At 44.3% G+C, this 135,791-nt stretch overlaps 7 protein-coding genes across 11 annotated transcripts; 1 reads left to right on the top strand and 6 right to left on the bottom strand.

Annotated features, from left to right (window-relative positions):
• Window positions 1-1,173: 1,173 nt before the first annotated feature.
• MRPL9 (mitochondrial ribosomal protein L9) lies at window positions 1,174-8,719 on the bottom strand. The gene is made up of 7 exons (XM_036769117.1): window positions 8,123-8,719; window positions 7,751-7,907; window positions 4,240-4,364; window positions 3,961-4,011; window positions 3,148-3,249; window positions 1,874-1,957; window positions 1,174-1,744 (listed from the first exon to the last, which is right to left on the bottom strand). Exons 1-7 carry the CDS (start codon window positions 8,231-8,233, stop codon window positions 1,640-1,642), a joined length of 735 nt encoding a protein of 244 aa, XP_036625012.1. The 5' UTR covers window positions 8,234-8,719; the 3' UTR covers window positions 1,174-1,639.
• Window positions 8,720-10,889: 2,170 nt separating this feature from the next.
• OAZ3 (ornithine decarboxylase antizyme 3) lies at window positions 10,890-13,221 on the top strand. The gene is given in 6 exon segments (XM_036769118.1): window positions 10,890-10,933; window positions 11,220-11,280; window positions 11,282-11,356; window positions 12,115-12,290; window positions 12,748-12,833; window positions 13,079-13,221. Coding segments are annotated over 6 exon segments (570 nt in total). The 5' UTR covers window positions 10,890-10,904.
• Window positions 13,222-15,473: 2,252 nt separating this feature from the next.
• Window positions 15,474-33,117, bottom strand: TDRKH (tudor and KH domain containing). 3 transcript variants are annotated; one of them, XR_005010893.1, is made up of 15 exons: window positions 33,042-33,117; window positions 32,148-32,199; window positions 25,784-25,932; window positions 23,953-24,059; window positions 20,189-20,378; window positions 19,299-19,438; window positions 18,854-19,187; window positions 17,959-18,122; window positions 17,563-17,735; window positions 17,237-17,301; window positions 16,900-17,051; window positions 16,594-16,701; window positions 16,216-16,312; window positions 15,900-16,035; window positions 15,474-15,762 (listed from the first exon to the last, which is right to left on the bottom strand). XR_005010893.1 is itself a non-coding variant. In XM_036767435.1 (15 exons), exons 3-14 carry the CDS (start codon window positions 25,929-25,931, stop codon window positions 15,980-15,982), a joined length of 1,734 nt encoding a protein of 577 aa, XP_036623330.1. In that variant the 5' UTR covers window position 25,932; window positions 32,148-32,199; window positions 33,042-33,117; the 3' UTR covers window positions 15,474-15,762; window positions 15,942-15,979. The 3 variants fall into 3 exon arrangements, 2 of the variants coding, with proteins under 2 accessions (XP_036623330.1, XP_036623331.1); XM_036767435.1 differs by having other exon boundaries at window positions 15,942-16,035; XM_036767436.1 differs by lacking the exons at window positions 32,148-32,199; window positions 33,042-33,117 and adding an exon at window positions 31,484-31,554 and having other exon boundaries at window positions 15,942-16,035.
• A 17,375-nt stretch (window positions 33,118-50,492) lies between these two features.
• On the bottom strand, window positions 50,493-52,801 carry LINGO4 (leucine rich repeat and Ig domain containing 4). 2 transcript variants are annotated; one of them, XM_036769077.1, is made up of 2 exons: window positions 52,776-52,801; window positions 50,493-52,347 (listed from the first exon to the last, which is right to left on the bottom strand). In XM_036769077.1, the coding sequence occupies exons 1-2, from the start codon at window positions 52,799-52,801 to the stop codon at window positions 50,493-50,495; spliced, it is 1,881 nt and encodes a 626-aa protein (XP_036624972.1). The 2 variants fall into 2 exon arrangements, with proteins under 2 accessions (XP_036624972.1, XP_036624973.1); XM_036769078.1 differs by having other exon boundaries at window positions 50,493-52,287.
• A 3,441-nt stretch (window positions 52,802-56,242) lies between these two features.
• Window positions 56,243-87,360, bottom strand: RORC (RAR related orphan receptor C). The gene is made up of 11 exons (XM_036767880.1): window positions 87,279-87,360; window positions 84,590-84,619; window positions 66,779-66,864; window positions 66,366-66,507; window positions 64,312-64,806; window positions 63,876-63,997; window positions 62,522-62,654; window positions 62,141-62,248; window positions 61,826-61,936; window positions 59,763-59,872; window positions 56,243-57,986 (listed from the first exon to the last, which is right to left on the bottom strand). Exons 1-11 carry the CDS (start codon window positions 87,316-87,318, stop codon window positions 57,825-57,827), a joined length of 1,539 nt encoding a protein of 512 aa, XP_036623775.1. The 5' UTR covers window positions 87,319-87,360; the 3' UTR covers window positions 56,243-57,824.
• Window positions 87,361-98,789: 11,429 nt separating this feature from the next.
• C2CD4D (C2 calcium dependent domain containing 4D) lies at window positions 98,790-100,362 on the bottom strand. The gene has a single exon (XM_036768716.1). It carries the CDS (start codon window positions 100,284-100,286, stop codon window positions 99,048-99,050), a length of 1,239 nt encoding a protein of 412 aa, XP_036624611.1. The 5' UTR covers window positions 100,287-100,362; the 3' UTR covers window positions 98,790-99,047.
• Window positions 100,363-104,021: 3,659 nt separating this feature from the next.
• THEM5 (thioesterase superfamily member 5) lies at window positions 104,022-130,642 on the bottom strand. 2 transcript variants are annotated; one of them, XM_036767653.1, is made up of 6 exons: window positions 130,408-130,642; window positions 128,438-128,639; window positions 115,282-115,420; window positions 108,551-108,661; window positions 107,685-107,809; window positions 104,022-105,183 (listed from the first exon to the last, which is right to left on the bottom strand). In XM_036767653.1, exons 1-6 carry the CDS (start codon window positions 130,555-130,557, stop codon window positions 105,146-105,148), a joined length of 765 nt encoding a protein of 254 aa, XP_036623548.1. In that variant the 5' UTR covers window positions 130,558-130,642; the 3' UTR covers window positions 104,022-105,145. The 2 variants fall into 2 exon arrangements, with proteins under 2 accessions (XP_036623548.1, XP_036623547.1); XM_036767652.1 differs by lacking the exon at window positions 107,685-107,809.
• Window positions 130,643-135,791: the final 5,149 nt, after the last annotated feature.

Here is a 135,791-nt window from a genome sequence, read left to right as displayed (position 1 = left end):
TCCAGAGGCAGAGAGGAGCTAGGGAATGACAGGAAGTAAGACTGGGAAGAGCAGCTCAAGCCAGGGGAGGGGAATACCCAAGTGAGGAAAGTTTACCAATACAAGTAGATACCTTTTGGTGCTTCCTAAACTGTGGGTTGTGACCCCATATGGGGTTTGAATTATAGACAATATGTTAAGGGCAGGACTTGAACCCAGGTCTTCCTGAAGGCTACTGGACCTTCTTCAGTTAAGAAGTGATATGGTCAGACCTGTGCTTTAAGAATTTGGCAGCTGTGTGGAAGATGGATGAGACTGGAAGCAGGATGACATTCAGGAAGCTACTATAGTAGTCCAAGTGAAAGCATCAACTAGGGTGGGAGCTCTGTGGGAAGAGAAAGGGACAGAAGGAAGAGACCCAACAAGAGCTGTCAACTAAGTAGATATGGAATGTGAGGGCAACCTGCTTAAGGGAATAAACCTTCCTAGAAGAGAAAACAGATAGGGAAAAAAAGTTCTGGGTTAGAGGTGAGCCTCTCATGGGGAAGGCCCAGTTAAGATCCTACCTGACCTCACCTTCCTGCATCAGATAATGAAAGAGCAGGATTAAATGATTTCTTCCTTTTCCAAACCAGCTCCCTCCCAATGCACTTTAAAAATAACCTTGGCATAATCCACCAGTCAACCTTGACTTAATGGCTATCCTTTCTCTTGCTAATGGGCCCTGAGCCAGGCAGGACCATCTCCTCCCCTCAACTCCCAGGAAAAATAAGTTAATGACTCTTTTGGCCCCTATTCCTGAGTCTCCCAGCCATTGGCACTGACACATTTTAAGTCTGGAAGCAAAGGCAGCCCCCTCCTCCTAATCCTTTGTTCTTTTTAGTCTCACAACCACTACAGTAAAACTTGGGTCTTCAGACAGATACAGCACACAAAGAATTATAAACACAAGTAATAGAGTCAGTGTCTTTGAGCGACCCTAAGTTTACTGTAGGCTTTTTTAAAACCTCAGTTTCATTTCCATCACCAGAAAATGCAACTAACAGGCTAACTACTCCTTTCATCAGACTGGCAAAGAATAACTTGTTTGTGAAGAGCTGTACTACATGGGAGTCTCATGTTTTCTCTTTTACTATCTAGGGTCAAAGTTTAGCACCTCAGGAATCTGGCTCAAATACTTCTCATTCTCAGTAATCACACCTCCAAAGGGCACAGTCTCTTTATTGATGATTGTGATGCAGGTAGTGGGCCATGTGTGGCCCACAAAGAATGGACAGATCCTGAAGACGCTAGTTAGGACTTTCATTTCCATTCATTCGGAGGGGCTCGCCCTGACTCTCAGTTTGGAAGATGCCCCATGGTAAATTCCAATCCTTATCACATCTACTGACTTCAGTGCTTGCTAAGCAGGTCTTCAGTAAGGACAGTGGATGGAAAGTGAAAGGCACTGGAAACATCGATGACATAAGTGGCAAACAGAGGGCAAGTGATATGGTGTTCTCTCCGATGCCCTTCTTACACTCAGACCCCAAATAAGTCACAGGAAGGGAAGCAAGATCAAGTGTAGATCTATCTTTGCTCCACTGATTCCAGAACAGGGGTCTGGAGGGTATCTGATTGCCATAGGTGGAAAGAGAAGTTCTTTACTGGTAGGTACCATTTACTTGGCAGCTTGCTGGGCTAACCAATGCTTGTATCTCTTGGTCTTGGGCCTCTCAAAGTTCACCACAGACATGGGGACCCTCACCGTGTCAAGCCCATTCACCTGTAGACAAATAGACAGGACATCCAGGGATTGGAAATGACACTATCCCAAGACACCATTTAGCATTAATTCTTCAATTTGGTTTTCAATTAGAATAAGGAAAAAGATTCATGCTAGGGGGTAACTCACCGTCACCTCACACCAGTACTCGCCCCACCTTGTGATTGGCTCTTCAGGTAACTTTAGGGCATGTGGGGATACTACCACTCCAAGCTGCAAGACAACATTCAGTCTCATTTCTGATGTTATGGCATAGGTAAACCCTATCACAAAACTTAGAGAAAGCCTCACTAAACTATTTCCAAAATTTTCCAGTCTTACCCATTCCTGTGTAAAGATCTGACTAACTCTAATTTTGTTATAGTTTCAATTTCCCAAGGGGAAAAAAATAAACAGGGAAATCAAAGCACCAAGAGGTACCAACTCAACCTTAGGACCATAGATTTAGATGGAAAGGCTTTTAGAAGGCACAGAGTCCAACACCTTCATTTCACAGAGAAGGAAACAGGCCCACACATGGTAAGTGACTTGCTGGAGCCCTCCCAGAGATTAAAGAGCAGAGCCAGGGTTTGATTCTAGGACCTCTGGCTCCAAATCCATTACTCTCCACTATAATACATAACTGATCACAGTAGCAGCACACATTTACTATAATGATCTCAATAAAAACCAAAGTCTCCCCCAAAACTAGCTTGTTATAAAAAGTGACAGTAGGCATAACTAATTCTGGTTTTTTTCAGTGCTTATGGATTGTGAAAGGGAGCCTTTCACACAGCATTTGGCATAACCAAATCAAATGCTTTTTAAATAATCAGCCAATATTAAGAGTGTGTGTGTGGAGTGGGGAAGAAATACGTATGCAGCATCTTTCATCTTCCATTCTTTTAGGCAACTGTGTAATGGTCTACTATGGAGTATCACTTGCAAATGCCTGCTTGTTTCCTTCTAATAATCTCTACAGCATTTAAAGCACTTCCATACACATTATCATTCATCCTCAAAATGGTTCCATGATACAAATAGATCCAATATTATTATTCTCACTTTACAGAGGAAGGCTGGAGGCCTAAGGTGTGATGTGCCCAAAGGTCACACAGTCAGTAAAGAGCATTATTGGGGACTGAAACGTAGGTGTCCTGACTCCACGGCCAATTAGATTTTCCATTCTGTATCAACAATGAACCTGATTAGTGTATCGCTGTTTTCCTAGCTTCTTTCTCTCCATCTAGAAAATAAAATCAATTCTACCCTATGTGCCCCCAAACCTGAATGATGCCTTTCAGAGGCCTGTAACCTAAGGAATGCCTCATATTTATATCACACCCTTCCCCGCCTCTCCTTCTAACACAGAGATCTACTGTGAAGCCTGCCTGACAGATGTCATTGAGGGACGAAGGACTCACATTTCTGAAGAAGTGGCGGCACACAATTTCGGGGTTTAGCTCCCACTTGACATTATTCTTCATTCCCACTTCCAGGTGGCAGCTCTTCAAGAATTTCACTGTCTGAGAGGCAGTGGGGGTGGGCAGGTTAGGAATAGGTTTGGAGGGTTGCAGCAGGTAGTGCTGGGCCAAATAACTTAGGGAGGAAGTAAAATGTGTGCATTTCAGCCAAGAGGCTGATGTATCAATGGGGTATCTTAAACTTATGATCCTAAAAGATTAATAAATTCAGCTTTTCTGGCAACATTATGGAAGGATGGCTTAGGAATGCCACGCCTACCTAGGTATACATCCTTCCTGGATAAAGCTTAAATTCCTTCTGCTTAGAATTCAAGGCACTTTACCATCTGGCCCTCTCATCTACTTATTTCTCAGAACTCCCCCGGGAGGTTTTATTCCTCCCAGGGTTGTTATGAGATAATAATTGTAAAGCACTTAGCATAGTGCCTTGCACAAAATAAGCACTATATAAATGCTGGTTATAATAATAAACTAGACAAAACAAGCTCCTTGAGGGCAATGGCCATGACCTATTTTCCTTACATCTCTCCAAAGGACCTAGCACTCTACTCAGTCAAGGATTCCATCTACAAACTGGATGCTGCTCCCTCTCCATTTCTACCCCATTTCCTCCCCCATCTTCATACGACTCCTAGTTAGTGATTATTAGGACTTGGGGGACTGAGGAAAAAAATCAAAAGTTACTTCTCATTAGGAAAAGACTGAGGTTTTTGCAGGAGGCATTCAGATTCTGACCAATGAATCCCCACTCACCGTCACACCAGTCTTGGTCTGGAGCTTCTCCAGCTTCCCTTCCTGCCGCAACTGGATGAGATGAAGAGCCATGAGGAGAAAAAGAGTTCAGTGTAAATAATATTTCCCTCTTCCTTGAAGAGACAATAGGTTTGAGCTTCTGGATCCCATTCCTTTCTGTTACCTCTACATGTTCAAATTAAACCTAAAAACTGAACTAGATAACTGTTCTTTCAGGAAGATCCCAAGGGTTCTAAGCGCTGTTTCCTTTGCTTCTTCACCCCCCTGGTAGTGGCTCACCTGGATCTCTGCCTCAAACATCTTCTTGTTCTCTGGTGATGGGTACACAGCCAGACCCTGAGGAAGCAGTTTATTCCGGCCCAGTGACTTCTTCACTGTGACAGTGTTGCCTCGAATTCCGAGGCCTGCCAATGAGAACAACATAAATGCTAAATATTATGTCAGATAACCCAAAAAGGGGAAGAGAGCAAACTAAAGAGATTCTCTCATTTGAAGCTAATCTTAGAAGAGAGAAATACAGGCATATGTCAGCTAAAGACATCCTTTGGTTTCTTTTATGACTACTTTTGAATATGATGTTTTCTATGCTGGTGTCTCCCTATTGAAAAATGCAAATATTTGTATTATAGCAAGATTATTGGGATTTAGAATCAGGAAAACCTGAGTGTGAGTCCTGGCTTTGCTACTTATGTGTGACCTTGGACAAGTCATTTAATCTCTCTGAGAGCATTAGTTTCCTCATTTGTAAAGTGAGGATAATAATTAGATACATTATTCCACATGAGGACCAAACAGTATGGTTTTTGTGGACGTGCTTAGTAGATATGAGACACTAAAAAGTATTATTATAAAATGAGAGAATTCACAGTCCTACCTACACATCATGATTATACTAATATTGTGCTCTTGCTTTTTATACTTTATAATTTAATTTAGTGCTACAAACATTTATTACAAGTTACCATGCTGGGTACACAGTAGGAATACAAAAGATACAACATAGAGCTTGTTCTCAAGGAATCCAATAGGAAGGAAATGTAGATCCACATATACTTATGACTCAAGGCAGCGAGCAAAATACAAAGTAGAATCCAGGCAAAGTGCTATGGAAAGGGAAAGAGGACGGGACCTTACTGTCCTTGCAAGAGTAAAGGCCAAGAAAGAGAATTTGATAACTTCTTCTCAACAGCCCGAGAAAGAGAAGTGCATTATTAACTCCACTTTACAGTTGAGGAAACTGACCTCTGAGGTCTCTCTTAACTCTAAAAATAGGAGCCTATGGAGCTAAAAAATGTCAAATGACTTGCTCAGAGAAAACAAAAGAATCACAGAAATTCAAGTAGAGAAGGAACTTCAAAGGCTGCCTACCTAATAGAGCAGATGCCTGACATGAATCTTCTCTACAGAACCAACAAGTAACCATCCAGCCTTCTCAAGCAGGGATAAACCCATGACCACATCTCCAGTCAGTCCGTGCTACTTACGGGAAGTTCTCCCTTATGCTGAGCCTAACATGCCCCTCTAATTTCTACTACTACCAATTCTAACATCTGGGAACAAGAAGAACAAGCCTTCCACAATGTATCAGTGAGCATTTACATGTGTACCTGTGCATACCCTGGGGATAGAAAGACAGCAATGAAAGAATCCTTGCCCTCAAGGAGCTTATTACATTCTATTGGAGGAGATACCTACAAATATATAGACAAAATAAATGTACAACAGCCTGCCATCTACTTAGGAAATTTTGAGATGATACAAAGCTAGGACAAGCTAATGTTTAAAGATTAGTACACTGAGCCAAACAAAATATAATGGAAATTAATCAAATCATTAAAAAGGCATTAAATAGAAATCCTACACTTGCAGTAAAAAAAAAATCAGCTTTGGGATGGAGGACTAATCAGTCAGTCAATCACCAAACCTTTATTTAGCACTTACTATGTGCAGAGTATGGGGATACAAAGAAAGACAAAAACAGACCCTGCCTCTAAGGCACTCACATTGGAATAGAGACTGCATGTAAATAAGATATCTGCAGACTCAATGCAAGGTAACTTCAGGGAAGAAATCATTAGTAGCTAGAGAGACCAGCAAAGGCTTCTTGTAGGTGAAATCTGACCTGAGGCTGGAAGGAAATGAAGAGGCTGAAGTAAGAAGGGAAGGCATTCTTCTCCATGAGAGAGACGCTGAGTGCAAAGGCAGAGAGGGAAAATGAAGGATTATGTGTGAGAAAAATCAACTAAGTCAGTGTGTGTGGCCTGCATGGAGGGGAATAAGGTTAAGAGTGGAAAGTTAGGAAGAGGCAGGTGGGAGGTGATGAACAACTGAACTAAGGTGATGGCTATTAAATGTGGAGTAAAAAGAGGATGCATATGATGTGCGCCAGGGTTAGGCAATGTATTAGATATGTGGGGTGGGAGGAGTTGAGGATGACACTGAAGTTTTGACAAAGTCTGGGTGACTAGAAGAATGGTGGTGCCTTTGACAGTAAGAGGAAAGTTCACAAGAGAAGGGTTTGTGGAAAAAGAATGAGTTCTGTTTTGGATGTGTTGAGTTTGAGAAGTCCAAGGGACATTCGGTTTAAAATATCCAAAAGATGGTTTGTATTTAGTTTGCATTGAAAAGTATTCGAGTGTTAATTCTTGGACTGCAGACTCAACAATATGATAGCTGCCCCCCCCCCCCCCCCCCCCCGCCAAATTAATGTGTTTTTGGTTGCATTAAGGGAAGCCAGAACATGGGAGGTGATAGTCCAGCTAGTCAAACTGTGTTTAGAGAAAAATGTTCTGATCTGAGTACTTTAGGAAAGACACTGATAAATTGCAGAGGGCGAGTCCAGAGACGGGGGGACAGGATAGTAAAGGGATTGAAGGTCATGCCATCAGCTAAAGAAACTTGGGATGTTTAAACTGGAGAAGACTTAGGAAGGTACATGATGTCTTCAAGCACTTGAAGGGTTATCACAGAGAGGAGCTATAAAGGAGCAATGATATTTGAGGATTGTTACCGTATGGCCAAGGCAGAAACATCTCTGCTTCCTCACCTCAGCCAATTTTACTTTCTCATGGACATCTCATACTGTGCTATTTTAAAAAATTTTTTAAAAAAGCTTATTTGTCCAGCATAAAAGGAAAACTATGGAGGTGATTCAGAGTGAAGTCAGAAAACCATAAATGTATAAGCACTGAATATAGTTACTAAATTAGAAAAAAATCTTGGGTAAGCATAGTAAAATTTCAATGCTTTATCCAAAGGATCTCTCCTAATGGGAGGTTCCGTAGGATACTTGTCCTGGAACCCACTTTCAAGCTCAGGTATACAATAGATATTGGAGACAGCCCCTCTTTTTAGAGAAAGGGGATAACCTTTTGGGGGGTAAGTGTATAAAACAATACCAGGGAAGCAGAGAATGTTGCTCTTTTCAACCTACCTCCACCAAATTAGTTATTTCACCCCAGGGTCCCTTAAAAGGCCTCAGGAATGACCCCCCCGCCAAAAAAATTCAGTTAACTCCTTAATTATCCCTGGGCTCACAGATTCCTCAGGCCCCTCCGCTCTGTAGCACCTGCTGCGGAATAGTCAGGGGCTGAGAGCACAGAGAAAACTCACATTTGCTTCTGGTGAGGATCTGTGCAAGGTCAGATGGTGAAGTCGGGGGTTGTGGCCTAAAGGGAGTCCTTGGTTTTCTCTACAAATGTCATACAGATTTATTTGTGCGCTTCACGAAGTGAAGCCAGCACCTGGCCGGCCCGGGGCCCCGGGGCGGCCCTTCCTCCGGCTCGCTTACCCTCCACAGTCTGAGTCAGGATGAGCTCCATGGTCCCCTGCGGCTGCCACTGGGTGTCCTCCACCAGCCGGTAGACTCGGTGCCGCCGGCGCAGACGCGGCCTCCGGCCCTCGGCGGCCAGTGGGACCTTCCACCAGCGCTCCACGATCACTGTGTTCTGGCCCGACCCGGGGGACAGAGGCGGGCTCACTGAGCGTGCGAGGGCCGGGCCCGGCGGGCGACCCCTCACTCAGCCCACTCTCCTAGGGGATCCCCGACCTGTCAACCGACCAAAAGCCCAACCGAAGCCCAGAGCGCGGGAGCCCTGAGTTCCCACCCCGACCCCCCGACCCCGCTGCCCGCCTCGCCCGGTCCAGCCCTCGGACCCCTTACCCAGCTGTGAGAGAGGCCAAAATTACGCTCCAGGCCGGGAGTTCTGGCTCCGAGCCGGGGCAGCAGCCCCTCGCCCGCAGCCAGCAGCACCCGACCGAGTCTCAGCGCCATGGCCTCGGAGACGAAGGAGAGAAGGGAGCCGGCGACGGGCAGAGAGAAAGGACCCCGGCGCGGGCCACATGGAGACGCGCCTGAGCCAGAACTTACTGCGCCTGCGCGTGCGGAGACAGGCAGTTGGCCTGGTCTCCCCAGAGTTTGTGGCTGGAAGGGGCCTTGGGAAGCGCGGAGCCAAATCACCTAAGAGCTAGGGAACCGAGGACGGGGTTTCCTGGCAAAGCCCCGTTCAGGTTTGGGGGCCACAGTTCTAGCAGGAGCGACAGAAGCAGCATGACTGAACACAGACCAAAGAGACACAACCCAGACCCAGCTCAGAGCAAGGAGTCAGGAGAGCTGGACTCCAGGTGTCCGGCCTCGGGACGCAGAGCCTCTCCCCAGCGAGGAAGGGGCCTCCCATGCATTAGTCACGGTCAGGGGAGGAGAGAGCCCACCTACGATCAGAGGGCCGGACCACCGTTAGGCTCGGACAGACAGGCGGATGCTCCACGAGGAGCAGCTGTTGTCATAGACGCCTGCGGGTTCCAAATGGAAGACAGGTTACCTGCACGTGGCTGGGCGACCTAACCGATTACATCAAGCCCTGGAACAGTGTTAAGCTTCTCAAATAAAACCCACAAAAATTGTGACCCAACTATCCTCATAGTTAAAAAACCAAGTGAACCAAGACAATATTTTTCAGATTCTGATCCATTCTGCACATAGTAAGCACTTAGTGCCTTAATGCCTGTTAAATTGAATGAACTTTGACCTTGGGGAAAGGGAACCCTTAATATACACCTCACATCTGCCCTGTTATTGAAGGGAAGGATGAATTCTGAAGGTGCTCTTATTCTGCCAAGTTAATACACCACAGCCAAAAAGAATTAAGCAAGGAGATAGACAAATGCTAGGTTATGAACCATAGAAGAGGAGACTGGTAGCTTTGTTGAAGTTTAGGGGTGCTGCGATCTGCCCAAATGACTTTGACACAAGCCTTCTTTCAGCCAAAGAAAAAGTTTATTAAAAATCCACCATAGGTCAAAGGATATGACCAGGCAGTTTTCAGAGGAAGAAATTAAAGCTATCTATAGGCATATGAAAAAATGCTCTGGATCACTACTGATTAGAGAAATGCAAATCAAAACAACTCTTAGATACCACATCTCTCCTGTCAGATTGGCTAAAATAACAAAACAGGAAAATGATAAATGCTGGAAAGGATGTGGGGAAGTTGGAACATTGTTGCATTGCTGGTGGAGTTGTGAGCAGATCCAGCCATTTTGGAGAGCAGTTTGGAACTATGCCCAAAGGGCTATAGAAATGTTCATACCCTTTGACCCAGCAATACCACTTCTAGGGTTGTATCCCAAAGAAATCACACAAGCGGGAAAAGGACCCATACGTACAAGGATATTTATAGCGGCTCTTTTTGTGGTAGCCAAGAATTGGAAATCAAAGGGATGCCCATCAATTGGGGAATGGCTGAACAAGCTGTGGTATATGAAGGTGATGGAATACTATTGTGCCATAAGAAATGGGGATGATGCAGACTTCGTAACAACCTGGAAAAACCTACACGACATAATGCTGAGTGAGCGGAGCAGAGCCAGGAGAACGTTGTGCACAGCCACAGATATATGGATTCCGTGAGGACCAACCCTGACATACTTCGCTCTTCTCAGCAATGAAAGGTGCAAGGACAACTCCAGGGGACTCACGATGGAGAATGCTGTCTTCATCCAGAGAAAGAACTGTGAAGTTTGAATACAGATTGAGGCGCACTACATGCTTGCCTTTTTTGAAAAAAAAAAATCCACCATATTTGCCGGACTGTTAAGAAGTCTCAGCATTGGCTAGACTCTTCAGGAGTCTGAGAATTCTTGATGGCTTTGTATTGACAAGTGGGCCAGACTGAATATAAGAACTCTCATGGAAACAGGATGGATCTTTTATACAGAAGACTGGGGGAACAGAGAAGGGGTCTACAAGGCATTAAGAGTGGTGGTCTAGGGTGGGGCCAGGTACAGACAATGAAAAGGCAGTTAATTAACTGGGAAGGGCTGATTACCCCAGGGACCTGAGCCTGGTGGAAAAGTCCTGGGGTTTTTCTTTTTTGGGGTCCAGATCCCATCCCCATCAGCTTCATGAGTTGAGAAATGACACGTCCAGAACACTTCTGCCCTTGGATCACAGCTTTGCAGTGGAGAATACCTTTCAGCCTTTCTTCCCTGAAATTACCACTACCTAGAATGGGAAAAGGGACTACTCTTTGAGGGAGAATGGAATGGCTTTCAAAGGGTAATATTTGAAAGCCTATGGGTTGTCTCTCAGATAAATAGTACCTTTGAGCTGATAGGTAAAGTAGATGCAAAGCAACAATGAGGTCCTGAGATGAGTTAGGGCCAGGGCTTCTGTCCGTGTCACAGTAGGACTGTCTCTTGCCTGGCCTAGCCTAGCGGGTCACAATGGTGGTAGGGAGCAGAAGTCTCCAGCTCCTCTTTCCTCATCTCACTTTGCCGCTGGGTGGCACTGAATTAAGAAACTGCCTTGTCATAGGCTGTGCCTTCCTATATATTCCCTTTCTTATACCAAGAAAGGGGAAAAAAGGAACTATTTGTACCCACTCTACTCTCCTTTTGCCTACATTAATTACTGTTACAAGTACCGGTTGACTCTTCAGGAGAAGATGCTGCCTTGTAACCCTTGTTTCAGAAGGTAATAAATAGTTCTATCCCTAGCTACAGTTGCTCCTTTAAACTCTATTCCTCCATCTGCATTTCAGACTTCAAAATAAATTACCAACTGGCAAGGAGTGGGAAAATACTGAAATAGGTGGGAGTTTAGGATGTCTCTTCTCAGGAGAGCTTTCAGTAATAAAGATGCTGGATCAGAGGGCAGCAGCAGGGAATTAATATGATTTGGGGAAAGGAGATGGTTTGAGGGGGTCCAATGCTCCACATGCCTCCCCACCATCCTAATTAAGGTCTTGCTTCTTAACCAGCTTCGTCGTAACTGAGAAGGATAGCCTGACACTCCGACCTCGGTGCTGCCTCCAGTGCTCCTGAGTCCCTAGCAGGCCTCCAGGTGGGCAGAAGCACTGAGCAGGGAGACCACGACAAGCTCAAAGAGCTGTACTCGGTAAGTGGACTTTAAGCAGGGATCCCCATCTCCACCCCAGACCTTACTCTCCACAGTAACATCCTAGGGAAATAGCCAAAGCAGAAACAGTCATAGTTTTAAGACACTTAGTTGAAGCTCATTTTACAATTGAAAAAGCGGGTCCATGGAGGAGCATAATTACCCAAGGTGACAAAGTTAGAACTAGAAACTAGGTGTTCTGACTTCCAGTGTTCTTTTTCGGCTTTCTCTTTGACTTCCACTAATATGTCCTTAGTCTGACATGCCCAGTTTTGTTTTTCTTACTCATAAGAAGGAAGGAAGGGATAGGACAAACCTCTAAATGATGAAAGAATTAGCAAAGTAGGCAGTGGACAGGAATTTGGCATAGTTGCCTTGAAAACAGGACAATATTGCTGCCTTGGGAAAGATTTTTTTTCCTACTAGAATGATGGTAAAACAAAAGAAGAAATTAAGTCTTCAAGATTCTAAACTTTACAGGGAATGATGATATATTCATTCTCCTCTCAGTGTAAGACCTTTAGAGGAAAGGGTAAAATGGTAATGATTGAGTTTAGATAATATGATTTCTGAGTGTTATTAGGCTCTGGGATTAAGGGATACCATGGAATCACCAATAACAAGATAACCTTACCTCACCTCCCAAACTAAGATTCTGGGTTGGTTTGTTTTCGTGTGTGTGTGCGCGCGCGCGCATAGCAGCAGTATCCAGTAAATAAAATCCCTTTCTAACCTTGGCATTTTTTTTTTCTTTTCAGGCTGGAAACCTGACGGTGCTAGCTAATGACTCCCTGCTCCACCAGGACCCAGTACAGTTAGATTTCCACTTCCGCCTCACCCCTCAGGCTTCTACCCACTGGCATGGCCTCCTCTGTGACCAGCGGCTCTTCCTGGACATCCCCTACCGGGCCCTGGACCAAGGCAATAGGGAGAGGTGAGAGTAGAACCCTTCATTATCCCAAGTTGGATTTCTTTAATGGTATAGCCAGGGAGCAGTCAGCTGTCCCAGAAACAATGATGCTCTAGATGAGAAGATGAAGGTACATTTAGGGATTAAATGAACCCAAAGATATATATAGGAGACTAGTCATCTTGGAGGTGGGCTTAAGGTATACAAAAACATGGGGCCCTTAGGATTCTAGAAATTATGGTCATTGGTATGTTAGAATAATATTCTTCCTGTGGTAGGAAGAATCCTTGGCGTTTTACTTTGGATAAGCCCAACAACTACAGACCTCAAAAGAATACTTAGACCGACTCAGGAAACTTGTTCCTCAGGTCTAGTTCAAGAGGAAGGATCAGTGACTGATGAATTTGATTACTTCTCTAAATGGGCTGTCACCTCTATCTTTAGTTACATTCAGTAGCTTGTCTCTTTCTCTGGCTCCCAGTTTGACAGCGACACTGGAGTATGTGGAGGAGAAAACAGATGTGGACTCTGTGTTTGTGAACTTCCACAATGCTAGGAATGACCGAGGTACTGGGGTTGGGAAGCTGCCCTGTCCACTTTCTGCCCTGGCTTTAGAGTTGATGGAGGCTCTCACTGTTCCTTTTCCTCTGCACTGTGGAGACATGGGCTTGGGAAGTAATCCTTACTGGAAGTTTTCTATGCATAATTGAGGGGAGTCGGTAGACAAAGAAGGGTGTGGAGAGGTGGAGGGAGAAGGAACTTGGTGAACTTGAAAGGGCTTTCCTAGTAACTTGCTTTCTCCTCCCTCATAGGTGCCTTGCTTCGGGCCTTCAGCTACATGGGCTTTGAGGTGGTTAGACCTGACCACCCTGCCCTCCCACCCTGGGACAACGTCATCTTTATGGTCTACCCCCTTGAGAGGGATTGTGGCCACCTACCTAGGAAGCCCTCCTGAATCCAGCCATGTGGGAGGGCTGGAGCTTTAATATGGCTCAAGCCCCAGGCATAGTGGGATCCAGAGTCTTCGGTTTTTAGGATGTGATTCAGGGTACCTCCTTCCAGCCCAGCAATAAAGGGTAGTAGAATCATCAGTTCTTGACTTTTGTCTTAAGAGAGTAATGGAGTCACAGCACTGGACTGTACATATTCAATCCTGAGGCAAGCTGGTCTAGGGCAGTGGTGCCAGACTTAAATAGAAACTGGACCACTAATTTGTACACAAGGATCCCTGCAGGGCACATATTGACAGTTTTAATATGTAATGTTACTTTTTATTCTATTTTTTATTAATTTGGTTAAATATTTCCCAATTACATTTTAATTTGATTCAGGTCTCACTTGAGAGTGTGGGCCACATGCATGCCACCTCTGGTCTAGTGGACCTGATTTTAAGTAGCCTTAATTAAGCACCTGTGTGACCAAGGGCATATCACAACCTGAGTGTTTCCTTATCATTAAGTGAGGATAATGCCACCACCCACCTTCCAGGGTTGGTGCACGGATCAAAGAATGCAATCTTTAAAGCACCATATAAGCGTGAACTATTATTGTAAATTATCCGTCCCCCTTGTCCATCCACCGCTCATCATGTAAATGATATCGTATCAAGGCAGTCAGCTTGACATCAAAGGCTGGGATTTCTCTCCCTCCACCACCAAAATGCTCAGCAGAAGCCCAATGGATCTATTGGTTCCACCCCTTACTTAAACCCCTTTAAAGCTCCATTAGGAATAGCAGGCAAAGGGAATCTGGAGGTTGAGGACACATGGACCATAGTCATTTTTGCAGAGAAGGGAAAGAAAAGAGAATAAGCATTTCTATAGAGCCAGGGACTATGCAAAACACTGCCAATATCTCATTTAATCCTCTGAAAGTGCTGTTTTCCCTGTTTTACAATTGAGGAAACTGAGGCAAACTGAATTGTAGTTGTCTACTAGAGGGGCAATGTAAAAAGTGGTTCATTGATCTACTGGTTCCCTGGGATTGGGCTCCTATTTCTTCTGACAGCTCAGTATTGGAATTTTCTGAGGCAATAAAAACTTATTGTAGATGTGGAAAGTGATACAATTTGCCCAACAGTAGCTTTCTACTTCTAGGATACTGCTCAGGATATTCTTATAAGCTAAAAATGTTAGCTAATTTAGTCTCCCCCTAAAACAGGGGCTCTTAACCTCTAGGGTCTGTGAACTTTTAAAAAGTATTTTGAAAACTACATTTCAACATAATTGACTTCCTTTGTCACCCAATGGAATTTCATGCATTAAAAATATTCTGAGGTCCATCACACAAAAAAGATTAAGATCTTTTGTTGTAAAATATAAAAATAAACAAAATCACTGTTCATTTCTCTTAAAAATCACCACCTTGCATTAATGTACACGGATTCTTTCAAAGAACTTTCATATATTTCACCGGGATCTTAGCAATGTCATTCTTACTTGAGAGAGAAATGGAAGCCTAGAGAACAAAAGGCTTTGTCAACCAGGAAAACCCTATGCCGACGTGTGTGAGGTCACAGTGAGCAGATGGGAAACCAGAACCCCAGTCTCTAGATTTCTATCACCAAACAGTTTTACTCACTGTTCTGAAATTGGCAATTATTGTCAGTCTTTTCAATGCTACACTAAGGAAGGTAAAATTCATAAGTGGGTGACATCTCCCTTCCCTGGATGGGACCTCTCAAATCCATATAAAGTTAGGGCACCAAGGCAGAACTTGGTCCTCTAGCCTCTCCTTATGTCTACAGGATTGTCTCTATTGTTAATTCAATTGGTAGATTTTGGGGTCATTTTCAAAACAGAACTTTAGTAATGATTCCCCTCACTGGCTTTGAGAGTTCTATTTTTACATACATACTTATGTGCATACGTATAGTAGGCATTGCATCTACCTCTAAAGCATGGCATCTTTTAACATGTTCCTGAGCACTGTTTTCCTACTTGCACCACAGTCTAGGTTCAAAAGGGAAACTGCTAATAACGGCATCACCTGAAGCTGGCAGGGAGCATGACCTGTCCATTTCCTTGGGCTATTTAATTCAACCTGTTAACTTTACACCCTACCTCTTCCTCCACAGTTGTAAAGACCCTGTGAGCTGGTGGAGGCTCAGAATTTCCCCAATTTACAACTTAAGAATTTTCCTAGTAAGTCATCTCATAAAATGAAGCAGACTTCTGAATGATCTCTATTCTCAACTAGCAGAACCCTAATCAACGTTTTCCATCCCAGTTCCAACCAAACACCCAGCAGAGTGGTAAAGTGGTTGTGGGCAGTGCTAAGGGAAGCCCTTCTAAGGCAGCATCTGATAAGCCACATACACACGCACACACATATATAGTCTTTTTCTGAAAAGTTCTTCATTCTGCTAGTAGAAGCTGTATTTGGTTCACAGCAGGCCTATTAATAGGCAGTCCACAAAGGAGGAAATGTGGGGTATCTTCTGTGGAATTCGAGTCTCTCTCCAGTCATAGGCTCCCATGCCATACTTTGCCACTTCCTAAGCATGGACACAAATGAGAAAGTGTCAATAAATCGGAGCAAGTCAAGCTTAGAGAATAACAGCCACAGAAAAGGAACATTAGGATCAGGGAGAAGGAAGAGAGAATGCAGTAGTTCCCCATCCTCACCCCTCACCGTTTTCCTGCTCCTTAAGACACAAATCAGAGCCCCACTCACACAGCAGGCAGATGGCTGAGCCAGCCAGAGCACAGACATCAGAGCAAGTCGTCTTCTGCAAGGACACCATCATCACCAGAAACTGAGGCAGCTTCTAAGCAAAGACAGAAGGGGAAATTAGACAACACCTAATTTTAGCAGGCTGTTTCCAAAATACAGGGGTGGGCAGAATGAGGACCTCATTCAACTTTTCTAATTCAATCTCCCAGTCTGGATCAGAGAGAAGGAGGAAAGCAGCAACCAAAGAGGAGGTAGGGTAGGAAATATTGGTCACCTGATAAGCTGAGGCATGAGAGTGTGTGTGGTGTCTCTCCAGGGCTCTTCTTGGCCTCAGACAACAGGCTGTCTAGAGAGGCATCTGTCTCTGTGGCCTGAGGGAGTAACAGAGGAAATGACAGTGTTAGTAAATGAGGCGAGGGAGAAGCAAACACATCACTGCCCCTACAATGTTAAATCTGATCTACAGAAATCTATGGAAGCAGCAGCTAAGTTTGGCTCTAGAGAGTAAACTGAAAACCTTTTGTCAGCTGGTGAAGCCGTTTCAGCCCCAAGGAAGGCCCTCTCCACCACCAGGAGCCTAGCGCAGAATGACAGGCTGTGACCTGGGCTCCCCCAGGGGCACCACCCTATACCACCACAGGAGCTCACCCACCAATATATCCTGCAGCATCTCAGGGACAGCGGCATCTCCTTCTCCCACGTCTTGGGGGAGTTCAACTGCATAGCCCTGGCGCACTAGTTCTAGCCCAATATCAAGATTCTGGAGGAGGAAAAACAGAAAGGGATTAAGAAAGATGATGATTTTTTTCCTATGCTACTCATGAAAATAGGGGAGAAAGGTGAGGATGAAGAATTTGGGGAAATGAGGAGTAACCCCAAAAATCTAAAGACCAAAGGAATAGGGTACTGAGGAATAGGGTACCTCACCAAGATAATCCAATGATCCTCTAGGCCTCACCTGTCCATTGCTTGTGTCATAAAGGTGGATTTCTGGCCAAGTAGAAATCCCTGTTTGCACATAGCTGGAGATCTTGGCTACCAGAGGCTTCCACTCTGCACAATGAGTGAGGCGGTCAAACTCATCTAGGGCTTCTTCTTCCCACTGCTCACCTGGTGAAACAAGCAAGGGAGTTAGTGCTGAGAATTGGAATAAAATCAGGAGACTGCCTATCTTTTTTACAGAAGTGGTCTGAGTTCCTGGAAGTTCTGTTAAGTAGCCAGAGAAAATAAGAATTTTTTCAATGTGCTATGCAAGACTCATTCTACCCTGAGACCAAATCACATGACTAACTTACCTGAGGGAACAATCCTTGCTAGACTACATTCTATTGCTTGGAATGGGAGGCTTAGGAAGTCACTCCTGAAGTAAAAGAAAAAAATAGAGAACTGTAGTTAAGACTCCTATGACAAGTCATAAAAGTCACCTATCTAGTCTCCCTGTTTTTAGACTACACAAAACGTATGGGCAAATCTAATCTATTCTTAAAATTGCTTCTATTCCAAATCTCCTAATTAATGAGCTCTCCAGAACCTCTCCAACCGACAGGGATGAGTTAATTGGAATTAAGATTTGAATCTGGCCTCTCACTACACATCCAAACATGAATGACTCTGTACTGACCTGATAGCTCTCAAGTCCTTGAGCGGGCTCTCCCCATTGTCTCCAAAGTCAACAAAGTAGAGATCCAGGTTCCCGTTCTCGAGGGTACCCAGGACCCGGGCCCGATACCAGGGTCCATCTGTAGGTAAAGGTGCTGCTACAATGTCACCCACGTGCACGGTCAGGTCTTCAGGCTACATGTCCAAGTTGGAGGTAGGGAAGGGGGGAGGGCAGAAATGACAAATAGATGGGTCAGACAAGAAAAGGTGAGAGAAGAGAGCAAAGGATCATAGGAACCATAGAAAACTGGTTCCCAAAGGGAAAAGAAGAAAACACACAGAAAGGGAAAGGTGGGAAATACTCCTTTCCCTCAAGCCCTACTTATCCCCACCAACCCCGGTCCATATGGCAACTCACTGACTGACTGTTCTCATAGTATTGGGTCATCTCGTTGACCAGCTTGTCCAGCTGTAAGCTGCGGGAGCCAATAATCTGGATCCAGAAATGGTTGGGGTTTTCAGAGGCAGACACATAGACTTCTAGATACTCGTCAGCATGGAAACTGAAGTCAGGGCTGGGGACTAAACACAATGTGGGGTTGAGGTTGGTGGCTATGACAAAACCATCCCTGGCTAGTAGATGAGAGAATAGGGCTAAGGAAGTGGTAGCTTTCAGCTTTCAAAATACTCAAGAACAAAATAATAATTCACTGAAGAGAGAATGAGGATTCTTATACTTCTTTTGTTCTTTTCTCATTATAAAACCACAGCCATGACATAATTCAGATCCCCAGTCACATTTTACATCCCTTCAGATGTTGGTCCCCTTTGGAGATTGTTACAACTCTCACAGGATGGAAGTGACTTAAGACTGAGCAAGCAAGGCACTAGGTAGGAAGAGATTTGTATCCTAGTGTCTACCCTGGACTCACATTCTCTCCATGGACCCAGGTTTCCCCATTTACCACTCTCTCCCACAACTCTGACTCATGGAAGAAAAAGCTTCTAGACCCTGGGACCTTCCTTTGTAGGGATGTTGTAAAGATTATATATGACTACAAAGTAACAAGACTGATTCCACAAACCATGTAAGAAAAACAGTTTCATTCCTTTGTAATCACATCTCATGATGAATCACAAGTGTTTTATGAGCAAATATTATTAGCTTAACAATTTGCTAATTTCAAAGACTCATAATTCATTTCCAAGACAAATACAAAATCCTTTTGGTTATCTGTAACTTGCAATTATTCATATGAGTCTTTCCCCATTGGTTAGCATGGATAATCAAGTTGTCATTGGAGATAACATACTTTCAAACTTTGGCATCTCTGGACTGGCCTGGACTCCCACATCCTCCTGGCAGCTGTTGTCACTAAGTATTTTTTTGTGGGAATGTTCTACCCACTCTGGTCTCGGCCCAGCTGTATCTCCTCCTCCTTGGCTAGGAGTGGTAGCCAATGGAGGGACCAGCTTCTTGCTGGTGCTCATGTCCTTAGGAAAGGCTGGTTCCCCAGCTCCCCCAGGCCCTGCCACTTCTTCTCTCTTGACACTGATGGGCTGCTTGCGCTGTACTCTGGATTCTGCTGAATGAGCAATCCTCTTCCGAAGCTCTTCATCTTCTGAAACTTTTTCTAGGATAAGATGCTTTCCAGAAAAAAGAGAGGGAATAATCAGCTAAGGTGCTCAAGTCATAAGGATAAGAAGGAAGGGGCTCTTATTCAGATACATATATACCCAGCTCCACTCAATACCCACCTTGGCTGCTGCCACTTCCTTCTGTGTTCCTGAGATCTTTATGAGTCGTGTTAGTAGCAATGTCCCTTCTGATTCCTTGTCACAGGTGATTTTGGCCCCAGAGCTCTTGCAGATGGCACGAATGGTTTCTCCACCTCTCCCTGCAGAAAGATACATATACAAATTCCTATGCTTATCTCCTTATACTTTGCAGCAACTAGAAAAATCAGTGGAAGTAAGAATAAATTTTCATTTCCAAACTAAGCCAAGCACCAGGTTCTTAATAAATGTTTGAATACTAAAAGTTATAGAATTAATAGTTCCCAAAATCTTTCCTGCCAATGTAACCTCCAGGTAAGGAATGTTTAATTTTTTTCTTTTAATTTAAAAACTTTAGGTACTCAATTCCTTTACTCCAAATATCTCTGTTTTCCTAAACCATCCAGGGAGGCTACACTCTTCAGTCCTAAAATAAACCAGAATATTCTACTAGAGTGAGATAGTAGAAACAGCACTAAACAAGTTAATGAGAAGAACTGGGTTCTAGTTCCTGCTGTGGGGCACTCATAACTTTATGACCCTGGAGATGTCGTCTGTAACCCAGGGATAGTACCAGCCCTGTCTACTTAAAAAGAGGAGTTATGAGGTGTATGGAAAATTAGCTTATCATAAATCTTACCTTTTCTTTAATCCTTTGTGAATCTACCACCCATGAATTTCTCTAAATCTTTTTAGAATCTAAAATAGATATTTTGGGATCATGTTTGAGATAAATTGAGTAAAACTGTCTACTATCAACATCTTTTGGATATCTCCCCTTATGGAGAGGATACTGACCAAGAAAAACACTTAAGATGATATGAAGATGCAAAATACAGAAAGGAGGAAGCATTAGAGTGAGACAACAGTACCTATAATTCTGCCCACAGATCTCTGAGGTACTGAAAGCTGTTCATACACTGGGGTGTTCTCTGTCAGGATCTGGTGGATTGCTGCTTTGGCTTTGCAAACCTGGACAGGAAAGCCACTGATGAGCAGCACCCGCTCCTCACCTACATCTTCTGTGTCCACATCAATACGAGCACCAGTCTGTTTCCTCAACTGCAGAGAGGACAGGGGAAGAACGAAGAGAGGGCAAGTGTGCACATCTATGTATGTGGTAGGGCTTAGGAAGAGACCTCATGGATACCTTGTGTGGACATGGCCAAAGTGGGAATTTGTTTTGCTTGACTATGCATATTTGTTACAAGGGCTTTGGTTTTTCTTTTCTTTTTTTAAAATAGGGCATGGGAAGAAGAGAAAAAAAAACTATATTGGTTAATTGAAAAAAATTTATTTTTATTGGCCTCATGAGAGCTGGTTACTGGTTCTTCAATCTGAACTATGGGTTAGGAAGATGTAAGGGAGAGACAAGGGCTATCTAGCCAACTCCCTGATCCATCTCCTAACTGGAAAGCCAATTAATCCTTGCTTTACTTGCACTGACAGGCAATGAGTAATGGCAAAGAACAATTTAAAAAGCAGTCAACTTTTAAAAAATTATTCAGGTTTGTAATACTTTTTTTAACCTTCAAGCAGATTTTTAAAAAAAGTCCATTTTATTTTATTTTCAGGTCTACATTCCATTTCCCCTGGCCCCCACAAAATTCCTCTCTTAGTTCTCTTTCGGATATAGATCTAAATGGTATACACCGGGTCAAAGGATATACACGGTTTAAAAGTTTTTGGGGATATTTCCGAATTGCTTTTCAACCAGGTTAGATCAGTTCACAGTTCTACCAACAGTACATTAATTTTCCTGTTTACCCCAGGATCCCTCCAGCATCTGTTGTTTTCCTTTTTATCAACTTTGTCAATCTGACAGGTATGAAAGTAAAACCTCAGAGTAATTTTAATGTGTATTTCTCTAATTATTAGAGTTTTACAGCATTTTTTTCATATGGTTATTTTTAGCTTGGATTTCTTCTTCTGAAAATTTCATATCCCCTGACCATTTGTCAGCTGGAAAATGGTACATTATTCTTGTCACAAATCAATTCCATGAAACCTTTCTAAAATGATTAAGTAGTATCTAACTAAAACTATCAGCAAGCTTTATCTGTAATGGAGATAAGCTTCTATAAGATCAGGGGTGAAGAAAGGATGTTCATTATCATCACGATTATTCAATATTATAATAGAAATTACAGCTATAGCAATAAGAGAAGAAAAAGAAATGGAAAGAATTAGAATAGGCAATGAGAAACCAAAATTATTGCTCTTTGCAAATGATACAAAGGCATCCCAGAGAATCAACTAAAAACTAGTTGAAATAATTAATAATAATATAGAACTTTAGCAAAGTTGAAGGATATAAAATAAACCCACATCAATCATCAGCATTTCTATATATAACCAACAAAGTCTAGCAGCAAGAGATAGAAAGAAAAATTCCATTTAAAATAACTGTAGATGATAAGTCTACCTGACAAGAAAAACCTAGGAATTACAATTACAAAATACTTTTCACACAAATAAATCAGATCTTAACAACTGGAAACACACTAATTTCTCACGGACAGGCTAAGCCTAATATAATAAAAATGGCAATTCTACCAAAACTAATTTATTCAGTGCCATACCAAGGTACCAAAAAATTATTTTATAGAGCTAGAAAAAAAGAATACAAAATTTATCTGGAAGAAGAAAAGGTCATGAATACCGAGGGAATCAATGGAAAAAATGTGAAGGAAGGTAGCTTAGCTGTATCAGATCTCAATCTGGTACTGGCTAAGAAATCAGACTGGTAGATCAGTGGAATAGATTAGGTACACAACACACAGTAGTTAAAGACCACAGTAATCTAGAGTTTGATAAACCTAAACAGCCAAGCTTTTGGGACAAGAACTCACTATTTGACAAAAATTTCTGGGAAAACTGGAAAGCTTTTTGGCAGAAACTAGGTATAGACCAACATCTCACACCATATACAAAGTTAAGGTCAAAATGGGCCCATGATTTAGACATAAAAGGTGATAACCATAAGTAAATTAGGGGAGCATAGTTTTTCTGTCAGATCTGCAGATAAGGGAAGAATTTATGACCACACAAGAGACAGAGAACATTATAAGATATAAAATGGATAATTTTGATTACATTAAATTAAAAAAAAAAAGGTTTTGCAGAAACAAAACCAATGCAGCCAAGATTAGAAGGAAGGCAAAAAACTGGGGGAAAAATTAACAGTAAGTTTCTCTGCTATAAGCCTCATTTCTCAAATATATGGAGAACTGAGTCAAATTTATAAGAATTACAAGTCATTCCTCAATTGATAAATGGTCAGAGGACATAAATTGGCAGTTTTCAGATAAAGAAATCATAGCTATTTGTAGTCGTATTAAAAAAATGCTCCAAATCACTACTGATAAAGAAATGCAAACTGAAACAAATCTGAGGTACCAACTCACACCTATCAGATTGGCTAATATGACAGAAAAGGAAAATGATAAATGTTGGAGGGGATGTGGGAAAATTGGGACACTAAAGCACTGTTGGTGGAGTTGTGAACTAATCCAACCATTATGGAGAACAATTTGGAATCATACCCAAAAGGCCATGCTTTGCATACCCTTTGACCCAGCAGTACCACTACTAGGTCTGTATCCCAAAGAGATTAAAAAAAAAAAGAACCTAAATGCACAAAAATTTATAGTAATTCTTTTTGTGGTGGCAAAGAACTAGACATTGAGGGGATTCCCATCAACCGAAAAATGGCTGAATAAGTTGAGGTATATGATTGTGATGGAATACTATTGTGCTGTAAGAAATGATGAGCAGGATGCTTTCAGAAAAAACTGGAAAGACTTAAATGAACTGATGCAAAGTGAAGTGAGCAGAGCCAGGAGAACACTGTACACAGAAACACGATGATTGTATGATGATCACCTGTGAATGACTTAAGCTTTTCTCAGCAATACAATGATAAGACAATTCTAAAGGACTGATGATGAAAAAGGCTATCCACTTACTGAGAAAGAACTGATCAAGTCTGAATGCATACATTTCCCAAAAATTTCAAAATAATTCTTTCTTTTGGGGGGGGGTGACATGTCTCTGTTTTCTTTCACAATATTACTATGATGGAAATGTATATGTATATGTATAAACCATATCAAATTGCTGGCTTTCTCAATGAGGGGGGAGAAAGAATTTGGAACTCAAAATTAAAAATAAAATAACTATAAAAATTTTTTTACATGTAATTGGAAATAAAAATGAAATCTTCCTCAGACTCCCCACCCCCATTTGGGAAGCAATTTTATTTTCCTAATTATTACTTGGATTAGGGAGATGGTATGTTGCTTTTTCAATTTTCTAATTGACAAAAGAGGAAGGTGACGTAGATATATGCTGGGTAGCAGGGAAAATCATCCAGTCAATAACTTAATATTTATGGTAAATTATCTACAAAGTAAATTTCTGAGTAATTGAGTAGTCAATTTCTTGAACATAAGAGCCTTATACAGTGAAATAATGGTTAGAATGAAAGTCATCTGTCATCTAAGGGGAGCAATTTAGCTCACCAAAGGTGCTTTACTCTTAAGGCAACTTATTTTATGTATGTGCATGTGGTGTTTGAAGGGAGAGGGTAAAATCCACAAACATAAAATACCCACAAGACCCAACCTATTCTTACTTGTTTAATATTAGCTCCTTGCCGGCCAATAATCAGCTTCACAGCCTCTTGGGGGACCCGCATCTCCACCTCAATATCATCTTCCCCAACGAATGTCAGCCGTTCTTCTATAAAATGACCATAAGATAAGTCCTAATGACAAAGACTAACATAATACTCCCTGATCCCTGACTTCTGCCCCCAAACACCTGTCAAAAACAAGAGGAACAAAGGGAGAAAATGGGTAAAGAAACCCAATAATAGCAACAAACGAAGGTGCTTTCTGAATGGGAACTTAAAGATTATAGAAGATATGACTGGCAGACAAGATTGCTCTGTGGAATGTTGTTTCACAGATGCCAAAGGAGGAAAAGCTCCCTAGTCCTACAAGGAAGGTGTGCCGAACCTCAGAGGGGCTTCCAATTCCAAACTGTCTTCAGTGTTACTAGAAGAGGATCCTAGAAGACGGTGACTTAGAAGGAGTCCACACTTACCTGGTTTTTCTGTTTAGATTCAGAGTTTATCGCATTAAATTTTTACAATCCATTTAAACACTGAAACACAGCCCATCAGTGGGGGGTGGGGGTGAATGAAAAGAGACTGACGTCTCCTCAAGGCTAAATAGGAAGGTACATATAAAAAGAATGGGGCAATTATATTTACATGAACATATGAACGAACAAAAGCTATTTCCCAAAAAATAAGTGGTCCAAGGATATAAACAAACATATCTCAAAAGAAAAATTGCAAATTATTAACAGTCACAAAGAAGAATGCTCCAAATCACTAATAATAAGAGAGAGAAAAATCAAAACAACCAAGAGCTTTTATCATCTATCCAGTATACTGGCAAAGATGAAAAAAGACGGGAATACTTAATCTTGAAGGGGTTGTGGGAAGATAGGCACCCTAGTACATTACTGGTAGAGCTGTGAATCAATACAACTGTTTTAGAAAACAATTTAGGAGTATGCAAATAAAGTGACTAAAAATGTCCATACCCTTTGACCCAGAGATTTTAGTCCTAGGCTTATACCCCAAGGAGGTCACTGATAATAAGTCCCCACATACACCAAAATATTTATAGTAGCATTTTTTTTTGTTGTAGCGAAGAATTCAAAACAAAGTACATACACGTTATCTGGGGAATGGCTGAACAAATTGTAATATATGAATGTAATGGAACATTACTGTGCTATAAGAAATTAAGTGTGAATATAGAAAAGCATGGAAAGATCTATATGAGCTGATGCAGAATGAAGTAAGCAGAGCCAAGAAAACAATATACCCAAAGACAACAATATAAATGGAAAGAACGACCAAAAAAATATTCAAAAGTGAATGCTGCAAAATTACAAAGAACAAACATACCTGAAAGAAGAGAGGGGAGGTTCAGAAGTATTGTATTTCAATGTATTGCGCAGTTATGCCGGGTTTTGTCTTAAAAAATAACCTTAGTTGTATGGGCTAGCTCGCTGGGGCAGGGAGGCATACTGGGGGAAATTATGATGATGTGAAAAAATAAGGTATCAATAAAAACTTACTTTAAAAAAAGAACCCACTACAATTTTAATGCTGGTTCCTTACTTAGATCAATAGAGCTCTTAGAAAAGGACAGATAAATTGGCATCGCAGTCTACAGACTAGCTACTAGTAGCAGAGTTGTGGTAACAAAAAGCAACAGTGTCTCTGTGCTACTTGAAGTGCAGCTAGTTGGCAAAGACCCCTTACGTTCTAGTTGTAACACAATAAATTATTATGTCTGAAATATTTATTTTACTTTAGGTTAATGAAGTACATCAGTTTCTAAAAACTTTCCATCATCTATATACATATACCCAAAAACACATACCTCGGCTTTCTCTATACCTTCGGTAGAGGATATAAGCAACAGTCAGGCTGGCTGGAATTCCAAGGCCCAGTGCTATTTTCTGAATGGTTGACAGGTTTGTCCAAGAAGACCATTCGGTGGACATTTTCTCTGGAGTTCTAACCTGCATTCTGAAGCGTGTGAAGGGAAACAAAGGGAGCTTTCAACCAAAACTCATGTGTGGGTAGCAACACTTTTGCTCAAATTCCAAGTACCAACTCCAAGGTGAGAAACCTGACTCATTGGACAAGCAACAAGGAAAAAGAAACTTGTTTTTCTTTTTTTCCTGCCTAAAAATACACATTCAAACTCATGAGATTTAAAAACAATGGACAAACCAGCTTAGCTGGAGTTTAGATGACAGAAACAAAAGTACCAGGAGTTAAAGGAGGATGGGATCAGATTATGGAGGACTTTGAAAGTCATGCTAAGGAGTTTAATTTGCAGCAGCAGTGAACCAATAAAAGGTTATTGAATAAGAGAATATCAGGATAACAACAATATTCACGAAGTTTGCAAAGTGTTTTACATCTACAGATGATTCTCATTTGACCTTCACAACTCTGAGTTAGGTGCAATATGTAGATATCCTTATTTTGTAAAGGAAGAAACTGAAACTAAGAAAGATTAAATGACTTGCTCTGGATCATGCAATTGGTTAAGTGTCTGAGATGGGATTCAAACTCAGTCTTAGCTCCAAGTCCATGGCTTTTCCAACTGTGCCATGGTTTAGGAAAATTGCTCTGCAACACTATACAGAATGGACTGGATTGCCAAGTTCAGTACGGGGCTTCTGACCTTACCACTCAACTAAAACTGTTCTCTCCAAGGTCACAATCTCTCTAGTCATTAAATCAAATGGCCTTTTTCTCAACCATTATCCTTCTGGACATCTACGTAGTATTTGAAATTACCTACTACTTCCAGGTCCTGGTTATTCTCTCCCTGAGGGGTTTTTCTCCTACCCGCTTAACTAATTCCTCTCAGTTCCATGGCAACATCATCTACATCCTAGCCCTTATGTGTGGGTATACCTTGGGGCTCTGTCCTGGGCTCCCTTCTCATCTGTCTCTCTACACTCTCTCGGTGATTCCCTTCGTTCCCACCATTTCAACTATCACCTCTCTGCAGATAATTCCCAAACAAATGTTTCCAACTGGACACTGCTACCTAAAAGTCATCTTTCCTCCCAAACCTAGGCTTCCCAACTTCCCTATTTCTATCAAAAACACCACTCTTCCAGTTACTCATCTTTGCAGTCTCAGAATCACAATGGAGTATTCCCTCTTTTTAGTGGCAGCTGGTGGTACAACGCGGTAGAGAGCTGGGCCTAGAGTCTGGAAGATCTGAGTTCAAATATTGGCTCAGGCACTTATTAGGTGTGTGGCAATGAACACAAATCACTTGACCTCTGTCAGCCTCAGTTCTCCCCAAGTATAAAATGGGAATAATAGCATCTACCTCCCAGGTTTGTTTTGAGGATCAAATGAGATAATATTTGTGAAATGCTTCGAACAGGGCCTGGCACATAATAGGTGCTATATAAAAATGCCTGTTCCCTCCCTTTTTTCACCCCACATCCATTAAGTTGACAAGTCTGGTTGATTCTAACTCCAGAACACCTCTCCTATCTGTCTCCCTCTCTTTACGCTTCAACCACTCTAGTTCAGCCTCTCATCACTTCTCACCTGGACTACTGCTACAGCACCCAACTGGTGTCCCTGACTCTAGGCTCTCCCCTCTCTTATCCATCCTCCGCACAGCTACCACAGTGACAGTCCTAAAGCACAGGAATGACCAAGCTCCCCAGCTCAAGAAGCTTCAGTGGCTCTTTACTGCCTTTGGATTAAAATACAAACTCTTCTCTTTAGCATTTAAAGTCTTTTACAATCAGATTTATTTCCTCAGGATGATCTTATTATTCCCTTTTGTTGATCATGTATTCACAAAAATAAAAGAGCCTTAAAAAAAAAAGCTGTACTTTTTTGGGTTTTTGGACAGGTGGTAAAAAGGAGAGAGGGAAGAGGCTTTACATGTAATGTAGCTTCACGTTTCTGTGTTAGGAAGATTATATTCAAGGTTGTTCCATTAACTTGAATAGTCAAAGACAATCCAAATCAATTAGTCAACTGAAAAGCCTTCTACAAATTCAGGCAGCTTTGTGAGGCTGCAAACTGCAATTTGTGCTTTACTATTACCAGTAAATCAAAAGGTGCTTTCCCATTGGGTTTGCTCAGATATTGGAAGAAAACCCTTTAGTTCATATGACTACTGGCACAAAAATGCAATTTAAATGATTACTGGAAAAAGAAATCTGGTTTGGTTCTAGTGATGCTAGAAATATGGATGAAAACAGTCTGCTCTGAAACAAAATGTCAGTTTTAAGTGTGCTCTTCTCTGAAAGAGAATATCGGAGAATTCCTATTTCAGATGCAAGAGCAGCAGTACTGCCACTGCAACAACTAAGACGATGGAATTAAATCTGGAAAACCAGACAAAGCATTTGAGTTGGAGTTGCAGGACCTGGATTCAAGTCCTAAATCCAGTTTTGCGTAAGTGACCTTAGGCCAGTCTAGGTCTCAGCTTTCTGATCTATAAAATGAAGGGGCTGGACTACCTACCTGACTTATAATTTCCCTTTCAGCTCCAGATGTATGATTCTACAATTACATGTTTCCCACTTTTGCTCTTTGGAATAAGCCTTAGTTTAAAATTACATGCAGGCTTCCATATTTTTGGCAATTCACTGAAGAGTTTGTAAAACTGTAGTGTGTTCATAAAGCTTTTAACAATAACATTATACACTCTTGCCCAGCCTGGCTCCCACTCCTCCCTCCCCACCAAAAAATGTCCCAAACCTTTAGTACTGTCTACTGAGCTTGCAGCTTTTTCATATAGTAAATGTGCAAGCCCACTCTTAGCTTGTAGGATCCAAGGAGTTTCTGGTAAATTGTCTTTGGCAAGGAGACCCTAACTGGATTGAGGTTTGTGTGTATATAATTTTACAATTACAAAATTTGTCTCAAATTACTGTGTATAAAGGTCAGTTTTTCTTTGAAGATAGAAAACTTTTCAGATCCCTCCCAGTGAAGTCAGGTAGGCTTTTAAAACATAAAGTGTTACCTGATTTTAATTTTGAGGCCTTATTTAAATAACAAGCTTTGGAGAAACTAAAGGGAAAAAAAGGCTCCTTCCTAAGAGAGAAAAGTTTTTTTGAACATGTCTCAATACATCTACATCAGTCACTTATATAGTGTAAATATTATTATTTACATTAGGCTTATGTTATTTTTCTTAAGAGTACTTTGTAAGTTTTTCCATAGTCTCTACAAAGCCTAAAGTTACTTTACTAGATTGATGTATATAATAGTGATTCAGTTTATCCATAGATATGCTTAGTCAAAGCAGTAGCTTGGAACAACAGTATATACTGAGATTTCTTTCGTAGTTTTGTACTTTAAACTATATGAACTTTAAATAACAAATGCTATATTTTCCATTTGAGCTATTATTCCTCCATCTCCTCTGCTTCCAACTCTAAATTATAAGGCAAGCAATCTACCATATGTACATGCACTAGCTCAATCAGCACCCTAGCAACAGTTTGATCTAAATGCCAGTCCTCTTTTGGTTGCATTCTAAAATTCATGATTGTGGGTTTTTACATAACTGGCTACTATGCTCAATATATCTTGTTTGGGTTCGCATGTTGTTTCTCCATTAGACTGTGAAGTTCTTGAGAGGAGGGACTATTTTATGCCTTGCTTTGTATTCCCAGTGCTTAGTACCGTGCTTAATAAATACTAGCTACTAAGGCAGGACATGCCAGTTCTAAGGGTCAATTACAGCTGTCTCAGACAGTCCAGAAAAGAATGTACTCCTCTCATCAGAAAACATCTGTACCAAAGCTAAAGGTTCTGTATACAGCTAAATTCCTAATACTCAGGTATAGTGCACAGGGTACGAAAATGAAATTAAGCTACAAGGGGTTTGGCATTTTTGTAACGTAATATCCACTGTCAATGTATAGCACGGTGATGGTCACGTAGCTGGATACTTGGAAAGTGTTTTTAAAATTGAATTGAGAGCACAAGGAAGTATTTTCAGAAAAGTATCTGAGCTTCCAAATACCCCTTTTTGGTGGTAAGTATTCTCAATTCCTATTCACATCTACGTATATGAAGAAAAGGGAAACAGAAGCTAAATTTGGCTTCAGCACTCAATTAAAATTAAGTATCTATTACATATAAGGAAGGAATCTTATAATCTAATAAAAGGCTATAAGACATAAGTAAATCTATGATGAGCATGTTAGAGAGATCAGAATGGAATGAGAGAGGGATCTCAGAAACCTTCATGGAAGAAGTAGCACCTAAGAATCCAAATGTTCCACTTCCAAAACAGAGAGAAGGTAGAATACATAAGATACTAACTAATCTCATTGTTTTCAGTAAGATCATGATTGCAGCAATGCAAATAGTTTTATTTCCATTGGTCTTTAGTTCTATCTGGAAACAATGCATTCCAAACTTGAGGAACTCAAAGCAATTTGAGCAAGGGAAGGTGGATGTGGCAAAGGTCTGAAGTGATTATAAATCAGAGCCACAAAGCCAATAATCCAAGGGCAGGGTACCATTAAATCTTGCTCAGATCAAAGACACAATTTGGGAAGTATCATCATTTGCTGATATAAATGGATTTATATGACAAGCCCATCTATGCCAAAGACTAAATTTAAATAATCTCAGTAACTACAAAATCAAAAAAATTAGGCTAATTAAAGTTTTGTTGCCCTCTTGGCAGAAAATGTATGTATCATCTCTCTCTCTCTAGATATAGAAGTATATCTGTATCTATCTTGTTTATTGCTAAATTGAAGGCTAAATTTATAATTTAGATAAACACATACTCTGTCATGAATACCACTGGATAAAAAGTTTAAAAGTGAAAGATAAAATAAAAGGAATGGAGATAAATTAACATTAATAGATACTTGCTTGATTTTATTACTTAAAATGGAATGGGAGAGCAATATGTGGAAAAGAGAGAATGTCAGAATCTGTGACCATTCTACAAAGATACAAGAATACAGAGTACGCATACAATTCCAACTCAAAGCAGTTAATTCTGCTCAAGGATGATCATACCCTCCCATATCCTCCTTTGAAAATGCAACATTTGAGATCTGTGAACCCAACTCAGGAAATGATAAATGATACAGTACTTGAAAAGGAAGAGCAGGCACAAAAGAATCCACACTACAGCTAAGTCAGAGTTGAGAATTCAAAGTACTCAAATTGGGAAAATTTGCCTCTTACCCCCCACAATTAAATATTTTGCAGTATTCCACATAACTTTCCTACCTGGAATATGGGAAGTGTGGAAAAATAAAATTAAAGGAAAAAACACCAACCTTCAAGTCAGATGGAAACTGACTCTTGACACTAGCTGGGTGACCCTGGACAAATCACTTACCTCTTTTGAGTCTGTTTCCTCATCTGTACAAAGGGAATAGAAAGGCATTGTGGTCTAGTATATAAAGGGAAGCCTTCTGAGGCATAAGAATAGAGTTCCAAATACTACCTGTATGACCCTGGACAAGTCAATTAACCTTTCAGTGCTCTAGGCAACTTTCTTAAGACTTTAAATTACAAATCACTGTTAGTAAAGGTGTTTCCTTACCAGGAACTGCTTAACACAGATGAAATCTCAGATGCAGACAGAAAACATGAGGATACTTGACTCACAGAGCTGATGTGAAGAAAATGTTTTTAAACCTTAAATTGATATGTAAAAACATCTGTTTCCATTGTAAACAAGTTGATAATATATATTTTTGTACCAAATTTCCTTTTAAAAGTCAATGAAATAAAGCCAAATAACTGCTTCTAAAGGGAGCTTTAACAAACCAAGAATTAGTATTCCTCATGACAATAAGAGCATTTTTAGATCCACGTGAGGCTAAAGGTCTACAGTCTTCTTTTACATGTAAAAACCAATTGAATAGAAAAACCTCAAACTCTTCACTTAAGAAAGGGGCAGGGACTAAAAACTGAGGCTTTGAAAACAAAGTCAGTGTTCAGTCAATTCCAAAATAATGCCACCTGAACTAGGAGGGTGGCAGAGAGGAATCAAATAAATGAGTTTAGTAGTAAAGGCAAAAACTAGGTAGCAAGTGATAATTTCTATTAAAAGGGCAAAAGAAAAAAAAACCTGAAGAAAGGCACAACTACACCTCTCCGCCCCAGGGGGCTGATTTTTTCAGACAGCTCAGGACTGATAAGACATGAAGCAATGTAGCTGGCTTTGAAGTTGAAAGACTTGGGTTCAAAGTTTGGTTTCTTACCTGTGTGATCTTGGGCAAATCACTGAACCTCTCTGGGGATCAGTTTTCTCATCTGCAGAATTAGGGGTTTAGACCAGATAAACTCTATGGTCCCTTCTAGCTCTAAACCTATGATTCTAAGATTGGAACCCTGAGAAGACTAAAAAATAGCCTCTCTGACTTATTCCAGCATCGCTAAATCCTAAATTATACTAAAGGAAGAGTCTTTTGTTTTCAGTCGATGCTTTTTGTAGTTAAGGAGGCTATAAGAACAGTACTTAAGATAGCTATGGCTTACTGACTACTTTTGCACTAACACAGACAAAAAAAGACTCAGGTATATCCTTACCTACTCCCCACCCCCACTCCCACCCTCTTAGACCCTTCCTATCTCCAACCTCTCTTTATTCCCATGCCACCTTCAACCTTAGCGTCCCCCCTTCCTACCCACACAACCCCTTTTTTCTTTCCCTCCTCCTTCCCCTCCCCCTCCATCTCCTCAGCCCTTCTTAGCTCCCCCTTCGTCCCCAGGCCTTCTTGCCAATTCCCCTGGCCCTCCCAAACTGAGGTCCCATGGCTCCCTTTCCTCAGGCCTCACCCCATCCTGGCTCCTTCCCCACGCCCTTACCCCCCACTTCCTCCTGTCCTTCCCGTTGCCTCCCCGCCCTCGCCCAAGCCTCCTTTTTTCCGCCTCCTCAAAGGAGGTGCTTAATAAATGTTCTGGACTCGACTCCTCAACCCTCTCCCCACAAGGCCCGGGTCCTCCATCTTCTCCAAACCCCCTCTCTCAATCCCCTCCGCCCTCAGACTCTTGGCCTCTTTCCAGCCGCTTCGCTCTTTCTAACTCCATTCCATCTCACACGCCCTCGGACCCAGCTGTAAACTCCCTCTTCCGACCCCGGCCCCGCCTTATACCACTCCTCTGAGAATAGCCGTCGATCCCTCGGGTCCCCAGTCGCGGTCTCCTCACACCCTGACTAGGGGAGCTGCGGTCCTCGCTTCAGCCAATCAGCGGCTGCCCACGTGACCCACCCCAGCCAATCCTCTGTCACCGTCCTCTCCGGCGGATCCGCTTCCATTGCGGGGGGGCCCCCCACCCCCACTTTCTTCCCAAGCCAATCACCCCGCGAGGTTCGGGAGAGCCACGTACCTGCCGCGTGCGAGTGCCCAATAACGGGGATGAGTTTCAAAGTCGGTCCTCCCCGACTGCCAATAGGAGCCGCAAGCTAGGGAGGGACAGCCCTCTCATCCATTGGACCGGCACCTGCCTGAGAATTAAACAGCCAATCGGAGGCTTCACGGAGCTCGAGCCGCGTACCGTTTGGCCAATCACTGAACGAGACCTCTGCGGCTTCGGTTTTGGCAGAAAACCCAGCGTCCCGCTAGCCTGGAAGGCTACTAGTAGGAGTTTGGCCGAAGCGGGAGAGACAAGTGCCCCGCCATGTCGCGATAGGGTGTTGCGATGGAGAGTCGCGATTGGGATGTCCTCTGCACTTTGACCGTGTCGTATCTTATCACCTAGCCTGGGAGCAGTTGCGATGAGTCGCGGGAGAGACACATTGTGGTCAGAACCTTTTTTGTAGTGACAGGGTCTCTACGTCGTGACCACAATCTAGGAGCCTCGGGACGCGTAGGCAGAGTGTCGCAGCACGTGGAGAGGCGGGAGCAAACCTAAAGACTGGGGTCCCTCCTCCTTGGCCGAGGAAGAAACCAAGGCTGATTGAATGAAAAGGCAGGGAGGATGGAGATCAGACCTCGGAAAGGATCCTGACCCCTCCTGAGAGGTGGGAGGCTTGGTAAGGGAAAGTGAGGGGTGCGGGGCTGGGATTGGGGGCGGGGGGAGGAAGGAAAGGCATACTTTCCTTCTTCCCTGGGTGGGGGGAGGGAACATCTCAGCGCAGAAATAACTATCACGTTAGCTGAAGCTTACCTAGCGACTTGAGGTCTGCAAAGCACTTTCCATCGCTCCGTTTCCTTCGAGCCTCATGATAATCCTGCAATTATTATCCTCTCGCCCCTTTTACAGATGAGGAAACTGAGGCCCAGAGACCAAGTGGCTTGCCCAGATTCACACAGCCAGGTAGTGCCTAAAACAGGGTTTCAACCCTCTTCCTGACCAGCCCCAGCTGATTTGGAGGGATGAGATGCCCTTTGAAGAACTCAGCAAGAGCGGAGAACAGTGAGCGACGGAGGGAGCCTAGTGAAGCTGACGGGGAGAGGTTGGATATGCACTGGATAATTAGACTCCTTTTGTTCCTCATCAGTAACCTGGACCTTTCTGAAGGGTTGAGCACTATCACCACCTCCCGGGAAAAGGTGGTCCTGCCCCAGCTCTTGCCACTAGCCCGGCCTCACCCTGTCTTCCCTATTTACTTGCCTCAGGAGCATCTTTTTCTTTTTTTGTTTGTATATATTTTATTTAATGTTTTAGTTTTCCATATTGATTTCCACGAGATTTTGAGTTACAAATTTTCTCCCCATTTCTACCCTCCCCTCCATTCCAAGGTGGCATATATTCTGATTGCCTCCTTCCCCAGTCAGCCCTGCCTCTTTCACCCCATTCCCCACCCCCTATCCCCTTTCCCCTTACTTTCTTGTAGGGCAGGATAGATTTCTATGCCCCATTCATATATATCTTGTTTCCCAGCTGCTTGCAAAAAAACAATTTTTTTAAGCATCTGCTTTTAAAACTTTGAGTTCCAAATTCTCTCCCCTCTTCCCTTCCTACCCATCCTCCCTAAGAAGGCAAGCAATTCAACATAGGCCACACATGTACCATTATGCCAAACACTTCCACAATGCTCATGTTGTGAAAGGCTAACTATATTTCCCCCTATCCTGTCCTGTCCCCCTTTATTCAGTTTTCTTCCTTGACCTTGTCCCTTTTCAAATGTGTTTGCTTTTCATTACCTCCCCCCCAGTCTGCCCTCCCTTCTATCATCCCCCTTTTTTTATCCCCTCTCAGGGACATCTTTTGAGGGTTGGTAGCCACAGCTGGAAACAAGGAAAGTGTTGGTCTTAACCTAAGATTTGCTCAACCTTCAGAAGTCAACGCCATCTTTACTCCTTAGTCCATCAATCAAATCAAAATCAATCAATCAAAGTCCAGTGCCACACTATATCATCTACAGGGTGTCCTTAAAGTTTGGACATATAGGCAAAAATGCATATTTTGAAATATTTGGAATATTAACAGACCTTAGCCCTGTTGACTCCTTTTTCTGGCGTATACTGAAGGAGAAGGTATACTCAATGAAAATCACAGTTGCAACACACTTGATTGAATGCATAAAGAGTAAATGTGCTAAAATTGATGGCAGTGGGGAGTTACTGCATCGAGTTCACGTGAATCTTGCAAAGCGCATCCATCTTTGCATCACAAATGATGGAAATCATATTGAAGATATTATTTGTTAATATTCCAATTAAATAAAACGTTGTTGAAAATTTCATTCATTTCATTTCTTGAGAATATGGATTTTTGCCTATGTGTCCAGACTTTAGGAACTCCCTGTGTACTAAGCATTTCCTCTGGTCACCCCATAAACCTGGAACACTTTCCTTCCTTATCTCCAGACTCTGGCTTCCTTGACTTTTTCCTTCAGGTCATAACTAAAATCCCATTTTCTAGAGGAAACCTCTTCCAGTCCCACATAATGCTAGTGCTTTCCCCTCTGAGATTATTTCCAATTTATCCTCTATTTATCTTGTTTGTATATAGGTGTTTTCTTGTTGCCTTCACTATTAGGCTTGAGAGCAGGGACTATTTTTGCTTTTCTTTGTATCTCCAGTGCTTAGTACAGTGTTTGGTATGTAACAGGGGCCTAATAAATGCTTGTTTACTCTGTTTTTGGACATCTAGAACTAGATTACCATAGGGCATCAAGAGACAACTAGATGGTGCAGAAGATAAGTTGGGTTTATTATAAAAAAATTGGAGTTTAAATCCTTCCTCATTTTATAGCTGTGTGACCCTGAGTAAGTCACTTAATCCCACTCATTCTCAGTTTCCTCATCTGCAAAATGGGACTTGTAATAGAAGTCATTGTAAAGATTAAATGAGATAGCATATGTAAAAGGATTGGCAAACCTTAAATCACTACATAAATGGTAACCATCGTTATTATCCTGCCAAACTCAACACATTGAAAACAGAACTCATAATCATTCCCTTCAAACCCTCCCCTCCTTTGAATGTTCCTATTACAGCCAAAGGTACCACCATCTTCCCAGTCCATCTTCCCAGTCACCCAGGCTCAAAACTTCAGTGTTATTCTCAGCTCCTCCCTTTCATTCACTCCACACATCAATCTGTTCCTTAATCTCCTCATTTCTATCTTTATGACATTTTTCACATACTTCCCTTTCTCTCCATTTATACACCCCTCCCCTCCCAAGTTCAGGCCCTCATCCCCTCTCCTGTACTGTTATAATAACCTTATAATTGTCTCCGTGCGCCTATCCTCTCCCAGGCCAATCCATCCTCCACTCATTTGCCAAAGGGATTTTCCTAAAGCATAGGTCTGGTGATATTTCCCTCTATCCCCCCATCCAATAAAATCCAGTGGCTCACTAATTCCTCCACAATCAAACCTCAGAGCCTCTGTTTGGTATTTAAATCTCTTCATAAGCTTGCCGTTTCCTACCTTCCCAGTCTTCTTACACTTTAGACCCTTCTACACATTCTATGATCTAGCTGTCTACCCTCTCCTGTTTGCTATTCCTCACAAACAACACTCCATTCTCCATCTCCATGCCTTTGAACTGACCTTGTACTCCCATGCCTGGCATGCTCTTCCTCTTCATCTCTCTCTCTTAGCTTCCTTAAAGACTCAGTTCAAATTCCATCTTCTGCAAAGAGGTCTTTCCTGGTCCCACTAGCTATTAGTGCCTTCCCTGCTGATAGGGCCTTTCATCTATTTTATATATGTAATATGTGTATATATATATATATATATATATATATACACACACACACACACACACATATATATACACACACGCGCGCACACACACACACACACACACATATATACACATATACATACATACATACATATATATATCTTGTATATACCTGGTTATATGTGCTGTCTCACCCATTAGGTGAGCTTCTTCAGGACAAAGACCACTTTTGCTTTTCTTCCTGTTTCCAGTGGTTAACACAGTGTCTGGCACAGAGTTTGCACTTATTAGATGCTTATTGGCTGACTGACTAACTGCTAGCTCCAAGCCATGAAGACCCAAGTCTATCCCCACAGAAGAGCAAGGGAGAGAGAGGTAAGTTGCAAAACACTATTGTAATTCTAAGGGCCCTTCTATTCTAGGGTCATGATATGTTGTGTTTTTTTTTTTAAACCAAAACTTACTTTTTCAATAAACAAACTATTTTCTCTCTCCCACCTCCTCCCCATTGAAAAAAAAGAAAAGAAAGAAAAAGAAAACCCTTGTAGCAAATATGCATAGTCAAGCAAAACAAATTCCTGCATTAGCCATGTCCAAAAAACGTTCCATTCTGCATTAGGTGATGAGCTTTTGAGATCTTTACAATTACAGTTTAAAATATCTGAGTTTTTTTGCCTCCCCTTCCCCACTTTTGTCTCTTTGTCACTTAATAGAAAATGAAGGGGAATATCCCTGGCACCTGTGACTTTGAGAAGGTGACTTCAGCCAGGTGCTACATAAGTTAGACTATGGTAAGTCTTGACTGGGTGGGATGACCAATTATTTACTATTACTGAATGTAGTGTGGTGCAAAGAATACTGCTTTTGGAGCTACAAGACCTTGATGTAAGACCAAGTTTTGCTACTTTCACCTGTCTGATCTTGGCAGTCACTGTGCCACTTTGGGCCTCAACTATCTCATCTGTGAAATGGTGGTGGTAGGGTGTTGGTGGTGGACTAGATGACACCTTAAGTCTTTGCTAGCTCTTGGTCTCTATGATCCTCTGTGGGAGGAGGGGTTCTGGTTGGCCTGGGGGGCTTCTGAGGTATCTTTAACTCAGATTCTGTGACTCTGTGATAGCATCCTTCTGTTGTGCAATATCTTAGAGGTGCTGTCCAGAACATGGCACCATGTTTGACTCATGCATAGATGGCCTGGTAGGAGTGCAGTGAGCAGAGTAAGTAGGAATACACACTGGGCTCCACTTGAACTTTTTTTTGAAGCATCTGATACCAACTTTACTGTTGCTGGGGATGTAGGCCAGTGACAGAGTCATTTGGGGAATGAGGAATAGGTGGAATAAAGGGAAGAACAACATAACAGAACAGAGCATGCCCTTTGACATGGGGAATAAACTAAATGATTCTGTCTTGGCCTGAACCTTTCACGTAGGACTTGCCCCCTTGGTATCTCCTTTCCATACCCCCTCATACCACCACCATATTCCAAACCTGACTAATATCTTATAAAACTCCTTCCCTCCCTCCAGTGGAAGGTTTTATGTGGTGAGGGCAAAGAGAGGTAAGGGTTCTCTCTTAGGTGAGAGACCCAAGTGTATGTGCCTCACTTATAGCTCTATCCTCTGATTCTAGACTTTGGAGGCAAATAGGGATGGAGGGAGGCCTTAGGGAGTACAGGGGGCTTCAGGGCCAAGCGACCCTTGAGGAGTAGGGAACCAGAAACAGATATTTCTCTGCTCCTTGGAATTTCCCCCATATTCCCATTCTAGCCCTCCATTTCCTAGGATAAGACCATGCTTTCTAACTTAGAGCACTTTGGGGTTTGGAGTCCCAGCCACAGGAAGAGTCACAGTCCAGCTACAATTGACTTAGGCAAGCATGACACTTTAGATATAGGTATATAGAAAGAAAACATAGGGGGCAGCTAGGTGGTGCAGTGAGTAGAGCAGCAGCCCTGGAGTCAGGAGTACCTGAGTTCAAATCTGGCCTCAGACACTTGACACATTTAGTAGCTGTGTGACCTTGGGCAAGTCACTTAACCCCAATTGCCCTGCCCTCCCCCCTGCAAAAAAACAAAGAAAAGAAAAAAGAAAAGGTCTATTGGGGCAGCTAGGTGGTGGAGTGAGTACAATACTGGCCCTGGAGTCAGGAGAACCTGAGTTCAAATCTGGCCTCAGACACTTGACAAAATTTACTAGCTGTGTGACCTTGGGCAAGTCACTTAACCCCAATTTCCCTACTCTCCCCCTCCAAAAAACCAAAAAAAGGGAAGTTTAAAAAAAAAAAAGAAAACATGGTATGGGAAGGGAAAAACCTCTGGCCATCAAAAAAGCTAGTGTAATCTTAGGTTGCATCAAGAGAGACACAGTGTCCGGGACTGGGGAAGTGATAGTACTGCTGTGATGTCTATGGCTGGACTCTGGTCAGACCACATCTGGAGTGTCGTGTTTAATTCTAGGTGTTAGATATTAGGAGGAACACAGATAAATGGAGAGTGTCCAGAGGAAATTGATCTGGAATGGTGAAGGGCTTCAAGACCATGCCCAGTCAGGATCAATTGAAGGAACAGGAAATGTTTATCCTGGAAAAGAGAAGACTTGGAGGAAATATGATCCCAGTCCTCAGGTATTTCTAGGATTATCTTGTGGGAAGAGAAATTCAACTTTTATTTTTGTTGACCTCAGAGTGAGGATCCCGGAACTATGGATAAGTGGATGTTGTCTAGAGAAAACATTTGACTTGATATGAAGAAAATAGTTCCCCCAAATCAGAGCAAAGGGTATGGGCTGCCTTGGGAGGTAGTGTTTCCCCCTCATTTGAGGTCTTCAACTGGAAGCTTGTTCAGGTTGGACTAGATGACCTTTATGGTCCCTTATAATGCTGAGATGTGGTGATTTTATGATTAGGGAAAAAGAAGAGAACCATGAAAGCAGGACTTCCAATAAGGCCAGGAATATTAAGGTCAGACCTAATAGTAGTTTTCAGTGTTAGGCCAGTCCAACATTGGAACGTTTAGACTGTTGAATTTCCCGTTGTTGATCGTCACCTGCTAGAAGGAGGAGCCCTTTGGAAGTTGGGATGCATGAGACTGTCTATTGGACATTTGAAACTGGATATCCCAGGCAAAACCTCAGCAAACATAACTTAGTATCTCTCCCCCCAAACCCAATCCTTTTCTAGACTTCTCTAATACTGTAGAGGGTCCCCCATACTACCAATCGCCTAGGTTTGTAACCTTGGTGTTATCTCCAACTCTTCATTCTCCCTCATCCCACATACCTAATCCATTGCCAAGGATTTCGTAGCTGATTTTTTCTCTCCACATCACCTTAGTTCAGGTCTGTCTCATCTTTCACCTGTATTATTGCAATGGCCTCCTAACTGGTTGGTCTGTCTCAGGTTTCTCCCCTTCGTGAACATAGATCTGACCACTTAGATCACTCTTCCACTCCAGTGGTTCCCTATCGCAACTGTCCACTCTTCTATTAAGCTTTTAAGCATCGTCACAATGTCTTGCCAGCCCTGTCATACACTAATTCTTCTCCACTCTGCAACCCAGCCAAAGTGGCTTGTTCTCTGTCCTCAGATTCTGTAGTTTCTCCCAACATTGTGCCTTTTCACTAGTTGATCCCCATGCCTACAGTGCATTTCCTCATCTTTGCCTCAGAGAATTCTTCCTTCCCGATGCAGCTCAAGGATCACTTTCTACGTCAGGGCTTCTTCATTTGTTTTGTGTCATAGACCCCTTTCAGCAGTCTGGTGAAGCCTACAGATTCCTCAGAATCAGAAGGAAACCAATTATATTTAAATATAGTTATCAAAACCTTATTTCAAAAGTGAGTTCACACACTTAAGGTAGCAGGTTGCAAGGCTGGTAAACCTGTGGCCTGAAGGCCACATGTGGCCTTCTAGGTCCTCAAGTGCAGCCTTTTGACTGAATCCAAAGTTCACAGAACAAATCCCCTTAATAAAAGGATTTGTTCTGTAAAATTTGGATTCAGTCAAAGGGCTGCACTTGAGGACCTAGAGGGTCACATGTGGCCTCGAGGCTGCAGGTTACCCACCCCTGGGTTAAGGACTTCCATCCTACATGAAGCCTTTTCTTACTCCCTCTCCCTTGCTGCTAGTGCTTTTTCCCCCTAACTACCTTGTTTTTAATTACATTGTATTTATTTTCTTTATATTTAGTCTACATATACACATATGTGCATCTGTTGTCTCTTATGTTAGAGTGTAAGTTCATTGAGAGTGGGGATTTTTTCATTCTTTGCACTGTGCCTGGCACATAGTCAGGACTCAAGAAATGCATATTGCTTGATTCTTCGGTGTATCCAGATTGTGATGGGGACCACCTGGTGGAAGGGACTAATCTTTGCTTGCTCTGTAGATAAATCTCACATGCGACCATTAAAAAAATCCTCCTTGTCAGTATTTCCTTCTCTTCTCATGCATTTTAAAACATGCTTCAATGCCCCTCTTTTTTTGGGGGGGGTGTCACTATTGATACCCTTTCTCTTCTCAACTTCCCCCCTGCTCCTGACCTCCTGGCAAACAAAAATTAGAGAGAGAGTGAGAGAGAGAGAATGAATGAATATGAGAACCACCCTTGGAACAAATAAGCCACACAGTGGCCATGCCTAAAGAAAGTACGTCTATTTTATGTCTTGAATCCTACCCCTCCATGAAGAGGTGCTTCATCGTAGGTCCTAGAGAGAGATGCTTGGTTATTGCATTGATTAGAGTTCCTAAGTCTTTCCGAATTGTTTTTCTTTACGTTGTTGTCCTTGTATACACTGTTCTCCTGGTTCTGCTTACTTCACTCAGCATCAGTTCATACTGCCCAGGATTCTTTGAAGTTGTCTCTTTTATCATGTCGTACAGTACAGTAATATTCCATTACATTCATACATCATAGTTTGTTCAGCCATTCCTAATTGGTGGGTACCCCCTTATATTCTAGTTCTTTTCTTTTTTTAACTCCTGATTTAGCATCAGGAAGTTTGTTTTGCTCTCAACCGTTCCCTCCCTGATATATCTTCCCTCTTGATCCCTTGGCGACCCTTGGTTCCTTGCTAAGCTTGTTGTATTTTCTACACCAAATTATTGGCAATCCTTTTTCTGTTCCAGGTAAGAATGAAGTTCATCTATGCCCATTCCCCTACTCCTTCCATATTTGTATATTCTTCTCATGTACCCTAGCTATGAGCAATAGCAAGTTCCACCCCTCCTTCCTCCTTTCTGCCCCAGTGTATTCCTGTTATCCTCCCTTCTTTTCACCCTCTTAAAATCCTCAGAGCAGAACCAATCACTCCCTGCCCAGATCCCGCTGTTTTTCTCATTTTTCTCCCTCAGCCCCTCTGAAGGGATACTTTTTTATTTTTATTTTCCCTTTACTTGAATAATATAGCATCATATAGCCTTTTCCAATTGCTCAAATAAACATACCTTTTTACGTTTCTCTTGTGTTTTCATTTCATGGTGCCCATACAGCTCTGGTCTTTTCATTAGAAATACTCTATTTCTGTTACTCCATTTTTTTTCCTCCTATAGGATTATACTCAGCTTTGGAGGATTAATTATTCTTGGTTGTAAACCTAGGTCTTTTGGAATATTGTATTTCAAGATGTCCTCTAATTGTAGTAGAATCTGCCTGTTCTTATGTGGTCCTGTTGTTCCTTGACACTTAAACTGGTTGGTTTTTTTTTTTGGATGCTTACAGTATTTTTTTCTTTGATGTGTGAGCTTTTGATTTTGGCTATGACAGTCCTGGGATTTACTTTGGGGGCGGGGGAGGGGGTTCCTTTCAGAAAGTGATTGATATATTCTATCTTCACTTTGCACTCTGATTCTAATAGATACGGGCAATTTTCATTTATGATTTCTGAAAATGTACTATCCAGGTTTTGTTTGTTTTTTTTTTTTGCAGGGGGAAAGGCAGGGCAGTCAGGGTTAAGTGACTTGCCCAAGGTCACACAGTTAGTGTCAAGTGTCTAAGGCCGAATTTGAACTCAGGTCCTCCTGACTCCAGGGCCGGTGCTCTATTCACTGCGCTACCTAGCTGCCCCTGTGCAGGTTTTTAAAATTATAGTTTTCACATAGTCCAGTTATCTCTCTCTAAACTGTTTTTAATATCAGTTGTTCTGATATCAAATGTCTTGTATTTTCTTTTAATTTTTTCAATCTTTTGATTTTGTTTTAATATTTCTTCCTGTCTTTCAGATTCACTGATTTCTGCTTGAGGTATTTTATTTTAAGAATAATGTTACTTGAGTAAGGTTTACCATTTTCTTTTCTAAGCTATTTATTCTAATTCTTTCCTCCAGAGCTTTTATTTCAATTTTTATCTCATGCTTCATTTTTCCTAGATATTCATATAGTCCTTATGGAAAGTTCCTTTTGTTCCCTTTAAAATGAATTGCTTTTGCAGTTGCAACAGAGGTACTTGATTCTTCTTTTGGGGGATCTCTACGTCTCTAATCATTTTTGTGTGGGTCAGTGTTTTATTTTGCTTACTTATCTCTCCTTAGTTCTTAAAATGAGGTTTTGCTTTGAAAAAGGGAGGGAACAAGCCTTTGTGAAGGCCAAGCTTTGACTCCAGCTAAGCTTTGGGTGGGGGTGGTTAGTCCTGCATGGTCTCACTCTAGGTCATCTGGGTTCCTGCAATGACCCCTGCCTCTTGGGGTAGGTTCCCCACAAGGATCTCTGGAGTTCAGAGTACTGGATCTCCAGGGTTCTTTGTGGCCTCTCAGGACAGAGACTAGGGACTCTAGTCCTTAGGCCTCTGAGTTGTCATGCCATCTTGGCTGCTGCTGGGATTTCCAGGGTTCTCACCCCTCTTTTTCTGGGGACTTGGGGGCAGATGTGAAAGATACACAGGAGAAAGGAAGTAGTATGTCTTTTTTGGTCAGGACCTATGTAGCCGAGGCTTTTACCCTTATTGGTAAATCCTTGCTTCTTTGACAGGTCATAGTATCATCAGTTCAGAGCGAGAAGGAGCATCATAGGGCATCTGGACACATTTACAATTAAGCAAAGTGAGATTCAAGGAGGTTAAGTTACTTGCCCATGGGCACAATCAGTCAGTGAATCAACGAGCATTTATTAAGCATTTAGTATGTGCCAGGCACCGTGCCAGGTGCTGAGAATGCAAAGAAAAAGCAAAACGAGTCTCTGCCCTCAAGGAGCTGGCATTCTGATGGGAGAGACAACTCGTCTATAAATAGGTACATATGTAATACATACAGAATAGATGGGAGGGAAGGAACGAGCTACTGGAAAGACTTCTTTCAGAAGATGGGATTTGAACTGAGTCCTGAAGGAAGTCGGGGTGCTAAGAGGCAGAGGTGAGGAGAGGGTATTGCAGGCACAGGAGACAGCCAGCGCCAAGGCATAGAGAAGAAGGATGGAGGGTTATGTGTGAGGAAGAGTAAGCAGGCTAGTGTGGCTAGGAGCAGGCGAAGGGTTAGACCATGCAAGAAGCCTGGAAGGTTAGAAAGCCAAGCTGGGAAGGGCTTTCAGTGCTAAAGAAGAATTTGTTTGATCCCGGAGGTAACAGGAAGCTACTGGGTTTTATTGAGAACAGGAGCAACATGGCTAACCTGTGCTGTAGGAAGATCACATTGGTAGCTGGGTGGGAGTGGGGAGAGGTGAGGCAGGGAGGTCACCACCCTTTGAGTGGTCCAGGTGAGAAGTGATAAGGGCCTCATGTAAGGTGGTGGTTGTGTGAATGGAGAGAAGGTGTCAGATGAGAGATTTTTGTGGAGGTAGAAATGACAGATTGGGAAACCAATTGGTTATGTGAGATGAGTGAGTAAAAGATACTGTGCAGATTGCAAACCGGGGTGGTTTAAAGGAGGCAGAGCTAAATCTGGACTTCTGACTCTAAATCCATTGTAGTTTTAGTACATCATGCTGTCTCCCCATTCACAGCTTTCTTTTCTGCTCCCAAATTAAACTAGGAAGAAGAGCCACTTTAAATGCCCAGCCTCTTTCTGACTTTGGTGTTGGAGGTACAAAGAAAAAACAAAACTAGTCTCTGCCCTGCCCTCAGGGCCCTTATAGGAATAAGGGATGTCAAAGAAAGGGGCATCTACATTAACAGGGGTGCTTGTCAGACCTTGGGAAGGTCTTGTCAAGCTCAAGATGGAGTGATTCTGGAATGGCTGAGGAGAAGGTGGACATCATTGTTCTTAGAGATATCTGAGTTTAGAAGAGAACCCCATCTCTTTAGGCTGGAGAGGAGATAGGGGTTGGGAGGGTTCTGTGAAGTGAAGGTAGCTGATCCAAATCTCTTTTAACCAAAGGCAGTGTGTATAATGGAAAGACCACTGGACTTATAGTCAGGAGATTTGAATTCTAGTACTAGGTATCTAGTAATAATGATCAATCGATTAGCAAGCTTTTCATTAAGTACCTACTATGAGATAGGCACTGTTCGAGGTCCCTGGGGCACAGATACAAAGAATGAAACAATCTCTATTTGCAAAGAACTTCCATTCTAATGAAGAAGACCACAAGCACATTTATACAGAATAAATATAAAGAGAATAAATTCAAAGTCGTTATATGCAAGGTGGTTTGGGATGAAGGTCCCTAGCAATTGGGAAGAAAGGCTTCATGTGGAAAGTGACCTTGAATTGAGTCTTTAAGGAAGATAGAGATTAAGTGACCTGAAGGTTTGGGAGGGCATTCTAGGTGTGGGAATGGTGAGTAAAAAGCATAAAGACAGGAAATGGAGTGGCATGTGTGAGGAATAGAGAGAAGGCAAGTTTATCAGGATCACAGAGTGCAGGAGAGGGAGTAATGTTCAATGAGGCTGGAAAATGGGTTGGGACCAGATGGTGAAGAGTTTTAAAAGCTAAAGAAAGGAATTTCTATCCTAGAGGCAATAGGAATTGATTGAGTTAAGGATTGGGGCTTGACATGGTCACATCTGCCTTTAAAGAAAATCACTTTGGCAGCAGGGTGTAGGGTGCAGTGTTGAGAGCCTTAACTCTCAACAGAGATGGCCACCAAGAGGCTGCTGCAATGATCCAGATGAGAGAAGAGGAGGGCCTGAACCAAGATAGCAGGTAGCTGTGTGAGAGGAGGGAGGCATAGATGAAGAAGACCTTGTGGAGGAAGAAATGACAAGACTTGACTACTGGTTGAATATGTGGAATGCGGCAGAATGGGAGAGGAGAACGATGCTGACATGACAAAGTTAGGACCTTGGGGCCATACAGAGATCATAAAGCTTGGCTGAAGGAAGGGTTTAGGAGGAAACATGAGTCCAGTTTGGGACGTGTTGAGTTTGAGATGTGTCCAGAACATCCAGTTTGAAATATCCAATTGGCGATTGGTGATGTGGGACTGGAAATCAGGGCAGATGTGTGTGTCACCTGCATAGAAATGATAGTCAAACTCTTGGGAGCTGATGTGTGATCTTTGGTGAGTTTCGGTCTTTTAAGGCCTTAACTTCCTCCTCTTTAAAATAAAGAAGCTGGACTAAATGACTGAGTCAGAAGACTTGCGTTCCAGTCTCCCCTGGGACCCTTTGCTACCTGTATGACCTTGAGCAAATAACTTCAAATCCCTGAGACCGTTTCCTCATCTGAAAACTAAGGGGATTGAACTAGATGGCCATCCATCTCTATGTCTACGAACACTTGGCATGTTGGTGCCATTTTGGGAAATCCCTGCCCATCCCTTCTGTCTCCAAAGATCGGTTGTACTTAGTCTGTCTGGTGAACTGCTTTTGCGATCCTGGCATATAGATCCCTGAGATCACTGCTTTTCTTTCTAGATCTGCTCTGTTTTCCTTTCAGTGACCCCTGAACAAGGAGAAAGCGGCAACTACAATTGGAAACAGTGTGGAGAAGTAGAGAATGGAGGAAGAAAAAGGGAAGGGGACCAGGGGAAACATTGACTTTGATATTGGAAAGATTTAGAACTGTTGAAGGTAAGAATCAGTAAGTGGTTCTGGCTTCCAACAAAGCTGAGGAGAGTGGGTCTTGTGAAGGGCTGTTCTTATAGGTCAGCCCTGGTGAGTTTTAGAGGAGAGAAGCCAACACACTCAGCCATTTAGAGGGACACCAAGGAGCTAGCAACAATGTCCTGTTTTTTGGAGGGGGGAAGGCAGGGCAGTTGGGGTTAAGTGACTTGCCCGAGGTTACACAGATGTCTGAGGCTGTATTTGAACTCAAGTCCTCCTGACTCAGGACTAGTGCTCCACTCACAGAGCCCCCTAGCTGCCCCTAACAATGTCCTTTTTATCTTGCTGTCCCAACTGTGGGTAGGATGAAGTGAGATTAAGGTTTTAATACTTCTTTATTCTTTGGAGATGCTCCATTTGTGGTGGTTTCCCAACATACTCCTCTGTAACACAGATAGGCACAATGTATATGCATATGTTTTTGTATGTACTCTGTGCCCTACATATACAAACTCATTTCTCCACATACCTCCTTATCCGTAGTGTAGGTGCTGTGACAGCTTAAGTGAGAGACAATGTGGAGAGAGCACTGTATTTGAAGTCAGTGAACCTGGGTTCAGATCTTGGCTCTTTTGTGATGTTGGTCAAATTCAGATTACTTCTGGCATTCAGTTTCTTCATTTTTACAATTAAAGTGTTGGACTACCTAATTTATACCTTCTAGGCCCTATAATTAATTCCTGTCCATCATACAACCCCAAACAAGCATGCCTCCGTGTATGAAGCCTGCCAGTGTGGGCACTCCAGGCGGGCTCCTCCTCTCTCCTCCTCCCCTGGTGTACTTGCCGCCCTGTAGCTTCTACTTGTTTTGGAAGCTTGCTGCTTTCAGGAAGTCCTGCTCCCTTTCTTCTGCTCCCATGAACTCATCCTGAGTTGTAGCACCTCACGCCACCCACCCCGCCCCCTGCCCCGCTCCCCTGCAGGATCCTATTTGGAAAGTACTCCAAGGGCCCAGGCAACCTCTTTCCCAGGCTGAACGTAATTCTGGCAGAGCCAGTGACTTTGCTTGGGGACATTGCATTCATTCCTCAAATGACATTTCATACAATGGACAATTCTGGTGACCTTTCCTCTCCATGGTTTATCCAGCCTTCTTTGCCTACACTCCCAACTTCAATGAGGCCATCCCTGCCACCTACAGGAACTGCCTGAAATAACACTCCCTGGGAGCAGCTGGTGCTCCTGCCCTTCTCTGCATTGCAGCTAGAGTGAACGGGGCTGTAAGAGTCCCAGGCTTCCAGGGCTGCCCACGGAAAGAGGAGAGATGAGGGCCTTGGGAAGTCTGGGAGAACACGGGGCAGCCTACTTCAATCCTTGTAAATGGGAAAGGAGGAAGAGTATATCACAGCATTTTGAAGTGGGAAGAGGGTCACTGGGTGGTGGCCAAGTGTCTGATGGCCTCCCTGATTGCTCTGCAGACACAATGGCATTCTACATCATTCCCAAACTGCTAGATTCGCAACCTCCTTATCAGCATACTGAACAGAAACAGCCTCTGGGCTGTTTCTTATGGGATCCCCCATTCCAGTTTTAGCAGTAATGGTGACTCCTGAACACCAGTAGCAACTTCTGGCTTCTCAATCATCTGGGGGGGGGGTGCCTGGTTGTGCCCACAGTTAAAGGCTTCAGCAAGAATCTGGACTCTTAGTGTGTATGTATAAGGAGCTGGGGGAAATTTTTTTCCTTGTTGGGGCAAGAGGAGGCTTCTGCAGATGGAAAAGGGTAGGAACTGCTGACAGTGGGTGCTAGAAAAAGGACCCACTCTGTATTTCAATCCTCCTGGCTTGCTCCCTATCTCTTCTTTTTCTTTTCCCCCCTCCTTGTGCTATCTCCTTTTCAGCTGTTGACACCCCATTCTCTAACTCTTTCTATCTCTGACAGTCTCTTTCAGTATCTCTCTCTGTCTCCTCTTTCTCTCTCTTCTCTTTTCCTATCTATCTATCTATCTGTCTGTCTATCTATCATCTATCTGTCTATCCATTCACATATAATCTCTCTGTGGGTCTCCGTATCTCCCTTCTCTAGGGGTATTTCTGCAGAACAAGCTGTTTCTCTCTCCAGCTTCCCCATCTGGAGTCTCTTTGATGGATGGGTAACTTCCCAGTCACAGCTTCCACTTCTATCTGTGTTGAAGTCAGAACGACAGAAAACTGCACCAGGAAAGCTGCCATCATGGGAGTTAGCCAGCTCTCTTATCCTCCCTTCCAGATCCCTCCCTGCTCCCCAGTCTTACTGCCCCTTTCCCTTTTGCCTTAAGATTCTTGGTCTCTGACTGTATCTCCCTCCAATACCTGGTGGGTGGGGGTTTGGAGTTTAATCATTCTCTGAAATATTCTATCTCCCCCCCAGGATTTGTGTGACAAGGAGAGAAGAGAAAAGGAGCCGTGTTGTCCAGCTAAAAGAAGGCCGAGGGGAGTGATTGACAGGTGTTTTCTAGGAAAAGAAGAAGATTTCCTTGTTCCCTCGTCCCTTGGAGAATAGGGCAAGTGGCAGAAAGGGAGGGTCTAAGACTCCAATAGGAGGGACTTAGGTTAGTTTCCAGGAAAGACTTCCTGGCCTGTTCAGGGATAGAAACATATTTAGGAGAAAGCAAGGTAACTTCTTCCCTGGAGAGCTCTCGACAGCAGTGATTCTCAGACTAGACACACAGAAGGGTGGAGGAGCGTTAGGATTCATGAATTCAGAGATGAGAGGGAAGGCAAAGAAGGAAAATAGCAGCTTTGACAGACACAAAGGGAAGGTCAGAAGGGAGTGGTTGGGAGGAAAGAAGACTCCAAATCACTCTTAGTTTTCACTGATTCCAGCCTTTTGGCGGCAGGTTTAATGGTGTCCCATGTCAGGCAGACATGGAACCTGTGTACGCTCTTCCCCATTTCCTCCTTTCCCTCCATCCCAGAGACCATGAGGAGCTGTCCTCTTTCTAGCTCTGGGTCCTTGGATGGGGGTGGAGGCAATAGAGAAGTGTCTGCTTCTGTTGAGTCTGTACCTGGGTGGGAAAGAGGCAGAGAAGCAAGTGGTAACGTCCCAGCCCCATCTCTGGAATGGCCCCGTCAGTGGCTCTGGTGATTGGTTTTGACAATTAAATCAAGGGAGGAGCAAAGATGTGATGCTAGTGGTGAGGTAGGCCATGAGTCCAACACCCCTGGGTTCTGTTGCCTGCTTGTCTACTGGTGGGAGGTGAGGGCTGATAGCTTTGTACCTCACTGTCAAGAGAGGATCATGTCCCAGCTCTAGCACTCTAGAACCCCCAGAGAAAGGAGAAAATCAGTAGAAGCTGACTGTATATCCAGATTGGAAATATCCATAGAGAGAGGCAGATGGGAGGCTCAGGAGATACTGTTAGCTGATACAAGGAAGGCAGGGGCATGCTGGGGACACTTGGGTCCTGATTTTCTACAACATCCTTTGGGGTAAGGCACTGGCCCAACTAGCCTTTTATCCAGCTAAAATTGGCTTGTCTGGGCTTTCAGGGGAGATGGAAAGGGAGATCAGAAGAGTTTGGCAGTGACTCGGTTGCCCCCAGCACCCCGCTCCCCTGAAGACCGAGGAGGCACAAAGTCAAAGGTTGTGTGATGTTTGACCCGTCCCTTGCTTTTGCTCCATAGGGCAATGAGGCCAAAGCAGAGGGTTACAGAGGTGAGAAAGGGGAGGAAGCCAACAGCTAACACTACAATCAGGCCCCTGCTATCCAGGAAGAAGGGTCCTGGGGTTCCCAGAGTGGTGGCATTGGTATCAGAAAGGGTCCCGTTTGGCGATGCAATCCGGATCACCTCTAACCAGGTGCTCAGCGAGTCATTCCCAGCCACGTTGCTGAGCACACAAACATAAGCACCCCTATCTCGAAGCTGTACTGATCGGATCTCTAGGGTTCCATCCTCGAGGACTCTTACTCGTCCAGTTCTACCCAGCCAAGTCCCCTGGGGCCCTCGCCATGAAATGGTAGGAACTGGGTCTCCATCCCCAGAGCAAGAGAAGACAGCCTGCTGCCCCTCCTCTGCACTGACTCTTCGTGGCCCCGACTTCTGAATCAGGGCTGCTCGGCAAGTGAAGTGTCCTGGGGGCAGGATGTCTGAGAACTCCCGTAGGTTTTTCCCCCTGACATGGAGTGGACTGGCACAGGCTGGGGGGGATTTGCCAAAGTCTAGGTGGTGGCGAAGCCGGAGTAGCCACAGCAGACGGCAGTCACAGATCAGGGGGTTGCCAGCCAGCCGCAGGGTGACCAGATTGCTTGGGGAGGGGAAGGCAGCTTCTTCCAGAGTCTGAAGGGCATTGTTGGTCACATCCAGGAGGCAGAAGGCAGACAAACCATGGAAAGCATGGGCAGCAATTGAGGCAAGGTGGGCCCCTGAGAGGTGGAGCTCCTGGAGCCGTACCAAAAAACTCAGTTTCCGGGCTGGGATATTTGAGATGGGATTCTGAGACAAGTCCAGGACCCTGAGGAAGCTCAGATGGCTCAGGGCTTGGAAGGGAACAGAACTCAGGTTGCAGTAAGTGATGGCTAGATGGCTCAGATTGAGCCCAGCCAGGCTCCCAGGTTCCAGGGCCCTCAGAGCTGGCCATTGGTGGATCTCTAGCTCCCGTAACTGTCCCAAGCCTCTCAGAGCCCCTGGAGGCAGCCGACCAATGTCCAACTCACGTAGCTTCAGCCCGGACAGCCCTGGGAGTCGGGCCAGGGCAGGCCCAGGCACAGTGCTTAAGTTACATCGTTCTAGGGTAAGAGTGCTTAGTTTTGCCAATCCCACAAAGGCCCCTGGTGCCACAAACACCAGATGGTTGTCCCCCACTTCCAACTGCTGAAGGCAGCCCAGCTCTCCAAAGGCACCATCCAGGAATAGGACTATCTGGTTCAGGCTGAGATCCAGGAGGGTTAGGGAGGGTAGGCCAGAGAAGACCCCGGGTGCTACAATTCGGAGCCTGTTACCCCGAAGCCTCAAAGTGAGGAGGTTTCGCAGCCCCTGGAAGGCCCCAGGTTCTAGAGTGGAAAGCTGGTTGTGACTGAGATCCAGCTCGAGGAGTGGTCCCAGGCGTGAGAGCATTCCCCTTTGGAGGCCCCATAGGCGGTTCCTACTCAAGTCCAGGAGCTCAGTGTCTGGTGGGATGCCTCCAGGTACTGTCTCCAGCTGCCGGCTGGCACAGATCACTGCTTGGGGTTGGGAGGCACAGTCACATGCTGCTGGGCAGCCTCGGCCACTCCTTCCAGCCAGAAGCAGCAAAATGAAGAGCGGTGGCCAAGAGGCTGAGGCCCAACGGGAAGCTATGTCTATGTCCATTCCTTCTTTGCTTCTGGAATAAATGATGATGTGTCCTTTTTTGGAAGGCAGCAACTCTAGACCTCCCTTCATTCTAGGTACAGATACAGGGTTTCCTTGGGAATTTTTGAGAGGTGGGAGGGAGGAGAGACTGGTGTTTTCAGCTTGGGCATTGCCAACGTGTGGGGTACAGGACCGTGTAGAATCCAGGATTGTCTCTACACCCACAGAGTCCTCTCTGACATCCTCTCCCCACCCCTCTGCACCCTAACCTTTATCTAGAGTGGTTGTGACTTGATGTACCCACTGTCTCTTGGCTTCTGGTGGGTGCTTAGGGTTAGTGATAGCCAGCTAAGTCTGGTCTTGGTGGGGAATGTTGGGGAGATTTCGAGGGGTGGTGTAGAAAAGTGGTTTTATAGTCTGTCCTCTTTATGCTGTGAGATCTCTATCAATTTGGGCCCCTCTGATCCTTTATCTCATGACTGCCTTCCCCAATTACCTCACCTCAATCTCTCTACTTACCTGGAGCCATGCCTGGTAGGCAGCATGGACGGCTCGAAGCTCCGTCTATAGTTTCCCTGAGTCTCAGGGGTGTGTGTCCATGGCCCAGAGCTCCCTGTCTTGTGAGGAGAGAGGCCCTTAGGTCCTGACTTTATCAGCCTAGGATGGAGAAAAATGCTTCATTGAGCTCAAGGGGGGGCGCACCTGCTCTGCTTTGTAGCCTTGGAGAGCTATGGGTCAGAAGAGCTAGCTTCTTGTACCAACCCTGCTCTTTACTAGCTTTCTGACTTTGGAATAAGTCATTTTACATCTCCTCTAAATGTCCTTATGTAATAATGCCTTCTTCTCTAACTTCACATGCTGCTTGTGAGAATAAAGTAGAATTGTGACTGCAAGTGCTTCAGAAGTTACTTCACAAGTACTAAGCATTTTTATTGAGGGTGGGCAGCGCAGGGGGAGGGACTGGGATCCAGGAGCTCTCCTCATTTCCCATGGCTTTCACACCCCTCCTTGGGCCTGGCTTAGGGTCCGGGTCTGTCTGTCTGGGCTAAGGAGATCCAATTTCCTCAGAGTACTTGTATGGATGATAGCCAATCTACACATTAACCATGGCACCGAGTGGAGGAGGGAAGTATGGCAGGCTGGGGTAAAGGGCTTTCCCCACCTGTCCCATCCCCAAGGGATGGACTCAAGGGATCTTTTGGAAGGTAGGCATGCCCTATAGGAGCCTTAGAGAGACAATCTCAACAGCATCTCCCCTTTTTCTGATAGGGGGAAGTCATGTTAATATGCATGAGAAAGAAGGAATGCTCAGGTTATGGTCCAAGAATTCTGCTGCTCTCAGGCCCTTTAAATGGTGCTTTGATTCTGCCTTAAGGGCATCCTGCTCTCTTCTGTTCTAGCTTTCCAAGAGAGAGAAATATACAGGCAGAGATAAAAGGACATGCAGAAAGATAGAAACAGAGGGAGATTGCCTAGCGAGAGACCTCAGGAGCTGGGTCACTCAGTTGGCACAGTGGCTACTGAGTCAGACTTGAATTGGCACTCTCCTCACCGCAAGCAGTCTGCAGAGCTGGCTCACAGCAGGGCCTCAGGGACTGGGTGGCCAGACATCACCCAGACTACTGCAACTGTGAATGACCATTAGGTAAGGGTCAGGGGTAGCAAGTGGGAGAAGTGAGGGTGGGGTGAAGGAAGAGAAAAGAAATGATCTCTCCTCCCAACTTTCTACCTTTAGTAGGAACCCTGGATAGTAGGCAAAAAATGGCCAATGTGACAGAGTCCCAGGAGCCAACAGAGGTGGGCTAAAAGTCAAGGGCTTCTCCAGTCCTGGCCCCATATATTGGTGCAGGTGCTATAAGGGGCAGCCTCCCTAAGTACCTACAAGCTCAGTTCTGCTTTGCCTCTTCTGTCAGTTGGGAAATGGGAGCCCGAAGAGAGTGTCCCTGTCTTGCTTTTTTCTGCAGAAGGCAGTGGCTACACCAGGCACTGAAACTCGGGTACAATGAAATCTTAAGACATTCTAGTGAGAGGGATGCAGGAAAACAATGGAAGTTAGCGCAGCTGGCTGGACAGTTGCAAGATTCACCTGACTGCTGAGGGGAATGTTCCGGAGCTCTGCTCCCAGGTTTGTGCATCAAGCTTTTCCCTAGATCTGCTGAGTGAGCCTCCCCTGCTGTGGCTCTGATTTTCACCCAACCACCAGGAAGTTCACCCTGAGGGGTAACATCGTTCCAGATGCTGCAGTTCCTGCCCTTCCTTTCTTATGCTGTACTCAGTAGAGCTGTTCCTCCTTATAAGGCAGGTCCCCTTTCCCTCCTCCCACTTCATTCTCAGGTCAGGGAAAGGGGGTGGGCAAGGAGCAGAAGGATTGAAGGATCTAGAGGGAACCTCTTTCCTTGATTTATTTATTTATAAGGTGTCTAAGAACAAACTTTTCTCATGATATCTCCATGGCTGCTGTACTGGGTTCCTGCCAGCTGGTAAGAGAGGAGGGAAAGGTGTCAGTCCCACTTCTTTTTCCTCCTTAAATTGCAATAGATGAAGTGGTGGGGGGAGAGGGGAGAGAAATTACAGAGAGAGGCAATCAAAACATTGGGAGAAAGGCCTATCTCTTCCTCATGTTTGAAGAGATTCCTCCTTCCCAACCTCTATGCTGCAGTCTTGAGGACGTATTTGATGCCAGCCCAAACTAACATGTCCCCTCTAAAAGGGGTCCTTAACACCCAGATGAGGGTCTATGGGCAGGGAGGCTAAGGGAACAGAGAGAGAGATTTCAGGTACAAACAGGTCAGAATCACCCTCGCTTGACTAAGGATCCCCCCCAAAAAGGGGAAATTAGCCCCCCTTGGATTTCTTTTCCATAGGCATAGGGCACCAAGTGCCCTTTGGCTCCTCCTGACGAAGCCCCGGCATCCATAATCCATCCTATGTGCCAGCAATCAAAGACTGGGATGGAATTTGGGGGCTGGGAAATCTATTAGACACCCTGGTCTACCACACTAAAAATGCCATAGAAATGAGGAGGGCTGCCTAAAGATAAGAATGGGGGATAGGGCTGGGACCGATAGGGAGGCACTTACCAGGGAGATCGTGGGAGCTTCATCAAGTTGGGCACTGCATCCTGTCTGGGGTTGAGGAGTTCTCCCATCCAGTCTGTGCCTTTGGAACCCCTGGACCTCTCTAGCACACCTACTTTCCCTAAGGCTTGCCTGCCGTCTCTGCTGCTGCCACCAAGGTAGAGAGAAGAGCTGGAAAGGGTTTCTCTCTCTTTTTTTTCCTCCTCTCTCTTTTAAAACCAAGTGAGAATGAGTCTGCAGCAAACCCGTTGGTGCAAAATAAATAAATAAAGTCTTAGGGGAGGGCTGCAGCAGGAGTCACTGATACAGGGCAGAGAGAACCAGGGAGCAAGAGAGCCTATAGGAGAGCACCAGGGCCAGGGGAGGATAGCTTTCTGATTAAATAGGATCTCTCTGGCATTTAGGAATACCCCTGTAGGATTATAATGGATAAGGGCTATTACAAGTGAAAGGGACTTTAAATCTCATGTAGCCTTATCTTATTTTACGGATGAGGAAACAGGATCTCAACTTGGGCTTCTTACAAGGTTATAGACATTGACTATTAGAACTGAATTGTCAGAAATCATCTATTCTAATCCAACCCTCAAACTTTACAGATGAAGAAACTGAGACCCTTTCATTTTGGGTCCTTCTGCAAAATGTTTCAATCCAAACAGCTGGGGGAGATTGGACCGTAAGACCAATGATTTAGAGCAGGGAGTTGTTTTTTAAAAGGGCAAGTACAACCCTTTCATTTTAGAGACATGGAAGCTGAGGCCCGGATTTGCAGCAATTTCACACAGTGGCAGAATTTGAACTGTCTTTCTTACTCGAAGATGGGTGCCCAAACCACTATGCCACACCATGGTGTGTGTCAATTACGGTGCTGATGGTTTTCTCTGGCGCAGGAATGAAATCAGTCAGTCATCTGGGTAACCTTGTTTAACTTTGGCCAATAGCAGCTCAAAGGTTTTTGATTTTCTCATCGAAGCTGTTGCATTTCCTGCTCTCTGTCCCCCCTCCCCATTGCCTTTAAAAATCACCTTATAAAGAATGACACAAATCTAGAATTGAGTTTTCCCTTGTTACCCTTCCCCAGAGAGTAAAAGTAATGAGACTTTCAGCTTTCATCACCTCCTTCAACTGCCCTACACCACCAAAGGATAGGACAATAGTCATGTGTAAGGTTGTAAAAAATCCAGAGGCAGGATAGAGTTCTTGGGGGGGGGGCGGTATTTGAGGGCTACCTTCATATCCTCTCCCCTCCCCGCCCAGAGTCTGTGATCCTGGAACTGACATTTCACAGAATGTATAATACTGTGTCATCTTCTTCTCCCCAGAACAAAGAGCAAGTCTGGTGGGTGGGACTGAGGGGATCCTTTGAGGACATGGAGATGGCGTCGTCCACTTTAGTTGTCTCCTTGGTCTCTGCCTGGCTGTTCTTATTCATGTTGATGCCATGAGGTACGGTGGCCAAATGCTGCTGACACTGTGCTGAGAGGTGGCAGCATCCCAGACCTAAAGCAGGAATTCTCAAGGACAGTGGAATTCAGAAGCCCCGCATCATCATTCTTCTGGGATCCCTCAGGACTAGGGACTTCATCCTGAAGCCCCATACATGTGTGATTGTGGATTTGGATAGGACCTTGTTTATGCATCTTTAAGTGTGTCTCCTTTGTATGAACACTTGTATGGTTTGTGATTATGTTTGTATCAATTCCTGTATCCCATGTATAAAGTGCATGTGACTTTTGTTCTCACCCTCCTTCATATTTGTCAACCCAGTCTTGCTCCCCATCACCCGTACGCACTGAACTCTTGCAGTTACCTGCCCCCACCCCCTTTCTCCACCCCTGCCCCCACCATTAACACATTTAGTTTCTCCTAAGCCCTCTGAAAAGGCAGTGAAGAAATGTGGCTGTTCATTTTCTATCATAACCTGGAAGAAAAGGATGGAAAGATGAACTTCTGGGTGATGCATAAAATGAACAGTTCCTTTTGGGTTTGAATTGTCTTCGAGCTTGATCTAGCTTCCCTGGCCACAGCCCTCCGGGAAATGAAATGAGGTATTTCAAAAATCCCCTCTTGGGTTCAGAGCTTAGAATTGGAACTCGTCCAGTATGGCCCCTGTGAGTTTCTCTGTTGCCTTGATTCCTCTCTCTCCCATATCCACTGCCTGCCCCTCAGGTCTCACAGAAGCTTAGAGGGGTGGGGAAGGTGAAGCATCATACAGTCGTAGCTGGTGAGATCCCAGCATCTCTTCCTGCTAGTCATCTATACTACTGCCAGATTGGTCAGTAAGGATGAGCCTGTTCCAGGGAATAAATTCAGTCATCTGGCCTGAATGGTAACTTACCCCAGGCCACTTCTGGAGGCCATGGGAAGAGGTGGGGGTGGGGCAGGGGTTGGACAGAGAAAACAGATAATGGTTTGGCAGTGGGGAGACAGCTGTGGATGACTTGAGGTTAGGACAGGAGACTGTGGTGAGGAGGGGAACTGGCCATTCAGCTCAGTCAGATAGCACTCCAGGGGGCTCAGTTTCTGTACTGAAGAGTTCCTTGTAGAGGGGAGGGAAGGCAGCTTGGACAACAACAGGATGAAGATGCTGGAAGGATTGCAGCTTCTCCATGTGCTGACTACATAAGCTCCGAAGCTTCCCCTTGGGTGGCAGCTGGAGAGAAGTGGGACAGAAAGGGGATAAGAGAAAATAAAGTTAGGAACAGATCTTCAAGCACGGCTTCCCTGTCCTTCCTTGAAACAAAGTGGCTTAGCTGGCTTCTGTTATCTCAGGGGCCAAGATCTTTAAACTTCATCTCCCTCTTAGAACAGAAAGGGCAAAGGAGAATCCAAGTGATAGAGAAGAGACACTTCCCTGAAGAAATGTCTGGGGATGATGATGACAGTAATAGAACAAGGAAAATAGGAACTGGGGAGTTAGTCGAGTCAAGTCAGATTCTTTGAACCAAGCTAGTTTAGGAGGCACGGCAGCTCAACTCATGGGTTTAATTACCAGGGAAGGTTTAGGAAGTACTGAAAGATTAAAGCTCTGGGGCTAAATATAAAAGTCCCCTTGGATGCATTCCAAGAAGAAGTTGGAATCCCCCTTAACCTGACCTGGATCAGTTAGTCCAAAGGCCTAGGGCTGGATCCTTCACAGCAAGCAGGAAGACAGAATCAAAGAAATTCAGGGCTGGAAGGCACCTTCAAGGTCAACTCATTCAACACCCATTTTAACCAGTAAAACAGGAGGCTAATAATACCTATAGTATGGACCTTGTGAAGATTAACTAAGATAACTATCACTTCAAAGAAATTATCTGATTTGTTCCTTATAACAACCTGGTGAATTAGGCACTACAAATATTATTTTCAGGAAACCGAGGATCAGAGAAGGAGCCATCCATCGTTACATCCTGAGTCAATCTCAGAAGCCGTATTCCAAACCATATCTTGCCTGATTCCAGGACCAGTTCTTCATTGTACCCACACATTGCCTCCTTGATGGTATTAGCTCACATTTTTATAGGACTTTTAAGGGTTACAAATAGCTTTAAGATTACACATTATCTGTAAAAGTCATTTTGTAAACCTTAAAAGTTATATAAATAGCAGTTATTATCCTTTCTTTGCACTGAGATACAGGGATTTGTCAAAGGCTCCATTGCCAGTAAGTGGAGACCGAGGGACTTGAACCCAGCCCTTCTGGTTCTAAGTTCAGTCGTCTTTCCCCTTGATCTGAGTGCCGCCCTTTAGTTGAAAGTCAGCTTTGAGGTGTTCCAGGTAGAATCACCCTATCAAATATAACCATTCTCCTATTCTTTAGTCACCAAACCTTTCTAGAAACTAGGCCACGGTAGCACCTGTGTGGGTATGGACACTGGGAAGATATGGTTCCAGCATCACCCTGCCCTCGCTCTGATCACCTTTCATTCCAGACAGATGCTTGGTCCAGACCATTCACCACCTCTGAGAGATAGTGATGAAGAACATGATGAAGACAAGAATGAGTCCAGAGGCAGATGTGGAAGATCTTAGAGAGAGGTGGAGGAACCAAAAAAGCCTATCTGTCCCTCAAAATCAAAGAATGTTAGAGCTGAACAAGATCTTAGAGATAATCTAGTTCAAATGCATTGCTTCACAGATAAGGAAACTGGGCCCCAGAGATTTGCTTAGTGCCATGGTGGCTAAGAAGTGGCAGCGCCAAGAGTCAGCCTCAGGTCCTGTGATCCCAAATCTTCCTCCCCTTAAGATTTTTATTTGACCTTCCTGAAGATACGGCCTACGTGAGGCTCAGGATCACTACTAAAGCCCTGTTTGCTCTTTGGGAATGAACGTACTCCTACATCCATTACCCTGGGTCCTTAGCCCTTTGGGAGCAGTAGAGCATCCCAGTGTACCAACCCCGGTGTGCTCCCTCCCTCTCCCTCCTCACAGGGACCTTGCCTACCTTAGCCAGGATGCCTTGGCGGTGAGTCTTGCACAGAAGATGATGAAATGCCAGCTCCAAATTGTGCTGCAACTGCTCCACCTTTCTTTTCTCTTGTAACCACGGCCTGTCTGGGGAGAGGAGCCAGGCTACAGTGGGGATGGGGAGTTGGGAGTCCTTATGGTAGGTAAGCCAGCATGGCCACTCTTTGAAAAGGAACGGATCTGAGCCTGAGAGTCCCCCATAAAGGGACAGGATTACTTAGGAGGATGGCTCTGGTAACTGGGCTTGCCTTAAGGGATGTAGGAAAACTGGGAAAAACCTGGAGTTGATTCCTCCCAATTCCAGTTCACTTTGTCTCTATTGTCCTATGGGCTAACCTCGATCTGTGGACCTCCACTATTAAGGCTTCCCTTCCCATCCCATGTTTCAAATCATCTTGGGGGGTGGGGTAGGGGGAAGACACCACCAAATATTTTTATTCAGTTAAAATCAGGTTAAGTGAACACCAAAGTTAGCCTTGAAGAATTGAAGATGACACAAAAGGTCAAACATGCCGCCTAAGGGGAAAATGTGAAAACACGTTGTGGCCAGGAAGTTAGGTCATCCTACACCCCCAGACCCCATTATATTTTATGCATATCAGTGGCTACCTATCCCCCAGACCATGTTTCTCTGGCTGCTTTTGTACTTTTAGTAACCTGGAACCAGAAAAACAAAACAAAACAAAAGCAACTCTAGGTTTGGGGTAGATGAAACCAGGCACCATGATTTAAAGTCTTCTCACACATACAACATATTTCAGTGGACTGAGAGATGGTCCTGGAGCCAGGAAGACATGGATTCGAGTCTTGCCTCTACTGACTATCATCTGACCCCTCTCTTCTAGGTAACTTTTTAAAACTGTAAGTTAAAGAGAAGGTGACAGCCTCCATTGAGGAGAGAGTTCACTCCTCTGGGACATCCATACCAATGGAATCTCCAGTTCGTCCCCTATCACCTAACCTCTCCCTTCTTCTCCCTCTCCGACTAACTCTCCAGCCCCCACAAAGAGGTGTTGGCTCTGGCCACCTCTGGCAAAGGGAATATATATACTTTTTAAAGGCAGAACTTAATTCCTAGGTACTCACTACCAAGAAAAGATATTCCATCATTTGAGGTTGTTTCCTTAAGGGTGTGTGTGCTTATTTTAAAGGTACAATCTTTAAGTACATCCACCTTTGGTCTGAAATAACAAATGTAGATGTATTTAAGAACAAATTTATGAGGAAACTTGTCTGTACCCTGGTAATCATTGCTCTATCCAAGGGAACCAAACCTGTCTTAGATAATTTGAGACTCAGAATAGTATGTGGCAACAAACGCATGTGTGCTGTGGGTATCAGTGCCTTTTCTGGACCTTTCCTTCCAGAAAATGTCAATCCTGGAGCTTTGAAATCAGACAAGACTCATAAACATAACAGTTAATTTAAACTGTCCTGAAGGCTCATTTTCTATTTCTCTTTTAGCCATCCCCAAGTCAAAGGGGTTAGAACTGTCTCTTTCCTCTTAACACTCAGTTTCTTCATGTAGTTCTTCATGCAGCTAGAGATCATAGGATTTCAAAATTGGAAGGGACCATAGAGATCATCTAGTTCAGGATTCTTATTTTACAAGTGAAGAAATGGAGGCCCAGATAGGTAAAGCAACCTGCCCAAGGCCATGCAAGTGGCAGAATCAGAATTTGAACCCAGGCCTTTTGAGTCTTTCCATTATACCACAACAGATCATTTCAAGGTCTAACCTTCACTGGGTCTGCCATATTTCTATGCACTGTCTCCCGAGCTTCCCGTCTATGATTTCTTTTCTTCTGACTGACTACTCATGACGTTCATTTAACCCAGAATAAAATTATTGGGGTAGACAGGCACAGTGTAGATTGCCCCAAGCATCAACTTTCTAGAGGCATCAGTTTTCTTCTTTGTGTTAATGGTTCCTAGCAGTTAGGGACTGCCCACATATTCCAGTATTAGGCTCCATTCTTATCCCAGCATCTTGCCCTCCTCCCACCTGCTTAGGCACCTCAAAGTCCTGCCACAACTCACTGGCATTGATGAGAACAAGGGCTGTGTAGAGAGCGATCTCGTCCTCGGAAAAATGCAGAGCACACAGGGAGTGGGAGAAGTCAAAGATGGAACCAATGAGTTCACTGCAGCCTAAAAGAAATTGGAAGCATGGGGAGAGTAAAGGAGAGTGTGTTGAATTGAGACGAGGGGGTCATTTGCTGTTGAGGGCCCAACCCAGACTCTTGCCTTGGGGTGACTGGGGGAAAGGAGGTAGCTGGTCTTGAAATAGGAGTGTACTGTGTTTGACAGTGGGTTGGAACCAGGAACTTTCACCTTCCCTTCACTGCTCCTCACCCAAGGCTCTGAACAGGTCCACGCCTCCATATTTGCCCTCAAAGAAGACTGTGCGATTGTCAGCATTGTAGGCTCGGCACATCCTCACCAGTACCACCTCCATGGCCCCTGTGGGGAGGGAGGGGAAGATGAGAAAGGAGAAAAGGCAGGAGAAAATATCTGCAAAGCGGAGAGAGGTAGGAAGGTAATACCCCAAGCTTAGCCTCAAAGCCATCTCAGCTCCCACATTGGACAAGTTACCTCTTAGCCTTTTTGCATCTCTTCCTAAGAACCTCTCCCTTTAGGTCTTTCTAGACACCTTTCCTGACCCACACCCAGCATAGTCTCTATCCTCACTCCCTCTTGTCCCCAACATGAGCCTTTTTAGCACCCTCCTGGCACCTGCTTTGAGCAGCACAATCTGGTCATTCTGACACAGCTCCATGAAGCCCGCTAGCCTTTTGGCGAATTCCACCACGTACTGGATGGCCTCGGTGAGCCGATGGGCGCAGCGTTCCCACATCTCCCACATTGACTTGGGGTGGGGAAAAAAAACCACCATAGGGAAGAGAAAAGACACAGATCAGAGCCCCCCAACCCTCTCCATGACCAAGGTTCCTTCTACCCTCAACCCCATATGACTTCCTGGGACCCATCTCTGACCATTTAACCCCTTCACAGCATTCAGGGAACAAACCTGAGCAAACTATGGTGGGCATAGTCTCCTGAAGTCGCATACATGCACTAACATGTGTAGACATATAAAAAAGTATCAACAACCAGCAAATGTCTGAGTGCCCACTATGGACAACACAGTGTAGTAGAAAGAAAACTGGATTCGGAGTCAGTAGATCTGGGTTTGAATCCTGGCTCTAATACTTATCAGCTATGTCAATTCTCTTCCTTCCTCTGGGCCTTTCTTATCATCTGTAAAATGGGGATAAGAATATTCATATTCCCTACCTCATGGGGTTGTTGTGAGGGAAGCACTTTTGTTCTAGAGCATGGTCAGCCCCAGAGCTTTGAAATCTGATGAGTTAATATACAGCACTTAAGGTGCTATAGAAATGTGAACTACTATTCCAAGGCACTACAAGGATTCAAAATGTTTGCAAAGGGGAGCCTGCCCTCATGGAGCTTTTAGTCTAGTTGGAGAGAGGAAGTATACATATACACGCTAACTGCAAAGCAGTCTATATAGTAAGTTTCCAAATGAGTGATTCATTTTATAAGGAGCTTAGAGGGAAAGATCATTGTTGGGATTGAGGTGGTTAGGGGAAGGAGATGGAATTTAAACTAGGCCTAGACTGGGCAGGAGTTTACTAGAGAGGAGTGGTGAGGACATTCAATGAGGTGTGAACAAAAGCCAAGATTCTGAGATTCACACTGCTGAGAAGGAAAGGGCACCATATTGGGGAGTCGGAGGCCGTGGGTCTAGGTCCATCTCTGCCACTTACTGATCATAAGACCATGGGCCAATCATGCTCTTTCTCTGGACTTGAGTTTTTCCCATCTGTAAAATGAGGAAGTCAGGCTGCATGATCTCTTGGTTCCTATCTATCCAGTTCTGAGATTCTATGAGTTTGAGACCAGTTTCTCAACATACTGACATAAATAGAGGTACATACATGAACAAAGCTGTGTGCAGACACATCTTCCCTCACCCAGGTGTGCATTCATATGTCTCTGTCTCTCTGGACTTTCCTGATGACCATGGGGCCGCCTCACCCTTTTGGTCTGGCCCCTGAATCATTACCTTTCTTTGGTAGTTGGTCACCTCCTCCCGGGAGAAGACGTTGGAACGTTGCCTCTGCAGGTCTTCCAGTCGAAGCTGACAAGTCTCTTGATAGGACTTACAAACGTTTTGGATCAAGTGCTCTGCAGCCGGGAAGTATACACTGAACCTCAGTTCTCCCCTGCCACATGGGAGTTCCCACCATTAGACTATCCCCCTGGTTTCCCTCCTCCCTCTGGCTTTCTGCCTAGGACCATCCAGCCCTGCATGCTCCCACCTTTCTGAGACAGAGGATTGAGCTTTGGTGTGTCTCTATTTTTCCCTCAAACATTGGTCTCTGTCTTGGGAGCCCCTAGGAATCTGTCACCCCTCCCTGACTTCAGTTCCTTCCCTATCCTTCCTCTCTACTTAAAGAGAAACTGCCTGGCTGGTCCTGCCCCCATCTCCGGCTGCTTACCAATCTCAGTCAGGGAGGCGTTGGGGAGTTCGAGGCGGAAGCTGGGGCTGCTGTACAAGTCCCTCCCTTGGCTTGGCTCCCCAAGCACCAGATGTCGGGGTTCCCCAATGTGGAGCTCACACCTGTCAGGGGACAGCTGGCTACCCAAGCCATAGAAAGCTCTGCCGACCTCAGCCTTTGCCCGATCTGGGCTGTACCCACGGGAGTACACAGCCCCAGCCAGCCCCATTTTGGCCAGGCTATTAGGGTAGGAGGGTCCAGGGCCTGGGGTACTAAGGAGAGCAGGGGGGCAGGCAGAGGCCTCAGGCAGGTCAGGTGAGGAGCCCAGAGGTAGCTGTCCACTGGGGAGGGCAATGGGATAGGCAGGGGTATCTGCCCCTCTGGTCCCCGCAGGGGGCGGAGTGGCCACTTGTTGTCGCTGCTGCTGTAGTTGCTTCTGCACCTCGGCATGCAAACTGTCCCTCTGCTTCTTGGACATTCGGCCAAACTTGACAGCTGGAAGAGGCCCAGTGAGAGATCAGAGTCGTTGGGGTGAGGGGTGGTGGAGAAAGAGGCACCTCGACGTGCCTGACAGCTGGCTGGCTGACAACAGACCCACTTCTGTCTTACTCTGACTTCCTCCTGGGAGAAGCTGCATCCTCCAGTGGCCCCCGCCTTGAGGCCCTCTCTCACCTTTCTCCTCCCAGGTGTTCCAGGGACTGGCCTGCTTATGTTCTTCCTACATTCCACACTGCAAAGTGATACTATCTCCCGAAGTGATACTATCAAGAGTGGAGAAGATGAACACAAGGAAAGAGTCGAGGCTAGATGCCTGGACCCTTTGTCTAGGGAATGGGGTTCAAGGTGAGAGGTAGGGGGACAGCAGCGCTGTATTGGGGTCACCCCTGTTGCCCAGGAGTCAGGAGGAAGAAGAGCTAGGAGAGCTGTGAACATAGGTCTCCATGTGGTCAGGCCTACAGGCTCCCTGGTGACCTAGATACACACCACAGCCCAACCCAGGGCTCAGCGGCTTGTTTCTGAACATCCTCTTCTGACTCTCTTTCCTGCCCCTTCATTCCCCCTCCCTCCCCGCCCTACACCCCCTTCAACCCCTCCCAGGTGTGGAGGCACAGTCCCCCTCCCTGCCTGCTCCCTTCACACCCCAGGCCAGCTCTCCGCCTATGTGTTTCCTTTTGCTTGGTTATTTCAGGCTCTGAAAAGTGCTGACAGGTTCCTTCTGGCTTCTTGTGTCACATCATCCCACCCTCCTCTCGTCTCCTCCTCTTGTCCCCCCACTAACTCTGCCCCTTCCCTGAGCTCCCTCGTCTGTGGGGTGTCGGGTGAGTGGCTTCGGAGAGAGACGACGGGCTCAAACCTGCTGCTATTCCCCACCCCTGATGCTTTGCTAGGGATGGTGGCTATTTTTAGTCTCGCTCAGTCGCTGGCCCAGCTTTTCCCATTAGCTCCAAGTCATTTCATTTTTTTTTGCATCTGTGCCCCAACACCTAGCATAGTAGATGCTCATAAATGCTCAAGGGGGAAAGGTGAAGGAACTGGGGAAGAGGGAGAATAGGGAACCAGGTGGGGTCTACCAGGTGGGATCTGAGGGATGGGGCGAGACACGAGAGAGGCAGAACTGGAAACCATCTAGTCTGGAGAAGAAAAGATGGAAAAAGGCTGAGGCATGAGGAAATTTTTTTGCGGGGGGCAGGAGAGTCACCCTTCTCTGTTCACTTTTCTCTAGCCACTTTAGCTTTAGAAAGCACCTTCCTTATAAGACCCTGTGAAGCAGGCAGTGCAAAATTTTTATCCCTATTTTACAGATGAGGAGAGAGAGGCACAGAGAAGTTCAATGACTCCCAAAGCCAAAATTAGTGAGTATAACAGCTAGAAGGTGAATCAGATTTCTCTTGATTCCAGTCATTACTCTTTTGATGAGCCCTACAGAAGTCTAAGAATTCAGGAAGTGCTTTGATGTCTTCTGTTTGATTAGCTAGTTAGGGCCCCCATTTACAGACCCCATAGACAGAGGGGTCCCAAGTAGTAGCCAGGGAGCCTTCCCTGCATGGCCTCACCATCCCGGGACATGCCCAATGCCAGGCATTTCTGCAGGCGACAGTGTTGACAGCGGTTCCGGCTGGTACGGTCTATAGGGCAGCTTTGCTGTCGGGTACAGGAGTATGCTACATTACATTGCTGGCTCCGGCGAAAGAAACCCTGGTGGTAAAGGGTTAGGATTAGAAGACTGCACCCTTCAGATTCCTCAACTTCCCTGCTTTCCCTTCACTCCCTATCACTACACCTAGGGATAGGAGGCTTGTGTTCAGAGATCTACATGGAAAGCATGTTGGCCATCTCCCCATGTTCCTCTCTGGTTGCTGTGTCTCTTCTAAGGACTATTCTACACCAAACAAGGGCTCCTGAGTCCCACATTTCTTTGGCATACCTCTTCCCCCTCTGCTTGACAAAGAGTGTATGTGTATCTCACCTTGCACCCTTCACAGGTGATGACCCCATAGTGGATCCCAGAAGATTTGTCCCCACAGATCTTACAAGGGATCACTTCAATCTGAGCTGAAAAAGAGTGTGAAAAAGAATGGATTGGAGGACACAAACCAAAGTTTCTCTTGCTTATTCAATATGGGTACTGAATATTCAGTTTCACCCTCAAAATTTGGAGGGAAGCAGGGACTCCTGGAGGAAGCTAAATGTTAATGGGGGCTGGGAAGAGGACAGGGAAGTCAGGGAAGTGGCATCAGTTTTGTGGGGTGGCAAAGGCAGCAGATGTACAGAGAGGCCACCTGTTCCTCCACCCCCACCCCACTCCTCAAGTCACACAGACCCTTTATACTTCCCTCCCGCCTTGGGACCTGAGTCCCTGCTGCCTCGCAGCACCTGCTTCCCGCCTGAAGAACCTTGCTTTCTGTCTCTTCTCCACCCCTCACCCCAGGCTCTGCTCCCACGGGCAGAGTATGGGGCAAGTGAGGAGGATGTGGTGGGCTGGGCTAGGGGCACCTGGGCACCAGGCAGGGATGTACACCCTTGCTTACCCAGGCTCAGAGGGGGAGGATTGGGCCCATGCTACCACAATATGCTTTTCGTATTGAGTTCAGGAGACAGCGGGGTGGGGGGATTCTGGGGACACAAATATAGTTGCTATGGGGCTCAAACAGTTTTTTGATGGGTACCTGGAAACCAAAGGGTAGGACTACCTTACTGATCCAGGATTTGCATATGTGTGTGTATGCTAAAGGGAGCGTGTGAGGGCATGCTTATAGATATTAATGAGTTTGTATACTGGAATGCATGTGCCCATGTAAGTCAGCTAGAAAGTGTATATGCACGAATCACAGAATCAGAGCTTGAAGGGACCTTGGTGGTAATTTGGCCTAAAATTCCCTAGTTACAGGTGAGGAAATCGTGCACTAGGTGGTGCAGTAGATTGAGTGCCGGCCCTGGAAGCAGGAGGACCTGAGGTCAAATCTAGCCTCAGACACTTACTAGCTATATACCCTGAGCTAGTCACATGATTCTGTTTGCCTCAGTTTCCTCATCTGTAAAGTGGAGATGATAGCATCCATCTCCCAAGGTTGCTATGAGGATAAAATAAGTTACTGTTTTGCAAACCCAAGCACGATGTAGATGTTGTTACCATCATCATCGTTATAAATCGATTTACCCAAGATCACACAGCCAGTTAGTGAGAGAGCAGTAGATCACTACGACTTGGGTTTCCCACTCTTTCCACTATCTCGTGCTAAGATTAAGTGGGTCTAGTGGGTGTCTGAGAACCCCATGGCTTTCAGGAACTACGTAGGCAGGGGTTGTCATCAATCTGTCTGGTTCCCCTCATTTCCTTCAAGGCTCAACTCAGGTTCCACCTTCTACACAAAGCCTTGCCTGATCCCCTCGGCTGCTGGTGTCTTCTCCTCCCAATGACCTTGTATCTGCTGTGTATGGACGTGGTGTCTTCCCTGGCTAGACTGTAAGGTTCTTGAGGGTAGGGACTGTCTCACTGTTGCCTGGTACATAGCAGGCACTCAATAAATGCTTTCTGATTCTGTGAATGAATGTTACAGCATCAAGATTGGTACATCGGTGTATACGGATTTTTGTGAACATGCATATGTTTGAAATGGGGTGTATGTATATAGCAAAGCGTGGATGCCCCTGTGCACTTTTGAAGGTGTGTCAGCGCGTCTGTGGAACCCAGATCTTGGAGGCTGGGACCCTTGTGTTCTCCCTCTCTCTTTGTGACTCTGGGGGCCCTGTTCTTGCCCTGATCTCCCCCCACCCCCTCTCCCATCCCCGCCCCTGTGGTTTGCTCTTGGCCACCAGGTTCCTCTCTCTTTCTTCACTTTGTGCTTATCAGTGCCCTGCTGCTTCCCGCCGAGTAGCGAAGGCCAGCACGCAGCCCCCCGTCATGGCCTCACTCCCCCAACCTCAGAGGGTAGCCCAGGGAGGCTGCTTCCAGCCACAGTAGATATTTTCGGTATTGCCACAGGCCAAACACTCCTCTCTGGCCCCAGTAGGAGGTCACTGAGGCCTCAGTAGGGAGTGTGGAGGGGGGGGGAAACCTGGGCAGGAAGGGGTAGAATGAGGTTCCTTGCCTGTTTTGTGTGTTGATCCCACCTCCAAGGTCAGAAAACATAACACCCAAGGTTACCTACTTCTAGACTCACACGGCTTACTTATGCTAAAGGTCACTCCAATACTTCCTAGGAGTACGGCCTTTCACTGCAGTAAATCAAATAGCTCCCTACAATGGGGCGTGGTGTTAGGTGGCGACCAATGCTTGAAAAGGGGTGATCCCTAGACACCAGAATGGTTTTATATTGATTATGACAGACTAATGTAACTTTCGTTTTTGACAGTGTATCTAAATTTTCAGGAAGACTTGAATTAAAATCTGATCTCAGTCACTAGTTGTGTGACCCTGGGCAAATCACTTAACCCTGTTTACCTCAGTTTCCTAATCTATCAAATGAACTTGAAAAGGGAAATGACAAACCACTCCAGTATCTTTGCCAAGAAAATCTCAAATGGGGTCCTGAAGAGTCAGACGTGTCTGAAATGACTGAACAAAAATCTAAACTGGAAGAAAGGCAGGATGGAGTAATGAATAGAGCCCTAGCCCTGACTCAGGACAACCTGAGTTTAAGTCCTGTCACTGAGATATGCTGGCTATAAGACCCTGGGCAAGTCACTTAACCTCAAAGGGATCCAGGCATTTAAGACTATAAGTTGAAGAAAAGTTGACAATCTGCATCGGTAGGAGTTTCCTCACTTGGAAACCCACTCTGCAAATCATAGGTCTTTCCCCCATCAAAAAAAAATCTAGATTGGGGCAACCTTGAAGACACAGTATGTCAAAATGTGAACCAATTATTTGAAAAAGCCTTTTATGATATACTTCAGGTTAAGTTCCAGGGACATGCACTAGATCAGGGCTGTCCAAAATGCAGCTGGCAGTGAGATTTATTCGGCCTGCCTACAAGCATAGAAATCTACATAAATGCTTTAGTAAACGAAGCTGAGCTACCGCATAGCTCTCGCTAAAATGGCAAATCAAAATATTTTGTCTATTGTTTCAATAAAAATCTAAGGTTGGACAGCCCTGCACTAGATAATACAATTAGGCAGACTTGGACCTACATGAATAATAGGATGCTAGTATACTAATTAATGAGATGATGTCAATTTGGAGGGATGTGAATTTGTAGTACAGACCCCTGGGTACCTGGCTTTGGCCATTTGCTTGTCAACATTTTATTAATGACTCGGATAAATGTGTCCAATTTGCAAAGGATATGAAGCTTGAAAAGATAGCAAACCTAGTGAGTGACAGATTCTGGATCTCAAAAGATAGCAACAGGCTAAAGTGATGGATCGATTGAATAGGATGATATCTAAAAGGAAGAAATGAAAAATCCTGTCCTTGCATTCCAAACATCAACTTTGACCTCATACAGTATTAAACAGTTGTGGCTAGCCCAAGAGTTCAAGTGGAAAAGATCTGGGGGCACCCAGCAATCCCACAACTGGGTATATACAGGGGGGTCAAAGGAAGATACTATATACGCAAAAAAATATTTGCAGAGCACTTTTTGTGATAGCCAAAATCTTGAAACAAAGTGGGTACCCATTGATTGGGTAATGGCAGAACAGATTGTGTGTATGAATGCAATGGAATATTATTGTGCTATAAGAAATGACAAATATGAGGAATTTGGAGAAATATGGGAAGGCTTATATAAATTGGTACAACAGAATAAGCAGAAGAACCAGGTATACATAATGACTAAATAATGTAAATATAAATCATACAAAAAGTCAGGGGAACTCTGATTAATTGTAATGACCAATCCTAGCCCTGGAGAACAGATAATAAAACACAATTCTCTCTTCTTAACAGAGAGGTGGGGGACATCAGGTGTGGAATATTACATATACTGCCAGATGCATTTGTTCTGTCAGTCAGTTTTTCTGACACATTTTCCATTGTTATAAGAGAGGGGACCAAGGTGGGAGTATACTAGGAAACTACTGTGATATAAAAGCAAAGGCATCGATAAAACTTTAAAAAGATTTTTTTAAAGTTCTGTTAAAAATCTTATAAAAGTGAATGTTGAAAACTAAAAATTAATTAATGTAAAAGAAACTTAAATAAGTTCTGTTGGCTTTAGCGGATTTTAAGTTCAGTATGCATCCAAAATGTGCCATAGAAGCCAAAAAAGCTAATATTATTAGAGGATATATTAAGGGAGCTGGCAGCTAGTTGGCACAGTGGATAGAGTAGATGGAGAAGACCCCTCTTCCTGAGTTCAAATCTAGCCTCAGACACTTGCTAACTGTGTGACCCTAGGTAAGTCACTTACCCCTCACTTTCCTCATCTGTCAAATGAGCTGGAGAAGGAAATGGCAAACCACTCTAGTATCTTTGCCAAGAAAACCCCAGATGGGGCCACGAAGAGTCAGACACGACTGAAAACGACTGAACAATGACAACAAATACATTAAGAGAGGCACAGGATCTGGAATGAGGGGGTGATGGCTGTTGTGTCTGGGTTGAGCCACCTTTGTAGTCTGATGTTCTGGGCATTATATTTTCTGAAAAGCAGAAATATCGAGAGGCATCAAGATATGGTAGAAAGACTACTTGGGTTAGAATCAGAGAATCTTGGGTTCAAATCTTAACTCTGCCTTTAAGTAACTAAGTAAACTTGGGTGAGTCAAAATCTCGTGAAAATGAAGGGTTGAACTGGATGGCCTCTAAGATCACTTCCGTAGGATCTATGATCCTGTGAAAATACACATTTGATTTATAGCAGCTCTTTTTGTGACGGCAAGGAATTGGAAACGAGAGATGTCCATCAATTGGGGAACAGCTGAACAACTTATGGTATGTGAAGGTGATGGAATACTATCATGCTGTAAGCAACAAAGAAAGGGAGGATTTCAGAAAAATGTGGGAAAACATGTACGTATTAATGCAAAGTGAAGTGAACAGAACCACAACAATTTATACAATAACAACAATACCGTAAAGATAAACAACTTTGAAAGACTTAGGACCTGTGATCAACATAGTGACCATCCACAGCTGCAGAGTACTCATGATGAAAGCGGCTGTCCACCTCTAGATAGAGAGCTGATGTAAGATTAAAGAATGTTTCCTTCCTTCCTTCCTTCCTCCCTCCCTTTCTTCCTTTCTTCCTCCCTCCTTCCCTCCCTTCCTTTCTTCCTTTCTTCCTTCCTTCCTCCCTTCCATCCTTCCTTCCTAAAATGGTGAGAATTTCTTTTGCTGGACATTACCTATTTGTACAGGTTTTGCCTTCTCAACAAGCAGGGGAAGGGGAGGTGGGATGGAGAGAATTTTGAACTAGAAATAAAATAAGATTCAATTAAAAATAAAACATAAAAAAGTGAAAAGAAGGAAATCCACCATTTGCATGCCATTCTTTTGGCTTAAGGTATAGTCAGGAGATAAAATGCAAATACTCATGGGATCGCTTAACAACAATTCATTACTAACCATTAACATATTAGCACAAATGAGTCTCTCAATTTCTTTTCCAAGAGGTAAGAACTGGTTTTGATGAGGGGGGCAAAGGAAAGAACATGTTGGCTCTGTGTGTGTGTGTGTGTTTGTTGGGAGTGGGGAGTGTGACAGTGCTGCCACAAAAATGCTAAAAAAAAGAGGGACATTTAAAACAACATTAGTCTGTTATTAATTAGCTGTGTGACTTTGGAGAAGTCACCCCCCTGTCTGTGGGCTCTGGTTTCAAATACGGATGAATTTTAAGGGTTTTTTTTTCCAGCTCTGATATCCTACTTTATAGCTTTGCCAAGGTCTGGTCCTCCATAATGGCTATGAGTTGACCATGGACAAGTTACTTAATCTCTGTAAGCCTCAGTTTCCTTAGCTGCAGAACGGAGATAATACTATTTGCATTACCTACCTTATAGGACTGTTGTAAAGAAGTCGTAAGAACAGCCTACATTTGTATTGTGCATCCTGTCTGACATATACTGGCTGTACGACTTTGGGCAAGTACTCTAGGCAACTCTCAGACTATGGGCTGCTGACCTCTCCAGGTGAGGGACTTTTGTCATCTGGAAGCTCCCTTTAAAAATCACAGGCCCAATCTTTATTCCATATCTCATTTGAGGAAAGTGCTGAGTTGCTTTGAAGTGCTATATTCATTTGTGTTGTTTTCCCAGAGGTGAGGACATGCCCACCAAGAGACATGTACATGTGCTTATAAATGTAGGGACAAGACGTAAAGAAGCCTAGGAGTGTCCGTCACCTTTTTTCCAGGATCTGAGCACAGAGAGGGAAGAAACTGGCCCAGGGTAACTTAGCGGGTCAAGGACAAGGGGTGGAGATTTGTAAACTGAACCACGGTGGGAACCCAGGCATTTGAGCTCTTTGCCCACTAGCCACTGTAGACCTTCCTCCTGCTTCCCTTCCTCAGGAACCACATCCGTGTGCGTGCATGTGCTAACCACAGTGTATGACCTCGGACACATCTCTCCTGACCCAGGTGGCTGGAAAGTGGCTCTCTCCCCTACTAGACATGGTCTTAGAACCCCACCTTGAGGTCAGAGCCTCTATTGTTCCCACGGAGGAAAAGGGCCAACTCAGCTACAAAAAGTCCTGGACTGAAGTCTGGGGGTTTGATCGAGGCCTCACATACCACAGCTAGTTATACAAGGTACTCTGAGAGAATCACAGAGAACCACAGGACATAGTAGCTAGAACAGACCTCAGAGGGCATTCTGGTCCAACTAGATTGTTTTATACAGGCAGGGAAGCTAAAGTTCAGATAAACTTGAGTAAAGAGATATAGGGGCAAGGCACTGATAGTGAGACTGGGACAAAGAGACATACCAATACATAATAGAGACTAAAGGAAAACAGAGAGATGGGCCCAGAGAATCAGTCAGAAACAGGCAAACCAAGACCTGGAGAGACAGAGATAAAGATATAATGAGAAAGATTCAGAGACGGAGAGATGAAAACAGAGACATCGAGAACCCCGTCCTGTGGAGCGTGTGCCCACACAAGCACACACACCTACACTCTCTCTGGCCCAGTGCCCGGTACCTTAGCCCTCACCAGCTCTGTCGAGCCCTTGCCAAACCCCCTTCCTCCCTCCCATAAACCCTGTACTTCCACCCTCCCAAAACCTCAAAGAGAAAGTGTCTGAGGTTTGGGGAGGGGGGTAAGACCAAGAGCCAAAAAACAGCTCGATGAACTCACCTACAAACCCCAGGCCCCTTGAGAAGAGCCTTGGCTGAGATGGGGGGTGAGGAGGGGTAGGGAGAAGGTGAGTCATGGACAGACCGCGGGATTACTCAAACCGATGCCCAGGATCTGGTCTGCCGGGAACCCTCCTCTCTCAGGGCCAGATGATGCCAGGAACTGGAGCCAAGCAAAGGTCAGCAGCAGCCCAGCTCAACCCCCGAATTCCCCGACTCCCACAGCTAGACCTAACCTCTGCCTTCGGGAAGGTCTTCCCTTATCCCTCCTTCCTGTTTAGAGTTGGGGGGGGGGGTGTGCGTTATAGTTGATCATTAACTAACTATATATAGTTACTGATGAGGTCAGAACACACTCCTGTACCACACCCTTCTATATCAGGGAGAGAACTTTCTTGAGATCAGCCTCTGCTCCCCTCTTCTTCGGTGCCAGACAGCTCCTCCCTAGGCCTGGACAGGAGATGGAACAGATAGCTGTTTTCTCCCACAACCTTAGAGATCTCCAGGGAAGAGGCTGCCTCAATGAATGGCTCTCTGAATGACTCCATTCTCATGCCTCCTATCCTGGTCACTCTGGAAGTACTTGAGCTCTCCCATTCATTCATTCCATGGCAACATTGGAAAAGACATTGGGGGAATGATTTCTTGGCTTTTTTTCCCTCACCTGGGGCAGGCAGGGCCAGCCCTTGACAGTGTCATTTGCCAGAGAGGCAGGGAAGTGGAAGGTAGGAGGAGAGGCGACCTGACAACAAGAACACTGAGCTTGGGCAACAGACCTATCTGAGTTCGAGTCCCAGCTCTGACACTTATTTACTGGCTGTGTGACCCTGGGCAAATGAATTAACCTCTCTGAGTTTCCTAACCAGTAAAATAGGGATGATACTCTCTGCCTCACGTGGTTGCTGTAAGGAAAGTACTTTGTTAAACCTTTAAAATTACGAGCTGTTGTAATTGCTCTGATGGTAAAGGAGATGGTAGTCCATACTATATTTGCTGACATGAAGACTGCTGTCACACAATCACCCGTCCATCCCACTACCCCTAACACATGACATCCAATTGGTACCTGGCATGGGTGGAAATAGGGGAGAAATAATTAGGGCTCTTCTCCCCAAGCTTCATCTCAACCCCCCTCTCAAGTAGGAGATAAACTTAGGCCCTCTGAAGAGGTCCTGGCTGGCAAAGTGCCCCCAAGCAGACATGTCCTATTTAAATGCCCTGGCATCAGGGAAAATCCCAGAAGTAAGTGAGAAGGTACGTGTTCCAGGCACTGTGCTAAGCGCTTTTACAAACACTATCGATCAATTGCTTTTGACCCTCACAACAACCCTTTGAGGCAGAGGCTGCTTTTATTCTTCCCATTTTACATTTGAGGAAACTGAGTCAAACAGAGAGTAAGTGGCTTGCCCAGGATTCACATAACTCATAAGTGTCTGAGGCTGGATTTGAACTCAGGGCTCCCTGACTCCAGGCTCAGCACTATCTACCGTATTACCAGCTTCCTTAAGAGGAGTATCCATAGTTCTTTAGGTGAAAACTAGGAAGGATAATGAGGATCCTGCTGGCCTAATTCTTAGCCTACTCCTGAGTTCCCTTCTTCTTCTTCAGGCTCATGATTAGTCTCTTTCCTTTCTCCCCAAATGCTAATTTTAAAATGTTGGGGAAGAAGGCTAGCTGGGATGGCCAGGGAGTGTGTGTTAATGTCCCATGTAGGGGGCGATTAAGAAGTTAGGGGGAAGGCAGGCCAGGGATATTCTCTGCTAAGGATAGAATTCAGGGAGGGTTAAGGAGGAGCGGGAGACTTGGGGCCAGAAGACCCAGATTAAAATCTTGGCTTTGCCAATTCACAAGCTGTATGACCACGGACAAGTGCTCCACTCTCTGGGCCCTGGCTTCTTCATCTAGGAAATGAAAGGTGGGACTAGGTTTTTAAGGCTCTTTCTAGCAGCTCTAGGAGTTTATGATTCTATGCCAAATATCCGCATTTAGGACTAGGAGATTCTCGTTCCGTCCCCTACCCCTGATTCTGACTAGCTCTTTGCCTCCCTCGTTCTAACCCCATCATGCCTTTCATCTCTTGTGTCCTACCCTGTTCCTACCTTCTTCCAAAAATGCCTGGGCCCAAGGTAGTCCTTGAGGAGGAGCTAAGCTCTCCTCTACCCTCTATAGCGAGATCCCTCCTTTGGAAAGGGAGATGAGTCAGATTTTTCAGCTTCTCCTACCCTCAACTTCTGTCCTCACTCCCCTACCTTTTCTAAACTTTCTAGTTTTCCTTTTCTTCCTGAGGATTACAGCTCTAGCCGCTTGTCCCCCCTTTTCGTTACTACATGGACAAGGCTTTGGCCCTGAGCATGGGAATCCCCTTCCCAACATGGGATGCTCTGAGAAGCAGGGAACTCTAGACCCCCCTCCCCTACTTCTGGTGAGAGTGGCCCCCTTCTCTCCCCACATTAATTCTCACTTCCCTCTGACCAGAGACCTGAGCCTCTGTGATGCTAGAAACCAAGGTGGCTAGGGTCCACCGCAGGGGAGGGCAAGAAGGCAGGGGGCGCAAAGGCTGGGGAGAACCACTTTATTGTGGTTGTTACTTTGTTGTCCCCCCCAACCCACCCCAGGTCAACTCATTCCTATCCCTCTCAGACCCCGGGGAAGAGTTTTCTGCTGACACACCTGGATGCCTGGGGCTGAGAAAGTATCGGAGCCAAAACTCAGGTGGGCGAGAGTGTCTGGGGCTCCAAGAAGCCACAAAGAGAAGGCAGCCACCCGAAATCCCCTCTCTGTGCCCCCGCCACCCCCGCAGTCTGAGACAGGAGAAAGGAGGGGAAACAGAAGAGCCAAGCTCAAAACAACCACCCTGTGAGGGCCCTGTAGTTTTGGGGGGATGGGGTGGGGAAGGTGAATCATGGGAACAGCGAAGGCTGGGAGCCCCAGGCTCTGTTGCTGGCTTCAACTCCATCCCCATGATTTAGCCTACTAGACCAAAATATAGATCTAACTTACTGGACCAAACCTCCATCCTTTCAGGAGAATGCCAAAAGCCTCCTTTGGGGCCAGGAACAGAAGACAGTTGATTGAGTCCCTGGACCTCATGCCCTGGGTTCCCATCTCTCCTTCTCTCTCCCCGTCCCCCACCCCCTCTGTCACTCTCCGTCCCCCAGGTTTTCTGCAAACATACTAACAGGCCTCGTTTCCCCTTTACTTCCTACCGGTCTAGGACCTGTCATCTGCGGTCCTGCCAAATCGTATGGTTTTTCGTCTTTCTTGAAGACAGCAAAAGAAAGACTGCAGCAGAATGAAGAATGGAGGGTAGATCACAAGAAATAGCACCATTCAGTCTTATAGTGATGATTGTCACGTCCCCCTTCCTTGGGGTGTATCAGGTTTGGAGCTGTCCTATTTATTTGGGCCAGAAAGAGTATGGTGGATAGGTGATAGGAACTTTGGGAACTCTTTAGGTAGGGGTCCACACTAATTCTGTGTCTTCTCTCATGATGTCTCCTATTCTTTCATTTTTCTTCCTGCCCTTTGTTTGCTGAATTCCTACTTATTATCCTTTAAAGCCAAACCTCCCTGACCTACCGAGTGACCTTTCCCCCTCAGACCTCACATGGTACTGAGTTACATAATATGGTGAATTGGAGCAATAGATGTTTGTGCCTCATTCCTGGGCCAAACGATTAGCTTCATGAAAGAGGGGATTCTAAGCTTTGCATCCCCACCAAAGCCCAGCCCAGTGCTCTGTACTCACTAGATTCATAATAAATATTTATAGAATTGGGCTGCAAAATGGTTCCTTTCGTTATGTAGGGACAGGATGGGACCTTTCGGTAGCTAATGCTTTGGCTTGCTGGTTTTTGAGGGGTTGAATACAAATGAGAAAAGGGGGCAGGTATGAGGGTGGAGGCAGGACCTTGCAAGGCCCAAAGCACATAGGGGAGCTTCTAGGGGATTGGATCCCTATTTAAGAGGTCTGGGATTCTACCTCCTCCCTTGCTGTCCCTGTGGAGAAGAAGACTCTTTCACTGCATTAGCCATAACCAAGCCAGGCTGGCACAGGGGACACAGTAAGATATAGGTGGCTGTAGGTTTGAGTTGGCAGGGCTGATGGAATTCAGAGGGATTCTTGGACAGAGAGACCCCCACAAACAAACTTTCAGGGTGTGTCCCCTCTCTGACTCTCAACTCCCTTTAGTTTAGAAGGGATGATATAGTGCAGTTATGAACCGGTTCATGGTGCTGGGTCCTTGCCTGGGGTGTGGTCTTCCACTAACAAAAGTTTGAGCTTTGCCTCTGACTCAGAGCTGACCTGGAGTCAGTGCCTATATAATGCATCCCTATTCCCGGAGAATATTCATCCACCGAGCAGAGGGGAGGCATCATGGCGGAGAGCTATACTTGAGAGTCTGGAGACTAAGTTTCGAATGCAGCCTCAGCCACTTACGAACAGGACCCTAAGCAAGTAACTCAGCCTCTTAGATCTCTTCATTTCTAAAATAGGGCCTGGAATGATAATTCTTGTACTGTTTTCTTCACAGAGTTGCTGCGAGGAAAGTGATTTGCAAATCTCAAATTGTCAAATACCTGAGTTAGGATTAGATATTAGATATACACATGGATATAGACAGTTTATCTACTACTGACCCCCTTGGACAGCAAACTAACAGTACCTTGAAGACCCAGACTCCCAGGATCCCTTCAGGAAGAAATTCTAAAACCAATCCACCTTCCTGCACTACCACCTAGATCTTAGCTCTGTGTGACCGCTATGGGCCTCAGTTTCTTCATTTGTAAAATAGCACCTACTTCCTAGGGTTATTGTGAGAATCAAAATGAGATAATGTGTATTGTGAGAATATATAATACATAATATTTATATATAATATGTAATATTATAAGAATTGAAAGAAAATATAATATTATAAGAATATATAATATATATTATAAGAATCAAAAGGAGATAATATATATATATAAAGCACATAGCAGATTTTAAAATACTATAGAAAAGCCAGCTATCATTATTATTGTCTATAAAATGAGGGAATTCATCTCTAGATCGATATCGACAAATAAGTCAATGCTAGATACTGTGCAGAGGGAGAAGGCATTAACAACGGGAGGAATGGCATCACAGAGGAGGTAGCCTGTGAGAATAGCCTTGAAGAAGATGAAGATTCTGAGAAGCAGGAATGAAAAGTAAGTGATTCCAGGCATGGGGGGTGCTCTATGAAAATACATAGAAGTGGGAGTTGGTTAGGCCGAGTTCAGGAACTGTTAGATGTCTAGCTTGGTTGGAGCATAGAGTACATAGAGGGAGGTAATGTGAATTGACTGGGAAGGTAGAGCCAGACTATGGAGTGTCTTTAAGGTTAGTCTGAGGGGTCTTTTAAAAAAAGTTCTAGAGGGTAATGGGGGACCAATGATGGTTGGCAAGTTGAGGAGTAAAATGGTTAGACCTGAGTCTTTGGAAGGTTGCTTGGCAGTAATGTGGAGGTGGATTGGGAGGAGGGGAGAGACTGGAAACTGGGAGACCAGTTAGGCTAGCAAGACAGTCCTGGTAAGAGGCAATGAGGCCCTGAACCTGGGCGATTACTATGTGATTAGACAGAAGGGGATGGAGGACAGATGTTACGGAGGTTGAAGCAACAAGACTTGGCAAATGATTGGATATAGAGATGTGAGGGGGATAGAAGTGTAGCAGACAGCTTTAAGGTAAGAAATCTGGGTGATTGAAGAGGAGGCTGGCAGTGCCCTTGGTAGACTGGGGGAAGTCTGGAGGAGGGATAGGTCTAAGGGAGAGACAGCGAGCCCTATGCAACTGTGAGGCATTGTCACCATCACATCATCCTGTTCTTTGATTCTCTTCTTCTGCTCTATCCCTTGGAGTATCTACCTTTTCTTATTCTCTGCTTGAATCTTGATGTACTTCCCTTGCTCTCCCTGACTCTTGGTTTTTGTTTCTATCCCTTGGTGCAAAGCCGTACAGCATAGTGGATAGAAACTGGCCTCAGAGCCAGCTTGGGTTCAAGTCCCTTTTCTGGTGCCTACTAGCTGTGTGACCCTGGGCAAGTCACTCTCCAAGCCTGGAAAGCTCTCCCTCTTCTACTGGGTCTACTGACCTCCCTGGCTTCCGTGAAGTCTCAACCAAAATTCTACATTCTACAGGAAGCCTTCCCTAACTTCTCTTAATTCTAGTTAAGAGAAGTCTTTCCTGTTAAAATTGTCTTCTATTCATCCTGTTTGCATCTTGCTTCCTTACATTTGTTTGCATGTTGTTTCTCCCACTAGATCCTAAGCTCCTGGAGGACAGGGACTGTCTTTTACCTCTTTATTGTATTCCCAGTGCTTAGCACAGTGCCTGGCATACAGTAGGTGCTTAATAAATGGTTAGTGATTGACTAATAAGCTATTGAGGAGGTACCAGCATTGGTAGAGGGAATTTCTTCCTTCTACTAAAGAAATCATAGGTTTGATCTCTTGATCTCTCTCCCAGGACTCTATGTTGCCTGACTCAATCAACCAAACACTAAACATTTATTAAGCACCTACTATGTACCAGGACTACTTCCCCTTTATTTTGGGGTCTCTTTTGATCAGAACAATTGGAAACAACTAACAGCTGTTGGCTAACTCTATCAGGGGTTCTTAGCATCTTGAGAGCCCTTGAGAGACTCAGGTGGGTGATGCCTAGCCTCAAATTGCTGGAGATTCCTTTACCCATCTGTAGAAAAGCTGGGGAATGGTGTGGTTCATATCCACCCTCCACTACCCTAACTCCATCTACAATCATGGTGGGAGAGCTGCCATTTGATTCATTCACAAGCTATCTGTCAATAGTCTTTATGTCCCCCTTCAGATACCTACCTCATTGGGACATTCAATTCCAACCTTCCTCCATAAAAAATCCTTTTCCTTCATCCAGGATTTCCCACAATTATATGGACTCATAGAAGGTTAGTTTGCTGGGACCTTAGAGATCTTTGTCAACAGTCTGATTCTATAGAGGAGGAAAGTGGGTTCCAAACTCTCATAGTTCACGGTAACTGGTGAACCCAAGAGCCAGCAAGAGAACTTAGGGATCCTGACTGTCTTCTCCAGGTCCTTTCTCCTGTGGCTATAGGGAAACCCTTGGTCTGGGGCACCTCTCAGATCTCCTGCTCCTCTTTACAATTCCCCTGAGCCCAAGGATTTTTCCATTCTCCTCATATACACCAAGGACCCCGGCTTAACCCAGACTGGGCCCAGGCTTTCTCTATGGAGAATAAAGACAGTTAGGCGCTTGTTTGGCTCTAGCCCACAGGGGATGGAAGAATGTGCAGCATGGGACCTTCTTTTTCCCCTGCACTCACTCTTCCAAACTTTGGTGCTATGAGGTATTCTCTAACTTCCATTCGTGATCCGCAAGGGAACTTTCCTTCTGTCCTGCCCCAGCTCGGCTAATACACACTTTATCTGTTGGTCCTTTCATGTCGGTGCTCATCAGGGACATGAGCCTTACTGTGAGAAGACAGTAAAGATGATTTGGTGGCTCTTAATTCCAACACTTTATCCTGGACACATCCATAAATGCACACTCAAAGAAACACAGATATACACACGTCTGAACACATACTGCACTGGCTGGGTCGTGGTCAATCCTCACATCCCTGGGATATGGAGGACAACATGTTGGCCTTAGTTCCTGTTCTCCCTCTCACTTGACTTGGTCTCAGTTTACTCCTTTGTAAAATGGATATTTCTTCTTCCTTCTAAGACCCGGATACTACAATTCCCTATTCCCTTTTCTCCCTAACCCTCATTCCTTGGCACCTGGAGCCACCTTCAGCTCCTCTCTCCATTACTCTGTAACTCAGCGGTACTCAGCAGTGAGCTCTGCCAATAGCCACGTCACTAGAGACCTATCTAGTAATACACGTGTGAGTTTCCCCATCACCTCTACCTGCACAGTGCTCCAGAAGGAACAGAATTTCTCGCAAGCTATTCTCCCAGGACATCTTCCCATTCTTCTCTAGGGGCTGGGTTGGGCTGAGCACATATCTCTCCCCTTGCCCCAGTTCACTTACTTCTCATGGCTGAGCCACCCTGGTTGGCAGGTCACCTGTGGGTCCTGGGGGAGGCTGAAGGGCACCTTGGCACTGGTAGTGCTGGGGGGCAGCAGGAGACAAAGTCTGTCAGCAGCACTAGCAGCCCACGGCATCCACAGCTCTCCTCGCCTCTCTTTGCCCAGGCAGCAATGGGGAGGGGGGGTTTAAAGTAAACAGTGCACAGGTGGCTTTGGGACGCCCCCCCCAGGGGTGGGGAAGGGGTGATGGGCGTCACTTGTGGCCAATCTGGGCCTGGGCAATGGAAGGGGTGTGTGTAGCAGGGAGGGTGTTGGGTAAGGCAGCCAATCACCGCAGGCGTTGGAAAATTCCAAAACCACATGTGAGCAGCCACAGGCAGCAAAAGCTGTTTCCATCTGCTGGTTGGTTCAGGGGCCTGGGGGAGTGGGAGCCAGACTCACGTACACCTGGGGTTGGCCCCTCCTTGTCTTACCCCCTAATCCCTAGCCTCTTGTCTTCAAAATACCTATATTGTCCTTCGTTGCCAGATACCGCCCTAGGAACGAGTGCCCAGGGCCTGGTTTAGCATCATCTCAGTCATCCAGGCCACCCTTCTAGGGGTAAATGGAGTATCTTCCTAGGTATCCCTGAGTTGAGGAAACAGCTTAGACCCTTGGACCCTGGACAGTGGTCCAAGTCCCATCCTTGGGACTTGCCCAGAATGGTCTGAAGAGGGTCTATCACCTTGAATGTCCAAGACCTCCTCTCTCACCTTTCATTTCTTGACAAGAAACTTCTGTTTGTGGGGCTAGGAAAAGGGAGAAGTAAGGGTAATGCTTTCTTTGGGCTTTGTCTCAGCCTGGAGGATCTGCCCCTCAACTCTCCTTTTCCATCCCAAGTCTGGTCCTGTTGGAAGGCTTCAATGACTTTTCTGGGACCAGAAAGACCTTCAGAGGAGATTGAGTAGAGAGGTCTGCTTGGAACGTGCTGCCCTCTGATGCCCAGAGAAAGTGGGTGCTGATGGCCAATGGGCCTGGGTTGGAGAAGGTCAGAGTGGATGCCTAAGGAGGGTCCTGACCAGGACTGATTCGGAACGGGGTGAGGGAGTGGAAGGAAGAATAGGACTTTGATCTCTCTCCATTCCAGGTCTTCCAAAAATCCCCTACTTCCCCCCACCCACGTACTGCCGGCCCTTGCCTTGCCCCCTCCTCCCCTCAACACACTTCACTCACGTCACTCCCTGACCCGTTTTCCTCCCCGGGTGGGTCGTGCTCAGCATTTCCGTGAGGCCTTGTGGCTAGGGGAGGAGGCCTTAAGAATTCTGCTGAGCAGGGCAAACCCCCCACCCAAGAGGATGCGACATCCCTAGCCCCCAGCTTCTCTGCAACTCACCCCCCTCCCCCACCTCCTCAGCCCTGGGGCAATTGGGGAGAGTAGAAGTGTCCTCTAGGGCACTTCTAGTCCCAAGGGGACGCTTCCCAGCAATTCTTATAGCAGGTGGGATGGAAATGAGATATCAGGAAGGATTGGGGTGGGAGACCCAGGGACAGAATATCAAGGGAAGCTCCCTGATCCCAGGATTGTTTGATTTTTATCCAGATATGAGCTCAGGTACTCCTTGGAGCTTTCAGGGGAGGACACCCGGGGGTGGAGGTGGAACTGGATGACTTATGATGGGAACCACACTCCCTACCTTCGGCCCTGACCATTGTCTCTTGGGTTGGGATAGGGGCAGGGCTGTGCCTAAAAGGAAATTCAGTAACTGTCAAAAAAGAATGTGTGTGTGTGTGTGTGTGTGTGTTTGTGTGAGTGTGAGTGTGTGTGTGTGTGTGTGTGTGTGTGTGTGTGTAGAGGGGGAGAATAGGAAACACTTGGTGTCCTGTGGGGGGGATGGGCTCCTGCTTCTCCCTCCTCTCCTCCCCTCTGGCCCCCTCTCCCTGCCACGGTTCTTTCTCCCTATTCACACCTCAGGATGTGTTAACCACAGAGATGAACACCAAACCCCAGGTTGGCCACAGAGCCCTCCTAGATCCTCTTGCCAGCCTCCCTCACCAGTTCCATGCTGAGCCTCCCTCCCTGCTCTTTCCTCCGTCCCTGTCTACTCTCCGATCTCCTATGTCTTCCTATCTGCCAATGCTCATCTCCTCCTGTCTTTTCAGGCTATTTCCCCATCATCTACTTTCTCTTTTTTTCTCTCTTCTCATCCTTCCTTTCCCTACATTTTCTTTTTTCCATCTTTCCATCTTCTCAATGTCAATAAATATTTCTCTTCATTCTCTCTTTCCCCACCTTGTCCCATCTTTCTCAGTCTCCTGGTCGTTTTATCTCCTCTGATCTCTCTCCTATCTTTTACCATCTTTGCCCTCCCCCACCTTAATTTTTCAAAGTTGTCCGTTTCTCTAAAATTCTAAGTCTAGGCACCCCTCCCCCCGCCTGGGCCCTGTCTCAATCCCCATCTCCCAGCCCCCCACCACATGCATATATGCACTCACAGGTATGGGTCTTCTTGGCAGTTTCAGACCCTGTAAGAAAAGGAGAATTATGAGGACTTTGGGCCCATTGAAGGTAAGTAGGGCCAAGAGATGAGAGTGCCCTTCCTCTCATCGGTCACAAATACACCCACCCCCCCCCAACACACTGGCCCCCTATCCTCTCAACCAAACTTGTGGCTGAACCTCCTTAGCTTCTGTAAGCCCACAGTACCACACTGATCTGGACCAATTTTAGTTTGGGGTCCAGGTAGAATAGAGTACATAATGGGGCAAGGGGGAGGCCAAGAGGCCTTACTCACCTCTGGATCTGGGAGACAGGTTAAGAAGTAAGAGTTACCAGGCATTTCACCTTAGACTGCCCCCAGGCCTGCCAAGACTTGGGGAACCCTTATTGGCTTCCTACTCACTCCAGCCATATAGATCTTATTCCCCCTGTTCTTCCAGCTCCACCAGGTTGGAAAAGACTGGCTGCCTGACTCCCTCAGCTCCACGGTGGCCTAATGCCTCCCTCTTCCCCTCCCTGTACCCCACTAGGTAAACCTCCAGATTGTCAGTTGGAGAGACAACCTCTGGAGGAGAGACAGGAGGAGGGAGTGGGAGAGTACTCCTGTCTCCTTGGACCTAATCTTTCTTAGCTCTAGTCTTAGTGTTTTCTTGTTTCCTCCCTGATATGGTACACCAGTACTCAGTATTCTTGGGGTTCAGCCATTTGTGTGTATCCTGGATGCCCTGGGGGCTGATGATGGAAAAAGACATCCTTCCCTCTCTCCATCTTTGCCAGCATAGCGAAAGGTTTCCTCCTGCCCACCACACACACACACACACACACACACACACACACACACACACGCACACGCACACGCACACGCACACGCACATGCACATGCACACATGTGCACACACACTTACAAGTGGCCTGGCCACTCTGACATCTGTGATGGCCTGACCATGGAGGCCCTGGGAGGGTCTAATTCTAGGTAATGCTGACCAGAGAGTAAACAGAGAGAGTGGCAGGGACAGCTTAGCTGGTTTAGAGGGACCAGAAGTCATCGGTTCACAGATTTAAAGCTAGAAGTGATTTTAGAGGTCATCCAGTCCCTAGAATAGGGACAGACACAAAGAAAGCACTTAATAAATCATGCTTGAGTTGGATTGAATAGTCCAATGCTCTCATTTTGCCTCATAATCCTAATAATAGCATTTATACAGCGCTTTAAGGTTTGCAAAGTGCTTTGCAAATATGAACTCATTTTATCCTCAGAACAACACCAGGAGGTAGGTGCTATTATTATGCCCAGTTTGACAGATCAGGAAACTGAGGCGGACAGCGGTTAAATGATTTATCCCTTGGTCACATAGCTAATAAGTGTCAGACTCTAGATTTGAACCCAGGCCTTCCTGGCTCTGGGCACAGCACTCTTGTCTACTGTATCACCCAAGAAGAAACTGTGGTCCAGGGGGCTTTTTCCTTGCCCAGGGCCAAACAGCTAGTACATAGCTACGGTGGGTCTTTTAACTCCAAGACCAATGCTCTTTCTGCTACATCTGAGGCACTAGATTCAGGAATTTTTAATTGGGGGAATCCATGAGTTTATTTTTAGAATTGGTTTCCTTCACAATCTTATCTATTTTATTTTATGCATTTAAAAACTTTATTCTGAGAAGGGGGTCTCTGACTTCACTAGATTGCCCAAAGTGTCCATCATATAAAAAGATATCAAAAATCTCAGTGTACCCTCTTTTGCCCTGGTGCTTCTATACCCAGAAAATTGCCTACCAATTGTCTCATGGTCAATACAATACCCTACCCCCTCAGAATTAAAAACCTACCCTATTGGTACTTGCACTGACATCAAAAAGTGAGCTTACTCCAGGATACGGGGTGGAGCATGCCCTTCCCAATACTCCCCACTATCCTCTACAGCCAGGACTAAGCTCCCTCTGCTTGGGCACTGCCAAGTGGGAAACACCAGGAAAACTGGGAGATGCCAAGAGGGACTCAGACATAGGGATGTGGAGCCAAGGTGTGGATAGGACCCTAATAATTAAGTGTGTGTAGAAACACACACAGCCAGAGACTCACAACACACTGGCTGAACATAGACTCCAAGATTCCCACCCCCTGCCCTGTTTCTTTCTCTCGCCTCACTGTGACCTTCTCCCTCTTCTCTTCTTCCTTTCCTCTTCCCTCCCATCTTTCCCAGTCCCCTCTCTCTCCCTTTTCTGTCTCTTCTCCTGTCTCCCCCTTTCTTCTGGTGGTCTCCTCTTGTCTTTTCTAACTCTCTCTATCTCATCACTCCTCTTTTCCTTTCTCTCTTTCTTCTAGCTCTGTTTCCTGTCTCTCCTCTTCTGTTTTTCTCTTTCTTCTCCTTTCTACTTTTTCTCATTACCTCTCCTCTTCTCTTGTCTCTCCCTTTACAGCTCTCTCCTATAACGTCTCTCTCTCCCCTGTCTCTTCTTCTTCTGTTTCTCTTTCTCTCTCTGTCTGTCTGTCTGTCTCTCTCTCTCTCCCCCCCCACTCCTGTTTCTCCCTGTTCCTTCTTTTCTCCTCATTGCTTCTCCCCTTTCCCTGTCTTTCCTCCTGTTCCTTTTCTCCTCTCTTTCCACCTCCTGTCTCTCTTCTCTCTACCTATCCTCCTATCTCTTTCCCTTCTTCTCTCCTGTGCCTTTCCCACCCTCCCTGTCTTACCCCTTGTGGCTTTGTGGTGACTCGGTGGGGCCCTGTCCATGGGGCAGCTCACTTGTTGGAAGTCCTTGGTCCCGGGTGGGGATCAGGGCCCAGGGGAGAAAGAGAGGGAGGGAAAGAGGGAGGGAGCACCTGGCTAGGCAGTAGGCAGGGGAGAGGAGTGGCTGGCAGAGCATCCTGGCACTATGGGCAAGTGGGGGGAAGGGGGAAGAAAGAGACTGGGGAAATGGAAGGACAGAGAAGGTACGTGTCAGAGGGAAGAACAATAGAGAGAAAGAGAGATGAGGAAAGAGGCAGATGATGGAGGATACAGAGATACAGGGGATCTGGCAGGGGAGCTTGGGCCTCTTTTCCAACCCACCTCCCTACCTTGGTTCCTCCAAGCCCTCTCCCTATATTGCCTGTACCCTTCAGGCTGCCCCTGCATCTCCCAGACCAGGTGTGATCTCCCATCCCTGGTGTGATCTCCCATCCCTTGAAGGCCTAGGAGATACAGAATGCACATACCACTATATAACTAACACAGAATAGTCCTGAGCTCTGCAAATGATCTGGAGAAAGCTGAGACAGGTAGCTTGGAGGCAGATGGGACTGGGGGCTTCGGGTGGGGCAGGAAAGAAGTGAGGCCCATACAGGAGATCCCAGGATTAGACAGACCCTCCCTCTCCAACCCCCCACCCCTTTCCCTCCACCCCCTCTCGGGCCTGAGAGACAGGAACAAATGCCTGCCCTGGTGGCCTCCTGTCCCAGTCCCAGGGTTTGATTAGCTGGGCCTGGCTCCCGATGTTACCCAACAGGCTGGGGCTGGCAGGGAGCCAGGCAGGAGGGGGCAGGGCTCCTGGGCACCCCTCCTCCCTCCCCAGCTGGTAAACAGCAGCTGAAGACCTGGCCACGCCAGGGCCTCGTGACTCCGGCTTCCCCCCCTCCACCCTAATTCCTCACCCCCCCACCACGTGGAGGCCTGCGTGGAGGAAGTAGACAGCAGCTGTCCTTTCGATCTCTAGCCACCCGGCCCTCTCCCTCCCTTCCATGGAGACCTGCTCCCATTTCCCTGCCAAGATTTCTGCTTCTGGCACCAAAGAGAAGTGAAGTTTAGCTATGAAGACGAACTTCCCAGTGGGGAGTCAAATGGAAGAGAATCAATTCTGTCCGGAGCACTTTTTGCATCAGAACTGTCTGTGTATTTATGGATCTTTAATGGTTGACATTAATATGGCCTTTTAAGGTTAACTTGACATTTATATTATCTTAATTGTTCCTCCCTCCTTGGCTTGGTGGGTCCATTACCTTCTAAGGCTCAGAGTGGTTAAGTCCTTTGCCCACGGTAACACAGGAAGTGCAGGAGAGGGAATTTGAACCCAGGTAACTCCTGATTTCAAGTCCAGGGCTCTTTCTAGTACTTGTCTTTAAGGATTCAATTTAATCCACCAATTGTTCGTGAAGTGCCCACGGTGAGCACCAAACAGGAGGTATGAAGTGTAGATGAGATAGTAATCGGCCTTACCCTCTTAGAGTTTAGAAGGGAATTCCAGAAGTGGAATATGGTATATCTGAAAATCCTACGTAAGCGTTAAAGCCTGGGACAGGCCTCCTGTAGAAGGTAGGAAGTGGAGGAAACAAAGAGGCAGAGGTGGGGGGTTGGGGGGAGGGGCAGAGCATTCCAAGTATGGGGAACAGATAGTACTCAGATGAGAGGTGAGAGGTGGAGTGTCCTGTAAGCAGGCCAATATAGGCAGTTCACGGAAGCACAAAGATGAGAATCATGAAATAATACCCACCTGTGTAACAGAATAAAGACCAAATAGTATCTTGACCCTGAACTGTTTCTATATGAACCCTATTAAAGGAGATAAGAAGAGTGGAGATAATGATACTAGCACTGTGGCTGGAATGGGGATCGAGAGGCAGTGGGTCGCAGTGGGTCGCAGTGGATAGAGGGCTGCCCTTGGCATCAGGAAGACCTGGGCTCAAGCTCTGCTCCTGACTCTTAGAACTAACATGATCATGGGCAGGGAGGGTATTCCACCTCTTAGCATTCTAGGCAACTCTGTAAGACTGAGTTAGGACTGGCTCGCTGATCTCCGTTTGTTGTTGGAGCCAGCTTGGCATAATTGATAGAACCTGGCCAGGGAGTCAGAAAACAAACACTGGAGTTGGAAACCTGCCTCAGGCACTTGATAGTTGTAGGACCCTGGGCAGGTCACTTAACCTCCGTGTGCCTCAGTTTCCTCTTCTAGAAAATGGGGATCAATACTATCAACTGCACCGTATGTGAGATTATATAATGGAAAGTGTTTTATAAATCTTAAAATGCTATGTGAATGTTAGCTAGTATTGGCCACTGGAGGGAATTTCCGTACTTGGCTTTTCCCCATGTTGATGAAATCAAAAGGTCTTCATCAAAGTAATAATTTGAAGTTATGTAATAACTTGGTGTTACCTTCTTCACTACAACCTGTGAGGTGGGTAAGTAGTACAGGTAACAGCACCCCCATTTTATAGAGGAATGACTGACCCGAGGCCATACAACTTGTAAGTGCCACAGCTAGAATTTGGATCCAGACTTCTTTCTGCTACACATTGCTTTAAAATATGAGTAAGAATTTAGCACTCACAATGTCCCAGATTTACTCTCTTAGTTTTAATCTTTGTGAATTATGATGATTTTCTGCTAGGGATAGTCAGGGTGTAGATCTGTTATAAACCAACAGGTTTGACACAGAAGGGGAGGGGCCTTGGACTTGATTCGTCCAACCCTGATTGACTCCTCTCCTTAGGGGCAAATGGACAGGCTTTGCAGGATGGAGAGGGGTGGGGCACAGCTGATGATTGGGAGGGCACACTTCTCTGGCACCTGGCCTTTTATATAACTTGGCAAATCAGACGGGCCGAAGAGCAGTAACCAGAAAGCCCAACTCTGCTGGGTCTTGCACGTGGTGTTTGTGGAAGGGAAGGTCCTGACCTCCAGTGTAAGGGAACTCACCAGTCACTCAACTTTGCCTCTTCCCCTACCTATTTCTCTGAATCTCTCTCCTTTCCCCTTCTTTGCCCAGTTCCCTTCCCCAAGTCAACAGACATTTATTGAGGGAGCAGAGAAGGGTTGGGGGAGGTGATGGTGATAGGAGTCTAGAGATGGCTGGTCTGGCCCCTTTCTTAAAATGCAGGTTCTGGGAAAAATTAACCATTGGGAGAAGGTGGATGCATGGGTAGGGGAGAAGGCAGATGAGGCACAGTATACAAGTCCAGACAATTAATGGCCTTATTCTGTTTTTTTTTTTTTTCAGATAACAACATTTATTCCCCCTCCATTACAAGAAAAGAAAAACCTTTGTAACATGCAAAGTCAAGTAAAATGTGTAATATGCATGGTCAAGTAGAACAAATTACTACTTCCAGAAATGTACATCTCATTCCGCATCTTCTTCAGGAGGTAGAGAGCATGATAAGGTCTTATTCTGGAGATCCAGACCCTGTGGCACCTCACACCAGCACATCTACTTCTCTTTGGCAAAGCCCTCTCTCCCTGTCCTCCCACTGGCTGGTATGGTATGGACGCTATAAACGGGCGTAGAAGGGAGGCCAATTTTCCTGGCAGAGTGGGCATGCCCACTCTGCCTCACTTCTGCCCAGTATGTAGGTGGAGGAAAAAAGGGAGAAATGGGGCCCAGAGGACAGGGTGAGTTAGATGTTTCCTCCTTTACCCTGGCCAGTCTCTTTCCTACCAAGCTTGGGCCTAGCATGCTGGAGTTCCCCTCCATGGGGAAGGAGATCCCCTAGCCTCCCCAGCCACTTGGACCCCAGGTACTTATCCCTTTCCTCCAGCTGCAATCTCAGCCTATTTTCCAGGAGAATCACTCCCTCCAGAGCTGGGCAGTGTTGGTTTTTTTTTTATCCCCCACCCCCCACCCCACCATGCACTCTTATGCAAGGAGGCAGATAGATATCAGACAGTCATTTCGATCCCCCACGTGCAGAGCCCCTTATCAGGCAGGAGAATCTCAGCCTCGGGGGCAGGCAAGCCGGTGGAGGTGGGGTGGGGAGGGAAGAATAGCTGGGGATCAGCATCAACTTCTCCTTCCCCTCCCTCCCTCTAGCCCCAACCACAAAAACCACTTAAAACCCAGCCTGGCTGCCTTCTCAGGGAGGTGCTTGAGGTAGTGAGGGCCAGGGGGTGAGCTTACCATGGGGACAGCACAGTCTAATCACTTCTGCCATTAGATCATCTCCCGATGGGTTGCATCCCCACCCCTTAATCACCTTCACCTTCAAGTCTTAGCTCAAATCTCACCATCTCGGTGAAGCCCATTGGGTCTGACTGTTATAGCCCCCAGTAACTTCTCCTTTCTCTGAATTCCTATAAACCAGAGGGAACCTTTGGGAATCCGCACTTTGGGGAATCCTAGAACTGTTATAGAGAGGGCAAGGCTGGAGTGGCATAGTGACCTCTAGCTTGGGGTGGGGTGGGGGGAATGATTGGAAGTCTGAATATTCACTTAGGACCAGCTCAATTCAATAAGCCTTTATTAAGTGTCTTGGGCACACACACACACACACACACACACACACACACACACACACACACACACTTCTATCACCAGGCAACTTTCTGAAGATGAACTTCTCCAAACCTCGCTAGACTAGTCTTCCCACAATCACTGTGGTGTTGCCTGGGCTGTGGAGGAGTCTTTTCCAGCTTGATAGGCCCTGGATTTGCTAAACTTAGTTCTGCCAGCGTAGGAGAACCCAGGGTTGCCTAGATGAGGCATTAGAGTAGAATCAGTGAAGTAGATTGCCGTACAGGGCCTAGGTGCTGGTGGTCCCCCATGCCCAGAAGCTCTTACGACTCTACCTTCTGGAGGTCATCTCTTCCTTGAAGACTCAGCTCAGTGAAGCCTTTCTTCACCTCTGTCCAACTTCTAGTGCTCCTCTTTCCTCCCTAACTACCCAGTATTTAACTGCTTTGTACGTATGTGCATTTATTAACTTCATATTTATGGCTTCCTTCATGTCTCAGCTAATGTTCTATTTTCTACCAGAAGCCTTTGCCAGTCCTTCCTCATCATCATGCCTTCCCTCTGAGATCATCTCTGATTTAGCTTGTCCATATTTTATTCGTACATATTTGTTGGTGTGTTATCTGCCTCTTTAGACGGTGAGCTTCTTGGGATCAGTGACAATTCCCCTCACCCTTGTTTTTTTTTGAAATTTTATTTATTTTTAATTTATGAAATAAAACAATCATTTCCATAACAGTAGAATAAAAAAAGGTGATAGTCGCCCCAGTGCTTGGCATAGTGCCCGGCATGTACTAAGTGATTAATAAACGCTTGTTGCTGTGACTATGTATTTTTATATGTACTTGTCTCCTCAGTTGGAATGTACGCCCCTTACATGTAGAGATGTATTTTTTCATTTTTTTACTTGTATCCCCAGTGCCTGGCACATGACAGATGCTTAATAAATGTTGGTGGATTGATCTCAGCTTTGAGTGTAGCTTTCACTATTGCTCATGAATGAGCTCTTGGAGGGGTAGGCAGACCCAACAATATATTCTGAAACTCCCTTTGGTCCCAGATCTCAGCTGGGCTAGCTGGATGGTGAGAGGACCCACCGCTGGGGTGGGGGCCTTCCCCCTCTCCCCCCAACTGCCAGGACACCCAGAACCCATGTGAGCTCCTTGACTTTTCAGAGCACTTAGAAGAGATGCGAATCACCAACTCCTTCCTGCTGTTGAGATGTGGTCCTACCAGGCTTTGACGTTTGCCCTGCCGTGGCCTCCTCAGGCCCTCCAGTCCTTACTATTGACTTTGTCTCTGTGCCTTGTCGATGCCCAGCAATGCCATCTGACCTACTGATGTAACTTAAGATCATCCAGGCCGTATCATTTTCCCCTCTGTAGCACCCTGATGACTTCTGGGTCTATCCATCTGTCCTGCAGTCCAGACTTTTTGTGTGGTGTCCCCCAGTTAGAGTATAAGCTTCTTGAGAGCAAGGACTATCTCATTTTGTTTTCCATCTGTATCCCCAGCTCTCAGCACGGTGCTTGGCACATAGTAAGCATTTTATAAAGGGGCAGCTGGGTGGCACAGTGGGCAGAGAGGCTAGACCACAGTGGACAGCACCTTAAAGTGCTATAGAAATGCTAATTATTATTATTATGGCGTCCGAGGCCAGATTTGAACTCAGGAAGATGAGCCTTCCCATGTACTGTCTAGCTGCCCCTATATAAAATATAATAACACCATAATAATAATAATAACTAGCATTTCTATAGCACTTTAAGGTTTGTAAAGTGCTTTACATATTATCTTATTCAATCTTCATAGCAAGCCGGCACGTAGGTCCCATTATTATCCCCATTTTTATAGGGAAGGAAACTGAGACAGACAGAGGAAAAATGTCTGAGGCAGGATTTGAACACAGGTCTTCATGACTCAGAATTCAACGCTATCCCATAACTGCCCAGAGTCAGTGACCTCCATGTAAGTTTTCCTATTATGAGTTATTATATTTTTTAATAGCTGTCATTCACTCCACCCCTTAGCACATAATTAACATCAGCAGTTCTCAATTAACAGGCCATGTCTTTGATCACTAGGGATTGTGAGTTCTTCTCCCTCAGAGGATTACCAGACCCAAAATATGTTTGGGAAGGAGCCACTTCATTAAGATAACACTTTGAAACAGGGCAACCCCTGAAGGTAATGAATTAATTCACTACTGATTTGCTGAATCCCAATACAGCTGCCCTATATATTAGGATTACACTATAAGCTGTCCTGTCTTTATTATTTTGTATCCCTGTTCCCCACCCCTAGTTTGCCTGGGAATATAAACTGTCAGTAAAACTGATCTTCAAACTGGTCTAATGGCCAAGGACCCACAGAAGTCTTCCTTTGGACTTCCTGAATGACAAGATTTTTGAGCTAATATTCCTTAGAAAACACATTTAAATATGATTAAAGTTGTAACACTCAGCCCCATCTTCAGGCACTAATTGACTTTACCTATGTGGGAAAAATCTTCACAAAGGCTTGGTTTACTCTAGCCTTTGACTTTCTAAAATGGCAAATATGAGATTAAGGAATGTAAATGTTAAAGCATCAACATTTTGTTCTTATTATGAAAATTTAGAAGATGAAGTTTGGAGCTGATTCTCTTGCCTCTTTCTCTTCCTCTCTCCTCTCAGTTCAGAATGCTTGTGCTGCTTAATGTCCGGCCTCCTCTTAGGCCTTGCCATTGGGCTCCACAAAAATCAAGGCACAGCACGATCTCTGTGGTTTTGCCCTCTTTTTTATTTCCCCCTCAGAAAACTGTCTTCATTTGACCACACTGCTTCTGGTCTTTGCCTTTTTTGAGAGTTTGTCATTTTATGAGGCTAGTAGGGGACATATTTCTTGTCTTGTGTTCTTCAGGTCTGGGAAACATTGACCGTATTTGTCGGCAAGGAGGGCTCCTGACTTTTAATCTTGATTTCTGAAAACTAAAGTTTCATTTCCATCTCTCCTTTTCAGGCCCGGGCCAACTCAGCTCATTGTCCCCAATCAATCTTCTTTTCCAAACAAATGGAGGTCCAGACTGGTCCAGATCTATTTGTTTGGAAAAGCAAGAGCAAGTAAGGATGAATGGATGAAAAGGCATTTATAAAGTGCTTTGCTGTTGTTGTTCATTTGTGTCTGACTCTTCATGAACCCATTTGGGTATTTTTGGGCAGAGATACTGGAGTGGTTTGCCATTTCCTTTTCTAGCTCATTTGACAGATGAGGAAACTGAGGCAAACAAGGTGAAGTGACTTGCCCAGGGTCACACAGATCCAAATGTTCAGGTCTCCCTGACTCTAAGTCCAAAGATCTATCTATTATGATATGCTGCCTCCAAATGGGGTCACAAAGAGTTGGACTGAATGACTGAAAAATGACTAAAACAACAAATATTTTATATAGTTTTTTATGTTGTCATACCTCTACTGGGCTATAAGCTCTATGAGGGTAAGAAAATGTCTACCTTAAACTTTGTTTGTTTCCGCAGTGTCTACCCCTTTTCTCTTCACACAAAAGTGCTTAATAAATGTTTCTGAGTCTTGCTAAAAAAATACAGGAGCATAGGTCATAGATTTAGAGCTGGAAGGAACCACTGAGGGCAATCATTTAGTTCAATTCCTTATTTTATAGATGAGAAATAAAGTGACTTTCTCGAGGTCACAGGAACTAAGTAGAGGGGCTAGGATTCAAACCCAGGTCTTTAAAAATTTTTCTTAAAAATTTATACGTTTTGTTTTTACATCATCTAGCTCTCCTCCCACCCTGCCCCATATCTTTCCTCTCCTGCCTCCCAGAGCATTATCCCATATAAGAACAGTTTAAAAAAAAGCTTTAGAAGAAAAAGGAAAAATTAGCAAAACTGATCCATACATTGAAAAAAAATCTGACAATATATACAATGTTCTACGCCGGTGGACCTCCCCTTAAGCCCCATATCTGCAAAGAAATGAAGGGATACCTTAGCGTTTCTCCTCTTTGGGGTTGTGCTTGCACTTTGTAATTTTCCAATATTCATCTTCAATTGTTTTGTGGTCATTCTTTTTCCATTTCCATTTCCATACTCATTGTGTACCTTTTTTTCTTGGATCTGCTTACTTCACTCTGAATCAGTTCATGTAAATCTTTCTATGCTTCTTTATATTTATAAGATTTATCCTTTTATGCAGCACAGTACTATTCATGGGCTATAAGTTGTGTAGTCATTCCCTGATTGGTGGGCATCTACTTAAACCTACGGTCTTCTGAATCTGCTTCTTTCCATTGCCCCAAGCGTCATGAAGGGTCTGAGGAAGCCGGTGGACTCTCCTTCCCGACAGAGACCTCAACAAAGGGAAAGGAGAGATCCCTTATCTTGTTTAGATTGCACTGGATGGTCTCTTATGCCCTATCCAGCTCAGATTTTATGAATGTTTAGTGACTTTGTGTCTGTGTATAAGTTTAAGATGAGGGAAGGAAAAGAAAATGCTCATATTGGCCAGGGAGGTATCCCTGATTCTTTGGCCAATGTTGCCCCCTGGTGGATATCTGGAGTACAACTTGGGTTGTTTAGTATTGGACTCTTGGCAAAGATATTGGAGTGGTTTGCCATTTCCTTCTCCAGTGTGAACCCCTTTTACGAATGAGGAACTAAGGCAAATAGGGGTTAAGTGAATGGCCCAGGGTCACACAGCTAGTAAGTGTCTGAAGCCGAATTTGAATTCAGATCTTCCTGACTCCAGGCCAAGTGCTTTATATACTGTACCACCTTAGCTGCCCCACAACTGGGGAAGCCGAGCCAAAAGAGACATTTATTACTTCGGGAATGGAGTGAGGAATGGTGGGAGTGTAGGTAGGGCTGGGGAGGGGGCGGGGAAGAAAGACGAGCAGGAGCCTGAGAGGAGCCAAGAGCAGAAGAGGGGAGGGTGGAGGAAGGAAGAACTCAGGCCCCATATTAGCATTAACGTAGTTGCTGGCACTGCCCCTTCTTATCTTTTACCTTCCTCTTGGAAGACAGAGCCAAAAGGAACAGGCTCCTGGGAAAGTTTAAAGGAGTAAGAAGGTCAGAGCTGACGTCAAGAGATGATCCAGGTAGGATGTCAACATGGTCTGACCTACATTTTTTTTTCTGTGCCTGCCCATGCAAGACAGACCCTCTGTGCCTGGGGGCTTTTATCTCATTCATTTAGCAACAAAACACTTGAATTGTAGGCTAGGCCCAGCCTTTTATACCTCTCTGCTATTGTTACCCAAAGAGAAAGCCTAGCTTAGTCTTTGCCCACTGGGATGGGTTAGATCAGTGAAAAAGATCCAGAAGGGGTGAGGTGGATACAGAAATGGCTGGGGGTATTAGTATGAGAGTTTTTGTTTAATTCAATTCAAACAAGCATTGATCCCCTACTGTATGCTAGACACTGTGCTAGGTCATAATCTACTGGGGATCATAGGCTGGGGGGTGAAAGCAATCTTAGAGGTTCCCATCCTACAGATGAAGAGACTGAGGCCCAGGGAAGTAAAGTGATTTGCCCAGAGTGGGGATTTGAACCCAGGTCCTCTGACCCTAAATCCAATGTCAAACTCTCCCCCTGTCACCATTATGGAATAACCTTTCCTCCTTTGAGATCCATTCCTAATAAGCATTACCCTTTCTAGATCCTGGCAGCTTGGTGGTGCAGGGCCTGGAGTCAGGAAGACCTCATCTAACTGAGTTCAAATCTGGCCTCAGACACTTACCAGCTGTGTGACCCTGGGCAAGTCACTTAGCCCTATTTGCTGCCTCAGTTTCCTTATCTGTCAAATGAGCTGGAGAAGCAAATGGCAAACCCCTCCAGTATTTTTGCCAGGAAAACCCCAAGTGGGATCATGAAGTCAGACACGACTGAAAAATGATTGAACTAAAATCCAGATCCTGGCCACAGCTTTTTCTCAACCATAGTACCTGGCTCACAACTTTTCTCTCCACCATAACTTACGGAACATCGATATACATGTTGATGTCCTTTCAAACAACCTGGCTTCAGCAACCTAAACTCCCACGATCTGAACCTTCATTCCGATTCAGCCACAGCCTGACACATTCAACCACACTAGTTCCGCCTTCCCATCCAGAACTCTGAAATTCCTCTCTCCAAGCATGGTCTCCAATCATTCTATTTCTCCCTTTGTCTCACCCCTTCCCTCACTGAAACCTTCAGTCGATCCACCCTACCCAAAGCAGCCTTGCTCCGGCCTCATTTTCCTGCATTTGAAATCTCAATCTATTAACCTGCTCAACTTTATAAGATCAGAGATTGAGAGCTGGTTTATGTTTACCCTGAATCTCCTGCCCTCGGAGCCTTTTGCAGCTCATTCCATTCCACATCCTAACCTCGCCCCCCCACCTCATTTCCTATCATTTTTCTGCTCCTACACTTACATGGTTGAATGCACACAGCACAACGGTGCTGCCTGGAACCGTGTCATATTTATGTTATGTCATCTTAATCGGGCCCTCACTCCTCCCTGACTGACCCGCTGTCACATCCCTCACATAACCTGTTCCAAAACTCCTCTACTCTCCTTAAGCCAGTTATACCCCTCTTCCCCTTTCAGAAAACCTTGTATTTTCCTTTGTCCAGAAAATTGATGTCACCTCTTGCTAGCTGCCTTTTCTCCCCAATTTGTGAACACTCTCACATCACCCCCCCCACCCCCATTCTCTGTTCCTTTGCTGCCATCTCTGAGGGAGAGGTAGCCCATCTTCTTCCCAAAGGCAGCTCTTCTTCCCTTGATCCCGTAATAAAAATGAAAATAGCCAGCATCTATATAGCTCATCAAGGTTTACAAAGCACTTTACCCTTATTTTCACATCTGATCCTCCCAACAGCTCCGTGAGGTAGGCTCTATTATGATTTGACAGACCATTTACAGTTACAATTATTTTTTTTACAGAATGAGACAGCCATGCCTCACCAGAGGTAGGAGTGTCAAACACCAAGAAAGCCAGAGGGAGCTTGACTGAGGGTTTAACCAACATTTTATTAACAAAAATAAATAGATTTCGTGACAAAATGAAAAGATGGGTGGATTAAGGGCAGGCTGAGGACACCCTTGAGGCAGGTCTGGGGAAAGACCAACGTCCAGTAAGGTCATGAGGATGGAGAGGAAGCGAAGCACCAGGGAGGCCCTTCTACTCTTGGGACCCCCAAAGAGGACCTATTTCCCATGTTCTTGCCTGAATCTGGGAACAGGGCCTTCTCTCACACCACCCTACCTCCTAGTGGGGGAGGAGGTTGACAAGGGGAGCCTCACATTCTCCCAGCAGCACATCCCTCCGCAGGCCAGCTCCCTTGTCCAGCACCTTGGCCTTCAGACTGTGGGTGGCCAGGTCAGAGGGCTTAAGTCCCTCAAAGAAGAAGTCCTCATTGAAGATGGGGTTGGAACAACACTTTACCACCCTGCTCCGTCCCTGTGGCCAACTCCCTGGCCTCAGCCGAAATATGATGCAACAGCCACTGCTTCCTTTGGGTCCTACTCGGCCCCTGGGCAGCCCTTCAGCACTGATGAGCCGTAGCCGCAGCCGACCCAAGTCTGCCTGGTATTCAGTGGACAACCTCAGCTGCCCACCCCGGGGTCCCAGGCTCACTACACTCTCTTTAGTCACCTGTAACTGACAGCACAGAAAATCCAGGTGGAAGAGGGGTGGTGTTGGGGGACCTAAGTGGTGGGTAGCATGGGGACTGGCATAGGCTGAGTTCTCCTCCTCAGGGGATAGGAAGCCCGGTCTGGAGAGATGCAGTTTGGGGGAGCTGAGGTGGGGTCGGGCAGGGCCCGGTTGGGGTGAGCTGAAGGGTGAAGAGTCAGGCGAGGAGGCCACATCACTCTCCAGGGCCAAGCAGAGGCGCAGGTCCGGGGATGAGAGGTGCAGTCGCGGCTTGGGTGGGCGCTTCTCTGAGGCAGAGGTCACTGGGGCCGCGTGGAAAAGGGACTCTCGGCGCCGGGTGTGGGGACTCTCCAGAAGAAAGGCCCAGCCTTCCCGTCCAGCCAGATGAGGCAGGGAGCAGGCTCCTTGAAGTTCTTGTCCCCTAGTCCAGCCCGTTTCTCTCTCTGTCCCGGGTTCAGGGCCCCCCATGTCTGGGAGCCTGGGGGGAATAAAAAACTGGGGTATTCGGTCTGGGGTTAGGACATTGGGGCAAGTAGAAGTCCCAGGGGGCTTTCTCCTGGGGAATAAGATGTGGGGCCTCCATGGTGTCCCAGGCTCTACGCTCTCTCCCTTGTAGCCAGCTTTCTCCAACAGCCACATCGGGGGAGGGGAGGCACAGAGTTGGGGGAGTGAGGGAGGAAGATGGGAGAGTCTGAATCCACAGTCTCTGGTCGAAGGCGCTGGGCTAGGAGGGAGAAAAATGTCATCAGGTGGTGGGTGCCGCTGTCCTAATCCTGACCCTCCAGGCTGGGGCTGAGGTGCCCACTTTCCCCTTTTGTCCCACCTACCTCCCTTCTCTCTCTCTTTTTCCATGCTCAGGCTCTGGCTACCTTCTGGACAGGAAGCGGTAAATGAAAGTACGGTTCAGAACAAGGGAGACCACTAGTTAGCGCCCAGACACTTAGATTCGTGGAAATGGATGTTTGCACATCTACACAGGCATACACACTGACAACAGAGAAAGAAGAGTGCAGACCAGCACTGGCACGGAGACAGAGGCGCCCACAGCCACGGATATCGGCCTGTGCGTGTAGGGAAGCTTGAGCAGGCAGTAACACAGTTATACTGTGTACAGGAACAAGTAGAACGGAAGCTCCTTGAGGGATGGGACTGTCATTTTAATCCAGTGCCTAGCACAGCATCTGGACCATTTGTTTTATTGTTTAACTTTATATCCGACTCTTCATGACCCCATTTGGGGTTTTCTTGGCAGAGATACTGGAGGGGTTTAGATTTCCTTCTCTGGCTCATTTTACAGATGGGGAAACTGAGGCAAACGGGGTTAAGTGACTTGCCCAGGGTCACACAGCTAGCACACCTCTGAGGCCACATTTGAACTCAGGAAGATGAATCTTCCTGACTCTGGGCCCAGCACTCTGTGCACTATGGTGCCACCTAGCGGCCTCATCGTAGATTCTTAATAAATACTTCTGAAATTGAATTCCATTGATATAGGCACATATAGACATATAGATACATAGATATATACATACACATATGCCTATACATACACACATATGTATGTGTGTATATATGTGTATATTTACATTTATATGTATATGTATACACAATAGACAGAAAAGCACTGACACATATTCATTCATACAGCCAGCAGCAGACTTAGGCACACATATACACAGAAGGATATAAGCACATATCATACAGAAATGTCCTTTCCATAGAGAAATAGCAACATGTCAGGACAGTGGGGCTGTAGGCAGCCAGGTAGCACAGTGGATAGAAGTCTGGCCTTGGAGTTAAGAAGACCCAAGTTTAATTCCTCCCCCAGACACTTACTAGCTGTGCGACTCTAGGTAAGTCACATAACCTTTCTCCACCTCAGATTCCTCATTGGTGAAATTGAGCTCAGTAGCTTCTAAGGTCTAAATCTATGGACATTGGGTGCAAGGGCCACACATATACACACAAACATATTCCCTGAGCTATATGATTTTGGATTAATAGCATAAGGACAAAGACAAACACCGGTCCAGGGCCAGACACATTCACACACCTGGACCCACATAGACACCTACAGGCCTAGACATAATCAGGCATACCCACCCTTTCCCTGTATCTCCTCCACACCCCCTCCTACTCAGAGGTCTCATGGTCCCTGCTTTGGGTTGGTCTGATCATCCCTCAGCTTTCCTCCATCTCTGCTGGTAACCCCACCGCTGGTTGGCCCCCTCTTCCCAGGGAGGGATCAATGTCAGCCCTAGAACCTCAGTCCCAATCTCTGCCACACCTGCAGCTCTCCAAGGTCCACAGATCTATTCAGCCGAATCTCCTCCTGGCCAGACCTGAACTTGTCTTCTGAACTCCTTTAATGACCTAAGGTGATTTGAAGGTGGTGAGACAGGAGGGGCTTCCTGGGGAATAGGGCTCCTTCCCTTATTCCAGATCCTCTCATGAAGTCCTGATACATCTGGAGCCTGTGGAGTATGTTGGTCCAAGGGCAGTGTCTGTCCTTCTTCCCCATTCCCTCCCTTTCTCACTTCCTGTCCCACCAGCTAGTGGGAACCTGTTATTGAAAGCCAAACACAAAGGAAGCATTCATTAATTTTCCCCCCACCCCCCAGATATGGTTGGTTACTCAGGGAGCTTCTGGTCCTCTTTCAGCTTTATTGAACAATCCCCTCACCCCCACTTCCATGTCTCCATATTCTCTTTCCTGAGGCTGATTACCTTATGTATTCCCTGGGCCTTTTCACCCTTATCCCCAGGTTACCCCACACTTGTCCTGGCTCTGGCCACTCTTTACTGGCCCTCCCCATTGGCCTCTGGTGGTTACTGTCAGTTTGTCTCAGGGAGCTGAGTGTCTCCGAGGGTGCCCCAGAGTTGCTAAGCTCACCTGTTGCTTGCTGTCTTGCTCATGGGCCCGGGAGGGTGGGGGAAAGAGAAGGTGCAAATTCTCTCCCCTACTCATTTCTCCAGCTCCGTCTTTCTGGGAGGAGCCAGCAGGGGCTGCTGCTGCCAAGTGTGACCTGTTTTCCTGAATAAACACTGCAACTCTGTCTCTGTGACCATCAGCCCAGCCTCTTTAACCCCTTCCTCCAGGCAGGGTCTGGGGCTAACCTTCTTCTCTCAGAAAACTCTCAGGGAGAAGGAGGATAGGGGCTCACCCTCCATCTCCATCTATTGTGGAAGATTCACTGATAACTCTCAGCCTTAGGAGAGGGAATGGGTACCAGGAGCTCCCATCTCCCCATCTCTTGTAGTCACTGTGCCTAGGTCCTTATGAGGCTACAACCACACTGATTACATAGATAACTTGGTCCTATCCTCAGCCTTGGTAAAATCTAGCCCCTAAGCCCATCCTAAAAGTCTACACTCTGGCCCCCTTTTGCAAGGGTCTTCTGATCAAACATCTGCCCAGGCAAACAGTACCTATCAAACAGTACCAGAGAGGACTTCTTGGTCATCCTGTCCAATTTCTTGCAGCAACGCCCTATGGTGAAGGGAGAACACAGCTCCTCTCTTTAAATAACAAAGGGGATTGGTGAAATTTTGCATTCCTTTCTGGGTTCCAATTCACAAGCCAGTGTCTCTCAAATTTGGGAAGGAGGACAGAGCTGGGGGATATTAGGAAGTCAGGGCCTTCCACTCCAAGGAGTGGGAAAGAACTCAGAAGGGACAAGGCACCCTTCATCTTGGCTGCTTCTGAACCTCTTTTTGCAGCCCCAGAATACTGGAGTGAGGTATCCAGAGAAGGAAGAAGAAAAGAAGGTGGATATGTATATAAGGTTGAGAGGACACTCATCATCCTTAGCTCAGGATGTGGGGGCAGGGTAGGATAGAGAAAAAGGAAGGAAGTTAAAGGGAAGGATGGGCTGAGCGTCTTTATATCATGCAGAGGCCCTTCTATGGAATCTCTCAGTCCTGGAGCGTCTCCTTGGGATCCGGGGAAACCGCCTAGGGGGTCTGTCCTGGGTCATTGTGTGAAATCTCCCATCAAGGGTTCCACTCTACCAGGGACCTCATTTTCTCCTCTGATTACTTTCTGCTCTGATTCTGAGCATAGTCTGGGTTAGTGGGCATCTCCAAGTCCTCCCTCATGTCTGACCAATGGGACCGAAGAATCAGTAGAGAGAAGTGAATATCCAAAGAGAAGTAGCCTGGGTTGGTTGGCTAGCTTGAGTGTATCATTTAAGTTTTGTAGACAAACTCCAAACAGTAATAATATATGTATACCAGTCAAAATTACATACAGACCTGGGGCCATGTGACCCTTAACCTCTCTGGGCTTCAACTTTCTCATCTGGAAAGTGAGGGAGCTGGACTAGGGTCTTGACATGCTGTGATGTGAAAGGATTTTGGCTGGTAATCGACTCTAATAAGAAGCTCTTTGGTGTCAAAGAACTGCACTGTAACTCCCGAATTTCTGTTTGGCAATGGATTGAGTTACTCCAAGTGAGCCAAATGCCTTTGTGTGTCCATGTTGGAGGCGATTGGTTAGTCACCATGGACAACAGAGATCTTAATATCATCCTATGTTATATGAATGGTTACTGTACAAATGATTTTCATCATTTGATGGTCGAGCGCTTTCGATGGTTGAATAAGTATGTTTATTTGTTTGGTTTATTACTAGTGACCCTTGCTTGTGACAGGTGCACTGAGACTCATGGCTTGTCCATTGTTAACCTTTGCCCAGCTTGATGTAGTAGTGAGTTTGCGTTTTCTGAGGGAGAAAGCATCAGGTAGTGGAATGGGGGAGGACTGGATTGAGCAGTCAAGAAACCCAGCTTTTGATCCAGGCTCTGCAACTAGCTGTGTCTTAGATGTCAGTTTCTCAATCTGCAAAATGCAAGGATCAGCAAAATTCCCACCTTGTGCAAGAGCTCTTTTCTGTCATTTTATGTAACTTGTATGTTTGCAAGTCGTCTCCCTCATTAAAATGTGAGCTCCTTGAGGGCAGGGACTGTGTATTTGCCTTTGTAGTTGCCAGAGCTTGACGCATTGCCTGATATATGGTAATAAATGCTCATTGATTAGCTGACTGGACCAGACCTGAGAGCCTCTAAAATTCCTGTGAATGTACACCAGCAACCCAGAACTGAAAGCTGAATAGGGATCAAACAGCTTATACAATCCATACTTGTTTAGTCGAAAGTTCACTGCATTACATAGGAGTTAGTTGGGTATGGCCATATAGGCACCATCTGGTTATGCCAGAGGGATTCTAGGGGACATGGAATGCAGATTATTTGCTTACTGGAAAGGTCAGCTCCTCTGGGTGTAGTGACAGACCGAGCAGCACTGTCTTGGCCTAGTCACCCTTGACAGGGTCACAAAACCAGGAGGAATTAGGGGAAGAAGCAGGAAGAGGGGTGCGTGCATGTGTGTGTGAAGAGAACCCCAACTTGAAATAACTAGACTTCAGTGTGGGACTGTCATCCTGCTTAAAAGGTATGGAGGACTGAGCAGGCCAGGGGCTCTGATCAATAGTTCTGATTCCAAGATATAGAGAGGCCTGTGGGAGTAATGCTTCTATAATTATATAATTGATGGAGCTGTGGGAATTTATTCTCTCTCTCTCTCTCTCTCTCTCTCTCTCTCTCTCCCTCTCTCTCTCTCCCCCTCCCCCACCCCTCCTTGCAAGGCAGATCAGTGTCCTCAGTTGAGTAGTGGGCAGGCAGCACGTAGGGACACCTTAGGACTGGCTACTGTTATTCTTCATCTTCTAATTCCAGCTGAAGGAAAACTCCTGAAACAGAGATAAGAGAGCAGGTCAGTGCTAGGTTGGGCTTCTGGATTCTATTTTCAATACAGTCTCTTTATTGTTTCCAAGGTCCATGAACAAACCCTGATTCCAGACTGGAATTTCTAAATCTGCACCAGGCCTTCCCCCCTCCTTCTCCCATCCCCCAACATCACCGTCATTGTCACCATCAATATAGTCATCACTGAGTCCTCCCCAACCTTCAAACATATCCATCTGTGTGTTCTGTCCTCAGTCAGAAATTCATAGAATATCAGAGCTAGAAGGGGCTTAGGCTGAGGTCAAGGAATAAAAACCCATTTTAAGATCAGCCTACCCTTGGAAAGAAAATCCATTTCGTTTGGCTGGTAAAAGACCTGGACCATGAATCAGTCAATAAGTATTTATTAAGCACCTGCTACGTGCCAGGCACTGTGCTGATACGGAGAGAGATAAAAGAGAATTCCTGCCCTCGAGGAGCTCACAGTCCTAATGGGGAGGCAACATAGGAACAACCACATTCAAACAAGCTACATACAGGGTAAATTGGTCATAATCCACAGAGAGAAGGCACTAGAATTAAGAAGCTTCCTGTGAAGGGGGCATTTTAGAGGGCCCTTGATGGGAAGCCAGGAAAGCTAGGAGGTGGAGATGAGGAAAGAGCTCAGCTCTGGATCTGTCTCTGTCTGTCTCATTCTGTGATCGTAGACAAGTCACATTACTTTCTCATCTCTGTAAAGTGAAGTGATTGGACTCTAAGGTTCCTGTTCTCACCTTTTGCTATAGAAGCCCCTTAATCTGGGGTGAGCTATCTCTCTCCCAATGGGAGAGTTCCTCCACTCTGTATTAACGGGCATATATTCTTCTATGTACACTTTTACTAACTTCTGTTTTATATTTTCTATGTACACTTTTCCTAATTTCTGTCTTGCTACAATTTGGATAAACAGGTTTCTTTGCTGAAAAAAAAGGAATTTAAGCAACCTGAGAGCAGGGGTGTTTTTACTCGTCTTTATGCCCCCAGCAATTATAGCAGTGCTTGGCACATAGTAGGTGCTTACTAAAAGCATATTGATTAATAATCTACAGCTTGGCAGTATATAAACTAAACAAAGACACAGTGCCTTCTAAAACCAGATGGAAATAGATCTTGGATTATTTGCAGCAGATGATTTTTTTTGGTCTAGTTTTGTAATTTCATCTGCCTTCAACTAATGCATATGGGCAACTGCTGTGAAATTCCAGCTGAGAGGGTTTTCTGGGGGCACTCAGAGGTCACGTGACTTGTCCAGGTGACTTGTCCATAGCCAACATATGTCAGAGATGGATCTTGATTTGGAGGTCAGGCTGCTACTCCCGATTTACTAAATACAAGGGAGTTAGAGAGGGAGGGTACTAAAAGTCGGGAGAGGGTGGATCAGAAAAGGCTTCACGTAGAAGTATCATCTTGAGTATCATCTTTAAGGAAGAGAGATACTTTGAGACAGAAGTTAGGAGAGAGGACGTATTCCAGTAAGTATGGCAGATATAGAGGGCACTTTGTGAGGAGCAGAGATAGGGCCAGCTTGGCTGGTTCATAGAATTCAGGAAGGACAGCAATGCACAATGAGGCTTGAAAGATAAGTTGAGGCCAGGTTGTGAAGGGCTTTAAAAGCTGAACAGAGGCAAAACCCTAGAAGCAACAGGGAGCCACAGGAGGCTATTGAGTGGGGGAATGACATGGTTACATCTGCACTTAAGAAAAATAACTTCAGAAACAGAGTGAAGGATGGACTGGAGTGAGGAGAAACTTGAAGTAGGGAGACTGGTTAATTAAGAGGCTGTTGTGATAATCTAGGCAAGAGCCGATTTGAGAGACGGAACTTAGGTTGTGGCTGTGTGAGTGGAGAGAAGGGGTCAGATGGGGGAGATGTTGTGGAGGGAGAAATGGCAAGATTTGTTGGCCAACTGTCAGGTACGTGGGGTAAGGAGTTGAGGGTAATGACCTTAGGAATGCCTGCCCCATCGTCTCCCCAATCCTTTCCTTAGGATCATAAGGTCATGTCTGAGGAGCTTGATATGAGGTCAAGGACAAGAACTAAGTGATTTGCTGAGGGTAGCATGGATGGTGAGTGGCAGAGACCAGACACTCAGAGTGTCTTCTAACTCCCAATCTAGCAGCCTGCCCGCCGTACCTATACCATGGCGTCTTCTCTATCAGTGTCTCCTAGCAGCTTCCCTCTCCTTTGGGGTCTCTTGGCACCTCTCTCTTCTTCCTGTTGTGGGAGCCCTTTTCTTTATATGGTCCCCTGTCCTTTGTGGACTCTGATGGAAAGAACCCTGGAAAGGCTTTATGCCTCAGTGCCCTTGCTTGGTTTCCAACCTCCGTATAGGGCACTCCAGATTGTTTTCAGGCTCGGTAGACCCCTTACTCCCTCTAGCTCAGTTCTCAAACAGGAAGGAGGTGAGAAGAAGGAAGGAAAGGAGATTGGGGTGCTCCCAAGATGGCATGCCAATATTCTCTTTACCTGAAGCCTTGGCAAAGAGCACCTGCTGGTCAGGGCTCTGGGCAATGCAGGACAGGAAAATCTTCTGGTCCTCTATCTTTTCTACTTCCACGTTCAGCAGGGCCAAGGAGCCCACAGGAATTATGCTGGGAATGGAGGTAAATGTCAATCCCTATTCTTCCCGGGCCTCCTGTCCCAAGTTCCCCAGGTCTTAGATGGAGCTGCACTTTGGAGTCAAAGACTTGATTCCTTAGATCAGAGAGATCTTTTGGGCTCAGTCAAGGCCTTCCTTGGTCTTTCCAAGATCTTTCCCCTTGATGCTTCCAGCTGGCCTCCAAGATCTTCCCTCAAGTGACCTTCTCCTTCCCAATTTTACCAACCTCAGTCTTTTTGTTCCTGGAGTGCCTTCAGACCAATTCTGGCTTTTAAGGGAGCAGATGATTGCCCCAGGCTGGTCTCTCCCCACTTTCCTCTAGTAACTCAGATTTTCATAATATTTGACAAAGTCCTTCCCTTACTGTGAAGGTAGTCATCCATGTGTTATTATCCTTATTTCAGAGTTTTGGGATCTAAGACTCAGAAGAGAGATTTTTCCAAGGTCAAGGTCAATGGCAGACTTAAAATGGACCATAGGAGTTGGAACTGGAATGAACCTTAGAGGTCTTCATGTCCAACCCCCTCAATTTATAGTTGAGGATATTGAGGGTCTCTGAGGCATTAGGTGACTTTCCCAAGGTCACATGAATGTTCAATTGAAGAGCCAAATCTCATTCTCTTTCTACTGCACATTATTGCTTTCTCAAGCACCCCTGTTACCAAGCCGAGGATGGAAAGATGAATGAAGACCACAAGACCCTCTCCCTCCTGACCCAAGCGTTGGTACTTACTTTTTATATTTGATGTTGAGGCTTAGAGTGAACAAACCATGACCTGACAAGTAGGCAGTTTTAGAAAATGTCTCATCCACCAAGGCAGCCAAAGCTCCGCCATGGGTGTATCTGAGGAAGAAGATGAGTTGAAGTTACAGTCAAATCTCCTCTCCATAACTTCCTCCTGAACCTACCTTTCCAATCTCTACCATCTGCTTTGTCCAGAAGAAAGTTAGTTAACCAAGAGTTGAAACCAAAGACAAGTGAGGTGATATTGACAGCACTTCGCTGTCCTCAATAAATTCAAGTCATCAGGCCCAGAAAAACCACATCCCAGGGTACTGAAAAAATTGATAGGAGTGACTAATGGTTTATCATCAATTTTCCTTGAAAAATCATGGAGAATGGGAGAAGCGCCACATGACGAAAGATGGACAAATATTGTCTTGATCTTAAAAAAATCTCTTTGTATTGTGCTTTTTCCATCCAATTTCTGAATTTCTTCACATGAGGACATCTTTTTAATATACAATATGCAGTCTCTTGTTTCTATTGTGTAAACAGAATAGGATCAAGAAAGTTTCTTTAAGTAAGAGGATGATCTGGGAGTGTTAATAATCAATCAACCAACAAGTTTTCGTTACATTAGGGAAGGAGCCAGTGGATAAGGAGAAATTGAAAATTAAAAAAAAGAGAAGGGATGATTAAAGGGGCAAGCTCCTGGAGGAAGAAAGAAGGGATGAGATGAAAGGCATTAGCCTAAGCAAGGAAAAAGGCCAGAGGAGGAGAGAACAAGGGGTACGTGTACGTGTGTGTGTGTGTGTGTGTGTGTGTGTGTGTGTGTGTGTAGGGGGTTTGGCAGGGTGAGGAAATGGATGATTGAAGGAAATTGAAAGTATAGAATTGGGGAGAAGAGGTGATGGAGGGTCTCTCTTTTTTGTGAATGAAGTATGAGATCCTTTGTGGGGAGACAGGTGTGAAGGGCTGGTGTGCAAAGCTTAAAGAGAGAAAAGAAGGTTTAGAACAGACACTGTGTGGAGTAGAGTAGAGAGTCAAACAGCTTCTGTCTCTCTATTACCTAGATGAGAAGATAAAGGGCAAATTTAGGACTTCCCTCATTTAATCCCCTCCACAACCAGCCTAAGCCTATCTTTCTTCTTTCTTTTTTTGCACTTAATAGTATTTTATTTTTTTCCAATTACATGTAAAGATAGTTTTCACACATTCATTTTTGTGAGATTTTGAGTTCCGAGTTTTTCTCCCTCCCTTCCTTCACTCCCACCTCCCTTAGACAGCGGGCAATCCGATATAGGTTATACATGTGCAATCACGTTAAACATATTTCCACATTAGTCATGTTGAAAAAGAAGTATCAGAACAAAAGGGAAAAACCACGAGAAAGAAAAAACAAACAAAAGGCTCCCCTTTATACACAGGGGAGCAATCCCTGCGGAGAAGAGACTCACCTTCCTCTAACTGCTGCTTTTAACTACCAGCTCTAACTATTGACCCATTGCCATGGGCAGGCAAGTCAGTGCAAGATCCCTAGGCCTGGCAGTGACCTTCAGACTCTGTCCACCAGACCACTATGCTGCTACCAGCCCAGATCCCAGGCCATCATCTTGGGAACTAACCCCTGTGGAGATGTGGCAATTGTTTCTGCAGGGTCAGAAGCTACTACCTCCTGAGCAGCCACTGCTATTAAATACTCTGAAAGTCTATGATTCCAATGTCCCTGACATTGTCAAATGGTTCAACATCAGAAGCAGATTTAATTTCATTAGTAGAAATACCATCAATAGAGATGCATTACTACGTGCTGTAACTCTGTACCTTAAAAACCATGGGACTCCCATTTGATGTATAGCTGAAGTCATATGTATATAGAGAGATATATATCTCTTTCTACATATGTTTATGTGTGTGTGTGTGTGTGTGTGTGTGTGTGTGTGTGTGTTGTCTCCACCATTAGAAGGTAAGCTTCTTGAGATTAAGGACTAATTCTGTTGTTCTATTCGTATCTATGCTTAGCAAAGTGCTTTGCGCATAGTACTGCTTAATAAATGCTCTTTCTCTCCTCTCCCTTCCTTCCTCCCTCTCTCCCTCCTTCCTTTAACTTTCTTCTCTCATCCCTTCTTTCCTCCCTCCTTTTCTCCTCTCTTTCTCCCTCCCTCCTTCTTTCCTTCCTTCCTTCCCTCCATGGTGGGTAAGATTGCTGGACTTGGAGCCAAGAAGAATGAGTTCAAGTCCTACTTCAGACACTTACTAATTGTGTGACCTTGCACAATTCACTTAACCCTTCTCAACCTCACTTTCCTCATCTATAAAAACAGGGATAATAATAGCATGGAATTACCGTGGGGATCAAATGAGATTATATCTATACATCACTTTGCAAACCCTAAGGAGTTACATAAATGCTAGTAATTATCATTCATTCATTCGTTTATTCATTTGTTCCCATACTTGATACTCCAGATAAATTGGACTACTCCTCAATCCTGTGTTGTACTTTCCCATTTCTACATTGAAGCAGGCTTTCTAGCCTCCATGCCTGGAACATGCTTCCTCTTCATCTCTGCTAACCTCAGAGTATATATACACTTCTTCAGGGTCAGAGGGCGTCACAACCATGTGATTCAAATTCGTGTGACTTAGGCTTTCTTGTGATTTAAGCAGGTCATCAGACACTGTTGATTCAATCAAGGGCAAGGCTCAATCAAAGGCACTTGATTGCCTTAGTACTGAGAAGCACTCCAAAAGAAAAAATAGCAAAAAGTCCCACTTTGCTTGCCATTACAGCTACACATTGTGCCAAATCCTGGGGATATGAAGCACAGTAAAAAAGTTCCTGCCTTCAACAAGATCATAATCTAATGAGGAAGACAACATGCAAACAGCTATGTACAAATGAGATATATAAAGGGTAAACTGGAAATAATCAACAGAATGAAGGTACTAGCATTAAGGGGCAAATGGGAAAGGCTTCCCAAAGAAGGTGGGATTTTAGCTGGCACTTGAAAGAGCCAGGAAAGCCAGGAGGTGGAGATGAGGAGGGAGAACGTTCCAGGCATGGGGAGTGGCTGGTGAAAATGCCTGGGATAGGGAGATGAAGTATCTACAGAAAGAATACTAGAGTCATTGGATCAGAAACTAGGTGGAGGGGAGTGAGGTGTGAGAAGACTGGAAAGGTGGGAGGGCATTGAAGAAAGGGCTATGTGATTTGGGGCCTTATATTTCTATACCCTAACCCAAGGCCTGGACCATAACTAATAAAAATATTTGAATTTCCTCCATTTATATGTTGTTATATTGACTGTGGCTGTGGGACCTGGGAAGGGGAGAAGTTAGCTTGATACCAATTAGGCAGAAATGTCGGTAGAGCACCAGCCAATCATTATGTTTCTCCTATTTAGAAGGAGGCTCTAGGGAGCAGTGGGGCCAGGGTGGGTTACTTTTCTGATGAACTTATCCTGGTGTCTTCTTTATGAATTTCTCCATCTCTCACAAAATAATATGTATATAATATATAATGAATAGGTATATAAAATAAAAATATATAATGTATACATTATATATAAAATATACAACTATAAATATATATTAACAATGTGTGTGATATAGAAAATAAATATATAAGTAATATACATACAATATATAAAATAAATATACAAGTATAAATAAATACTATACAAAATAAAATATAAATAAATAATGCATGGGTGATATATAAAATAAACATAAATATAAATTAAATAATGCATATGTGATATATAAAATAAATATGCAAGTATAAATAATGTAGAAAATAAATATCTAAATATAATGTTATATAATATGTTGAATAGATATACAATGATGTGCATAGAACACATAAAATAAATATATAAATAATGTGTGTAGCACATAGAATATATAAATGAATAATATACATATAATACATAGAATATGTAAATAAACATAATATATAATACAGAAAATAAGTAAATATAAATAATATATTATAATGTTATAAAATGCATAAATATATGCATATATAATGCATATATGAATATATATTTTATACATATTTTATATCTTTATATTATATGTTTATATATATATATTTCCATTTCCATTGATTCTAGAAATGAACTCAAATGGTCTTGAGTATGTGGACATAGGAGGCTGAAGAAAAAGAGAGACAATGCTAGGCCTGGACAGCTATCATCCAGTTTCAGAGATTAAGGAAGGAAGAAGGGGAAAGGGAAAGGTCATTAGGGATCCATTGGAGCAGATCTCTGAGAGCCAAGTGGATTTAGGACCTGGAAAAGTGAGAAGGCTCAGTATCTTGAAGAAGGGTGTAGAAATCAGTAAAGGAGAAGTGAAAAGTGAAAGCCTCGGCAGACCCAGAGATAAGGTTCTCTGGACTATTTCCAAGAAAGACCTCGATTTTCTGGGAAGTTGATAGAGGTAAGAACATCCAACACAGGTTCCTTGAAAGAGATGCTCTAGTCAAGGCCAGAGTCTCTGTTTTCTCATCCCACTCTTTTCACTGAGGGTAGGAGGAGGTAGGAGAGCCATAAAAAGGTAATTATTAGCAATATTTTTGTATCAAGAGGTAGCCTGGGTATAGGGTCTAAAGAGCTGGCTTCAGAGTCAGGCAGACTTGGGTTTAAGTCTGGCCTCTGACACATGTTGGCTGTGTGATCCTAAGTAAAGAAGTCATTTAAATTCTGTGCCCCAGGTCAATGTTTCCCAACTCTTTTTTTGTTGTTTTTTGAACCCTTTCTTTTATTGTTATACTTGTTCAGTAGTGTCAGACTCTGTGACCCCATTGGGGTTTTCTTGGCCAAGATACTGGTGTGTTTTGCCATTTCCTTCTCCAGCTTATTTGACATGAAGAAACTCAGGCCGACAGGGTTAAGTGACTTGCCCAGGGTCACAGAATTGAACTCAGGAAGAAGAATCTTCCTGATTCCAAGCCTAGCACTGTATCCTCTGTGTCACCTACCTGCCCCTTGAACCTTTTAGACAACAACAAAATGTTTTATGAATGGCCAGAGAATTTAATCTACTATTCATAATATTCTTTGATATTTATTCATTAAGGGCTTATAGTAATTACATTGGTAACAGGATCATGATTATTTTGAATTGTTGCAGAACCCAATCAATGATGCTAGAAGCATGTACATGTTTGTCATGGAGGAAAAATATACTTGTAACATAATTGGATAATTATTTGCCCCTTAAGGAGTAATTAAAGAATTTTTAGCACCAATCCCTTGGACCATTGTTGTTCAAGCCTTTGGGGTTTGGGAACCACTGCTCTGACAACTCTCTAAGATGATATAAGTTACAGAGAAGGCTCCAATTTGCATTAGTTGAGGCATCCTCCCCGGAGAGTTCCCTATCACAAGTCCAGTACTTATTTCCATCTTTATCCTTGTATGTCTTCCAGTGCCTAGCATGGTGCTTTGCCTATAGTAGATAATCAATAAAAGTTGGCTGAATTAAGCCTAGCTTCCTCCTCCCTCTTCTGGCCCATGTCTAGGGCCTTCAGAGAGGAATGAAGTTGGGCCAACCTGATTTAATTCCATCCAACAAACATTTATTAAGCATCTAGGATGCACAGGGACTAAGGGTTAGGAAAGATATCACGATAAATGAAATTGAGTCTCTGCCTTCAAGAGTCTTACAGTCTATGAAGGGATACAAAAGAATAGGGATATACAAATAAGTGTGACATAAAATGGATCATGAGAAGTGGATCAAACTACCTAAGAGTAGTATAGAGTGCTATGAGGTTTGGGGGTGGGAATTCATTTTCCATTGGGGGAATCAGGGATGGGATCCGTGGAGAAGGCAGCATGGGTTGGGTCTTGAAAGATGGATAGGACATTGGATGAGGGACGGATGAGTAGAGCAATCTAGGTATTTCCCCCGTGCTTCTTGTTGTTGCCATTCAGTCGTGTATGACTCTTTGTGACCCTATTTGGGGTTTTCTTGGCAGAGATAGTGGAGTGATTTGCCATTTGCTTCTTCAGCTCATTTTATAAATGAGGAAACCAAGGCAAACAGAGTTAAGTGACTTGCCCGGGGTCATATGGCTAGTAAGCGCATAGCATGAATGAAGGCAAAGAAGGGGAGAAAGCCCCTTGGATGAACCTGGATAGTCCAATTTATTTGGAGCATTAAAGGGAAGCAGTAGCATGAGATAGTGTCTTATACCTTTCCATGGCAATAATAGTAATAATACTTAGCATTTATATAGTGCCTACTATGTGCAAGGCACTGTGCTAAGTGCTTTACTAATATTGTCTCATTTGATCCTCACAACAACCTTGTGAAGTTGATGCTATTATTCTCCCTATTTTACAGTTTACGAAACTGAGGCAAAGAGAGATTAAGTGACTTGCCCAAGGACACATAGCTCATAAGTATATGAGGCTGGGTTTGGATTCAGGGCTTCCTGATTCTAGGCCCAGTGTTCTAAGCACTTCGCCACCCAGTTGCCTGAGAGCTGTGGACTCTAGACTTGTACTTTGTACAAAATAGGTCATTAATCTGTGTTTACTGAATGACTGTCAACTGACTTCTTGGCCCCATAACTCTGAGGAGTACCTCTTTTGTCTCTACTGACTCTGAGGAGTACCTCTTTTGTCTCCACTGACCTCCACTGACTCTGAGGAGTACCTCTTTTGTCTCCACTGACCTCCAAAACAACTTGGGATGTGTAGACTGCTTACTCCTACTCATCTCCTTACCTGGGAGCACCTTCGAGGTAGGGGCCTGGCTGGAACAGACAGACTGACTTCTTCTTGGATGGGTGGAAAAAAATGACATACTCATAGCCTTGTCCTTCCTTTTCGATGCACCTGGTAAAAATGCGGTAGTCTTTTTTGTCTGAGAGAGAAGAAACGTGGAAGAGACACAGAGAAAAATAAAAAAAAAAGATGTTTCTGTGAGCATGGGGGAGAAGGATGGGATTCAGTCATTTACCAAGTGGATTGATTTTCAACATCAGGGGCTCTTAACTTGGGGTCCACCTCCCCAAGGGGTCCATGGATAGATTTCAAGGGTTTGTGAACTTGTATGGAAAATAAATTACATCTCTATTTGTACCAACCTGTAATTGAAATTTAGAATTTCTTCCAATTATGAATTTAAAAAATAATTCTGAGAGTGGATCCACAGACTCCATCAGATTACAAAAGATAGCTATGAGACGCAAGAAAGTTTGAGAATCTTTGCTCTATATGTGTGTAGATCCTGGAGGAAGATTTGAAGAATACTTGGTCCTTACCCTGGAAACCCCAGGTTTATAGGAGAAATATGATCTGTGACCTTGATAAGCTTTTTGGCTTGTAGAATTGAGGGTTGGAGAAGAATTTGAAATCATCTACTCTAGAGAAGTTATTTACCCAAGATTATGCAAGTCACAGCTAAGAACTGAATCCAGGTCCTTGTACTTGTGTTGGCAACCAAAAATGGGCTCCTTAGCACTTAGTCAACAAGTGCCCTTGACTAGTTTGGCTTTTCCCCCTAAACTGAATACTGTTTGTATATTGGACTGGAGTAAGCTTGTTGGCCCCTTCACCTTGCTTCCCTTGCTTAAGCTGATGGAAAGAACCTGTGCTTTCCCGGTCAACCCCTTCACCTTGCTTAAGCTGATGGAAAGAACCTGTGCTTTCCTGGTCAACCCCTTCACCTTGCTTAAGCAGATTGAAAGAACCTGTGCTTTCCCCGGCATACCTTACACCCCCTCAGAAGCCGGATGGTTAAAAGCAGCTCCCGTTGGAGCCAGAGGCTGCTATGGCTGCTATAGCTGCAGCCGCAGCCGCAGAGCTGACCTACGGGAGGAAGCTAAACAAGGACTTCAGGCCAGTGGGTAATCTTTTTACCATAGAGGGGGAAGCATGATTTTGCTTTACGCAATCATGCTTCTCTGTAGCCTCCTGGTTACTCTTTCAAGGCGTACTTATTGGGCCTGGAAGCTTTTGATCAATATATCAAAATGGGGTTGCTGGTTCATGGGTTGGTTACTGTGGAGCCTAAATATATGTTTTGATTCTTCTGCCTTCTACTTTGAGAGTTTCTTATATCCGGCGGTTCCGAACCTTTCAGACATGTTTATGATCCTCTTTGAGATTATAAACTCTGCCCTCCTAATACATTTGGTGACGAGGATGGGATCGCTAGGTATAAGATCTCTATTTAGAAGCAGAACAATTTCAGAGGAAGAGATGAATATCCCAGGATGGGAGGATCCATTTTATTCCTCCCTAGCAAAAGAATTGGCTAAAAAAGCTGGACCCTGTGAAAACTGGGAACCAAGGCTACGGAGAGGAGATCCTAGGGATTTGGAAAAGTGTTTACAAGAAGTTGGGATTCAGTCAGGGGCATCACTATCTAGGCAAAGCTGGATAGTGTTATCAGCCTACCGGCTAGTATACGAAAGATTGAGATTAAGTGAAAGACATGGGGGCACTCCTACCCCACAGCAAGAAGGGGAATCTCAGATAGCAGGAGACCAAACTGACTCAAATGAGAACTTTTCTATTAATGTGGCTAGGAGCAACAGGAGACCAAATAAGCCAAGAGTGCATCCAACCCAGCCCAGAAAGAGCCTGACTGCCTGCTTCGTCCTAGCCATGGTGGCAGAGGAAGTGAGTGGGGGGAAAATGAGACAATGTTAGGGGCTGAGGCACAAAACACTACTGGGATTCAGGATGTCCCTCACACAGAGAACAGGAGATGGTTAAATGATCAGATAAGGGCTCGACCCATACAAAGGAGGAAGACAGAAACCCGAGGTGAAGATTCAGTTACAAGGGAAATTCAGGAAGATTTCTCACCGCAAGAGGTCACAGATATTTTGAGTAGATTCAGCCAAAGAATAGGAGAACCACTGATATCTTGGATGGTAAGACTCAGTGATCAAGGGGCCAGTGGAATATCAGTAGATAGGACAGACTGTATGAGATTCATAGGCATCAGCTATGATCCTCTAGTTCAACAAGCTTTTAGGGAACATCATCAGCAAGGAGATGGTGATAGCAGGACTACTCTGTTGGCGTTAGCCGCTGTGGGATGCAATAAGAGATATGCTACTAATTCTATGTGGCCCACTGAGCACAGACCCTGGTATTCACTTAGAGATTGTATCATGAGACTAAAGGAGGAGGTGATGAAGACTGCCATTATGATAGGAACCGCAGACAAATATTACAATGATCCAATGGGACTGCCTCATAGGAATTTAATAATTAGGACAGCTCCCCCTGCTTATAAACAACTAATTTTGAATTTATTACTTGGAGAAGTAGGGAGCCGTCTTACAACAGTGATAAATAAGATTTTACAGTTACATGACTTAGGTGACTGGGGAAGGGATAGATCTCCTCGAGAGAGAAGGGTGAATAACCAGCAAACTTGGCGCCAAAGGAGAGTAGCAAGGAAAGAAATGTTTACTGCTCTATTGAGAGCAGGGGTAGGTTTTCAAATGATAGATGGCATTCCAACCAATGAATTATACAGAATGTATAGAGATAAAGGACTTGATAACAGGAGAGATAGGGAAATAAGAACTGCTCCTGCAAATGCTACAGATGTTGAACCTTCAAGCCCAAGTGAATCACATGAAAGGGAATACTAGGGAACAGGCCAAGCCCCAGTCCAAATTAAGGAAATACACAGGCTGGATTGCAGACCTCACGTTAACTTGACCATATATTGGAAAAATGGGTCAAGTACGGTAACTGAGGCATTAATAGATACTGGGGCCGAGGCCACCCTTATTTATGGAAATCCAGACAAGTTCAGCCATGGAACTCCTATTACCATCACAGGACTAGGAGGGACTGAAATATCAGCCAGGCAAGTTAAATTAATGATGAAAATTGGACAGTTGCCCAAGAAAGAATATAGTGTGGTTATTGTGCCTATTCCCGAATACATCATTGGAATAGACATATTGAAGGGTATGACCTTAAATTTACCTGAAGGGAAATACCAATTTGCTGTGAGGAAAATGGGCATTAATGCAGTCTTAGTGGGGAAAATCAAGATGGATCCAATCACTTTGCCCGAACCTTCTAAAATAATTACTTTGAGGCAATATCGTGTGCCAGGTGGGCAAGATGAAATTGCCAACACAGTACTCTAAAGCCAATATACTTGCCAATATTATACCATGGTCTTCTCTTACCATTTTATGGTGGAAAGTACCCCTAGAAGATTGATCGGGGCATGGGGAATGGTTATTGCCCATGAGACCTCTAGTCTGATGGGGAAACTGAGGTTCAACACCCAGAACTCTTATTCTGATGGGTACAAATGAAATACATGTAAGGAAGGAGGCCTTAAAAGGTTTATAAAGGGACATGACTCAGAAGGGATGAATGAAATACAACCTATATTCAACAAGTATTTACTGAGGACCTACTCAGTGCCTTGGTTAGTGGATACATCCAACTTGTAGCCAGGAAGAATGTGGTTCAGTCATGGGTAGGTGCATTGGACTGGACACAGGAAACCCATACTTTGACATTACACTGCTTTGTAACCTTGAGAAAGTTACAAAAACTTTATTCATTTGTAAGATAAAGTTTATTTGTTTATTTTTAAAAAAATAATTCACTTTCATGATTCATGAGACCTCAATATCATAGTAGCTGAAAGGAATATGCATATATATGTTTATGTATGTATATATAAGTGAATGTGCATGTATGTATATATGTATACATACATATATATACACATAGAGAGAGAGAGAGAGAGAGCGAGAGCGCGGACACAGGGTGAGTTGAAGATGAAGGAAAGATATCTAAAAGAAATAAAATCAAATTAAGGGATGAGAGAGGAATATATTGAGAGAGGGAGATAGGGAGAGATAGAATGGGGTGGATTATCTCACATAAAGGTGGCAAGAGGAAGCAGTTCTGTGGGAGGAGGGGAGAGGGCAGGTGAGGGGGGAATAAGTGAATCTTGCTCTCGTCAAATTTGGCCTGAGGAGGGAATACCATACATACTCAATTGGGTATCTTACCCCACAGGAAAGAAGAGGGAAGAAGATAAAAAAGGGGGGGATGATGGAGGGGAGGGCAGATGGGGGTGGAGGTAATCAAAAACAAACACTTTGGAAAGGGGACAGGGTCAAGGGAGAAAATTCAATAAAGGGGGATGGGTTGGGAAGGAGCAAAATATAGTTAGACTTTCACAACATGAGTATTGTGGAAGGGTTATACATAATGATACACATGTGGCCTATGTTGAATTGCTTGACTTCTTAGGGAGGGTGGGTGGGAAGGGAAGAGGGGAGAGAATTTGGAACCCAAAGTTTTAAAAACAGATGTTCAAAAACAAAAAAAAAGTTTTTACATGCAACTAGAAAATAAGATACACAGGCAATGGGGCGTAGAAATTCATCTTGCCCTACAAGAAAGGAAGGGAAAAGGGGATGGGAGGGGAGTGGGGTGACGGAAGGGAGGGCCGAATGGGGAACAGGGCAACCAGAATGTACGTCATCTTGGAGTGGGGGGGAGGGTAGAAATGGGGAGAAAATTTGTAATTCAAACTCTTGTGAAAATCAATGCTGAAAACTAAATATGTTAAATAAATAAATTAAAAAAAATAATTCCTCAATGGAAAATTTGATCTCCAAATACAAAACTCAAGACAGACATAAAAAGGTAACCAGGGGGAAAAACCCCACAAACCTTATTAACCAATAAGGGCAGGTTGTTTACATCTTTATGTGAGATTATATCATCTTATGTATGTTTTATATGTATATACATATATATGTCAGTCTTGAGAATGGTACAGCTATTATGACAATTGAAAGGGATATACATAGGTTGTGAATGCCTGTATAAATTAACTGATGTAAAGATATAAAATATAAGTAAGAGATATAAAGAGAGGGCTATGAGAGAAGCGGTAAGGAGGTAGTAGAAAAGGGTAAATTACACCAAATGAAGCGGCACAAAAACATATTATAGTAGAGGGAAAGAAGGGAGGGAGAAGAGCAGTATTTGAGCTTTACTGTCATCTGATCTAGTTCAAGAAGGGAATAACATACCCTGATAAGTTTAGAAATCTAACTTGTCCTACGGGAAGTAGGACATCTGATCTAGTTCAAGAAGGGAATAACATACCCTGATAAGTTTAGAAATCTAACTTGTCCTACGGGAAGTAGGAGGGGAAGGGGGGAAAAGGGGAAGGGGGTGGTTAGAAGGGAAGGGAGAAGTAGCAAGTGGGAATGGTAAGATAAGGGAGGGGAATAAAGAGGGAGGGTAAACTGAGGAAGGCAGCGGTCAAAAGCAAAACTTTGTTGAGGAGGAGAAGGGGAAAGGGAGAAATAAAAGCATAAACAGGGGGAATTAGGATGGAGAAAAAGACACAGATAGAAATCATAACTCTGAACGTGAAGGGGATGAACATTCTCGTAAAACAGAAGCAGATAGCAGAATGGATTAAAAACCATAATCCTACAATATGCTGTTTACAAGAAATGCATTTGAAACAGGGGGATACACATAGGGTAAAGGTAAAAGGCTGGAGTAAAATATATTGTGCCTCAGCTAAAGTAAAAAAAGCAGGTGTAGCAATCCTAATCTCAGACAAAGCAAAAGTAAAGATAGATTTAATTAAAAGAGATAAGGAAGGACTTTATATCCTGCTAAAAGGCACCATAAAGAATGAAGCAATATCACTGCTTAACATATATGCACCAAGTGGTAAGGCATACAAATTCTTAGAGGAGAGGTTAAGGGAGTTACAGGAAGAAATAGACAGCAAAACTATAATATTGGGAGACCTCAACCTCCCCCTTTCTGAACTTGATAAATCTAACCTCAAAATAAATAAGAAAAAAGTTAAGGAGGTAAACAGAATTTTAGAAAAGGCAGATATGATAGACCTCTGGAGAAAACTGAATGGGGATAAAAAGGAATACACTTTCTTCTCAGCGGTACATGGCACATACTCAAAAATTGACCATGTACTAGGGCATAAAAACCTCACAATCCAGTGCAGAAAGGCAGAAGTAGTCGAAGTATCCTTTTCAGATCATGATGCAATAAGAATCATTTTTAATAAAGAACCATGGAAAAATAAGCTAAAAACTAATTGGAAACTAAATAATCTAATTCTAAAGAATGAGTGGGCCAAAGAACAAATCAGAGAAACAATTAATAACTTCATTCAAGAGAACGACAATAATGAAACAACATACCAAAACTTATGGGATGCAGCAAAAGCAGTTCTTAGGGGAAGTTTTATATCCCTAAATGCTTACATGAATAAAATAGGGAAAAAGGAGATCAATGATCTGGGCATACAGCTGAAAAAGCTAGAAAAAGAGCAAATTGAAAACCCCCAATTAAATACCAAATTAGAAATACTGAAAATCAAAGGAGAGATTAATAAAATTGAAACCAAGAAAACTATTGAATTAATAAATAAAACAAAGAGCTAGTTTTATGAAAAAACCAATAAAATTGATAAACCTTTGGCCAATTTGATTAAAAAAAAAGAAAGAAGAAAATCAAATTACCAGTATCAAAAATGAAAAGGGTGAGGTCACCTCTAATGAACAGGAAATCAAAACAATAATTAGGAATTATTTTGCCCAACTGTATGCCCATAAATTTGACAACCTTAGAGATATGGATGAATATCTACAAAAACATAAACTGCCCAGGTTAACAGAAAAGGAAGTGAAATTTCTAAATAACCCCATCTCAGAAAAAGAAATTGAGCATGCCATCAATGAACTCCCTAGGAAAAAATCTCCAGGGCCAGATGGTTTTACATGTGAATTCTATCAAACATTTAAAGAACAACTAATTCCAATACTTTGTAGACTATTTGGGAAAATAGGTGAAGAAGGAGTCCTACCAAATTCTTTTTATGACACAAATATGGTACTAATATCCAAACCAGGTAGAGTCAAAACAGAGAAAGAAAATTATAGACCAATTTCTCTAATGAATATTGATGCAAAAATTTTAAATAAAATATTAGCAAAAAGATTGCAGCAACTCATCACGAGAATAATACACTATGACCAGGTAGGATTTATTCCAGGAATGCAAGGCTGGTTCAATATTAGGAAAACTATTAGCATAATTGACCATATCAACAACAAAACTAGCAGAAACCATATGATCATCTCAATAGACGCGGAAAAAGCCTTTGACAAAATACAACACCTATTCCTATTAAAAACACTAGAAAGCATAGGAATAAGTGGAACCTTCCTTAAAATTATAAATAGCATCTACCTAAAACCATCGACAAGCATTATTTGTAATGGGGATAAGCTAGATGCATTCCCAATAAGACCAGGGGTGAAACAAGGATGTCCATTATCACCCCTATTATTCAATTTGGTACTAGAAACGTTAGCTGTAGCAATAAGAGAAGAAAAAGAAATTGAAGGAATTAGAATAGGAAAAGAAGAAACTAAATTATCACTTTTTGCAGATGATATGATGATTTATTTAGAGAATCCTAGTGAATCAAGTAAAAAACTACTTGAAATAATAAACAACTTTAGCAAAGTTGCAGGATATAAAATAAACCCACATAAATCCTCAGCATTCCTATACATTACTGACAAAGCACAACAGCAAGAGATAGAAAGAGAAATTCCATTCAAAGTTACTGTAGACACTATAAAATATTTGGGAGTCTATTTGCCAAGACAAACCCAGGGCCTATATGAACATAACTATGACACACTTTTCATGCAAATAAAGGCAATTCTAAATAAAGGGAAAAATATCAGTTGCTCATGGTTAGGCCAAGCTAATATAATAAAAATGACAATTTTACCTAAATTAATCTATCTATTCAGTGCCATACCAATCGAACTACCAAAAATTATTTTACTGAGCTGGACAAAATAATAACAAAATTCATCTGGAAAAACAAGAGGTCTAAAATATCTAGGGTATTAATGAAAAGAAATGCTAGAGAAGGTGGCCTAGCCATACCAGATATTAAACTGTACTGCAGAGCAGCAGTCATCAAAACTACCTGGTACTGGCTAAGAAACAGGGGTGTGGATCAGTGGAACAGGATAGGTACACAAGATGGAGAAGTCAACAACTATAGCAATCTACTCTTTGATAAACCCAAAGAGGCCAGCTTCTGGGCTAAGAATTCACTATTTCACAAAAACTGCTGGGAAAATTGGAAAATGGTAGGGCAGAAACTGGGCATAGACCAATATCTTATACCATGTACCAGAATAAAGTCAAAATGGGTTCATGATATAGGAGTAAAAGCTGATACTATAAGTAATTTGGGAGAGCAAGGAATAGTTTACTTATCAGATTTATGGAAAAGAAAAGAATTCATGACCCAACAAGAGATAGAGAGCATTAGAAAATGCAAAATGGATAATTTTGATTATGTTAAATTGAAAAGTTTTTGTACAAAAAAAGCCAATGCAACAAAAATTAGGAGGGAAACAGAAAATTGGGAGAAAATCTTTGCAACTAGTATCTCTGATAAAGGCCTCATTTCTAAAATATACAGGGAACTGAGCCAAATATATAGGAATACAAACCATTCCCCAATTGAGAAATGGTCAAAGGATATGAACAGGCAGTTTTCAGAGGAAGAAATTAAAGCTATCTATAGGCATATGAAAAAATGCTCTGGATCACTACTGATTAGAGAAATGCAAATCAAAACAACTCTTAGATACCACATCTCTCCTGTCAGATTGGCTAAAATAACAAAACAGGAGGATGATAAATGCTGGAGAGGATGTGGGAAAATTGGAACATTGTTACAATGTTGGTGGAGTTGTGAACAGATCCAGGCATTTTGGAGAGTAATTTGGAACTACGCCCAAAGAGCCACAGGAATGTTCATACCCTTTGACCCAGCAATACCACTTCTAGGGTTGTATCCCAAAGAAATCACACAAGAGGGAAAGGGACCCATATGTACAAAGATATTTGAAGCGGCTCTCTTTGTGGTAGCCAAGAATTGGAAATCAAAGGGATGACCATCAATTGAGGAATGGCTGAACAAACTGTGGTATATGAAGGTAATGGAATACTATTGTGCCATAAGAAATGGGGATGACATGGACTTTGTAACAACCTGGAAAAACGTACATGACATAATGCTGAGTGAACGGAGCAGAGTCAGGAAAACATTGTACACAACCACAGATATAGGGATTCCATGAGGACCAACCCTGACAGACTTCGCTCTTCTCAGCAACGCAAGATGCAAGGACAACTCCAGGGGACTCATGATGGAGAATGCTATCTTCATCCAGAGAAAGAACTGTGAAGTTTGAATGCAGATTGAGGCACACTACATGCTTGCCTTTTTTCTTCTCTTTTGTTTTTGTTTTTGGGGTTTTTTTTGGGGTTCTGTCTCTTCTTTCTCATGATTCATTCCATTGGTCATAATTCTTCTCCACAACTTGACTAGTGTATAAATTAATTCAATGCGAAGTTATACATGGTAGTTTTATGAGATTCCATGCCGTCTTGGGGAGGGAGGGGGGAGGGAAGGGAGAAAATCTGCAACTCAAAATTATGTAAAACCGTGTGTGGTAAACTAAAAATAAAAAAATATATTAAATATTAAAAAAAATAATTCACTTTCATTATTTGTAAAATGAGAGGATTGGAAAGCCCCTTGTAATTCTGATAATCTAAGTTTAATAACTGGGCTACTTGAAAGCTGTGCCATCTGGGGCAACTGGTTTAACTAACCTCCCTGAGCCTTGATTGTCTCACTTGTCACCTGCAAATATTCAAAGAATCTATGATTTCACTGATGATTAGCAACTGGTGTACTTCTTAGTAGATAAATGCAAGGGAGTTATCTGAGTTACAAAAGAAATTATCCTCAATTCTTGATTCTCCTTCACCCCACATATCTGATTGGTTATCAAATCTTGTTCCTATGTCCTCAATACCTCTCAAATCCAACCTCTTTTCAGTAATAAAGCCATCTTTTTGGACCAGCCCCTCATAATGCTGGATCGTCATCATTCTAGACCAGGCCCTTGACATTTCAGACAAGGCCCTCATCCTTCTAGATTGTGCCCTCATCATCCCAGGCTAGCCCCTCATCATTCTAGACCACCCCCCATGTTTCTGGACCAGCCTCTCATCTTTCTAGACCAGCCCCTTATCTCTCTAGATCAGGCCCTTGCCATTTCAGACTAGCCCCTCATCATTCTAGATCAAGCCCTCATTATTCTAGCTCAGGCCCTTATTCACCTCTCACTGGATTACTGCAATGGTGTTCTAATGTGTCTCTTTGCCTCTAGTCTTTGCCTCTTTCAATTCATCTTCCACACAGCTGCCAAAGTGATTTTCTCTAAGTTTAGGTCTGTCAGTATAACCTATTGTCTCTGTGATCAAAAGTAAACTCCTTTGATTGGCATTTGAAGCCTTTCCCAGCCTGGGTCCAGCCTACGCTTCCAGCCTTGTTACACATTATTCCTCTTCCTGAACCCCACAGTCTGGTTACATTGGCCTTATTACTGTTCTTCATGCAGAACACTCTGTCTCTTATCTCTGTGTCTTTGTACTGACCGCCCCCAGTATCTGGAACATATTCCCTCCTTCTTCTACTTTGCCTCTATCTCATTTCCTTCAAGACTTAGCTCAAGGGTATCTTTTAACTTGGAGCCTTTCTTGATCCCCCCAGCCACGAATGCTCTCCATCCCCAAACTAGTTTGTAGTTATTGTGTGTATTTTCATATATAAATATATGTATATATGTGTATGTGTATGTGTGTAGAACCTAGTACTCAGTTGGTGCTTAATAAATGCTTGTGGATTGACTGACTGCCCAGCTTTTGATAGCTAATAAATATCCAAAATAGGATTTTTATCCAAATCCTGACTCCAAGTTCCGTGTCTATTTACTATATCATGAGGTCTTTCTACCTGTCATAAGAGGTTAATACCGGTAAAAAACCACTTACCCCAAGTGGATTGCTGCAGGGACAAGGGCACACAGTGGATACAGTAGTCAGCCTGGACTGAGGAGACCTGACTTCAAATCCGGTCTTGGACTTTCACTAGCTGTGTGATCATAGGCAAGTCACAACCTCTGCTGGCTTAGTATCCTCAACTATAAAATGGGGAGAGTAGTGGCATGTGCCTCCCAGTGTTGTTGTGATAACCAAATGAAATAATATCTGTAAAATGCTTAGCACAGTGCCTGACACATAGTAGGTACTCAATAAATGCTTGTTTTCTTTGCTATCTCCTTGTCAAATAGTTTCTAATCCTAAAGATGTAAACATAAGCTAGCAGCAGTACACTGGGTGCCACAATGTGACTGGAGGGGAGCAGTTTTAAGCAGGAAAATCTCATACGTGGGGAGGACAGAGGAAAATGGGCAAGGAGTTGATGACGTTAAGGAACAGATGTGGTACCTTGTTTGTACTGAGGATTCGAAGCAGTACCGACATGCGAAGCATGCCGACCTGAAGGCTAAGGAGGGACTGTTTGGGGTGTTCTCTTTTTTGAGAGGAAAGAAAATGTGGCATTTCTTCTAAACCTGGTGCCTGAGACCTTTGAAAAACTTATTCCCATTGACTAGCCTGGAGTTACAATATCAGGAATTTAGGTTAGTTTGAAGGTAGTAGAATCTTTAACCTAAATATAGGCCTCATTTGCATAGTACTTTAAAGTTTAGAAAGTGCTGTCCTGACAGTAACTCTGAAGTGGGTCATAGGGTGTTAGAGCTGAAAAGCGCTTTTTATTATTGATTGTTCAGTTGTTTTTCAATCAATCCAGCTCTTTGTGACCCCATTTGGGATTTTCTTGGCAAAGATACTGGAGGGGTTTGCCATTTCCTTCTCCAGCTAATTTGACACATGAGGAAACTGAGGCAAATGGGTTAAGTGACTTGCCCAGGGTCACACAGCTAGTAAGTATCTGGGGCTGGATTTGAACTCATGAAGATGAGTCTTTCTGACTCCAGGCCCAGCGCTCTATCCACGGCACTACCCAGATGCCCTTTTAGAGGTTATCTAGTCCAATTCCTTCATTTTAAAGAGGAAAAAAATGGAGGGCAGGGGAAGAGAGTCAAGACTTGTCCAGTAGGGCAAACATTCGTATCCTTATCTTACAGAGGGGGAGACTGGGGGCTAGAGGTTTGTTTTGGGTCACATAGTCACGTATTAGAAGTCAGAAAGATCCAAGTAGGAAGCCTGCCTCTAGTGTGACCTTGAGGCATAATCATAGGATAATAACAGCACCTATCTCCTAAATTTGTTGTGAGAATCAAACAAGATTAATTACATAAAAATATTTTATAGATTTTAAAGCACTACATAAACGTTAATTATCATCATCATCGTCATCCTCGTCGTCGTGTTCGTCATGATCATGTGGGAGCCAGGACTTAGATCTAGACTTCCAATTCGAAGAACAACATTTTTGTTAAATCTTGGAAGTGAGATTGTCTTTCTCTTTTCCAAGAGGCTTTTAAAACAAGCACAGTTTCTTGGCCTCAGATGGTTTAAGTACAGTTCTGAATGGAGGGAGGGAATTGGGAATGGGTGAGGGGCTGAGATCACCTCTATAACTCTCTGGGGAATAACAGTGCATTATTCCTGAATAGTGAGAGGGGTGTGTGTGTGTGTGTGTGTGTGTGTGTAAGAAGCACGAAGGAGGTCAGGAATAACAGTGCATTATTCCTGAATAGTGAGAGGGGTGTGTGTGTGTGTGTGTGTGTGTGTGTGTGTGTGTGTGTGTGTGTGTGTGTGTGTAAGAAGCACGAAGGAGGTCAGGAATAACAGTGCATTATTCCTGAATAGTGAGAGGTGTGTGTGTGTGTGTGTGTGTGTGTGTGTGTGTGTGTGTGTGTGTGTGTGTGTGTGTGTAAGAAGCACGAAGGAGGTCAGGACTCACCTGATGTGGTTGTAAATTCGCCAGGGAACTTCAGCCCTCTGATGTGGTCACTATTACTCTTGAAGGAAGGAAGTCTGACCCACTCCCCATCTTTCGTCTTTTCTAGAAACTCCTTGTACAAGCGCATCATGTCAGGGCTCCAACTGGCATTGGGAAGGGCATAATTCTTCAGGTTTGTATTCTTTGGACAGAACCTGGAAACCTAGAAAGAACCAAGTTTCAGAACAGCACGATCTACTAGGAGAAGATTGGGTAGGTAGATGCCTTGGAGCTAGGGTCACTTTGAAGAATCAATTTCCAGGTTCTTTGGTTACTTGTCCTCTGCTCCCAGAAAAGTACCACAAATCTATACAGGATGCTATAGAATCCTAGGTTTAGATCTAGAAAGGTCACCTTCCACCCATTTTACAGATAAGGAACCTGAGGGTCTGAGTATTTCAGTGCAGAGGCAATGAGTGAACTTAGTTGAACCTCTCCACATAGTTCTTTCTCTAGCACATTCCAGTGACTCTAGGTACGGTACTTGGGTCAAGAGTCCAATTGCCCTCTGGGAAAAAAAGAATCTAGCCTTGTTGGGGCCAGGGCAAATGAAGTCACTTCACCTCCATTTTCCTAAGGGTTATGGCTGTTCTAGCTTCAGGGGAGGTCTCCCTGCTCAGTTCTGGCTGGCCGCTTAGCGCTGAGTGTCTCTTCCTGGGAGGTACAGTAACTCCCTTTGCAATCAAAGCTTCCTCTGCAAAATGGATCCAAAGCCAGGGGTCTGGAACAGTGTGTACACATCTAACCAAGTACGCATCTCTGAGGGAGAAAGCTTGGTCATGTGCCTGTCCTTTTTATATTGCTGACCAGATAATAGTTGGAGTTAGGAACAGCAACGTGACCTTCCCATACCAAGGATCATGAAAAACATAAAAATCAGAATTTTTCCTTTGAAATAAACTCAAGGCCTCTTAAGTGTCGGCTTTCTTTTCACTTATCATAGAATGTGAGAACTAGAGCACTGGGCCTGGAGTAGGGAAGACCTAAGTTCAAATCCGACCTCAGACACCTAATAATTTTGTGACCCTGGGTAAGTCTCTTAACCTCTCCCAATCTGTTTCCTCATTATAAAATGAAGATAAGAATAGCCCCTAACTTCACAGGGTTGTTGGGAGGATCAAAGAAGTACTCTGTGAACCTAAGAGTACTATAGAAATGTTAGCTCCTTACTATTATGGAGGCCAGCCTCCTCATGTTACAGATGAGGAAACCAAGGCCCAGAGAAGTTAGTGGACTTGTTCCAGGTCATATGTTGAGTCAGTTGCAGAGCCAAAGCTAGAACACAATCTTTGCACTATACTATTTATTCACAGGCACAATTTTTATTCATTGGCTCAATTGAACAAAATGAAATGAAAAATGAAAGAAGTCTTTGTTAAATACCTACTATGTGCCAGGCACTAAGATGGGGATACAAATATAAAAGTGAGACAGTCCCTGCCCCCAAGGAGCTTTTATTCTTCAAAGGCAATATAACAGGTACAGAGCAGAGGTGAGTCAACACAGTATATATAGAAATGATTTTCATTTTATACAGAACGATTTCTGGGCTGAGGGTACTAATATCTGGGGGAATCAGGAAAGGTAGCCCTTAAGCTGAGCCTGGAAGGGAGCTATAAGTCAGTCAACAACCATTCATTAAAAATCACAGGTTTAGAGTTGGAAGGGTACCAGACTCCTAATTTTACAGATGAAGAAACTGAGGCTTAGAAAGAAATGGTTTGCCCCTAGTCAAATAGATAATAAATATTAGAGCTGGGATTCAAATTCCCCTGACTTTCTAGGCTAGTGTTCTTACCATTATATCACATTACCTCTCGATTGTAACTTGAAGGAAACCCAAGGGCAAGTGGATTCTAAGTATCTACCCCACTATGTCTGAGCTGCGCACATGTTTCAGGGGAGCTTTGTAGAAAGAGTCCAGTACTCACCAAGCTGTCTGTGGATGAGCTGAAGCTTGTTCCGAGAACTAGCTTGGGAATGTGTCTGTGCAGGACACTCTGGGGCCTGAGGCTGGAGGTTCTGAGAAGGCCCCTATAGGGGCCATAACGTGACACAAGCCGGAGGCTTTGGCTCATCATGCTCCTGCTATAGGTGTGCTTGTCTGCTGGCTTGGAATCTGAAAGAGGCTTTGGAGAGAAGGCGACTCAGAGTTTTTATCAGCTGGGGCTGCTAATGTAATCACTTCCCAGCCAAGTGAAACTCTTGCCAAAAGCTTCAGCAGCAAGACAGAAGTTTCCACTGCAGAGAGCATGGATTTCATCAGGGAAGCATGCACAGTCTTGTTTGTGAATAGGGAACAGTGCTGGGCGCTCTCTCCAAAGTACATCAAAAATGCCTTTTGGAGAAAAACCTTAAATGATGCAGCAGTTCTTAGACAGGATAAGCTTTCTCCATGCCCCATATCCCAGAGTTCTGGGAAGGTTCTAGGCTACCCTAGGTCACCCTAGGGGAAGCTAATTCAGGCTGTGGACTTGGGGGAGTTACCTAAGTATGTGGGTACAATCATGTTTCTCAAGTTTTTGCTCATCCTGTCAGTTTTCAGGAAGGGCAGGGATTGCTCTCCAGGCCGATTTCCCTCTAAATTTTCCAACCTGAGTGGACTGGAATAAGATTCTGGCTGTTCCAGAATTTAGTCTAGTAGTATATATATAAGTACTACACACACACACACACACACACACACACACGTATATTTATGCAAGTGCATACAAGGAGCCAGGCCATCTGGATTCTAGTTCCTGGTTCTACCACTAACTGTGATTCATTTCAACCACCAAGTGGTACTGAGACCCATTATCCTGAACTTGTCCAACAAGAAGGTCCAGCTACTGGGCCAACCCCACACACATGCTAGTAATTATAGTACTCCACACCAGTTAGAAGTGCTGTAGTCAACAGGTTCTCAGAAAATCAATAACCTTCTATCTCTACAGCTCTGCCTCACTTTGGGTTATCATAGCAACTTGTTACTTGGGAGGACAGGTTATCATGAATTTCCTCAATCAGAATCAGCTCTTAACCAGCCTTCTCCTTCATCCCCATCTCTGGCTAACCCCATCTCTTGCCTGTTGGCTCTCTCCCCTTAGATGTCTGGCAAGAATCTCAAGTTCAACATGACTAAAACAGAACCCATCATCTTTCTCTCTAAATGTGTCCCTCTCCCTAACATCTCTATTTCTATTAGTGGTATCAACTTCCTGGTCATTAGGTAGCACAGTGGATACTGTTAGATTTGGACTTAGGAAGACCTGAGTTGAAACCTTGTCTCAGACACTTCCTGGATTTGTGACCCTGGCCAATTCACTTCATCTCTCTCAGCCTCAGTTTCCTTATCTGCAAAATGGGGATTATAATAGCACCTACTTCACAAATTTGTTGTGAGGATCAAGTGAGATAATATATTTATGGTGCTTTGTAAACCTTAAAGTACCATAGAAATGCTAGCTTTGATCCCCTCAGTCAGCTGAACTTGCGTCTTTGGACCAGGGGCGTCCTGATGACTGTCTACAATGTTTGAAGGACTATCCCAAGGAAGAGGGATTAGAATTATTTTACTTGGTCCCAGATGAAAGAAATGGGTAGAAGTGGCAGAGAAGCAGGTCTTGTTTTGACATAAGGGAAACTTCCATATATGTAGAGTTGCTAAAAAAGTGGAAGAAGCTCCTTTTGCAGGAGGTGGGTCACCCTCACTTGAGGTCTTCAGATAAAGGTTTAATGACCACTTGTCTGGTATTTTGTAGAGAAGAATCTTGCTCAGATACAAGTTGGATAAGTAGCCATTGAGCCTTTTCTTTTTTTTCTTTGTTTTCTTTTTAATTAATTTATTTTGTTTAGCTTTTTCTAACTCATATTCTGTGAATCTGAAACAGAGCCAATATAAACAGTGATGATAGCAATGACAATAAAAAATCATTTGGTTTTCTTCAAACTGACTCAAAGATTAACTTGGTTTTACTGTGAATAAGTTGGGCCTTATTCTACCCAGTCCTCTGGTAGGATAGGTTCCAAACCGGAATGAAATGAGAAACTTGTAGTCCATTTAATGATTATTTTAATAATTTAAAATTCAATTTTTTATTTATATATTTTTATTTTATATTATTTTATATATTATATAATTTATATATTATATTTATTATATTATATACAATTTATTACCGTTATATTATAGCATTATATCACACATAAGTTATATTTATATAGTATATGATTATTACATTCTATGACATGATGTTATATTGCATTGTATTATATTTTTATATAATTTTATTTTCAGTTCCAAATTCTCTCCCTCCCTATCCTCTCCCACTCACTAGAAGGCAAGAAAAACAAAATCCATTATAAGTACATATAGTCATGAAAAACAAAATTCTGTATAAGCCATGTTCCAGAAAGTGAAAAGCAAAAAAAAGGAAAGAAAGAAAAAAAAATTCCTTGGTCTGCACCCTGAGGCCATCAGCTCTTTGTCTGGATATAGATAGCATGTTTCATCCTGAATCCTTTGGAATTGTGGTTGGTCATTGTGTTGATCAGTTACTAAGTCTTTCACAGTTGACTATTTTACAATATTGTTATTGTATAAATTGTTCTCCTGGTTCTGCTCACTTCACTTTGCATCAGTTCATGGAAGACTTCCCAGGTTTTTCTGAACCATTCCCTTCATCACTTCTTATAGCACAGTAGCATTGCATCATATTCATATATCATAACTTGCTCAGCCATTCTTTAATTGATTAATTGATATCCTCTTAGTTTCCAGCTCTTTGCCACCACAAAAAAGAGTTACTATAAATATGAGTCCTCCTCTTTCTTTGAGCTCTTTGGGGTACAGAACTAGTAGTGGTTTTACTGGATCAAAGGATACACACAGTTTAATAGCTTTTCGAACATAGTTGGAATCCACCCCGCCCCCCCCCCCCCCCGCCACGAACATTTATAGTCCTTTGTTCTTGAAAAGGACCAAAATGACATACTTGCAGTCCATTTAATAGTTAATAGGAGGAAGTTTACTCAGCTGTTACAGGGGAAGGATGTTTAAAGTAGAAGACCGATCAATAAATTAATAAACATTTATTAAATACACACTATGTGCTGGGGACTGTGCTAAGCACTGGGATACAAAAAGAGGCAAAAGACAGTCCCTGCCCTCATGGAGTTTACAGTCTAAAAGGATGTTCGTTCAGGTAATGCATTGATTCATTTGGACATAGCTTCCCAGGCTTGTTCATGTTGGTGGTTTGCAGTCCAAAGTTTAAGTTCTGATACTTTTAAAGGAAAAATTAGTGTAATTTGAATAAAGTGGGGCTTAGGATATTACTGCTGCCATGTCACCGAATTCCCCACCTTTCCCATGGGGTTCCTATTTCACTAATTCACAAGGTTTTTACAAATTTTTTTCCTTTGTGAAAGGTTTACCTCCTCTTTCCTGTCTAAATTCTTTACACATAGTAGGATCCAACCTAATCTTTTTATAGGACTGAATGAAAAAACTGAAAAGCAGCTGGATTATGTTATAGAAAGTTATTACTTTAAGTTATAACTTCGAAACTACGTAGTATCAAATCATGAAGTGATTTTAACATATTGATACACAGGATAGACACCTCATAAAAGAGTAGTCTGGGTGTCTTAGTCATGACAGAGGCAGCAGCAATGAAATAGAAGGGAAGCTGGTGGAGCAGAGAGCAACTCTGTAACTGATTATCTTCCCCGGAAGTTTTTCCTCAATTGTTTTTACCAACCTAGGCGCCCTAACGAGGGTAAATGGACACAAATTGTGTGTGTGCGTGTGTACGTGTGTGCATGTGCTTGTGTGTGTGTGTGTGTGTGTGTGTGTGTGTGCACTCACTTGAGCTAAGTCACTTGAGCTAAGTCCTATCTTCTCTACCTCTGTAACCTCTCTCCTCTGATATCACCACCAGCCTGGTGCAGACCCTCATCACCTCACTCCTGGACTATGGCAATAACTTTCTGGTTGGTTTTCCTGTCTCAAATCCTACCTCACTCTAGTCTACCCTTCACTCAGCTGTCAAATTGATCTTCCTAAAGCACAGATCTGAACATTTCTCTCCCCTTCCCCCATTCAATAAATTCCACTGTCTCCCTGTCAGCCCCTGGATCAAATACAAAATCTTTGGTTTGATTTTTAAAGCCCTTTGTAACTAGCTTTCCAGTATCCTTACACATCACATCCTGCTATGTATTCTGAAATCCTATGACACAGGTCTCCTTCCTGGTAGTGCCTTTCCTCTGTTAATTACTTCCTATTTATCCTGCATAGGGGTGTATGTGTGGTCAGGATGTGAGGGCTGCTGAGCCCTTTTCAGAGCTCCTTTCCACCTTTGGAGTCCACCTACCATCCAATTCTCACCTGTGGCTCCAAGAAGCTGTCACATACATAGTGGCCACACCCCAGCAAAAGCATCTCAGCAGACAGGCTAAACCAGATTGATGGCAACTGGGGAGCCCCAAACCCTTTGGTGAGTTGGGGGAGTGTCTACCCCAAGCATATGAAGACTTCCCTGGTGGAATGGCTGGATGATAGCAATTTGTCCCAATGGCTAAGAATGTGGCTGAAGCGGGCGCTGTGGAGTGCTCAGAGCTTGGTCAGACATTCAAGACACCAAGGTCATCTACTATATCCCGTGACTTTGCCACTGGTCTTGACTTTTGTTTTTCCATTGTACTCTGATGACTCTGGAAGAGAGAGTGAGGCTGACAACTTAGAGCAATTCTGCCTCACTTAAATCCAATTTACTTACAAATCAAAAGGCCATACCATTTTACCATTTTTACCTGCCTCAAAGTCCTGTGGCCACAGGCAATAGCAGGTATGGATACACTGGAATCTATAGTCACAAACCTGCACACAGGCAGCCCAGGCCATAGGGTTGTCTTTTTACTGGTCTAAAGCAGTGGTGGAATTCAGCAGCCGCCTGGGTGTATAAACGGCCTTTTTTAAGGAACTGTACTGCTTACCTCCTGGCATGAGAAAGGGCTAGAAAAGATGCCCTAAAAATTGTTTGCTTCGTCCAACTCTGGGCTACTTACTGCAACAGGTGGGAATCCCACCCCTGTAGTCGAAACACAAAAAATATACAAAAACTTTTGTGAAGATAATTCCATTTACCATTGATACATGGAACGCATACATATTTATAGACAACATGAAATCCAGTAGACCTGAAAGATGAACAGCTCTTGTTGAGAGAGAACTCAGCAGGTATCACATCCAAATAACAGCCCTGAGTGAAACAAAGCTGGCAAATGAAGGCCAACTTATCCAGAGCTGGATACCATTTTCTTGGAGTGG

Source organism: Trichosurus vulpecula, chromosome 7 (assembly GCF_011100635.1).
Source record: "Trichosurus vulpecula isolate mTriVul1 chromosome 7, mTriVul1.pri, whole genome shotgun sequence".
NCBI lineage: Eukaryota > Metazoa > Chordata > Mammalia > Diprotodontia > Phalangeridae > Trichosurus > Trichosurus vulpecula.
Note: the sequence above shows the minus strand (reverse complement) of the source record. Positions and strands in the feature narration are given on the sequence as shown.

Excerpts from the sequence above, each read along its gene's own strand:
- MRPL9 (XM_036769117.1), bottom strand. The coding sequence starts at position 8,233 with ATGGCGCTGAGACTCGGTCGGGTGCTGCTGGCTGCGGGCGAGGGGCTG. Across the intron at positions 7,908-8,122 it reads TTGGCCTCTCTCACAGCTGG|AACACAGTGATCGTGGAGCG; the intron begins GTAAGGGGTCCG and ends GGGTCGGGCCAG. Across the intron at positions 4,012-4,239 it reads TGTTTGAGGCAGAGATCCAG|TTGCGGCAGGAAGGGAAGCT; the intron begins GTGAGCCACTAC and ends CATCTCATCCAG.
- TDRKH (XM_036767435.1), bottom strand. The coding sequence starts at position 25,931 with ATGCAGGTTAGAACTCCAGAGAAAATGTCCACCGAATGGTCTTCTTGG. Across the intron at positions 17,302-17,562 it reads AAGGACTTGAGAGCTATCAG|GAGTGACTTCCTAAGCCTCC; the intron begins GTCAGTACAGAG and ends CTTTTACTTCAG. Across the intron at positions 16,036-16,215 it reads CTCATGCCTCAGCTTATCAG|AAGCTGCCTCAGTTTCTGGT; the intron begins GTGACCAATATT and ends GTCTTTGCTTAG.
- LINGO4 (XM_036769077.1), bottom strand. The coding sequence starts at position 52,801 with ATGCTGCCTACCAGGCATGGCTCCAG. Across the intron at positions 52,348-52,775 it reads CCTACCAGGCATGGCTCCAG|AATGAAGGGAGGTCTAGAGT; the intron begins GTAAGTAGAGAG and ends ATCTGTACCTAG.
- RORC (XM_036767880.1), bottom strand. The coding sequence starts at position 87,318 with ATGGACAGGGCCCCACCGAGTCACCACAAAGCCACAAGGG. Across the intron at positions 66,865-84,589 it reads TGCCAAGAAGACCCATACCT|CTCAGATTGAAGTGATCCCT; the intron begins GTGAGTGCATAT and ends ACTCTTTTTCAG. Across the intron at positions 59,873-61,825 it reads CCTTGTTCTCATCAATGCCA|ACAGGCCGTGGTTACAAGAG; the intron begins GTGAGTTGTGGC and ends TCCTCTCCCCAG.
- C2CD4D (XM_036768716.1), bottom strand. The coding sequence starts at position 100,286 with ATGGAAAAAGAGAGAGAGAAGGGAGGTAGGTGGGACAAAAGGGGAAAG.
- THEM5 (XM_036767653.1), bottom strand. The coding sequence starts at position 130,557 with ATGATGAGCCAAAGCCTCCGGCTTGTGTCACGTTATGGCCCCTATAGG. Across the intron at positions 115,421-128,437 it reads CGAATTTACAACCACATCAG|ACAAAAAAGACTACCGCATT; the intron begins GTGAGTCCTGAC and ends CTTCTCTCTCAG. Across the intron at positions 105,184-107,684 it reads GCTCTTTGCCAAGGCTTCAG|GAGTTTTCCTTCAGCTGGAA; the intron begins GTAAAGAGAATA and ends TCTCTGTTTCAG.